The sequence below is a fragment of the Xiphophorus maculatus genome, chromosome 3 (assembly GCF_002775205.1).
Source record: "Xiphophorus maculatus strain JP 163 A chromosome 3, X_maculatus-5.0-male, whole genome shotgun sequence".
In the NCBI taxonomy this organism is placed as follows: Eukaryota; Metazoa; Chordata; class Actinopteri; order Cyprinodontiformes; family Poeciliidae; genus Xiphophorus; species Xiphophorus maculatus.
Window position 1 is genome coordinate 19,960,161 of NC_036445.1, and position 118,272 is coordinate 20,078,432.

General features: G+C 40.4%; 12 protein-coding genes across 20 annotated transcripts in view; 2 read left to right on the forward strand and 10 right to left on the reverse strand.

Annotated features, from left to right (window-relative positions):
- Nucleotides 1–5,275, reverse strand: part of fam46b (family with sequence similarity 46 member B) — a 6,498-nt gene extending 1,223 nt beyond the window's left edge. Inside the window, exons 1-2 of the mRNA XM_005798447.2 lie at nucleotides 4,827–5,275; nucleotides 1–355 (exon numbers count right to left, since the gene is read on the reverse strand). The exon at nucleotides 1–355 is cut by the window's left edge and continues 1,223 nt beyond it. Of these exons, the coding sequence (XP_005798504.1) occupies nucleotides 1–355; nucleotides 4,827–4,976 (505 nt within the window). The 5' untranslated portion in view covers nucleotides 4,977–5,275. The remainder of the gene's footprint in view (nucleotides 356–4,826) is intronic.
- Nucleotides 5,276–18,953: 13,678 nt separating this feature from the next.
- LOC102237251 (palmitoyltransferase ZDHHC18) lies at nucleotides 18,954–30,601 on the reverse strand. The gene is made up of 9 exons (XM_005798508.2): nucleotides 29,995–30,601; nucleotides 29,737–29,897; nucleotides 29,383–29,532; nucleotides 27,837–27,974; nucleotides 27,692–27,743; nucleotides 27,027–27,129; nucleotides 26,818–26,930; nucleotides 26,638–26,743; nucleotides 18,954–22,265 (listed from the first exon to the last, which is right to left on the reverse strand). The coding sequence occupies exons 1-9, from the start codon at nucleotides 30,225–30,227 to the stop codon at nucleotides 21,915–21,917; spliced, it is 1,407 nt and encodes a 468-aa protein (XP_005798565.1). The 5' UTR covers nucleotides 30,228–30,601; the 3' UTR covers nucleotides 18,954–21,914.
- Nucleotides 30,602–32,099: 1,498 nt separating this feature from the next.
- On the forward strand, nucleotides 32,100–35,669 carry LOC111608024. Its single transcript, XM_023330200.1, has 8 exons — nucleotides 32,100–32,504; nucleotides 32,583–32,650; nucleotides 33,835–33,996; nucleotides 34,078–34,139; nucleotides 34,213–34,266; nucleotides 34,343–34,402; nucleotides 34,480–34,610; nucleotides 34,693–35,669. The coding sequence occupies exons 1-8, from the start codon at nucleotides 32,254–32,256 to the stop codon at nucleotides 34,697–34,699; spliced, it is 795 nt and encodes a 264-aa protein (XP_023185968.1). The 5' UTR covers nucleotides 32,100–32,253; the 3' UTR covers nucleotides 34,700–35,669.
- Nucleotides 35,670–35,899: 230 nt separating this feature from the next.
- On the reverse strand, nucleotides 35,900–39,263 carry pigv (phosphatidylinositol glycan anchor biosynthesis class V). Its single transcript, XM_005798448.3, has 3 exons — nucleotides 38,759–39,263; nucleotides 37,066–38,220; nucleotides 35,900–36,983 (listed from the first exon to the last, which is right to left on the reverse strand). Exons 1-3 carry the CDS (start codon nucleotides 38,825–38,827, stop codon nucleotides 36,696–36,698), a joined length of 1,512 nt encoding a protein of 503 aa, XP_005798505.1. The 5' UTR covers nucleotides 38,828–39,263; the 3' UTR covers nucleotides 35,900–36,695.
- A 930-nt stretch (nucleotides 39,264–40,193) lies between these two features.
- Nucleotides 40,194–61,659, reverse strand: LOC102219805 (AT-rich interactive domain-containing protein 1A-like). 3 transcript variants are annotated; one of them, XM_023330605.1, is made up of 20 exons: nucleotides 60,435–61,659; nucleotides 57,123–57,341; nucleotides 55,375–55,956; nucleotides 55,191–55,286; nucleotides 53,259–53,499; nucleotides 51,178–51,267; nucleotides 50,898–51,068; nucleotides 50,009–50,330; nucleotides 49,459–49,604; nucleotides 49,282–49,367; nucleotides 48,966–49,175; nucleotides 48,657–48,861; nucleotides 48,374–48,527; nucleotides 48,125–48,294; nucleotides 47,869–48,037; nucleotides 45,913–46,038; nucleotides 45,292–45,382; nucleotides 44,333–45,170; nucleotides 44,118–44,248; nucleotides 40,194–43,385 (listed from the first exon to the last, which is right to left on the reverse strand). In XM_023330605.1, the coding sequence occupies exons 1-20, from the start codon at nucleotides 61,341–61,343 to the stop codon at nucleotides 41,511–41,513; spliced, it is 6,831 nt and encodes a 2,276-aa protein (XP_023186373.1). In that variant the 5' UTR covers nucleotides 61,344–61,659; the 3' UTR covers nucleotides 40,194–41,510. The 3 variants fall into 3 exon arrangements, with proteins under 3 accessions (XP_023186373.1, XP_023186372.1, XP_023186371.1); XM_023330604.1 differs by having other exon boundaries at nucleotides 48,374–48,509; nucleotides 55,375–55,977; XM_023330603.1 differs by having other exon boundaries at nucleotides 55,375–55,977.
- Nucleotides 61,660–67,789: 6,130 nt separating this feature from the next.
- On the reverse strand, nucleotides 67,790–71,532 carry gpn2 (GPN-loop GTPase 2). The gene is made up of 5 exons (XM_005798449.3): nucleotides 70,693–71,532; nucleotides 69,781–69,937; nucleotides 69,534–69,694; nucleotides 68,193–68,323; nucleotides 67,790–67,997 (listed from the first exon to the last, which is right to left on the reverse strand). Exons 1-5 carry the CDS (start codon nucleotides 71,110–71,112, stop codon nucleotides 67,925–67,927), a joined length of 942 nt encoding a protein of 313 aa, XP_005798506.1. The 5' UTR covers nucleotides 71,113–71,532; the 3' UTR covers nucleotides 67,790–67,924.
- Nucleotides 71,533–72,441: 909 nt separating this feature from the next.
- Nucleotides 72,442–75,963, reverse strand: gpatch3 (G-patch domain containing 3). The gene is made up of 7 exons (XM_014468564.2): nucleotides 75,405–75,963; nucleotides 73,944–74,401; nucleotides 73,668–73,842; nucleotides 73,210–73,269; nucleotides 72,994–73,115; nucleotides 72,789–72,916; nucleotides 72,442–72,686 (listed from the first exon to the last, which is right to left on the reverse strand). The coding sequence occupies exons 1-7, from the start codon at nucleotides 75,820–75,822 to the stop codon at nucleotides 72,503–72,505; spliced, it is 1,545 nt and encodes a 514-aa protein (XP_014324050.1). The 5' UTR covers nucleotides 75,823–75,963; the 3' UTR covers nucleotides 72,442–72,502.
- An 8,995-nt stretch (nucleotides 75,964–84,958) lies between these two features.
- On the forward strand, nucleotides 84,959–86,243 carry nr0b2 (nuclear receptor subfamily 0 group B member 2). The gene is made up of 2 exons (XM_005816437.2): nucleotides 84,959–85,587; nucleotides 85,685–86,243. The coding sequence occupies exons 1-2, from the start codon at nucleotides 85,053–85,055 to the stop codon at nucleotides 85,930–85,932; spliced, it is 783 nt and encodes a 260-aa protein (XP_005816494.1). The 5' UTR covers nucleotides 84,959–85,052; the 3' UTR covers nucleotides 85,933–86,243.
- Nucleotides 86,244–88,387: 2,144 nt separating this feature from the next.
- kdf1 (keratinocyte differentiation factor 1) lies at nucleotides 88,388–95,257 on the reverse strand. Its single transcript, XM_023330275.1, has 4 exons — nucleotides 94,947–95,257; nucleotides 92,343–93,391; nucleotides 91,873–91,947; nucleotides 88,388–89,025 (listed from the first exon to the last, which is right to left on the reverse strand). Exons 2-4 carry the CDS (start codon nucleotides 93,370–93,372, stop codon nucleotides 88,940–88,942), a joined length of 1,191 nt encoding a protein of 396 aa, XP_023186043.1. The 5' UTR covers nucleotides 93,373–93,391; nucleotides 94,947–95,257; the 3' UTR covers nucleotides 88,388–88,939.
- Nucleotides 95,258–96,760: 1,503 nt separating this feature from the next.
- Nucleotides 96,761–100,509, reverse strand: LOC102219027 (trophoblast glycoprotein-like). Its single transcript, XM_005817182.3, has 2 exons — nucleotides 98,971–100,509; nucleotides 96,761–98,755 (listed from the first exon to the last, which is right to left on the reverse strand). The coding sequence occupies exons 1-2, from the start codon at nucleotides 99,231–99,233 to the stop codon at nucleotides 97,786–97,788; spliced, it is 1,233 nt and encodes a 410-aa protein (XP_005817239.2). The 5' UTR covers nucleotides 99,234–100,509; the 3' UTR covers nucleotides 96,761–97,785.
- Nucleotides 100,510–100,776: 267 nt separating this feature from the next.
- LOC102220318 (transmembrane protein 222-like) lies at nucleotides 100,777–106,077 on the reverse strand. Its single transcript, XM_005798450.3, has 6 exons — nucleotides 105,905–106,077; nucleotides 105,602–105,686; nucleotides 105,415–105,446; nucleotides 105,235–105,331; nucleotides 104,999–105,129; nucleotides 100,777–102,332 (listed from the first exon to the last, which is right to left on the reverse strand). The coding sequence occupies exons 1-6, from the start codon at nucleotides 106,021–106,023 to the stop codon at nucleotides 102,245–102,247; spliced, it is 552 nt and encodes a 183-aa protein (XP_005798507.2). The 5' UTR covers nucleotides 106,024–106,077; the 3' UTR covers nucleotides 100,777–102,244.
- A 650-nt stretch (nucleotides 106,078–106,727) lies between these two features.
- On the reverse strand, nucleotides 106,728–116,362 carry wdtc1 (WD and tetratricopeptide repeats 1). 7 transcript variants are annotated; one of them, XM_023331373.1, is made up of 16 exons: nucleotides 116,215–116,362; nucleotides 115,636–115,686; nucleotides 115,443–115,526; nucleotides 114,599–114,645; nucleotides 114,097–114,208; nucleotides 113,762–113,949; nucleotides 113,130–113,312; nucleotides 112,957–113,051; nucleotides 112,535–112,650; nucleotides 112,358–112,433; nucleotides 112,160–112,253; nucleotides 111,908–112,078; nucleotides 111,566–111,801; nucleotides 111,155–111,320; nucleotides 109,018–109,210; nucleotides 106,728–108,753 (listed from the first exon to the last, which is right to left on the reverse strand). In XM_023331373.1, the coding sequence occupies exons 2-16, from the start codon at nucleotides 115,681–115,683 to the stop codon at nucleotides 108,556–108,558; spliced, it is 2,007 nt and encodes a 668-aa protein (XP_023187141.1). In that variant the 5' UTR covers nucleotides 115,684–115,686; nucleotides 116,215–116,362; the 3' UTR covers nucleotides 106,728–108,555. The 7 variants fall into 7 exon arrangements, with proteins under 7 accessions (XP_023187141.1, XP_023187138.1, XP_005798508.1 ...); XM_023331370.1 differs by having other exon boundaries at nucleotides 115,636–115,831; XM_005798451.2 differs by having other exon boundaries at nucleotides 115,884–116,362.
- Nucleotides 116,363–118,272: the final 1,910 nt, after the last annotated feature.

Sequence of the window (118,272 nt, forward strand, 5' to 3'; positions counted from 1 at the left end):
AGTCCACAAACTTAAGCTCCACGTTCTTGCCCGTGTTGTTGGACAGCGAGATAAGGCTCCAGCGGTCCGTGTCGTTGCAGACTTTTACCAGTTTTTGCACATAAACCTCCTTGAGGGTCAACGCCGTGATGCGCTCTTTAGAGACCCCGACCGGTAAGAAGTCCAACAGGCAGTCCAGGACGACGTCTTTCACCAGCCGGAAGGCCTGGTCATCCTTTAGCGACACCCCGAAGATCAGGTCGAGGTCCTTGTAGCCAAGGCCGTTTTCCTGATGGAGCACGTGGCTGGCCGCTGAGCCGTTCAACCTCACGTCCTTCACACACACTCCTCTCTCCTCAAGCCTCGCTCGCACCACCTGGACAAAAACAACACACGATCAGTGACCTTTACCAAATATATCATTCATTTAAAAAAAAAACATTACTTAAAGAAAACAAAGCATTTAGGCCATGTGAGATGTGCTTTGTTTAAGCTGCAGGACAGTGAGAGAGAGCAAGACTTTCATCAGATAACAGGAAGGCTAAACGGAGTACAGTAAAGTTGCGCTGTTTCATTCTGTTTCACCTTTAACCTCTGACTTATGGAAGATGGTGAAAATGTTGGCAGCTTTTTTGAAAATCTCAGAGTTAAAGGAAGAAGCTGAATTCTCTATAAATACACCCGAAGACGTCTGTTTTTGTAGTGGTTGATACACTAATCCTTAATATAATGCTGAGTTCTGTAACTGTTCTTTGGTCTTTTTATTAAGAGGAAAACCATCTCACAGATGTATTTGACCTAATATCAAGAATTAATGACTGCTCAAAAAGAGCTAAAAAAAAAACAATGTTCTTATCTTCTTTTTGAAGAGAAACTAGAATCAGATAAAATTGTTTTTGGCTGGCTGAAGATTCAGAAGAATCGATAATCTGAAATTGTCCACAAAATTCTGATTAGTGCATCTCTGGAGGAACATAAATTAAACTAGGACTGCGCAGTTAACATAATAATTGTATTCAGTCACATTTAGAAACATAAATGAGGCATTTATTAATTTCTTCAGGAAACACTAATCATTTCAGTTTTTTTAGTTTAGAATCATTAGATCAACATTATCTTTATTATCAGAGGAGAACTAATTACTAACATAAAACTGTCATGCCAACCTCAAAACAGTTTTTCAGTTTATTGAAATGTAAACCACAACTCTACCGAGATAAAGTGCATTCTTGCAGCTGCCTTATGATGTAAAAGATAGAAAGGGCAATAAAGTCAATACATCTTATCAAAATTATATAACGGCATAATACAGAAAGCTCTCTCCAGATGACATCACGATCCCTCTGCTCTGGAAGATGGTCAACAATTTATGAGACTTCAGTATCAAATACGGTCATATTTCTGGAGAATCATCAATCAATTGGCCACAGATATTAACCAGAAAACTATATCTTGACTGGCTTAGTTTGGCAGGCCTAATGCTGAAAAAGCAGATTTTTACCCTCTCGTGTTAATTAAATCTATCAAAACTAGCAACTTACACTATTTTTGGTCTATGGATTCATCACAGGTTTTGCTTTAAAATTTATTTAAAAAAATGTATTAAACTCAAAGTGAATTAGAGATGGATTCATAACTACAAATTATCTCCAGAATCCGTTCTCTGTTGCATTAAAAACAAAAACAAAAAAAAAACTTTTTGGAATCGGCAGGTCCAAAGAAAACCAGAAATCGTCATCAGCCAGCCAGGAGCAGCTTGATCGGTGAATCTCTATCGGCCAAAACCTGAAGGAATATCAAGTGAAACTCCACTACAGTTGTTTAGCAAGCATCTCATAAGACTTGTTTAAGTAACCTCTCAGCAACCTAGAGGAAATCAATAGATTGGGAAGGCAAGATCAATACCCCTGCTCACAAAAGTCCACCTCATTACCCTCAACCTCAGTCTGAATCAAACTGAAGTGCTGCAAAAAAAAAAAACAACGTAGGGATGGAAAGTCTCCAGGGCTACGTCCACCCGGGTCAAACTGCCTTATCAAAGTCACACAGATAAGATTTATAATCCTAACCTGCCACCAAAAGGGAGCATCGGGACACGCTCTGGTCATCCTGCAGTTTGTTCTGAGCAGAAGCAACTGAGAGTCAACCAACATCGCTGCTTTTAAAACAGCAATAAGGATGCATTCAGATTATGGGCTTAAACTGCAATAATCTAGTTTAGGTTTCAAATTAAAAGGCATCAGCTTCCGTTCTGCATCGGTAGGAGGGATCAGAGGTTTATCTTGTTGCTTGTACTAACACCCCATGCATCACTGACTGGACATGTCGGACTGCGGTTCTGCTGGGCAAACAACTGCTGCAAAACCATGAAGAAATAAACACCTGCAACACAAATTAGCTACTGCACGCTCACACGCAATCCTCAATCCCCCACTGCACTGGCCTGTCAGATTAGCGTGTGTTAACGCTCTCTCCCATGGTGATCAGATGACATGATGGCTCTATTTTTACATACTGGGTCAGCCTAGAGACAAACACTTTTTAAAGAAGGGGCAACCCCACTGGTGGTATAAGGAGTAAGACAAACATTGCAATTGCCAGTGAGATGCTTACAGTCTTTCAGCCATAAAGCAGAAGGAACTGGGTCCAAACTCCAGTCAGAGGCAATGAAAAAGTGTTTTCTTTTTCTCTTTTTCAGCGCTTCAAGCTCTAATCGCGTCCAAGAGATCCTGCAGTTAGCAACTCACCTCTCAGAGATGCTTGGATGCAGATATGTGATTAACCCCCCAAAGAAGTTCAAGTAGAGGTATTAACCTCGTGGCTAAAATTTAGAAAACTCCAGGGCTCAAGCTCTCTAGTTCAAAAACAAAAAAACATGTGAAAGTGAAGTGGATTTGTGTTGCAAAACCTGAGACGTCCAGTGAATGGAATCGGTCAGTCTATTCTTTGGTCGATTCTAACAAGCGGGAGCCAAGTCATATAATTGGAAAAAAATTCTATATTTTTTTCTTACTTATCAAGTGTTCAAAAAGTAAGAAATTCTATATTTTTGTCATTAAACATATTGATCAATTGTTTGTGAGCGTAGTAAAAAATCAGATCGAGATGAAGAGCTTTTGTTTTGATAGATGGGAACACAATTTTCTGTTGGATTCAATTACAAATTAAGTATTTTGTTATGATATTTAGTTCTCATAGGATAAAAAAAATGAACACTACTAATAATAATATAATAATAATAATAATATTTAATCCCCAACCTAATATGATATGGATCAAATCATATTAGGTTGATATACTGTTTGAACTCATTTTCCACTCTTTTGTTCAATCGGGTGACGCCATGAGTGCAGAATTTATGGATGCTCTCATTATACCAATTTTTATATAAGAATGCAGAAATATACATGTATTTTTGTGAGGCTCTAGGCCTGAGGCATCTTGAGTGTATTGGTTTTCGACCCCAGGATAATGAACAACTTAATGACATGTTGCAGAGATAATTCAGCCATTTCAGATATGTTGGAAAAGGGACACATCTAAAATGTGGAAGACAAGGGCTCTTGTTTTACAAGTCAGAGATAAACTTCTGAGTTTAGCAGGGATTGGAATGGGTCAATTCTGCCTTTGAACAATAATCAACAGGTGAAATACTGAAAAACAAAACTTGTCTCGACTTGAATATATGCCCGCTAATGATCAGAAACACGTGCTGTGAAGCATGAATGACTGAAAATTTACCAGACAAAATAAACTTGGAAAAAGAAAACAAAAGGTCAGAAACTGTATTTAGAAAAAAAAGTCTAAAATAGGGAGAAAATGCAGATTTATGATGGTGAAGTTGATATTATAGCAGTGCCACTGCAGTGGGACAAAGGTCCATGCATCCATTCATGTCGTTCCCTGTTATGTCAGAGGAACTGGAGCAGCACATCATCATGACTGATAAAACACACACCGAAACCAGTCATCAGCGTTCAGTCTCCGTTTAAATTAATCTATGCAGCAGACGGTAGATTCGAGAAAGAAAGAAGAAAAAAAAAAACTAAATTATACAGGGATTTCACAAATCCAGAGCAAACACAGGAGTCCCCACACTTGGAAATCAAACCCCCCATTTAAGCCTCCCCGCGTTCTTCAATGGACCATTCATCTTTCCACAACCACAGGCACGGACCTCTGGGCTTCACAAAGTTCTTGGGCTCATCTTGAATATATCAGAGTCCAAAATGAGATGGAAAAATGAAGGGGGGGGGCGGTATCCTGTAACAACCACCCGTTCATTTTGAAATTCTAGCTCTGCAGTTTCTTTTCCAGCTAAACGCAAACCTAAGTATCAGGGGAGGCGAAACAGGATCTGACCACACTGTTCTAAATCATATAGGCCAAACAAATGACACTTACAGAGAGAATATGTAAATACTGGCTCCATCAATTTAATACATTTATTGAGGATTTTACTCATTCTCATGGAATAAAGTTAATTAATTTCTATTAAATTAAATTAACTTAAATTGAGAATGATCTTGAGATGAAAAAGAGTAAAAGAGAGAAAGAGAAAATTAAGTTCTGGGTGTGTCTAAGAGTGATAAAAGACCACCAGGGGTCGTTGAGGACTTTCAAAGGGAATAACTAAGTTACAATGAATTATTCATTTACATTTGAAGCTCCATCCAAATACATTGAGTTTGCAGGCTTAATAATAGATTATATGTTGGGTTTTTTTTAGTGGGCTAAATTAGTTGTTTGTAAACTTAACTAAACACATCTTCACATTGCCTGTGTAAGAAATTAAAAAAAAAAAAAAAAAAAGTAAAAAGAGAGTTGGGAGTGTCGGATTACCATACCTGGACGATCTGACGGGGTTGCACGGACAGAGTGGGGAAGTTTCCTCGGCCGTGGATGGGGACAGCCTCCCCAAGGATCGAGTCCAAACGCTGCACCTGATCCCACGACAACACGCAGAACCTCCGAGTCTGATCCAAAGCTCCAGACATTTCAGTCCCAATTTTTTCCCCCCCGACTTAAATGAAAAACAAACAAAAACAAAAAATGGGTGGAAAATAAAAATAAAAAATAAAAATAAACAATTAACAACCAGAGAATCTTCTTCCAAAATCACCGAGATCACCGCGTATTCCTCTCGGGGTCAGCGGCTGGAACAGGTCTGGCTCAAAACTGGAGGCGGTGGGGAGAAAGAAAGTTTTAGGGTTGACAGAGATCAGCAGCTTCCTTCTGCCCTGTGTGCCGCTGAAATCCGGTCAGTGTGCAAAGCGCCGATTCATAAGGAAGGTCCTGGAGGCTTAGAGAGCCTCCTTTATTAGCATGGGCCGCAGTGATTGGCTGCTGCGTTTGGTCATTGATTATGGACGTCCTGCATGCAGGGAACACCCTCCATCTGACGCTCGGTGGCAGCTTTCTGCTCCTCCTCCTCTGCTATGCAGCAGTTGCATCCTGGCACAGTTTTCCCCTGCGATCATCAGGAATCCCGAGGAACATTACCTCGGGCTCAGACTACAGCTGAGCCCGAGTCTGACTGAGTCTGTTAAAAAAAAAAAGTAAGAACTGGGAAAAGACTGCAGCTGCTCGGAGCAGAGGCAGTCCAAAGTTATTTGAGACCCTGAGCAAGTTCTAAGAGGGACTGGGGGGCTTTCACGCACTCCATGATGAAACATTTGAAAAGAACTTGCTTTACGGCTAATTAGTGACTCAAATTCATTATTTAATTTGTATACCGAGTGAAGCGTGAACGGTTAATAATTTACTTGCTGTAGACAGGTTTGTGTTGTTTCTCCTTCTTTCTGCATCTCAAGTACAATGAAAGAAAATAACATTTTAAAGTTTGTTTAAATTATTGCCAGAATGTGAAGCCTAATGAGCAACAGCTTACAAAACCCTGGAGAAAAAAAAACAAAAACAATGTCGCTTAGTAAAAAATGTATAAAAAAAATAAAGATGGATTTTATTTTAAGATTAATTCAGATGTGTTAACCCCAGATGTTTGGGCTGTCAAGCAATAGGACTTTTTATGTTGAATGATATGGAAATCCAACAGAATCAGAATCACAATAAAATCTGTGATTATATATATATTTTTACTTCTCTACTCATGAACAGTTACAGTATGCATGAAATGCTCTTAAAACTCAAACACAAGCAGCTGACATTGTTATTTTGGCCTTAAGCTGTGCCTCTGTTAACAGAACATTCAACTTTGAAGTCATTTGCGAGTATGATGTACGACCGCTGCTGTCGTGGGAGAATTGACGTCAGGATGGGACCTTCTGCAGCCACAAATCTAATGATGTCTCATGCCGACCCTGCGGCAAATACAAACTCTACTTCTGCTTATGATAAGGGCTGGCCAGAAGCCACGTTAAAGAGATCATTTGGGATTTTTGGAAATGGGGTTTATATATACAAAACTTAGAAGCAGTTTGTATATTTTTAAATCCAGATCAAGTTGGTCGAAGATGCTGAAGAAAACAGTGAATAAGAGAAGGTCCAAAGCAAACATCTACTGTCTTGAAAGTGCTTGAAAAGTCGAGTCGTTTATAGAGATGCTGTTATATTTTGTATAGGACGGTCATTTACGGAGAAGCCAAAAATGATTAACAAAAGAACTGGAGGATTTGAGTTTCCCACGCAAATAATTATCAGCTTTTGTTTGAATAACTGCTTAATGAATGGTTCAAGGTTTAATAAAACACTGTTAAGTTTTTGAGATTGGTCTTACCTAACTTTGGTACAGTTGCTTTTAGCTTCACCTTTTCATGCCAAATGGTCTGAATGGATCTGGATTTTACTCCACACTGAAAGGATCCGGCAGTTTTTACATTAAGATATGTCCTAAACTCAGATTTGTGTCCAACTAAAAACCACAGAATGAGCCGAAGAGCGCTGCTGGCGAGAGGCTTGTTTGCGTTTCCCTCCTTCACCCATTTATTAAAAGAGAAAAGTAATGGATGAATGAATACGTTCTTACTGTCTTTTTTGTTTCAATGTTCTTTCTTATCTGTCATGAGGCTCAGCGTACATCTCATTTGGGGAGATTTGCATGTCTTTATTGTCATTTGAGTATTTTAGTTCATTAATATTTTTCATATTTTATCCTTTTCATGACTTTTTCTTGTGACATTAGAGCGATGGTAGATGGAAAAGAGGGCAGAGAAAATCAGCACACGAAGAGTTAATGGACCAGGCCCGAAATTGAAGCTGTGGTGAGAGCTGACAGACTCAGAACATGATGCGTCCTTGATTAAGCTCACTTTAAACCTTCTTGTAGCCAGTTTATCTCATTGGCTGTATGGCACATAGCAGATGAAAAACATCTTCAGATGTTCTGTTTATAGCATGTTGGTTAAAATCCACCTGAAGCCTAAAACTGACTCCACCAAACACGTGGAAATCAGTCGTCGCAATTTTTTTTTAAGTCGATAACCCGCGGGGGAGTATTTGTCCTGTAAAAATGTGCTGTTAGCTTAACAGGTACAGTAGAAACCTGTGACCTTTTAGACTTTGCTGTGTCCATTCATCAAACCAAACTTCAGCACAAACGCTTGCTAATTTTATTTGCTCGGTGTTGCTTGCAATCAGATAACCTCTCGTTGCCCTCTCGGTTTTCTCCTCTCTGCTCCTTATCTGTGCGGCAGGTTGCATTTTATTTGTTTTGGTGCCCTTACGAAGACACTCCTGGAGTGAAAACAGACCATTTGTGAGCTTTCCTCCCAGGAACTGTAAGTGCGGCACCGGTTTGAGGCGGACTGTCTGCACGTTTCTTGAGTGTCCAGAGTCTCTGGTCTTCTATGACTGGACTGCGGTCGGACCTGCCTTTGTCTTTACACCTCATCTCATCTTAAACGGAGCCTATTATGGGCTTTAATACTCTAAATGTCTCATAATGATGGACCTGACTCAATCATAGACATTACTCACAATAGCAGACATTACTCCCTCAGTGATGAGATGAGCCTTTGGATTGTTTCTGTTTATTCCAGCAAACAGCAGAGGCGGGGAATTTCCCCTTTTTAAGGTAATAATTAAAAATGCCCCCCCCCCCCCCCATCAGCTCATCATACATTTCCACACTGCATGTTTACACACCCGTAAAATGTTTACAACAGACCAAAGTTCATCCCATGTTGTTTCAGCAATGCAGCCATTAAGCAGACACAAGCACATGCGCCAGTTCACGTCATTATCTTCTCTCCAAAACACAAGGCTATAAGCATATGTGTGTGTGCGTGTGTGTGCTTTTTTTCTTCTGTGTTTCATACATGTTTCAGCTTGTGTCCAGAGCTGGAGGCTAACAGCTTCTCGCAAACCTCCGAGGAGTCAGGTGGTGATCAGGCTTTGGCTTTTTGGTCTCCACAGCAGACCACTTGAAGCACTGTGATGTCAACACTGTGCTGTTTCTGTGGCAACAACATCCACGTCTGTTGAAGAGCCAGAAAGCGGCGTCTCCAGCCGAAGGTCCTGCCGTGTACACATGGGATACATCATGCGTCATGCGACTATAAATAACCACCCTTGCGGTACTGGTGCATTCTGGGAGAAGAGCCGTCTCTTACCTGAACAGGGATGAGAAAAGTTTTTTAAAAGCGTTGGTGGTGGGGGTGGTGCCGATAAATGTCAGCCCCTTTGACATTCTCACGTTCCCTCACAGCTTCATGTAAGATGGAGCGCTGCTGATGTAGAGGCAAGATGTTTATTCAATTGGCAAAAACCAAAAGAACAATGGTTCATGTTCATATTTTAGAGTTTAAAGTGATGTACTGTTGAAACACTATGAGCATTTCGTCTATAACTCTCTTGGCACGTTCATTTAATGTAAATCCAGATTAAAAGCTGAAGCTGACAGCTAGTCTCCAATTGGCCACGACCAAAGTGGATTTCTATTATTGTGAAACAGCTCCAGTGTCAAATACATCACAACTCTGTTTTACAAAACTTTTCATTCATAATCACAATTTCACTGGATGGTTATTTACACAGGAAAGGGAGGTGAGGAGCCAGTGTTCCCCCTGGGATCTTCCCAAACTGAGAAAGGAACATGCATAACATTTCTGATCAGACTAAGTGTCAAATAGGAAAATAAGGCAGCATAGAAAATTAGACACGTTGGTCTAAATAAAAACTTGTTGATTTTTACACAACATTGCATTTATTTTGCTCATTTATCTTCTGTGTTTGCAGTCATAAAACTTTCTCAGAAAAAGATTATTGGTGGAGCGCCGACTTCTGCTTCGATTTCCTGTATAAATAGTTATTGACCTCTGAGGCAAAAACTACCACATGACGATGGTTTAAAGGTTAAGAAAACAGTCATTCATTACCTGCTGGGATGTTTTTGAGTTGTTTAAAGAAGGTTTGGATTAGCTGCTAGCTTTAGTGCCCAGAAAGGCCAAATCTAGATTTTTGCTAAATGAAAACCCCACGGCAGTAATCTGCTTGTTGTTTTAATCTGATTGCTTTTTAAAAATCCTAATCTTCAAAAAACTATATTATCATAAAGAAATACTCAATTTTGTGAGTTTTCTTTATTTTTGACTAAGGTTTTGTCACAAAATGTAACCTTATTTTGGTATTGTAAAAGCCTGTTTGGGCGCTCAGGAGGCAGGAGTTTGTCCCGTAATCAGTGGGCTGCCGGCTCAAAGCCTTATTCAGCTCATCTCAGTTTCTGTGTCCTTGAGCAAGGCACTTCACTCACCTTGCCTGCTCTGGCTGCAGTGTAGCATACCACCATCAGCGCGTGAATGTGCGCATGAATGGGTGAATGACTCCCCCCTTCGAAGTCCTCTAGATAAAACACTAGTACAGGTCATTTACCATTTGGATCTGGGGGCCTTTTTGTCCTCAGTCTCTGTGACCAATTAATCTCAGAAATGGACGACTTGAAACCTTGGAACAAAATCTCATCTTTGAAATCCTGAACTATCCTTTATCGCCCCCATGTTCCTCCATTTCAGCAGGTACTGCAATCTGCTGGATGCTCTGTTTATCCCTCAGGTTGACATCCTGGCGGAACTAGAATAACTAAGACTGTGAGCCTTGTAGGTGCGGTGAGGAAGCCCGTATTTAAACACACCTTCAATAAACTGTACATTAGACCAACTTTCTTACCGGAGATGCCCGTGAGCAAACAAATTGAAGACGTCAGTCTCTGGTAAATAGTATTAAATTACCTTAGTAAACCGGTGTTGTTCCTCCTAGTTAGTTAAAAAGTAAAACAGCAGACATTAGTGTTGCATTTTCCTGCTCTTGAGCAGCGAGAGGAAGTGCAGCAGTGCAGCAGAGCAGTCTTCTGTCAGCCGCACAGACACGAGCAGACGTCACAGCAGGTTGTAAAAGCGTGGCTGGAAACTGACACTGACAAACAATGAGCGCTTAGGTGTCACCATGATGAATTGTGATACCACTCCGTTTGTCACACTGGATGAGTTGTGGAGGTAATTTTCTTACCCGTCTGTCAACTTTCCTGCAATTTCGGTGAATTATTCCCCCAAGAAGACTTCTTTTTTTCCCCCTCCCTCGTATTTTGGCACCAACGGACGTGTTACTGAAGGCAACTGAGTGTTTGCTTTAGATATAGTGCATCATGTGAAGCTTTTGAACAGCTGAAATACAAATGTAGCAGCTGGCATTTACTGATTCGAGTTGATCCGAATCTCTATTGTTTTCAACTCTGACTGCCCAACATGGCAGATGCAGGCCGAGGGGAGCCTTCAGGCTGGACATCATGGATCCTACCAGAGAATAAGAGTGCGATAAGAGTCCGTTTACTTTGCCAGATTGCTCCATATGACAAATCTACGGGACTTGAGGGCCAAGATTACGCAAGCAGTCGTGCTGCTGACGTCAGACTCCAGTCTCTTCCTGCTTGATTTATTACAGGAGTGCTTTGGAGCACAGATAAGGAGGATGCTGAAAAACAGAAAAACACCAAAATATGGCACAGACTCCAGTGGTATCATTGCGTAGAAGCACCGCAACCTGTGTGAACGCCTGCAATGGCACCATCAAATAAGATTTACGTAATGAATTGAGCTAAAAGCTGGCAAATTTGGTGGTTGGCAATTGCTGAAGTAGATTAAAGAAAACAACTGCTGTTGCCTGGTTATTGAGATAATAACCCTGATGCCAGTATCTTAACTGATAAAACCTGGAGTTATAAATACAGTGGCTTGCAAAAGTACACTTTATCACATTACAACCACAAACTGCCTCTTATTTTAATGGGATCTTATGTAATATATCAACCAGCAGTAACCAGTTAAATGCAAAGTGGAAGTGAAGGGATGCAAGGTTCGCAAAAAATAAAATAAATAAATAAATAAAATTGGACTGTAACTTTTTATCAGCGTCATCTATTTTACTGCTACTAAATAAAATCCTATTCAAGCAGCTGCCTTCAGAAGTAAATCACCCAGCTAAACTCCAGCTGTCCTGTACGAGCCAGGGCCACATTTGACAACATTAGTAAACAAACAGCAGCATAAAAACCAAAGAAGAGACAATACAGGTGAAAAAAAACAAAAAACTAAAAAGGTTGTCAACCAAAGCTGACAGTCTGGAGGAGACGAAAGAATTTCTAGCTCAGATGGGACAAATATTTTTGATTCGTTCCATAAATCCTGCCTTTATGGATGACTGGCAAAACGAAAGCCATAGGAGGAAGAAAATTACAAGAAGTCCAGTTACCCTAAAAACACCATCCCCACCGCCATCATGATGCGGTGAGGCTTTAATTCACCATGTGTTGGGAACCTTTTCTGACATGTCAGGAAGGTGGATGTGGCGAAGACAGGTCAAACCTGAAGCAAAGGATATTCATGTGTTTGAACGGCCCAGTCAAAGTCCAGCTCTGACTGAACTGGAGCTATCCTACAAAGGAGAACGTCCAAAATATAACTCTCTATGCATAAATAAGCTAAAAGACCTGCAGTTGTTATTGCACTGAGTGGTTTCGAGAAGTGTTGATTCGAGGGAGCGGGTACACAGGCATTACACACTCTTACCAAATATATTTTTAAAATATGTTGAAACCCAGGCATTCCTTTCATTCCACTTCACAGTCATACACCACTTTGTATTAGTCTATCACATGAAATCCAAGTCAAAGGGATATGAATAATTTTGCTAGGGGCTGTATGGTCAACTGCCCCCATTTGGATTTGAGAGTATTTTTAGTAATGGACCTCAGTTCCTTCTTGCATGTATCCATGTGAGCTCTACTGGTCTCCAACCCCCCCAGTAACCTAGAAGAGGGGCGGTTGTTGCATAGCTGGAGTTCTCTGGAGCTCAGTGGTCAAATATAGACTATGTATTATGTAAGGCTTGTCTCACTTTACAACCTGAATGGGCGTAGCTACAAAAACTTGTTCATCTGGAATGTTTAGATAGACTACAAAAACCTTACAGAAATGCCTTTACGGCTTGTTTGTTGCATAATCTGATGGCTTTAAATGGAGAATTGTTTCCGTCACAAATCCCATCAGTCACGTGAATGGAATATCCCCATACATGTGACTTGCTCCCTACCTAGAGGAGCGTGTATGTAAGGAGGCGTTTGTTTAGGCCTGGTAATAAAATACCCAGGCCTTCTTCTGTATGTCTGGGGCTTAAATCATGTTGGCTCTCAATCCACACCAGCAGATGTGTAACACTCTCTCCTCAACACATTTACACAAAAAATAAATACTTTGAAACACAATTTACCGAGAAACAGAAAAAGAAACCTCACGGTGGCGTGTCTTGCGAAAGGATTCGTGTTGCTTCGACTCTTTTCACGTTTCGCTGTTACTTAATTGGGATTTCATGTGACAAGCCAACATCAGAACTGTAGAGTTAAAGGAAAACATGATTTTCAAGTTGTTGTTTTTTTTTTTATCAATAAAAATCTGAAAAGATTGTGCCACATACCTTACCTTGATACCCCTAAATGAAGTACATTTAGGGGGGTAGTTAACCATAACCCCTAAGTACAGATTTGGAAAGTGCAGGATGTTTTTGTTTTTTTTGTTTTGTTTTTTTTTAAATCAACATTTTGCAACCATCTTTTGTCCCATCTGGAGCTGCGAGCATGAGCCACTATTTATGCTGCAACCCAGTCAAACTCAGATGTTAAACAGTTCTCTCTGCAGCCGCTTAAGTGGAGATAATGATAGCAATGCAGTCTCTGTAATGTGACACAGAGGAGAAGAACAAAAGAACTGAAAAGGAAGGATACGATGATTTGTCACCTAGTGTCGTTGCAGTTTTTGCAACCTCGTACTTGAGAGGTAAATAATCCACACTGTGAAAACAGCACATCTCTCCTTTCAGTGTTACTTAAACCAAGTTTTCTTCTTGTTTTTTCTTCTGCTTGTAATCTGACCTGCCGTTTTCTTTGTCTTCTGTCTTTAGTGCCACACTCTGACCGGAAGTATTTAGCATCTAGAAATGTAATGTCTGCCTGGACGTCTCAGCAGTTTCCAGTGGGTGGGTACAGGTGAGGAAATTTACACCACACAGCCTTTACAGTCAAGTACACAGCGGATCGCACCGAGGTATGACTTCTGCCCTTAGGGCCATTGTAATGCTGAAAGGTGAACCTCCACCGCTCTCAAATCTGATTTAGCCACTAAAAGATTTTCTTCCAGCGTCACTGCAAACACTTATAAGTTTTTTGGCCAGAACACAATAAAGTTTGCATGAATACTTTGGCGAGACACGATAAAACGATGCAATTGTGCTGCGAACCAAAACGTAAGTGTAAAGATGTGAGCTGAGTTGCTTGCAATGTGCAGATGTCGCTGAAATAACAAATCCAACCAGACAAGCACAAATAAAATTTTCATGTTCTCCATTTTCTCCTGCTGAGGACATTTTATTTTAGATGAGATTTGCCTTTGTTCACTTCCTGGAGCATTTACCAGAATTGAAGAGGCAGGCCTACTTAGTAGCAAGACCTCATTTTTATTCCCAGAAACCCCTATTGCCGTCTCTTTCCAGTAGCTGAACGTTTTCCTCAACTTTAGATGGTGTGAGAAAAGGACGTCACCTGCCATATAGCAATTGTGTCAGCTATTTGGACACTTATGGAATGCAACATAACTGGTCTACGCGAAAGCGCCTGACATCTGAAACAGCGGCATTATATAACACATCTGCAGGGTCAAACTCTGTTCATAAAAATCCCGCCGACAGCACCCTCTTTGGATCGCCTTCCAGACCTCACCTGGAAGGAATCCTCGCCATGCTTCAGGTCACAAAGTCCCGGCTGCGAATTTCAAAAGAAACCGGATTTTCTTTTTCTTTTTTTAATATCTGAGGAAGAACAAATGTACCAGACTAATAAATGTTTATGGATATTGATAAAATAGGTGTCTAAATGAAAACAAACCAGGATCGCTTGCCCTGATTTTGAAAGGCCTGCGGGGCTTTTGGGATGAAAGGGGAAGATTTATGTGCGCTGTAACTGAAAGCAGACAGGAGTAAATGCTGCACATGTGGCCAAAAGTCTTTCTGAGTTACAGTGGAGAAACGTGCTTCATATTTGAGACAAACGAAATATTTCATCTAACTGCTGCCCAATTTACTACCTGTCTTCACGAGTCAGACTCCCTTTGTTGTGCGAATAACAGAACGTCAATTGTAATAAGCATTACGGCTTCATTCCTTAAAGCCAGACTGGCCTGCAGGTTTCTCAGGCATGTCAGAAATATGTTTATGGTTATGCCTTTTCAGTGACTCAGCATCCGCTATCTATGTGCCTGACCTTTTCATCCCTCTGACTTTATTGTCATTACAAAACTGGGCCATGACCACGTACATCAGGTTCAGTGATCCCCCTGGTTTATTGCGCAATCATCTGTTTGAGCTTAAGAGACTCAGAAGGCAGTAAGGCAGCGATGCCATTCTCTGAGTGAGAGGTTTAAGTCACAAGAAAGTAAATCAGGAGCAGTGTCTCGGCATAAAAGTGTCACTTTAATAGGGGAAATTCCATCTTTTTACTGCAATAAATAAAGTTGCATCATACTACAGGTATATTTAAAAGTTTGCTTTAGGTAAGTATTTTACTGTGAAATAAAATTATTTAGATTTTTTAACAACTAATTTTTTTTGTTGGAGAAAGCAGCACAATCAAAAACCAAAAATAAATAAATAAAAACAAAATTCTAAATAATTTAATCTCACTATAACAGAATGATGAGGACCAGCAGACAGATTAGTGAAATACTACAGAGTCTGTGAAAGGGTGAGCTTAAAAAACTAGATCACAGTGTTTAATCCATCTTCTTAAAATGGGAGTATGGCAAAACTGCAAACAGTCCACAGGTCCGATAGAGAATCTGTGGCAAGACATTAAAATTGATGTTCACAGATGTTTTCCATCCATTCTGACTGAACTTGAGCAATTTCAGACAGAAGAGTCTCTCTAGTCTCTCGAAAAGAGGATCTCCCCCCAAAAACTGACAACTATAATTGCAGCCAAAGGTGGATCTTCAAAACACCGACTTTGTGGGCGAAAATACAAAAGCATGCTGAGCTTCTCAGATGTTATTTGTCAGAAGAAGGTGGAAAATATTCACCTTCCCAATTGGATATTCATTTGTTGGAATGTTGTCTAAAATCATCCAACAAAACACTGAGGTTTGTGTTTGCAACATGACCAAATTTGCACTTTAGCAGCTTGCAGTAAGGTGTCTATATTAAGGCGGAGGCAAGTAAAAGGAAAACATGTTTCAGTTGATAAGAGAGTGTTACTATCACAGGGGGAAATTATGTCATGAGCAACCAAAGCATTTCCCTCTGATTAATTGAGCCATATCATGCAACCTCTGCTGATAATGGCTGCTGCGATAAAGTCTGCTCCGTTGGTACCCTGGTACTCTAATCCAATGCCCTGGCACATATTCACGTTTCCATGGCAAGCTTTTTTTCCACTTCGCCACACAGAACCAACATCTTTTCGTTGCAAGAGCTTCGAAATCCCACATCCTCTCATTTATCTCTGGTCCATGGGATTGATATGATATAAAGTAACGTCTTTTCACACATCAGGGTGGAAAAGTTCAGAGTATTCTTCATCTTTGTCTGCTTTAATTATGAGCAGGGGGTCTCAAAGAATCAAAACCACAGCTTTCTGCATTGCAAATGGTAAATTGGTCTTTATTTGAAATAAAAAGCCAGAAAAGTCATGATGAAACGGGTTGGATTAATGATCACCGCTCACAGATTACTTTGTAGCTGCATTGTTTGAGCGGTGACGGTGGAGCGACCTGACCCCGCTCCTGTCTCCAAACAGCTCCCAGGTGAAGCTGACACAAGCCACCGTGCCCAAACACAGATAATCAGATCCACCCGGGTCACACCCAAAACCAAATTCCACGAAAGGCATTGTACAAATATGCGGATCAGTACCGAGCAAACTCGTCACACGCGTGAACATGCACACTCTGCAGCCGTTTTGGATCGAGAAGACATTTTTCCATCAGCTTCGAGAGGTGAGAGCTGCAGAACTTTGGCGTGTTCTAAAGGCTTTGGTGGGTTTTGTTAGGCAAAATAAAATGCAGCATAAATCAAATGTTTCAAAGCAAGCATATCTAAGCATAGCAGGGCTTGTTTCATCAAAGTCAGTTCTGGAACGCCGAACATTTCCAAACCTTTTTGATTTTGTCATGTTACACACTTCAATGGGAATGTTATGTAATGAATCTACAACATGTATAGTGCATAATTGCAAAGTGCAGAAATGATGTTTTATGGTCTCATAAGTATTTTATATATGAACATTTTAAAACAGGGAACAGTTTAAGAGGGACTGGAGTGAAAACAAAAATACCTGCCACACTTTTCAGATTTATTGTGTTTAAAAATATATGTTTTAAAAGTAGTACATATGTTTCTAATGTACATTTATGTACTACTTTGTGTTGGTCTGTCACAGACAATACAGATAAAATACACCATACATGTGTTGCTGACTAAATACAACAAAGTTGAAGAACTGTGAAATCTTCCACTAGGCACTAGGTTGACATTTCACTATTTGGTTTCAGTGGTGACCCTCAGCATGCCAGTTTGTTCAGCTCAGCACAGGGTTAATTATATCCAGCCCCGCTGCCTAGCAGGGAGACACACTTTTAGCACAGCAGTGATGCTGACAGCGAGCTCTGACTCTGAGTCACCTGTTTGGTTCAGTGAAGAGCTTCACTTCACTTCTGCTTGCCTCGGCTCGGCTCAGACCAGAGAGCCATGAGAAAAAGACTTGTGAGGTTGTGACACACGGCTGCACACATGACAGCAGAGCCCAACAGGTCTGGGGTAAGAGGAAAGAGGTGCAATGAGTCATGCATGTAGTGGACGGCGGCCAGTGGCGAAGGGATGGTGTGTTGCTTCTCTGAGGAGCTGTAAGGTGTTAGCATTCAGTCAAAGAGGTGGCTTTCCGCTGCTGCACAGATGCAGAAGTCCTGATCTTTTACTGCGACTGCAAGATCTCACAATAAAATATCAGAAAAAATCCAGCCTATGATTTGAATACATTTTACAAAAAGCATATCACTTTTCCAGAAATATATTTCACCATGAAATCTTAATATTTCCAATACTTGGAACAAACATCTTTTGCCAGCAGAACATCCATCTGGGACATGCAGAGATAATGGTCTTTAATCATTCTTTATATAACGCGGTCCAGAGTCCTGGTTCATGTCACATGGTCTCTTCAGGTTCTCCACAGGACAGATATTATCGTGAAGACAGTGTGAGCTTCTGTCTGATCGTCCGTTTCTGAGTTAATTTGCTTTACATCACTAATCTGCTGAAATACACAATGATGACCCATTTTTAGTTTATTGCTAGAGTCCTTAGGATCTGTCTTTAAAATCTCCACACAAAGCTTTTTGGGCCTTTGGAGGAGAACAAGCCCACAGCACCACAGATCTCCCACCATGTTTAACAGCTTTTCTACAAATTTCCACTTTTATTGTTTTTACAGCAAAAAAAATTGTTTTACAGCAACCACCTGAAGGGGTTAATTTTAGGGTAATTAGCTGCAGGCAACATTACAATATTTTTCTATGAATTTCACAATTACTCAGATTTTTACAATAGATTTCTGTGTTTTCTACATTTCATGACTGTCAAAATCACTTAAAATATATGTTTATTGAGTTATTGTAATTCCATGTATTTTTTATGGTAATACAATGTTTTGGATATTACGGTCCATTTTACCATTTTTTTAATGTGAAATTTATGGACTTTTTTTTACAGGTCAGTCTTAACCTCATGTAGCGTAAGCGCAGGGCTTTCCAGTAGTAACCACCCAACTATTTACATTTGATGAAAAGACAGAAAACTATTTTTGTTTGGGTTTTTTTTTTTTGCATGCCTTCAAACATTATCATGTAGCCAGCATCTAACTCTCACTATGGAGACCTGATAACCACTAAAAGCCTCAGTTCTTTAACAGCTTTGAAGATTTTGCTACCTTCTGTGGCAGTAAGACAAACTCAAGTGTGCATTCAGAAATGTTGCTAAAAGCTGCAGTTGCTTTAAACATTTTTATCTAATGCTCTCGCTGTAGTTATGTAGTCATGTTTACATGTTGAAAATTGGCTTAGAAAGATAGATTTTTGTCTTACATCATGTTCACACCCCAATGTCATTTTTCCTCTTTTTCTGGAACAGATGGTGTGGCATCAGGGATTCTGCATACAACAATGTTTTCATTCAATAAATGTGCTCAAATAGGCTTATTCATATTTTTTTTTCTTTCTTTCTTAAAAAATAATCTGCAGCAGCCAATAAGAACTGGCCATCTTTGAGTCAAGACTGCTTTCAGATCAACCTGCTTCAAAAGCCCTTCTAACTGGTCTCTGTCCTTGTAAAACACAATCCTTACACTCATCTTTTTCTCATCCCCTTTAAAACCATAACTGAGGTCCCTTGTGCGACGACTGGTTCCGTTTAAGATCCGACACATCTGCTGAGGTTGCAACGCTTTTATTCTTTCGACAAGACATTGAGCCAAAGGTTTGACCATCTGTGTTTTGTTTGCTTGAAATACACAGGTTGTCATGCTGAAATGCTTGAGACCTTTGAAGTTAAATGATTTAATGTGTTCAGAGAAATAGAAGAAAAAAAATCCATTATTCTTATCATGTTTCAGAGCAGACTGAAATATGTTGAGAGTACCTTGAGAGGTGAGTATCTTTTATCTCAATCCAAATGTGAGATGTCATTTAGAGCGAAACACATCTGCTTCTTTCTGTTCTTCCTGCATCTCCGCTCCATAAGCCCTATGAGTGCAAATAGGTTTTATTAAAATGCCTGCAGGTAAACAGCAGCTTTACATATACAACTGGCTCGGCAAGGAAGAAAATGCGAAAAGAAATAACTCATCCTGGCATCCTGCATTCCGGCATCCCTCCTTTGGGGCAGGTGGATGCATCTTTGTATTCCTGCACATCATGACTTCATCTTCTAGGACTTTCTAGGTCAAATGCATTGCTGGTCTTTGGATCTGTGTCAAGCATTTAGTGCTTCACACTGTCCACATCTGACAGAAACACTTGAACTTCTTCTAGCTGGCCCCTCTGAGCACATGTGGACAACATGCTCCTTCTCGTCATTTCCATGAGGCGTCTGTCATAAAAAAAATGAACTCTGCATGATACCTGCTTTCCTCCTGCGTGAGTTTTGTCCATTTGTTTTGATCACTGTTTGTAACTGGGAACTTTTTTTTTTTTTAGAAACGAATAAACCTTCAACAAACATGGATGTTTATTGGTCATATGATACAGTTGTACTGCTACACTGCAAAATACAAACAAGTTTGTTCGTACGAGCACTGCTTGTAACCTACAGACTGATTCATGAGCTACGCCAAAGTGAATCCTCACAAACTCACAACATATGAACACGTTGAAAGCTCAAATACAAAAAGAATACATAAATAAACGAGCCGCATTAACGGTAACGGAAGGATAATAAATAATAATAAAGTGAAAAGGGCATTTGCCCTATTGATGTCCACATTACTACATAAAGACTGAGCTGAATTTGCAGTCCACAGCCTGCCCCCTAGTGGTGCATTCCGCCTCATGCCGTTTGCTGTCTAATAAGATGATAATTTCAGGTTTTGTGTTGAAAACATTGGATATGTGCTGCAGGCAAAGCGATAAAAACGGGTGAACACAGAAAACACTAAACATCATGTCAGCAACAAATACTTCCGAAATAGTTCCAAGAAAAAAGTTGCAAACATGACTCAAGTAATTTGTTTTCACGTCCAATTTTTAGACACAAAGAATTACTAAAACATTTCACCCTGTTCCATATGGGACATCTGAACAAACTATGTCATTTTAACATAATTTTCCAGCTTTAGCTTCTTTATGTACTGAGCCCAAGGACACCGGAGAAAGAAAGAAAAAAAAGATAAAACGTAGCTTTTAAAGGAAACTTTAGCGACAACCTGAGTTACATTTAATGAGATCCTACAAATGTTTTACGATGCAATAGCAAAAGAAAAGTTTAAAAGAAAGAAATTGTATGGGTGCCCCAAAAAATTTTATGTACTGTCTTTGTTTTTTATAACAGTAACAGTAAAGGTTTATAATTATTGCACAAGTGATGTTAAAGTTGTATTTTAAGTAATAAGTAATATTTAGTAATATTAAGTTTAGTTTAAGTAATATTTTGTCCACATCACAGTGGATGATTCACAATTAAACATATTTTCTCAAGCGCTTGATATTTCTAAGACTCTTGTTTTGAAAACCTCATGTTAAACAGATTACATTAAATTAAATTACATGAGTTATAAACAATTAAAATCATAATTGTTATAATTATAATTGTCATCATAATTGTTGATGCAGTTTGTTCACGTTTTCTAAAAGTAATTCACAATCTAGCAAAGCTTTACCAGCCATTTGTAGAATTTCCCAAAATGACTGTGGGATCTTGCGAAAAGTTTTACAAGGTGTCATGAGAGTAACTTGGGGTCTCATGAAAGTTTTGCATGATCTTTCAAATGTAACTCAGGGTCTGACAAAAGCAACTCATGATCACGCATTTTTAGAAAAATCTTGCAAAGTAACTTAGGATCCCACAGAACGTTGATGGAGATTTGCATAAATGAAACAGGATCTCAAAAATCTCTTCCAGGAACTCGCAAAACATTTGCAGAAGCTTGAGAAAGTAACTCAGGATCTTGCCAATCTTCAACACGATCTCGCCAAAGTAACTTGGGATCTCAAAAGAGCAGGCGGAGATGTTCCAAAACCGTGGCAGTACATAGCCAAAGCAACCAGGATCTCACAAAACATATGCGTGATCTCACAGAAGTAACTTGGAGTCTCCCAAAACCTTTTGTTTTTTTCAAAAGGATTTGCAAAATTCCAACAAGTATGAGATCCTTGTCCATCTATAACCAATCCTTCAAACGTAGACGGGACAATGTAGATGACGATGCGTGAGGCTTTTTGTTGTTAAAATGGTGCACTCTCTGGAAAACTGAGCAAAGTCCAACATTTGTTTCTGGCTTCTTATACACAAAAAATCCAAACTCAAAAGCCTGCCCATGTTTGCATATCATATTAGAACTCAAACACTGAGGTTCAGCAGAAGGAGTGCTGGGACATTTCGAGCGTACCTAAAAAAGATGTGAAAAAATATCTCTATATTGTGCTCTCAAGTGTTACTAAGATTCCCCTCCATTTTGAAGGATGTGTACAACTGGACACTAGTGACTTAAATTAACCGTAACCCCTCACAAGGACATTTTTGCGACAACAAATTCCAACATGCACCAAGTCTCTGACTAAGTGTCTTTGTGTCCAAAACCACTGCCTGACGATAAACAGCAGCAATGTGTGCAGCCTGAGGAGCGTATAGTCCCCGCCATGACTCCAATGTCTGCTCTGATGGTGACCAAAGCGCCCTTAGTGTTGCGGGATGAAACCAATGTCAGGCCCGTCGCCCAGAACCAGCGCGCTCCGGCTTAGCGTGGGCGAGGGAGAAGCCAGGCGGAAGGCTGGGTTGATCGAGTGCAGCGAGTCTCTCCTGTTGCTTTTGCTGAAAGCGACAGGGGACAACAGGGGGCAGGGGTCAACCACAGCCTGGCGGGCGAGCTGCCGTGAGCAGCCGGAGGAGAGGTAGGGCTCTGCGGTTGCTGGGGCGCTGGAAACCTCCTGGACCAGAGGCGAGGTCTTGGGGTTCCCTGAAGGGCACAGGCCATGGAAGTCGGAGGAGTGGAGCATCCTCTCCAGCACGTCCTTCGTGCTCTGAGTGCACTGCGTGGAGAAAAATAAAGAGGCAAATCAAGAACACAGGCAGACTTTGAACAGCAAAGTTGTGATGTCGAGAGTTTGAATCAAGCAGGATTAATTTGGAAATCGTTTTCACAGTGAGAGCAATGAGACAAAGCCTCGCGGCAAGACTGCAAAAGGACGCACATGAAGAAGCAATGGAGGAAGTGAATTGAAAGTATGGAGTGACATTAGAGGGCAACCATGCACAAACCACGATCCCAGAGAATTGGAAAGTTATCTAAACTGCAGAAATCTTAATCTTAAATCAGCGTCAATGTAACTAACAGTTACAAAGAAACTGTTTTTGTTTCAGTTTCTTCTGACCAACGTCTTAAAGAGGCTTTAGGCAAATTTAATGTTAGGCTTCCAAAATATCTCTGGAAAAGAAGAACAGAACATACTGTATAACAAGAAACACTGTTTCTGAAACATTTGAATAAGATCTGAAACATCTCACATCTCATTCAATGTCATTGAAACTCTTTTGAGCTTGTAGTGAATAGTGTAACAAAAACACACAATAAATTAATTTAATGGGTAGATGCCTCTCAGTAAATTAAACCAAACTTAATTTATTTCAGTAACTAAATTCAAAGAGTGAAACTAAGTTATATATAAATATACATTTATTGTACAGTTATATTTTTAAAGGCTTTTTTTTCTGTAAGTGTAGATGATTGTGGCTTATAGCTGATGAAAACCCACGTTTAAAATTTTCCATAAAAACCCTACAGATCATCAGTGTTTCCCTGAACTACATCAAACTGTTTTGTGAGATTTGCTTGTGCAGATGTGTCTACCAAACTTTTTTCTTCCACTCAACTTCCCATTACTATGCTTTGATGCAGAGCTCTGTGAACAACCGACTTCTTCCTGAATGACATTTTGCCGCTTACACTCCTAGTGGAGGGTGTCAACGTGTGCTGGACGACTATCAAAACAGCAGCCTTCAATGGGATTGCGAACATAACATTTCTATATCAAAAATTGATTAGTCTTTTTATTTCTCCTATGTGATACAATGTTTTGATGACTAATATTTAGGGTTTCCGTTGGCTGTAAGCAACAATCATTATTAGTAATAAATCCACATGTGAAGTCGATGTTTTAAAGTTTAATTACCAAAGTAAATAAACTGTTCTATGATTTCTAATTTATTGCGATGGACCAGTAATTTTAAGAATCCACATTCAAAAGTTTGAGATACTTAAAGTTAAGATTACCAAAATTAAGAGTTTTTTTAGATCTTACAGAAATCTTGTGAATAAAGTGAGAATATCCACTGGACTACAGAGAAATTTTGTTTGAAAAATTACAAAGCTCTAAACCTAAACAGTACTGGAAGCTGAAACCTTCAACTCGAGAGTGCAAAACTCAACAGGATCCATGAAAAGGATTCAAACTACATGTACATAAGGCTTTAAGTTTTGTTGCCTTTTAGAAAACTTTGCCTGAGACGTGGTTGGTGCTGATAAGCCGATTGAGCCGGTGATTCCGGTTTGAAGAGTAGACGTGGTCGTACATGCACAGGGGAGAGTTTCATTCGACTAGATCATCAGCCGTAAGAGCAAGGTTGATCCTGCAGCGAGCGAGCGAGTGAGCAAACGTTAATGACGGCAAACATGATTGGCTGTGATGAAGCATGCAAACCCACATTTAGACAACCATGAGTGATCCACACCATCATAAAATCTGCACAGGCTGCATCTGGCACAGTTAGTAGTGCAGAAGGTAAGCGGTACAGAGGAGCTGACGCAGTAAATGGAAAGTGATGAGATGTTGGGGGTTGGCTTGACATTGACGCCCTACTCTTACCATCAACTGTCTACCTGCAGCACTGTCTACCTTCAGGCTGTGCAGGACAAAGAAAATTCCTGACAGTTCTCCTCCTGGCAGGGTGGAACGGATACAGTACACAACACAGAGGGTGAGACTTGTCATGTGTTACACAGTTACAGCCATGGTAAAAAAGAAAAAAAAAAAAAAGACAGAAAGTACACCCTCTGTCAGTTCAAGTGTTCACCAGCTCCGAAAATATATTTTGTGTAAATTTTGTGTACAAAACTACTGAATTACAGAATGCACTGTCATTATTAACCATAAGATGAAGGAAGGCACAATGGAAAAGTTTATGAAAAATACGTACGCACAAATAAAACCTAAAAGTCAGAAGTTTACATGCACTCGTTCGAATGAAATTCACATTGATATGGGTTTTTTTTAATGTTCTTTTTCTAGAGGAACGATGCAGCTTTCAAAACACAAATCTTAAATTAAGTTTAAATTTAATGCTAATTTGTTTTTCTATGCCACACGCATGCAAATTTATACACGTAACTACATTGCACTTAAATAGACTTTAGAGTTGGACAGTCTTATTAAAAGGTTTTCTGCCACAGATCCAGCCTTAAGGGGCTGTTAATACATTTTCTAAGTTTTATGTTGCCATGCTTTATAAATTGCTAAAATAGTTTTGGTGTGTTTAGGATCACTGTGTCCAGAGTTCAACCATGTGGCCCAAACTCTCACCCACAGAATAACATCAATCTTGTTTGGTCAAGACTGACATGTTGACCAAACAAGGAGACTCTGCTCCAAAACTGACACCTTCTAATATTCAGCAGCTGCCCACATGGAGGATCTGAAAAGTCTTCAGGAGAATTTTCAAAGTTTACACAAGAGAAAAACGATGAGTTGAGATGACACTTTCAACCTAATGAGTTGAGTAATCGGGTGGATTAACATAATGACACAAACGCAAATTAAAATTGGTTTTAGAGTAAATAAGACAGGCTAACATCAAGATTAAAATGGCTCCATTTTGAGCCATACTGAAAAAAACTGTGCCAGGAAAACAATTTATATGAACTTTGCCCTTTCTGATAACTGGCCCGGTCAAAAAGTTTGTTCTTACACTGGTGTCTGCAAACTGACATTTATCTACAAATCAGTGGAGTGTAAGTACATATCTGAGTCTGTGTGTGTAGTTTTAATCGTCTTTGGAATAACACATTATTCCCCTCTGGGGAAAATAAGGGCCTAATTAGAAGTAGGGGTAAAAAAAGAAAGAGAAAAGCTGATATTGTAAATATTTTTTTCTCAATCATCTGTCATTCCGAGTGTTGAAATAAGATCTAGATCAGGCAAGAACAGAAAGGGCATCTAAAGACCCTCTAAATTGTAATAAATGCAAGCAGAGCCTGAGATATAATATTCAACCAAATATTACATCTAAGCAGTTCATTGCAATTTAAATTTTGGACAACATTACATTGCATGACGTGATGATTCAACATATTGACACTTATTAGAAATCGTACAAACAATAAAAAATGTAAGCTAATAATGAGTGTATGCAAACTTCTGATTCAAACTGTACAACATACAGAAAAACACAGCAATTTCAAAGGGGTGTACTTTCTTTTTTACCATAACTCTAAGTAAAAGGCATACAAATGTGTATCTGAATCGGCTTTGGAGAGCAGACTCCTGATGAAAGGTTAAAAACAGCTTCAAGTGTAAGATGTTCAAAAACAAGACTAAACTCAAAGCAGACCAAAACTCAAAATACAAAAATAACATTTATTTAACAAATCAAAGAACTCATTTTTATGAACATGGCGATAAAATAAAGCAATGGACAAAGCAAATAATAAAACATTTGTTATGCTGAAAATACTCAGAGAGAAATATACTTCAGGCATACGAGTAATGATTCCTAATAAAGTGCTGATAACCCAACAGATGTCCACTTAAAGGCCCTGATAATAAAAACCGGTAGAATATTCCTATCAAAACATGCAAAAATAAAGTCAGTAGTTTAATAACATGGAGCATGGCAGAGAAACATGCTCATTAAGGCAAATAAATAAAAAAAACTTAAAGAGAAATAAGGCGTTTACTGTCCAGTTAACATAGTTGCTGCAGTCTGACAATCGGCCAGCTCAACTTTAATATTAAATGATTTCAGTCTCAGTTGTAAAAAGTCAAACTAAAAGGTTCTCTGCTCACGTCCAGCTGCACGAATCCGATCACCTCTACTTTGAAAACTTGAACCTGATGCGACGCGAGTTATTTCAACCGAACTCTGGTGAGGTTTTGTTGAGACGCTCATTTTTTCAATAACAGAAAGAAAAAAAAAACACATCTCTTACACATAAACACAATCATGGTGCAAAGTTCTTAACAACGGTAGCAGAAATGTAACTGCTGGTGGTTGACGCTAATCGAAGGACTGAAGCTGGAGGTCTGGAGGCTGACGGAGGGGGACACACAGGGTGGGAGGGGCTAACAACCACACAGCAACATGGGGGCATTCAGGACCGGGGAGGGACCGCAAGCGCTTTCATCATACCATGTTCGCATCGCTCTTGGGCGTAAAGGGAGGCAGCTCCATCTCTGAGGCCGCAGCGGCGGGGATCGCCTCATCGGGAGGGAGGAACCCTCTTCGATCAATCAGGCTAGAAACAAAGCAGACCGTGATGCGAGGTTCGAACAATAAGAGGGATTGAAAATGTAATAAATAATTACGCACCTGGGAGGCATCGGGCCGCATAATGTAACACAGCAGTTGGTTATGATGTTGCTGTAAGTGTAGGGGTTTCCAGACTCCTCTGCTCCCCGTTTACCCGACCACGACCCCTTGATCTGTTGATCAGCACACAGATCAGCAGGCAGCTCGTGACAGAAGTAATAAACACTAACCCCAGCCCAGCTCCGTCATTTTAGACACTAAATACTCACGTCTTCATTCGTGGTGAGATTGGAGGCTACTAAGTAGGTGTGGAAGCCTGAGAGGCCCAAAATAGACCAGATGGAGAAAAAGCAAATCACCAATTCCACCACAGTGCACAGGGAAGAGTCAAGGCAAAATATTAACAAACATGGCACCAGTCACAAAGAGTGAGTACTAGATCTCACACTTATCACTACACAAGGCAGCTCATCAGCTTTTACATAGATTAATGTTAATAAATAAAAATGTCATTAAAAAAAGTTCATTTCAGGAACATAGATTAGGATGATATATGGGATTCACTTTTTGAATTTAATTACTGGAATAAAGAAGTTAAATAATATTCTAATGTACTACCCTTTAATTAGATAAATACTCAAATTGAAAAGGCAAGCAGACCAACACAAACTCACTCCTACTTGCAGTAAGTAAAATAATCACAACTGAATCTTAATTATCTGAAAATATATATTCTTTTCCACTAAAATCATCTCAAACAGCCATAAAACAGCAAATCTTCTGTTTAAAAGCACTTATGCTTGGCAGACTGCTTCGAAAATGTGAGTGCAGCATAAAGTGCTGTAGTAAATGCCAGATTGGCACCAGATTTAGTCAGATCTGACTCTGCCCAGTAACATTTTAAAATAAAAAACAAAGACTACACAAAGGATATCTTGCAGGACTCTCCTGAATGGCTTGAACGATGCCTTTCCCTGCCTGAGAACCTGTAAAGAAAAGAAAAATAAAATATCTGAAAACTTATCTTGGCTCATGACAAATGATCCATCTCCTTCCTTTTAAGTGACGCAGCCACTTACGGAGGGTGATATGTGTGATGACACAGCCAAATATAAAAGATGTCAGAAAAGACAGAGAGATGATGAAGCTGTAGAAATAGCGGTAGTTGCGTTTCCCGACACAGTTCCCCACCCATGGGCAGTGGTGATCAAATCGCTCTGAAGGAAGAGGAAAATGGAAAATATGTCAAATATCGGCAGCATGACAGTAGCTTGTCAAGAGATCAACAAAAAAAACGGAAAATGCTGGGAATTAAAACTCTTAAATGAACCATCATCTGGAAAACATGCTAATTCTGACTATTTTTTAGTGTGGAAGCTGTTACTGAGGAAAGAAGACTCATATTTTCAGTATCAGTAAGGTATCAAAGAAATCACAAAAAACACAAAATGCGGAACAAACACCTAAAAGGAAACTATTTTCCACAGAAGCATTCCAACTGATCATTTATGCTGCCAATGCATTGCAGTGAAGATGAATATATTACAGGAAAGTTGCTCTATTTTATCCTGGTAAGAACCATCATATCTTCATAAGAAGAAACAATGGTTTTGGGGAAGTTGGCTATTTTGGAAATCTCACAGTGAATGTAAGGGTCCATATTAATTAGAGTTTGGTCTGCCTGTGCCCAATAGAGAATGCTGTTTACCATTATCGTTGCTCATACAAATCTAAGATTTTATAAGTTTGTTTTCTTTGCTTTAAATGGTAAAATCTTATCTGACTGTGGAGCTGTGTAACGGACTCGTCTCTCTCACATATGCAGTGCCGTGTAACCAAAGAATCATTGATCAAAGAACAGTTGTTCTGTATAGATGAGTGATTTAACAACGCACACAAAACAGTAAATCTGAGCTTTTTCCTCATAAATCTTAAAGAAAAACTGATCTTCTGGAAAAATTTGGACTAGCTCCTGATTTATAACACTAATACAAAGAGAGCTCTATAATACGCTCCTGTTTTTGAGGAAAATCTTTTTTTATTTTACAAAGAAGTTATTGTGAACACGCTTATATTTTCAATTCATCCAGACAGAAAAATAAATGTTGCTTTTTGTTACTTACAGTTTACAAGAAAAATCAAGAGCTTGGAAGCCACAACTTTGCAAATCAGAAAACTGAAATTAAGCAACAAAAAAAATCCATAAGTGAATCATTAATCACTAGACGGTCACTACAGTAGGATGGAAAGTGACGGCAGTTAAGAGTCGAGTCTTGTGATGAGCAGGGGCGCCGGGGTTTTGCTGTACACAACATAGGACACAGTCACTTCCTGTTACTTGGTCATATTAAAAAAAAAAAATCAGTTTGCGAAATACACAGCTAAAATTTCCCTACACTGTTAGGGAAGTGACCTCAACACCAGTTCTCTTCAAAGCAAATAATTAACAGCAACAGGGATGAGTTGGATTTAATGAGTGTGATAAAACTGAATTCATTCTGATACAAACATATAGGCAGTCCCAAACTTTCCAACAATGGCCTCAGACTTTAGGCAACAAGTGAGTTAGTTTAGTTTTAAGAAGAAGCAAAAGAGTAAGTGGAGATCCTCCAGAACTATTCTTACCAACACAGTTGTCACACAGACTGCAGTGGGAGGTCCGTGGAGGCCGGAACATCTTGCAAGTGAAGCAGTACTTGAGTTTTACCACCTGCTGGTTGATGAGGATCTCCTTGGTTCGAGGAGGCGGGCGATATGTTGAGGATCCTGAGGTATCTGTGAATAAAAGATGTGACATTTTAACAACAGGTGTCCTACACACGATCAGATCAAAGTGTGTGTAGCTATGAGCTCCTCCTGCCATGACAGGGCGCAGTAAGCTGCTTAGGTCTTGGTCTGTGTTTTCACAATAAACGTGTACTCCATATGCCAAAGCTCTTTTGCTCCATCTGCTCCACTGTGTTCAAGCGGGGGTCTCACCTATCTGCCTCTCTATGTCTGCAGCTTCGTCTGCCGTGGCTCTGGGTAAAATGCCTGGATCTGTAAAGCTGGTTCTTAGCAGGGAGGCGACCACAAACAAGAAGAGCACCCCTCCTATCATAGGTATACACACGGTCAGATGCTGCACCAGGAAGGGGCAACTGTTGGAAATAAAACAAGTTTCATTACAATAAGACTTAAAAAAAACAACTTCTTGTGTTTTAATTATAGTCGCAGAGCAGTCTGCAAGTTACTCACTCGAAAGCAAAAAAAAGGCCACTAGTGACAACAATAAGGCCTAATGTTAGAGGAAGGACGCCGTTCTGTCTGGCCAGGATGAGCCGTCCGTCGCAGAAAAATCTGTTTTTTCCCGGGAAAGCTTCCCATTTTCTCCGCGGGCGCTGCACCTTCTTCTCGGCGGGGTTTTGAGCCGACAGCGGCGAAGCGGAGAGCGCCCGTGGGTCGATCTGCTGGTACTCGCAGTTCTTCATCGTCTACGCGGTTCGGAGGTAGCAAAAAGGCGTCCAAACCCCTCCGTTACTCTCAGGAGACGGTGCTCTCAAGATTCATTTACCGGACATTTATCTGTTACTCACTCAGCTGTCCATCCTGAAGCTAAGTCCAGCTAGCTAGCTAGCGTAGCAACAAAGGCATTCTTCTTCGTAGGTCAATTTTACCAGCTGAATATATTCACGGGCTGACGACGAACAAACCGACATGTTTGGTTGTTAAATTAAATCCGTGTATAAATGTCGGCGAAACATTTTGTGAAGCAAACGCAATTTTTTTTGTAGACAGAGACGGTAGGTCAGGTTAACTGGACTGGTTCTCCTTTTTCCTTTACTACCAGCCGACGTGCGTCATAGTGAGCATAGACACTAGGAAGTAGACGCAGCATGAGCGTCAGGTTTGTACGATAACGTTGCCGCCATATTTTGAGTGGCATATATATATATATATATATATATATATATATATATATATATATATATATATATATATATATATATATATATATATATATATATATATATACTAAATATATATATATATATATACTAAATATATATATATATACAGTATACTGTATATACAGTACAGACCAAAAGTTTGGACACACCTTTTAATTCAATGAGTTTCCTTTATTTTCATGACTTTTGACATTGTAGATTCACACTGAAGGCATCAAAACTATGAATAACACATGTGGAAATATGCACTAAACAAAAAAGTGTAAAACAACTGAAAATACCCCTTATATTCTAGTTTCTTCAAAGTAGCAACCTTTTGCTGTGATTACTGCTTTGCACACTCTCTGCATTTTCTTGATGAGCTTCAAGAGGTAGTCACCTGAAATGGTTTTCACTTCATAGGTGCCCTGTCAGGTTAATAAGTGGGATTTATTGCCTTATAAATAGTCATGAAAATAAAGAAAACCCATTGAATTAGAAGGTGTGTCCAAACTTTTGGTCTGTACTGTATATATATAATTTATTTATTTATTTTTGTTGGAAAGGGCTACATTGTTAAAGCTGGGTGACTGTTCAAGACTCTTTTTTTCTAATGGACCAATAGAAGGTAGCGCATATTTGTAAAGTGGAAGGAAACAATCATTTTTTATGTTTTGTCTTTACAAGTAAAAACCAAAAACAAGCATTCCATTGTAGCTCTGCCTGTACAGGTAGGGTTATCCTGCTGTAAGATGGCCCATCTGGCCCAGTTTATTTTTTGCAGCCTGTAAAAGTCTTTCTTGCAGAACTTGCATGTATACAACTCCACCTATCCCTAGTCCCTGCAGGTGAAGAGTATTACTACAGCATGATGCTGCCACCACCACTACTATGTTTCGGTATGAGGGTGATGTTTTTTTTATTTGACGAAGGTTTGATTTTGCTTGCATTTCACTGATGCACTTTTTCCACAAGTTTGCCATGTCCCCATAGCTTACGGTAAACTGTAAACAGGACTTCTCAACAATGGCTGGACTAAACAATTGTATTTAATCAGGTTTAAATGTATCCAGGTGGAATGTTTACTTATTAAGTGACTGACATTGATGTAGGAATATGCACGTAAACATAAATCCACTACACTCTGTTTGTAAGTAGGAAAAACTAATTCTTTCTCCTCCTCCCCATCTTCTTTACCAGCTACTTAGGTCTACATTTCACATATTATCCCAATAAAACTCATGTAAGTTATGGAAGATATTTTTCCCATCATATTTACATTTCCAGACTGTTCATTTCGGCTCGATTATTCCCTCCATGTTCTTTCAAAAACGAAAACGTGCATTTTCCTGCCTGTCTAGAACCTTCCGCTCGCGACACAAGGCGAGCGTCTACTCTTTTATATCTATGGTGGCGAGAACGTGAAAATGACGCAACTACGTTGAATTTTAAGGACAAAAGGAGTATGGAAAAACTCAACGAACTCTGGGTCAGCCTGTGAATTTTGAGTTAACTTACTCCGAGTGGAGAAACCCGGAGCTCTTCGGTATCAGAACCGCTGATTTCCATGAGTTCAGTGGACTCGGAGTTGGCTCACCTAGAAGCAAGCGCATGCGCCAGCGCCATTCAAAGCCTTCATGCGGATGCTTTCAGTGAACACACCAACAGCTCCAAAAAAAAGAGGTCGCCGCTAGAGCAGAGGGTCCTCCTTCAGGCTTATGAAGAGCAGGCTCACATATTTGGTAAAAAGAGCAACAAGGCGGCCGCAGCTAAAGCGAGACAGGCTGCATGGAAGAGCATTGCTGCCCGAGTCAATGCGTGAGTTTGAATGCACCACGTCATTTATCTGTGTTTTTAAAAAAGTGGTGTGTTGGATCAAATTTGGTTTTCATTTAGGTGTAACTCAGGGGAAAGGCGGACTTGGATGCAACTGAAAATGAAATATAAAAATATTATTCAGAAAGGTAAGACATGAATATCTGTGGCAATAATTCAGTAGTTAATTCAACATATAAAATAAACTATTTTTTCTCTTATTATATTACTTAATATACAGTGACTTGCAGAAGTAGCATTTTCTCAATGTATTTTATTGGGATTGTGAAATGAAAGAAAAAATGATTCTGTGACTATAATAATAATAATAATAATGGAGGATGTGGGTTGCGATCTAAGAGAGAAATTCAAATGATTGACTTTTCAGGGTTTTCAAAAATGTTTTATAAATAAAAATCTCAAAAGTGCTGTGTGAATATCTATTCTCAATTTCCTTTACACCGTTAAATAAAGTCCAGTGCAACAAATGACCCTCAGAGGTCTGCTACTTGTCAGAGTCCATCTGTGTGTTGTTTGATCTCAGAATGAAACAAGACTTTAAAAAAATTGTTAGTTTGCAAAGAAGTATGAAACAATTAATTGAATTAATCATTTACTGAAATAATTGTCAGCTATAATAATCGATTAATTGCTAACTGGAGCACACGAACTTAAAAAAGGTAATTTGCTGAAAGAACAACATATTCAGTGAAGTAATTCAGCCCGTACCTTGTGCTGTCCAATTATCAGAAAATAATCAATAGATTATCAAAAAATAATCAAGAGATTATTAATTTTTAGCTTCAGATGCATCTTTTCCTACAAATGATAAAGTGTATACTAAAGGAATGCTGTTATTGCATTTTAGGCTATAAAATTATTTTCTTTTCCTAAAAAGTAATTTAATTATTTGCTTATTAGCATTGTTTAATGTATTTCTAATACATCATAATAAATGATAGAATAATTGATTAATAAAATAATCGTTATTTGCAGCCCTTCAAAGAAGAATTGGGGAAAAAAATTCAATGTCTGAATTCAAGCCATGTTTTAATTTGTAAAAAAAACTTAACTGCGTATAATTTTCTTTCCATTTCACAATTATGCACTACTTAGTCTGTTATTTAAAAGGCTGATTAAATCCCCAAAATGTTGTGGTTATGTGGCAGAACGTGAAAAGATGCATGAATACTTTTGTAACGCACTTTAACATCCAGTATATTACCTGTTATAATTTGACACAATTTTAAAACAGTACATATTAATGTTGGAGCCATTAATTTGCAGATACCCGTACAATGTTTTAAAACGATTCACTCTGAGCTGCATTCAGCTAACAGAAAACGGGCTGCGGCCCGAAAAATCGACAGTGAGCTACTAATCCCGCCCCTGACGGAGGTGGAGGGGCTGGCCACCACCCAAAGCTCCCCCAGACCTGTTTCCGAAGGCATCTCTGCAGACAGCTCACCTGAACCGGGGGCCAACCAAGACACAGGTACCTATGTCAGATTAAGACTACACAACCACATACATGCAGCTAAATGTGGTTATTCATCCACCTTTCTCTTCCCAATAGTTACAGATGGTGTTTACGTTGCTGAGCCTTCATCCACTGCAACAGGGGAAGAGCCTGCAGTCGTAAGTACACCAACCTCTGCTTTTGCTTCATGAGGTTAAAGGTTATTGAAACATGATTTCTTCCTCACAACAGGAGGATGGTGTTCTGTCTGCTGCCACCAAGAAGGAAGCTGAGATTCATACTGAAGTAGATACTAGTATTCTTTCTAGTCACTACCATCGGTAGATTCTTTTACAACTCGTACATTGTTGTCCTTTGACAGAGAAAAGCTGGCCACTACCAGGACGGGGTTCCTCCAACCTCCACAGCACGGCTCGACTCAGTGGGTTTTTAACAGTAAAGACTTATGTTCTGCATTTAAAGCTGTTAAAAATTAATATTCATCAATTTATTTCCTAGTTACCAGTAGCAGAGTTATACAGGCATCATCTCCTTAAGACTATTGAGAAAACGGATAAAGAAATCACGTATTTGGACCGCCAAATCAAGAAAGCGGACCTAGAAATTCTTATACTGGAGCGCCAGTTGAGGTGGGTGCATTTCCTTCACAGGTCAAACATATTAATTGTTGGAACACCATTAAAAATCCTAATATTAGTATTTTTCTTCTAGGGAATAAAGAAGACTGAATGACTGAATTATTTATTTTTTGGTGGAGAGACTTGTTGGGAGACTATCCTTACATCTGGGATGTCTGCAAGGAGTTGCAGAGAACTCTTGCTTCAGTAGTGTCACATGATATATTGGTGGCTAGATTGACCTTATAGTGGAACTGGAACAAGAATCTATGAGCTGGTCATCTGAACCTCAAGTCCCAGCTCATGGCTGGGGGTAGTGGACCGCCCTCTGCGCTGCCCTTAGCTGGTATTTATGCAATCATCTTATGACTCCTGTGAATACATTTGAGCACAGAGTGGTAGGAATAACATGCAGAGCTTTAGGTTTAATAGTACATCCAAATATGGAGCTCACACTATCCATGCGAGTTGTTTAGTGTGATTTGTACTATTAGTTAAAACCTTATTACATACTCAACAGTGGCATTATTAGGCACTATAATGCCTAAGAGTTGTTCTGGTGCCTTAGAACAACTCTGTTGTTCTAAGAGTTTTTTAACGCAAGTCATAGCAGCAAAATAACGCACTTAAGTCATCTGGACATGGTGAAGACGACTTGCTGAAGTTAAAACCAACCATCAAAATGGAGACTTTGAACGTGTTGTGTTATGGTATTTCAGAAACTTTTGCTGCTCCATCGGGCCTTTGTTCTCTAAGGTTTACAGAGAACAGCACAAAACAGAGGAAACATCAAGTGAGCAACAGTCGTGTGGATAAAAATGCCTTTTTGAGTTTAGCGGTTAAAGGCGAATGGGCAAACTACTTAGAGGTGATAGAAAGGCAACAGAAGCTCAAATAAAACTTTGTCACTACCAAGCGGACAGAGCTTTTCTTTTCTGTTTTCTCTAAAAGTCTGGAGCTCCCTTCCTCTGACTCACATCAGTTCTCTGTGACTTCCTTTGAAGGCCAGCTAAACACATTTTTTTAAATCCGATTTTGTTTCGCTTTGTGTATTTTTTTTTTTTTTGTTATTCTGTGTTTGTTGAAGCACTTTGTGATTTTCATCTTGAAAGGTACTGTACAAATAAAATTTTACTTACAAAGATATGCAGAATACCATCTGTAATCCCTAAAGCAGATGGGCTGCAGCAACAGACGATGGCACCGGGGCGGCTGCTCTTGTGAGCTGAGAACAGGAAACTGAGGCAATACAATATCACTGTTTGGACAATTTATCTAGAGCAAAGCAGAAAACAAGAGGGCTTTTTATACAAGGGCTTTTATTGGTCAATTTAGCCAAGTTGTTGAGGTGAAATTTGCAAAAAAAAAAAAAAGAGCTTAATCACAGGAGAAATGCCTCCAAATGTCACTTTATCATGCATCTTAAAGGTTAAACTCTTAAAGGATGACCAAATATTAAGCTCATTTGTAACGAATGTTTTAATAACCTCGAAGCCAACTTGCCAGTGCCACCTTTGGTAAATATTATTTTGTGACAAACACATTTCAAAGATTTTCATCAGTGCCTCGAAAAGTTAAAATTCAAAGAAAAATAAATATAAGCTGAGAAAAATGAACCTAGCTTTTATTTTTGACATCAGTTTTTAAAAAAGCCGTTGAGGTTGAGTATTTGCTTTAAACGTGCAGTACCTGTGAGGGAAGATGAACTTATTTGGATTCTGATGCAAGTTTCAGTAATAATGTTCTCAAGTAGAACCATGCAACCACTCTATATTACAATGTGCAATAGTGCGAATCAAGCACAAAATATATGGATATTTTTTGTAATCTCGGAGCATCTCAAACTGGGTGACAACGTAAATATGAGAAAACATTTCAACTTTGTCCTACAGAGATTTTGTTTTTTTAATCAGATGTTCATAAAAATATTTATTTTATGTGTCCATTTTTTCCCAAGGCAGACTACCATTATCATTTTATATTAAAAAGTTAAAAAGATTTCTATTGATATGCCCCAGCAACCCTCATAAATAAGTGTATTTACATGAAATATCTACACAGAAATTTCCCATTTTGTCTTCACACTACTGTATTAAATCAAGTCCAAGGCAAGAAATTGCAATGCAAAGCAAGGCCCAGTATCCAGTATGAGAGGAAATAACCCAGGATGCTCTGAGTGGTGGGAGAACAGGATTTAAAATGTGGCAGCAGTGCAAGGATGGGGTTCTGAGGTGTGTGCATGAAGCTGTTTTTGGGATCAGTCTGCAGCTGCACATTGGGGTTGGAGGTCTTCCTTCGGTGAAGAAGAGGCTCGTTGAGGAGGAGGAGGTGAGCGCTTATCCAGAAGGGCACCGGAGATGAGGAGGCCATGAATCTGGTGAGAACCTGAAAAAGCCCAATAAAAAGAATTGGCGTTACAAAAATCCATCAGATTCCAAAAAGTAACAAGAAGTTATGATTTTCTCACCTGCACATGCATGCACAGGGTTCCAAATACGAGGAGCACAGTTGAGTGAACGACATACACAAAGGCTTTGGGGTTAAAGAAGCCCGGTGTTGGTTTCTCCAGTCCCGTCCCCCAAAGTCCGAGCCTCAAACACAGCTCTGGGTTAGCCTGAAAATATGCATAGGCGGCCATAATGGCGAGCGTAGCCATGGGCATAGCCAGAATAAAATTTGGTATCTGCTTCAGCTCAAAGTAACGGAGGAAGCCCACGTCCCAGTACACATCCTGAATGTGCGAATAAAGCAAAGGGAGGGGTCTCATGCACCAGAGTGGCGGCGGACCGTTTTCGTCTGGCACCCGGTAGCCCCTCCGCTCCCCCAGGGACAAAAGAGCCGGATGGATCTGCTCCAGGGAGGTGGACGGCGTACAAAACGTCCTGTAGCCGTAGTACTGGAAAGCACAGAAGGGGAGCGCGATGACTGCAGTTCCAAAGAGGGATGTGAGCAGGAGACGGAGGATGACCCAGATATAGTGCAGGACTTTACTGCGCCCTTCAGTTGTTGCCCGATACACACGAATCTGTGAAATGGCATTCAGTGACGGAAGATACAGAAGAAAGCCTATATTAACCAGTCCGTTGGACCGCGCTGCCGTGGCGATGCTGAGGGCCAGGCAGGCTCTGAGGGTGAAGCCTTTCTCCAGGAGGAACAGACCACCGAACGTGAGAGCAGCAAACAGGCTCTCCGAGTATCCAGCAGTCATGAACACATTGGCAGGTGTAAAGCAGTACAGCAGGCTGGAGAGCAGAGCGAGGCGTCTGTCCTGAAGAACCGCTCTGCTCAGGGCATACAGGGCAACCACACTCAACAGGAAGAGGGCGCTGTTCCCCAGAGCAACAGCCAGAAGCAACCGGCCCCTCACACTGAGCCAACTGCTGAGGGGCCACAGCAGAGTCTCAGCGAGGCCTCGCAAAACGATGGGGAAAAGTGGGAAAAAGGCAAAGTTGTGCTCATAAAGGTATCCTCTCTCTGCAATGAAGAGAAAATGCTCAGCATCCCAGTGAGCGAGGCCACCAAACAACCAGTCCACCACAGAGTCCAGGTACAGGGGCTCTTCTGTCCGAGGGGGCCTGAAGGCATCGGCTTCATGGTCAGGGATGGCAGCATTCAGGACAGCCTGAAGAGCAATAGATCCACTTTGTTACTATATGTACAGTCAAACACTAATCACATGTAGACCGTGAGAGTTTTTGATTGAGAAGCATGGTTCACCACCCAGGGAGCTATTACATCAGGGGATGGCATGTTTAAATGTCAGTTGTGTATCACATTTTTGGGGGGTTGTAGCCCATTCAAAACGGGATAGATGCCTTAACCATGCGCCCCCACCTTTTTTAATTTTTAAATCCTCTAAGCTCGATAAAAAAATTATACATAGTTTAAGTTGCTGATGTGGTATTTACTCAATTGGCTCCTTCCCAGATTTTGTTGAATTTGAACTAGATTAGAGCTAGTTCAAGCTGAAAACCTGTGTGAGGTGATTGAGAACTCAAAAGGGATTCCAGCTCTACCCTTCTGGGTCTTCCTCACCCGAGGTGCACTTTAAGGAAACTCCGCCACTGCGTGTTGACCTGTACCCCGAATTAGTTCATACAATTAAGGCTAAACGTGACAGATACCTAACTACATTTAACTGTAAATTACTTCAACCTTACCTGCAGAACCAGAGAGAGACCTCTGGTAACTGTGGCGAACTCTACAACTGCTTTGACATCCATAGTCATTCATGAAACGGACAAACTGTGGACAAACCGGTTCCGACAGCCATCCGCACTGCTACAAACCATTCACCGTTCCCATGTTTACTATGAGACATCACGGAGGACTGGACAGTGTCCGCCAAATAAGCTAGTTATAGGTTTTCATTATTTATCCCAACAAAACATATGGTCGGAACAAATGCAACCATTTCGACATTCATGTAGGACCTCTAATTGTTTGTCGCTTAGCTATAAATCTTTGTCCTCATACTGCAGCAGGATGCCTCTTTTCCAGAGGCACTCTAACTTCCGGCACGCAATAGACCTTCAAAATAAAAGATTAAGAGCTGTGTCACAAGTATCCGCTCGACAGAGTCGTTCTCAGTATCCATCACTCAGTCATTCTTCTAATGTATTACCTTCAAATGCTATACTTAAAAGCAAATGATATAAATAATCTGGCTAACTGTGATCGAAAGAGGAACCAGAAGAAAAAAACCCGCGGTTTTTGTCCCTTTTTGTGTTTGCGTCACCTGAACGCGCTGTGCGTGAACCGGAAGAGGATCACGCTGTGGGTCACACGAAGGGATTTCTGAAAGCGCTAGTTTCACCCAGGGCGAAACTAGCGCCCTGGGTGCTAGTTTCGCAGCTAAATATATATATATATATATATATATATATATATATATATATATATATATATATATATATATATATATATATATATATATATATATATATATATAATCAAAATGAGTCTCGCCTGAACAACTACACATTTGGGATTTTATTTTGGTTGTTGTGAAACCCAAAATAGCTCGGAAATTTGCTAACGTGCAGTTCAGTATTATCTCCAGCAAGAGGCGCCAAAGAGTCACAGTGACTTCCTAATTGCTGCATTGTCAATAATTTGTTACTGCTAACACAAACATTGTATTTCTGCTTTGTTTTTCGAATGGCAAGAAACTTCTTTTCTAGAAAAATATTTCTTTTTTAAAAACACTATTTTAAATGTATGCTAGTTGTGCGAACATAAACCAGACCTTTGTTTAACGAATCTACATTTTAAAACACTGGAGTGTGACGACAAACAGCTTGAGCTACAAAGAAAAATCTTCTCTCATATTTCACTTTTATATTATTGCAATTATTTGAAAAACCTTAATCCTATGACTGGCTAGAAGCTGTACATAAAAATTACCTAAATTAATAAACTCATCCAATTTGAAGCTTTTACGTGCTCTTCTTCTAAAGTCAGGTGCTTTCATTTTAGCAGGTTTCGCATGCCATAAAAATTTGTCCAAACCATGACAGCATCGGACTAGAAAATCAAACAGATTTTGTGCAAAACTCAGAAATTTCAGTTGAATAAAACAATGAAACAGCTTAGGAAGATTTGATGTACATTTATTCTTACCACGTGGAACATATAGTATAAAGATTTCATACTGAATAAATGATATTCCTTGAGCCAAAAAAGGGGAAAGGGAGGAATTTACATGTTTGTCTTAGCTACATAGTCTGAAATACAAATATGCAGAATTCATGACTGGAGAAAATTTGTCAAATGTGTACTTCATCTAGTTTATTCTTGTTTGTACCAGGATATAACAAGTTTGAGCCGTGTCTGCCATACTACGGAGCTGTGGAGGAGACCAGAGGAGTGGGTCTAATCAGTGGGGGCCGGAGGTCGCTGGCAAACCGAAGAGTCTGCCTCCGTCTCTCACCAATAGCAAGTGTGAGAATAGTGACACAGACAGAGACAGACAGAGAGGAAGGAAGTATAATGTACAACATTATATATACACCACAGCAAAGCTGTATCTGAAGTTGAAAACCAGTCCTAAGAGGTGATTTCTTTTCATAAGGGTATTCATACAATCAAGGGATAAGAGGAGGTAAGGGTGTTGTAGGTTCTTGATACTTTGGGGAAGAAAGCCATTTTCTGTTCAACACCAAACTAAAATGACCTCAGAACTCTAGCTCATCAGCTTCTGTGTGAAACATAGTTTACAGAATGCTTACACTCAAAGAGCAGTACGGCACAGAAAATGTCCTACAATCTACTGCACACTGCACAGGCCTCCCCGGTGAAGGTGTTTATTGACAGCACGGTCTACTGTCGGGCTGACTGGTGAGGATCCAACTACAGCATCTACAACCAGTAGGTCACTTGTCAGTCTGTTTCACCTCAGTTACAGACTCACTGTGCCCCTCAAGGGGAGAGCTAGGGCACACTGCGTCTCCCAAACTCACTGTAAACGAGACAGCAACTTTGGTTACAGTTTTTGTTTTTCAGCTATTTATTTATTTAATCATTTATTTATCTTTATTAAAAAGAACTCTCACCCCCACACCCCCTCCCCAAGTGCAGAACAGTCTCCCAACAATGGCGCTCTCGGCTCTGTATCATCCGGTTGGCGTTCAGGCTTGCGAGCAGTGTCCCTTTGTCGGCATCTCTCTGGTTCGCAGTCCGCAGCAGCTCCGTGATCGCCCTCTCTTAAGTAGGGTTGGCCTGTGAAGGGCACGCTGAATGTAATCTGAAGGATTTTTTAAACATTTTTTATAAATTAAAGCCAGTCACATGAACTGTCCTTGCCCAGTTTTACACGCACAAGCCAGATTTTTTTTCTTTTTTATTCCCAGGGAGGAGGGGGACTGGAGAACAAACCCCTCAAACAAGTGGAGCCACAGCTCCCTACAGCTGTCATGACTGGCCGATCAAAAAGAGTACATCACAGATAACGTGAGAAACCAGCGAGTTCATTAGGGGAGACACAGAAAGGTCGAGAAGTCGCGACTCGTGTAGTGTAAACTCCGAGTGGTTCTCCTCCACCTTGGCTAAGGCGTGCAGAGCCCGGGCAGCTCGTCGCATCATGTCCGGGCTGGTGGGCTCGAAGGGCATCCCTTGTAGGTGCAGCAGAGAGCTCTGGCTTTGTTGTAGCTGGGTGGCAGCGAGAGAGTCCTCCAGGAAGCCGAGCAAGTTGCCCACACTGCCCTTCTGGACAGCAATTGCTCGGGCTGCAGTAGTGTCACCCTGGGCCAGGTTGGCCAGTAAGACGACAGCCATCTCCCTGCAAACTGCAACCTTCCTGTCTCCAATTAACCGCACCAAGTTCCCATACAGCTTCTCCAACCGACTGAAAGGGGGAGTGGCCAGGATGAGGTCCACATTGTTATCTTGAATGCTCAGTTTGCTAAGAGTCTCCAGGACCAGTCTCTGAGGTGACAAAGCACTATGGGGGCCCAGGGTTGGGAAGGGGTCCTGGGCCTCTGCCGAGGGGCACACCGCCCAGTGGAGAAGACCATCCAGCAGGGGTAGGCAAATGCTCTCAGGGTAGGTGGAAAGGTCTAGTTGACCTGAAATGTTTGCCATAGTGACCAGCGTGTTCTCTCTCAAGATCTCCAAGCAGTCCCACCACCACTCATCCTTCTGGCCTACTCCCTCATCTGAATCCTCGTCCTTCTCGTAGGTGAGAGGGGCCTGCTTGCGCTCAGGGTGCCAGTGGTGGAGCAGTATCAGGTGTCCGAGTATGAGCAGCAGTCCGGGATGTTTGGACATCTCGTGGTCATTTCCTGGCACAAAGGAGAGGCTGCGGACAATATTCGAGACACAAATACAGCGACGTGCCAGCGAGTCCTGCCAGTCGGACAGTGTGACGAGCGGCCCTTCGTCTTTACTGTGAGGCTCATCTTCTAGGATGGTGCCAGTCTGCTGTGCCTGTTGGTTGAAAATGCTTCCAGAAGCCAGAATGGGTCTATTATTCTCTTGGTGACTTTTAGGCCCTTTCTCAGCCAGCTTCGTCTCTGAATCAGACGGTTGCTCCTCGTCATTGCCAACTGTTAAGCCAGCTTTCTCAGAGTCTGTTGATTTTTCTGACAAACTGCTCTGTTTTGGCCTTTCTTCTTCATCGTGATGCTTCATTCTGTCTTCCTCAGTTGGCAAACAACTTCCCCGTATGTCTTCATCCAGCGGCCGACGCTTCAGTAGAGCTGAAGGCACGGGTATCCGTTGTCGTGGCTCTAAGAAGTTCTTGCGAGGCTCAAAGAGGGTCTGGATGTGTTCTGTTGAGTCGCCCCCTCCCGCGCTCCAGTGAATTAGCCCGCTGTCAAACTCTTGAACTTTACCATGATTATTTAACTGGGCAGCCACAAACGGGTCTCTTTTTCGTACCACCTTAACTGGAAATTTGTCAAACTTGCTGGCCTGTTTGGGTTTCTCATGGGCAGGCAGAGATTGCACAGAGCCCGTCTGTTCAGATGACGAACCCTTGCTCCTCCTCTCTTCTTGTGTCTTCTCATTTCGACTTTGCGAGCATGGCTCTTGGTCTTCCTCCTCCTTCACGGGAACAGACCGCTCCATTTCGTGTTCCTCCTTCTCTTCGTCGTCTGTCTCCTCTTGTTCCATGTCCTCAAACCGTGGTTGCTCTTCTTCCAGGTTGTCCAGGTCCCGTTTCAAGGCATCAGGATCGAGCAGAGTCCTCTGACCAGGGTCCCCAACTTCATACTCCCGCAGAATACCGAAGATTTCTATCAGGCAGCGCCTGAAATACTCCACGACCAACTCCAGCAGCCCAGGTAACTGCATTTAAAACAAGGACCAGAAAAATTAGCGTAGATAGCCACATGCTCAACAAAACAATCCTTAAGTAGACCTTAGCCAATTAGCTTATGAAGGTTTCAAAAGATGAGTCTCAAAACCTCAGCAGTCTTCCCTTTATTAAGATTTTAAGTCTTTTCAATGAGAAGTCAGAGTAAGTGGTGGTGTGACCAGAGTCACTACAGGAAAATTTTTACAAGAATTTTTGCTCACCCATTGAAATCAAAACAACACTAAGTGCTAAAAAGCCAAAACTGCCATAATTTAAACACTATTTTAATAGTTAAACCAAAGTATTGCATTTTTGCAATTAAGTAACTACACAAATGCTATATTTGAACAAAAAAATATAAATATTGTGTAACCGTGGTAATTTCACTCAAGGTATATGTTCTGAATTTCCAGACTTTCTTTCAAGTAAAATTCAGTTATTTTTTTATTTTAAATAGTCTTTAAATATGTGCAAAAAACAAAGATATGGCTAAAAGGGAGAATGTCAGAGTGAAAAAAAAAACAAACAAAGAAAGAGATAGGAGCAAACAAATGGTAGAGGGCAACATTTAGATAATAGTGATAAAATTATGGAAACAATTTCTTTATGCTCTTAATTTCTTTTATCAGTTACTGAGACCTGGAATAAAATTTTCTGATTGCACAAGAGTCATGCATTTCACACCAAGCCGTGCTTATTATAAAGGGAATGATAAGTCTTACCGTGTTGAGATCGAAGGTTGATATACTGTTGTCATCATACAGCAGAATATTGATGGTATCTAAGGCCCATGTACTTTCAGCCAATAAACCAGACTTTAAGGACATCATGACTCTCCAGGCTTCCGGGGTTCCTACAACATTTGGAGAAAGTATTATATTTAATAAAATTATTCTTTAAAAATACTTTAAAGCAAAGTGTTTGAACATCGTCATACCAATATCTTTCATGGTGAGTCTCCGTCGTGGTTTAAGGACAGGAAGTGTTCCTTCGACAGAACCCTGGGGGAAAGGCATGTCTCGCCTTATTAGAGGTGACTGCACTGGAGGGGGCACAATGTGGGATGCAGGTACCGGGGGGCCAGCCTTTTGCATCTTCATCAATCCGTGCGTGTAAGGAGATTTGCTCGGTGATGTCCGAGCCTCCATGGGGCGGGGTATGGAGGCGGGGCTCGACACCTGTGGAATGTGGTTCTGCACACCCTGAGGGGGCTGGTAGTTGGTCTGGACTGAACGAGGCATGGGCTGTCCAGGCCCGGCTGGACCGTAGGGAGGCTGCCGAGGGCCCATCTGGGCCCCCCACTGGCCATCGTGATTCATCCGCTGGTCTGATTGCATAATTTCGTCAGGGCGGTTCATGCCATGGTAGCCGGGTCCCTGAGTTGGCCCCCCAGGTCCACCTTGTCTAGGGTAATTCTGATAGTTAATGTCTCGAGGTCCCTGCCACATGCCCCCTTGAGGACCCTCGGGCCCCGACTGCATCATCTGAGGAGGCATGTTAGGCTGAGCATTGGGCCCAGTTGCTCCCTGCATCCGTTCTCGACCAAAAGGAAATGGGAACTGATTGCTGGGGCCAGGTGGACGGCGGTCAGGGCCAGGGTAGGGCCCGCTGCTGCTGTACTGATTGTACGGCTCCTGCTGTCCTGATGATGGAGCAGCGGTGCCACCCTGTTGCTGCTGCTGCGGTCCTTGCTGTCCACCAGGGAAAGAACTGCTGTACTCTGCCTCATGGCGTTTTGATGGGGGGTACCCTCCCTCCACAGGACGCTTATAACCCTAAAAATAATGACATTTTTTAAATAATAAGCTTTGCTACTGTACTTTTAATTTATTTAATTACATCACATGGACAATAGACAGAGATTGTGCATTGCAGTATTGCAGATGGACATTATACCTGTTGTGGGTACATTCCAGGCTGCTGATTTGGGTAGGAACCAGTAGGGGGCGTTCCTTGTCCAGGATACTGATTTCCATAGGAATCATGTCTGTAAACATCAGGCCTTGTCAGTTTGATAAGTGAGGATATTGGTCATATACTTGCACACTGGATTTCAACACAAAATACACCCACATAGTTTTATTTTGTTAACTATTTAGATTTCAGTATAATTTTAGTTAAATTTGGGACACTCCTTTAAACAGTGTGCAACATTTCTCTTCAACACATTCAAATACAAAAAGATAAGAGCTTTCTGCATTATCTAGAATATTGATTGTACTATTGGAAATTTATTGTTAAGGTACCTACATTATAACAATATTTGATTTCTTTTTGAGATTAATAAAGTATATTTTGGTTGCGTCATGTGACTATCTGGGGAAGATTTTAGGATCAAACAATGATGTATTTGTGTAATGTTTCTTTCACATATAGATTTGTCATCTACAACTTTGAAGTTAATGCATCAAGTTTCAAAAGTTTTCTTTTACATGAAAAAGATCAGTTTTTAATAATAGCTAGTTCGAGGCCAGAAAGTCTGCAAAGTGTCTCGCCTCAAGTGTTCTTTAAATTTACCGTGGCTGTTGTGGTGGGAAGCGATTTGGAGAATACATCCCCGTGTCGGTGTTGGCAGGCATCATCGGGTTTGGCTGAGGAGGTCCAGATCCCATGTTGCCCTCTGGGCACATTCCTTGCTCTGGTCTAGAAAAAGCAGGACAACAGAGATGGAAGATTTATAGTTTACCTAAATATTTGTTTGTGCAGATATTAAATGATGAGAAGTAGAAAAACTAAATATTAGCCTGGACACTAATCCTAGAACAAACACCAGTCTAACATTTTATGGTTCTTCTCTAAAGCGTTTCAGGTTGTTGTCAACATGCAGGAGTAGACTACAACTACTATATGTTTAGAGATGCTTTAAGGTCTGTCCATCCATTCAGTAAATGTGCAAAACTGGACTACAGTAACAAAGTAATGACTCAATAAAGAATGCATACGTTATTAGAGTTCTTTATTTTAAATTGTAAGTACAGCTGCTAAACATTACAACACTTAAAACTTGCCTTTGCAGGTCAGGGAGGCCCCTTCACTGTCCACTTTTAAAGCTCGTCTTAAAACCCATCTATTTTATTTGGCTTTTAACTCTAGCGGGATCTAGTTTTAAATTGTATGTTTTTTGTTTTTAAACTGTAAGTTTTTATTTTATGTTTTTTTTTTTATTGTTATGTTGTGTTTTAATGTACAGCACTTTGTATCAGCTGTGGTTGTTTTAAAGTGCTTTATAAATAAAGTTGGTATGGTATGGTAAAAAAGCAATATTTCTGTTAAATATTGCAATAAAAAAAGTATTTTGATCATCTCTGGGACACACAATCCATCTCTTTTCTAAAAGGTTCAATGTCTGGATTTTCCCATGCTAGTTATACTTTGATGAAATTTTAATAATCTCAACAGATAAATGTGGTACTGCAAGACATCTGGAAATTGTACCCAAAGATGAAGCAGACTTGTGGAGGTTCTCAGTTCTTTCAAATGATGTCACACTAGGAAACAATTTGTTGGAGGAGTTTCCTTGAAAGGAGGTGTGAATATATTTCTCCAATCAAAACCTTGCCATCATCGGGCTTTCTGATATTGTGTAATAGCATAGTGATCTTAGTGTACAAAAGCTATTTATTCTGACATTTAGCAAATAAAAATAATTTTGGCAATCAGATCTGTCCTAAAACAAAACTGTTGAATTATTGTCAGTTTGTGGGAAAAAGGTTGTGTCCATTGTGCATAAACATCTGATTTCAACTGCAAGTGTTTCCAGGTCTCATAAACACCTTTTGGTGTGGACACCTGTGCTGAAGGAAAATACTCAGTTTACCATTTTCAGTACCAAATGAGAAGATCACTTGGTACTAGGTGTAAGAAGCTATTTCAGAAGTAAATTATTTTCTAGATAGGCATATTTAAGATATGTTTTGCAGTTTATTCAGGCTGTGAAAGAGCAACATCTTTAGCAGATGGCAGAAATGCTAAACAAGTATATCAGAGTTTCTGTTTTTATTTTTATTTTATAACTCATCAGTCTGCAAATTATCCTAGATTTGGAAATACTGGCAGCCTTTTTGAAGATTTCATAATTAAAGAAAGTTTTAAGGCATTCAAACTAAGACTTGGCTAGCTGGGCAAATCGCTACTAAGGGATGTTAATGTCTGTGTAAAACGTCAAATCAGTCACTCTGTCTCTGTATTAAAACTATTAAATTGTGTTTTATAGCTACTGCTTTCACATCATTTGTGACACAATCTCTGCCAAATTAGACCATCATCTCCAATAGCAGGAGGGCTATTTGTTTATAAAGAGGAATCAGCTAAAATTGGTATCTGCAATTGTCATCTGTGCATCTCTAAAATAAAAAAATACATATATCTAATGCATAATTCTGCACTAAATGGATAGGGTTATTTTTATTAAATCAGAAATAATAGTTTCCATTAATCAATAGTCCCCAAAATGCCATCTTTAATGGATCCTACCTCCTGTCATAGCCTGGTCCATAGGGATACTGTTGTCTGGGCCCCATTGGCATTGTGCCCATGGCCCCAGGCGGTCCTCTGTTGAATGGAGGCTGTTGTTGTGGCGGCTGCTGCTGGTCACCCACAACGTTGTTAGGGCCCTGGTTAGCAGGCAGAAACTGCTCCCCGACTAAAAATACAGTCACAATTACAGCAGATTAAAACCTGATGACTGGTAAATGGCCGTCATGCTTCAGATAAGTCTGAGGACTTCCACCTTTCCGCATGTTACTGAAGGGGTCCTTGTTGGGTTCGTAGGGGCCCATTCGGCCTGGCAAGTCTGCTGTGTTCATGCCGGGCTGATAGGTGGAGTTGGGAGTCATGTTCTTTCTGGGAAAAGCGGGGTCGCTTCCGTCCGAGAAGGGGTCTTGCAGATTTACACTGCTCCTAAGAAAGAAAACACCAACAGAAATTAGCCCAATTATCAGCCTATTGTGAGTTTGGATCTACTATTAAAGATACTGACCTAGGGCCAGGTGGCATGGGGGGCATTTGGGTATGGGGAGTGGATGCCGGCGTGGGGGGCTTAAGGTCGCCCCCCTCAGCCATTGAGCTGCTGGTGGACTGGGGCGTTTGTGGACCCTGAAGGGACCCTGACCCAGCTGTGGAGCAGAGGGATGCTTCAGTTTGAAAGAAGAGAGGGGCAGACAGATAAGGTACAAGGTTTTAATTAGGAAATCAAGTCTTTTTTTCTTTTTTTTTTAGGAGGTGAGTCATGTTTTATCTAAAAAGACGAGGGGAGTTCTAACCTGGAGAGGGGGGCTGGACTTTAGCAGCCTGGTTCTTTTTGTTGTCTGTGAAGATCTCAGGAGGAGGATCTTCACCACGTTCTATTTTACACTCGAAGGCATACAGACACTGGATGTACTGTTTCTTCAAAGAACTGGCAGCACTGCTGGATGTACCCACATTCAGAGTGGTGGCTAGATCACGCCACTTCTTATTTTTATTCACCTATCACAAAGAAAAGGCACACAATAATTAGAGAAAAGAAGACTATAAAGACAAAAGCAAAGTGGGATTTTTAGCTTATTGTGGTTTCTGGGCGCCATGTTCACCTGCATCATTCCTCCGATTTCTTTAACGGAGACGTAGAGCCGGAAGAGGTCGAGAGGCTTGCGCCCCACAGCGGGCAGGTTGGTCATGCCCATGGCTTTCTCATCCACAAAGGCCAAGTAACGGTCCACCCAAAGCTTCCTGTCTGGTTCTGGTCCCAGCTCATAGAGGCGTGTTATCTTTTCACACGTTGTAGTGGATGAGTTGGACTTCTGTTTGATGTCCCCGGAAAGAAGTTCAAAACAATTTTAAAAATTCTGTAAAGGTCCTGCAGCTACCAATAAACATGGAGACCAACAACAGTTGCAAAAGTAGTACCTTTGATTTTGATTCTGGCTTTGGTGTTGCACCGCCATCTACTTTGTTATTCATCTTATTGTTAATTTCTGGGCTAGGAGCCATACCTGCAGGTAAGGAAAGGGTTCCAGTTATCTAAAAAGTTCCCATGTTACTGACTAAATGAATCAACAGTCATCTCTGTATGTATTATATTACCACTTGTGTTGTTGGCCATGTTTGGCCCCATGGGATAAGGCGATCCACCTGGAGTGTTCATCATTCCAGGCATGCTGTTCATCGGTGGGCCATACGGTGGACCGGACCCCATCATGCCTTGCGACATGTTGGGGTACCCGGGCATTCTGCAAATCGAAAACCAAGGAGAATACAGTGTTAACAGTTCAAGTGTGAGCACAGTCCCCGTTTCTGAAAGGGGCAATATGGTTTACCATCCAGGGGAAGACAGTGTTGTGCATTAGTAAAGTAGAAAACGATTATGTCGGTCGCATTTAGAAATGACAAGAATTTTCATTAGAAAATTTCCAATTTCAAATTTCCACACTTTTACAATTATTTTAGGCAATCTACAGGAAATGAGAAGAGTAAATTCTGGATCTCATTTGCAGCTTTAATTTTGATGTTAAATTCAAGGGCTAAGTCTGTGTTTTGTAAGAAGGCAACATCATCTGTAGTCTATGGAAAATGCCCCGGATGTTTAACCCTGGACTGTGCTCAGTGTCCAGATGAACACCAACTGTAAACCAACCTGTTGAGCATGGAGTTGCTGGAGGGGTGCTGCATGGCTGCAGGATCCTGGGGCTTTCTGTTCATTCCTGGAGGTGGGCACATTCCTGAACTGACCTGGGGTGGCATGTTGCCCATGTTCGGAGGCATGTTTGGACCCATGCTAGGGCCCATATTGGGGCCGTAGGGACGAGCCCCCATTTGATTCGGAGGCATTCTCCCTGGAGGGATGCCAGCATACGGCGGGCCTCCCCCCTGGCCCGCCATGGGGTTCATGGAGCCCATGCCTGGGCCAGGGTAGTTGGCATTGGGCATGTTCCCATAGGCTGGTTGGCGGGGATAACCTACAGTAAAGAGTAAGCAAAGAAAAGTTAAAGTAGATTATTAGCCTGCATTCTACAGTTGCTACAAAAAAATGCACCTCATTTTTGGCAAAGAAGTGAAAATATGTTCACCAATATTCTGTAACAAACTACAGAAGCTTTATCAGAAGAGCTGGGGTTATACGTTCTAATGGTGTGAATGCATTTGCATATTCAATGCAACACATGGATGTTTAAATTATAATTAGAAGCTTTTTGTTATAGGAAAAAAAAGAGTTTATTTAACAATTTGCTAGCAGAGCAACAAGCCTTCGTCACAGTTTGAGCTCCACTGACAGGAGGCTGTGCAACATCAGCTGACTCTCTGACTCCATGGCGGCTATTTATAGCTGTGAAAGCAGAGCGAAGGACCACCAATAGCATGGTTTTAGACATGGAGACAAGAAAATCGTTTCTGTAGGTTGGTCTGACGCGATGTCTAGCTAGTTTCACCAGCAATATTTAAAATAAGAAGACATTTATACTTTATAAATATCAGCCCTATGCAGGCAGTCTCCAAGGGCTGTTGCACAATTTTAAAGTACCAACCTTGGGGACCGTACTGTCCTCCCTGCTGCCCATAGCCACCCATGGAGTTGTTCTGCTGATAAGGCGCCATCCCAGGATGCATCTGTCCTCCAGAGGACTGGCGAGGTGACAGTGCAGAGGCCGACTGGGGGGATACGTAGGGAGGCATCTGAGGGTTTCGCTGCATGAATCCTGAAACAAAAAAGGAAGAGGAAAATATGTTGGTGAAAATGAGAAGCAACAGAAACTATTTTTGACGCGTTAATTTTAGTGCACACATTCAATTAAGACAGCAACAAACCTCTGTCCTGCGCCATTGGAGACTGGCTCATTGCAGGGTGCAGCGTCCCATCCGAGTGAACGCTGGATGGCCTCGGAGGCATCTGGGTCCCTGAGGAAAAACCAGAAGATTGAGTCAACTTAAGTTTAATCGGGGAGCAAAAGGTTGATTCACACAGTCAGACCCGTATTCTCCGAAAACCAGATTCCAGTTTATGACATTAACAATGTAAATCTTGATTGATGGAGCATTTGTGTTTGTCGTCAATCTTTTTCTGATCAATAAATACATTAACAAGTGCTATAAGATTGGGATAAGAGCAACACTCTTCTGTGTGAAAGTTGCTGCTGAGTGAAGAAGGCCCAAAGTTCACCAGTTCCAGCATCAGTGAGCTGCTTAGAAAATCAGAGTATGCACTGAAATGTACGTGCATGTTGGGACAGGCTGAGTTTATTACTATTCGTTTTTAACTTTAGTCACAGAACAAGCTGGAGTTGGAAATGTTGGCAGCCGTTTGGAAATTTCAGAGTCAAGATAAGAATCGACACTCTCTAGTAATGCACCGTCACAAAACATTCCCATCATAAACCTGCAGAGACGAACGGCCTCCGATCTGCCTCTTTCCTATCTGAAATTACAAGGTGAGACCACAGTCTGCAGCGCGGCTTTCAGAAATGACTTTCAGAAACGTCATACACAGTTAAGTATGACGTCAGCGGCACTCAGAAAATCTGCACCACACTAGTCGGTTTTATAACAATAATGGCGGACGAACACAGTGTATGCACCCTGTTGTTTACCAAAACAATGCTTTCAAATTAAACATAAATCTCTCCTTACGCTTCTCTCTGCAAATTATTTCTGGATGTTCCTCCTGTTAATCCTTGAAGTTTATTGTGAAGGGTGAAACTTTACAAAAAAATCAGATAGGAAACCTGCTACAGACATCTGATCAGTGCCTCCCTCTGTGAATTTTATACAAATGGTTATAAGATGTGACAAAAGTCTATCAAAATTTCCAGCCTCACATAAATCAGGCTACATCTGCAAGACACTGAACTTGCATCATTGTTCAGAAAGGGATGAATGCTACATTCCTAGATAGATAGCCAAAAAGTACACCTTGGATGACGCATCTGAACAGCTGCAAAAATAATGTCACTAACTGTTTTTACGTCAGAGACTTACTAGTTGTGCTAATTCACTTGTTTTTCCACATGCTTTTAGTTTAATGTGAGGGCATTGTGTTTATAAAGTAGTAAAAATTGCAATCGCTCCTTTTAAAAGAGATGGGAAAATTAAATGAAGAGCTATATAAACAATTTAAACTCGCATGTCTTGTTCTTATTTTCCAAGGAGCCAGACTGCTTTGAGAATCTTTTTAATTTGTCTTAACTCTCCAGATACTGTCTTCCAGCAGTTTTCTTTCCAATCTCTTTCTGTCCGGTCCTTGTATCACACTGGCAGAACAGCGACCTTGAGCAAAGTGAAAACAAGTGTATCTATCTACGGCAGATGAAGAGTATCTGAAAATGTATTTAGGAAAAATAGAACCCGACAGAGAGCTGAGGCCTGGACACTTTCTCAAGGCTTCAGCTAAAGTTATGAAATCAAACTTTTTATTTGTCTCCAAAGCTGGAAAACTTTTGTATCAACAAATCAGATAGGAGCAAATAATAGTTTAACATTTAACTTATGCTCTGTAATGAATTCCCAGTAAAGGGATAAAATATCCCATTTAAAATTGGATATCTATAAAGGCATACACTGAAGTTCAACTGATTGATCAGTTGAGTTGTGAAGATTTTCTTTACGTCTAAAGGACTCTCAGGTTAGAATCAAGTGGCTAAAAAAAGTTCCTTGAAAAAAACTTTCTTGTTCGCAGTCGATTTAGAAAATTACACAAACGTCTGGCAGCTTGGAAGTGCATAAAAAAAAAAATCACTTTAAAAAGCAAGTTGTCTTGAAACTCAGATTTACATCTAAACAACAAACGAAAAGGTTGAAACACCACTCCCCTCAGACTGCAATTCAAACATGTAATCAGAGTAAGACATCAGGAATCTATTAAGTATCCTCCTCAGCACAAGCGATCAGCTCACCTGGCAAGTTGGCGGGTGACAGCGGGCCTGTGCGGGGAGTGCTGGCGCTGGCGGGGGAGCCAGCTGGAGAAGGCGAGGGGCCTCGGATGCCTGGCAGGTGGGGAGACGTGTGCGGAGAGAAGGGCGACTGGGCTGGGTTACTTTGCTCTCCCTGGCTGCTCGACACGCCAGACGTGCTAACGCCAGGACTCAGGGCGCCCTCCGTGCCCGTCGGCAGGTCGTCGATCGACCCGGACAGGTCCTGGAAACAACAAGACGGCCGGTTAAAGAGAGACAGAGACGGGAACAAAACCAAAAGTGTCAGAGCCGTTCTGATTTACAGTCAGCACTGAACTGGCTTCTTTTTGCATCAGCTGAGATAACGTGATGCAACAACTCCTCCGTGTTAACACGTGAGTGGCATAGATTCAAATACTACACATGCTCACACAAACATCCCTGGAGGCCTTTGTCCTTATTTATCTTTTTCAGAGAGAAAGTGAGTGTGCATTATTGCCAGGGGTTGTCATGGTTACTAAGGTTTGCAGGATGTGAGCAAGCAGAGTCAGCATGTAGAGGCAGCCTCTTCACCACGTGACTTCAATAAACAAAAGACTCCTTAAAATACCTATGTGATATATGGCTTCTATAAATGCAAATAAATACACACGGGAGTGAGACTTGAGATCCGAACGAGCAGAAGCTTAAGCGTTAAAGTCAGATAACTTAGTGATTAGTTACTGATGTGATTTTACTTCATCTAGCCTCCAGGTCAAAGATTACTGACTGACACCAGGTCAGCCTGTTCTCTGATACTATGTGTATATTTATACTTTCTAGAAGCACAAAGAGCTCAAAGAAAATAAACAGGAATATCAAAATAAATTGGTTCCCAAAGCATATTGATAGTGATGCTGAGAATGCTTGGAAAAACGAACAGATACAACCAAAGACTGGTCAATTAGTCAAAATATTAAGAAATCGTGCTTGCAGGGTCACAGTGTCTTTTTACTGCCTTTTATAAGTGCACAGAGGATACAAGCAATAAACTGCAGCTTTGACCGTCTGGTCGATGTAAAATTCATGCAGTCGAATACAAACACTCAGTTAAATGTTCAATAATAACTTATGTGAACTGCATAATACAAAAACCTCAAACTGTAAATTTTTGATTTTTATAAAATATAATTGATTTCTGAATGCACAATCACCATCAGGATGCAAGACAGCGAGAGAGAGCAATACTTTATCAACCCCCATGTGGTTCTGATTCATCTTTACACGCTTTCAATTTATGCTGCACTTGGAAATGTTGGCAGATTTTCAGTTTAAACACTCAGGCTAAATGATGTAGTAAGGAGAGAGTAAAACTCTGTTTTACGCATTCAGGATCTTATTCACACACATGGTGATGACGCTTCATCTATAATAAATAACTACTCACGGCACCAATAGGAAAACAAATGCATTATTAATTTTCAAATCAGAATCCAATAAAATCAGTTCTATTCACAAAATCCAGAAATCAGCCATGAAGTTTGAATCAGGCACGTCTTCCTTTGTGACACATACATAAAATGTTTGGTTTCTATGCTCAGGGGAACAAAAATGCTTTGAACATAAAAAACATCAAACTGCCAAATAATAAATACAGATTACAGCGAAAAAAGAAAAAAATTCATCCCAGTCCTGCAGCATTCAAACAGAACTTCTAATTTCACAAAAACATTTTCCACCAGCATCATCCAGAAGCAAAACAAACACAGAAACTGTTATTTTATAGCAATAAACAAAGGAATCTATAAAAAAGAGCTTTTAAAACTAATCGCGCCCGTATTGAGATGCAATTCTAGATTGGTGCTGAAACGTAACTGTGTAATAAAGCTGCATTTACACAGCTACAAACTGTCTTAGTGAAAGAAAAAAAAAAGTGATTTAACAAGCATTACTGACCGGAAGGCTGGATGGACGGCCTTGACCGTCCTCTGGACCAGATTTGGGCTGAGAGGATGCAGGGGCATTGGACTGAAACGAGTCCTGGGATATCTCCTAAACACACACACACACACACCCACAGGCTTAATAGAAGCACATATACAGAGAAGGATGTGCACAATCCAAGGCAGAGGGCATGTACCTGTTGTTGTGGAGGAGGAAAGCGCTGATAAGGTGACTGCTGTGCTTGCTGCTGCTGCTGAGTGTTTGGCGGGTAGGCTGCAGGCGGCCCCTGTGGATGCTGGCCGTGTCCCGGTGGCTGCTGCGGGTGGGACTGCGCCTGCTGTTGCTGCTGCGGAGGGGCCTGCTGGGGGCCTTGTGAAGACCCTGGGTAGCTGGATTGGCCTTGGGATCCGGGGGGAGCCTGGGAACTTGGCTGCTGTGCAGTCTGAGTGGGAGGCCCCTGCTGCTGGCCGTACGGAGACTGGCTGGGCTGCGTGGCAGGCGCCTGAGAGTAAGGCGGCTGAGACTGGGGGGCGCCTTGGGACGGGCCAGGCAGGGGACCCTGGGACTGTGGGGGCATGTGGGGCTGTTGATAGGGTGGTCCCCCCTGGTTGTGTGGAGCTGAAGACGGAGGGTGGGGCTGCCCAGGGTAAGGCGACTGCCGCCCAGGCTGACCGGGTTGTTGCTGGGAGTAAAGGGATTGCTGCTGGCTCTGATGCGGAGCCTGACCTGGCTGGTTGTAATACGGCGCCTGGCCCTGAGAGCCGTAGGCTCCTGGTCCCTGTTGGCCATAAGATCCCATCTAAAATTAAAATATATGCACATCTCAATTTTAGACAACGCAGAACTCCACTGGAAACAATTTTAGGTCACATCTACTTTTGGTTATGTATTCACAATCCTGATGTTAGCCTTCAGATGCCCAGTGATATGACAACTCTGTGTCGCTGTTAAACACTGAAGCTGTTGCAAAAAAGCTTAAAATTTTATTAGAAACGTTCAGTGTGGCTGGACATCCCATGTTGACAGTCAAATACATGGCAAACAATTTTTCTTTAAAGAAAAAACAAACTACACAAAAAAAACTGTAGAATCAGCTGGTGCCAATATTTGATAACTTCTGATGTTCTCAAAATAAATTATTTTAATATAGTAAAACCTTATTCTTTAAATTTGTTGCATCTTTATAAAAAAATATAATTCCATTCTGTGTTTCTGTCAAATGCTCTGCCTGATCTCAAGCTATCAACTCTACAATCAAATCTATGGAGTCCCTTTCTAATTGAGCATTAGAAACTCTTGCTTACAAAACAAATAAGACAGTTACGTGCATCAGTGTACAAATCAATTCAAATATATTTTGGATTTTTGCTCAGCTTATTGTTTTTTCATATTTAAAATTTTTATTTAAGTGTTTAACTAAGCATGCACTTTGACCTGTCTGCGATTATCTTTACAAAATTACAGCAGATCTGTGAGAGATGCTTCACATGGTGATGTTTTACCCACAAAGCTCAGGGTCATTTGAAATCTGTCGGATCTATTTTGATGGATTGAATTTAACATTGACTGGTTCAGAAACAAATGGGGATTCATATCTGGGTTTAATCTTTCTTTTGTATGCACTTTTTTTTTTTGGTCTCAGTTGATTTAGTTGACTTTGTTTTAAGTACGGTAGTTTTGATTTTGCCTCCTAAGGCCATGATCAAATAATCTTCTTTGTTTAAAAGCATACTAGTTTTTTTTTGTCTTACATTTATTTGATTTTCCTTATTTTAACGGAAAAACACAGTCAGGGACTACGTCTGAGAATTGGACATTGACTGGAAGGCCAAAGCCACAGTTACTTTATAACATTGTCTATATGCTGCCCATTACCAAAATAAACATGAAAGAACACAAATAAGTAATAATAAAAATATAAACTTCTGAATAAGATGCGATTACCTGTGGACCGTAGGGCATGGCACTCATGCTTCCTGGTGTACGACCTGGCATGCCTACTGGGTATCGCTGTGGCCCTGGTGTGCCGTAACCCTGGCCAGGATACCCAGGCCCAGACTGAGGACCTGTAGGAGGCACCTGTTGAGACTGCTGGATGTACGGACTGCCTGCTCCATATGGCTGACCTCTAATTTTCCCCATTGGATCCATAGGACCAGGAGGCTGAGAATGTCAAAAAAACAAACTTATTTAATGAGACAAAAACAGGAAATAAACACCAGAACCTACAAGCAATTTCTCTTAAATTGGTGTAATTAGAGCATTGCTTCATTTCAAAGGCTCAAAAAAAATGCATGACTGCAGTGCTGAGGTAATAAAGCAGTTTCAGTGAATGGGCAAACTGTGCTTTTTTTCACCTTATTTCCCACGGTCATTACCCTGATTTTTTTTTTCACTTCACTCTGCCATAGTTTCGGAAGTCAACAGAGCTATATATATCTGCTTTCGAATGGAGGGCAGTCTGCCCAATACTAAACATATCCCAGCTGTGCTCCTGTTTTGAGCCTGGTCCAAGAAGGGTTCTCTTTCCCCCCCCCCCTAAGAGAAGGCGGTTTGGCTTTGGATGAATGACACCAGAAATGAGGGAAGTGCCTTAACAACAGTGAAAGCAAAGTGAAAACGGCGCAAGAGCTCACACACCACTATAACCTCTCCATCCAAAAGATTTCCCCAATAACTAAAAAGCAACCCTTAATGCCATTTCGATTTGTGCCAAAACGAATGTGCTCACCCTACAACGCTCTCTTTTGCAAAAAGAATACAAAGTGCCCTGTGTGACAAACTGTAAATCCACATTAATGAGGTGAAATAAATAGGCATAGCACATGGCTAATCTGCATAAAGCAGACAGGAAACTCCCTTGGTGGGTGAGAGATGGCGAACGGCTTTCTGATTGGCTTGGGGTGGGGAGGTCGGGGGGGATTCTGCAGACACACAAAGTCAAACTTGTGCAGCATGCCAGACACAGCAGTCACATAGCTGCCAAAACAAGGTTCAGGACTGGACTTGTGGAGAGATACATCACTCTTTAAAAGGTCAAAAACGATTTAAGGTTTGCTTTTGAGGTCCCAACCGGCCAATTCCAACTTTAACAGGGTTAAACAACTTTAACAAGATTTTTTTTTCCCTTGTAAGGACTGTAAAGTGAAAGAGAGGGAAAAAAAGGCTGGAAGTTCCTTTGACTGAAGTAGGAGTTTTGGATGCAGCAGAAAGTAAAGGAGTAACAAGATCATTCCCATTTATATATCACAGCATATTCCCAAAAAAAGACATTGTCCAGCTACTGACATCAAAAGACGCACAGATTTAAAAGGTTACCGTTTAAAATTTGCTAATACAACCCATCATATTGAAGCTTTTACACTATTGTGTAAAAGATTTTGAAAAAGGTGCAAGAAAAAGTTCCAGAATAAATGGGACTTTTTTTAAAGACCACACAGCAATGTAGAACTGCCCCTTCCCCTCCTGTTGCTGCAAAATGCAGCCGGCTGAAAAAAAAAAAGACTACTTTACAAAATAGCTGGATGTTTCTGAATATTTGGGTCACCAAAAGAAAACAATAAAGTGCAAACAAAGGGAACAGTATGAATCAACTACAGTCAGCAAGTTACAAGTTTGGCCTAAAACAATCATGTCATGCTGCTTAATTTATGAATACACAATATAGTAGAATTACATCGCGTCGGTTAATGTTAGTAATTTAACATATTGGCATCAGTCCCATCAGCGCAATTAATCAGACATTCAAGTAGTCTGTAATTTAAACACCTCCATTAGAAAGACTGATTTACTACACAAACACTTGAATAAGATTCTGTCTCAACTCGGAAATGTATTTTACTACTTGAAGGCGAACAGAAACAAATGCCATTTTGTTTTAACAAATTATAATCTCTGCTATCTTTAACTGTAAAAAGAAAAATCCCAATTATATGGTAATACAAGTCAATTAACTTGTGTTTATTTCGACCGCCAGAAAGACAGGGTGTTCATTTGGTATTTTACATTCCAATGAGATGAGACAGACAGAAATTATCATTTTTTTTTTAATCATTGTCCTAATACTTAACCTACACACGTGATCATTAGGAGTTTTTCCTATTACATTGTCAGATGAAATTGTGTTCACACACACAACTCTTAAATTAAAAACTGCCTCACATTCTTTATTATATGCACCATTATGTGGACTGGAGCCTCCATTGACGCATTTGAATTCTGGTAACAAACAACTATGAGATATTGAACAGCTTTGAATATAACATTTTCTCTGTCCCCCGCCGCTTTAGCATTGGCCAATGTCTATTGAAAGTAAAAAAGTGGAACTGAGAGAGGGAGTGAAGCAGAAATACCTCCGATGACCCTGTGATGAGCTAACGCTGTGTGTTCTTATCAGCAACTGTTGCCTTGCATCACATGTAATTATAAATGGCCATGAGCAGCGGATGAGGAGCCAATCAGATTTCACCTCGCATGTCAACCCAAGACCAACTATCTCCTGGCTTTGACAGTCGGATTTTACCTCCACAATTCAAATCCCACTGCAAACTGCAATCTGGAAAAGGCTGCTCACAGTCACTCACAAGGCAAGAACAGCAGCTCCACGGAACAAGGAAGCGCATCTAATCGATATATGATTAAAACAATTTAAGAATTTACAGCCTTTTGTGATATCCCCGGGGACAAATAAGCATTTTAAACAGGACCTACACAGGCCATTTAACTGACCGTGAAAGCCCCCATTCGGCACGCAACACATTCCTTCCGTCATGGCCACAAAATTACAGCTCGACGGGCAAGAAAGCAGCACAAACATCAGATTGTGAACAACTAAATCACACTAATGTGCGAGTGTTTGTTATATAGTCGTGCAGGATAACTACACTAATAGCAAATGTGTTGTAAATCTGACGTATAAAGGGAGAAAAATGTCCGGGAAGGAAAAACGAGCCGTTGCTCCTATTTTCGCCCTCTTTTCAAAGTCGGGCCTTCTTGGCTCCCTTAACATAATTTCCTCAACTTATGCCCAAACCAAGCACCACTCTACTCTTAAAACGTGCATTTAGAAATATAATCAAAGCTAAATTTATTAAGTGGTGTGTTGTAAAGAGTGAAAAAATACACACGAGAGGCAGCCATTTTAGAGTCTTTGCGAACTACTATCAGACAATGGCTGGCCTGCTACGTTGTGAACTAGCTCAGAGGAGGGAAGCAGGCATGCTAAAGCTCTTGTAGCGGTTAGACGGTCGGGTTTACCTGGTTTCTGGCTAGAGGCTGCCCAGCACTCCCCGGACTCATGGGCGACGGGTGATGGGTTCTTTGTTGCCAGCCTGGGTTGCTCCCTGCGTACTGACCGCTGCTGCCCATATCTGCTGGTCCCTTACTAGCTCCTTCCTGGCTGCTGTAGTCGCCACCAGACGGATAGTTTGGATACCCCCGTGTTGAGCTGGGAGAGGTCAGGAGCTTGTTGAGCGTCGGTGTGGATGTTGGTTGGGGATTTCCGATGTTATATCTCTGGTTACTGTAAGATCCAGCCATCGCCGTGGGTCCTCCCGGCGGTGGCTGCTGCTTAGCTGGCTGGCCCCCAGCTGTCGGCGCCTGAGCGCTGCGAGGGGAGTTCATGCCGAACGCCTGGCCCGGGTGTGGAGTCCTGTTCGGGAATGGGTTGTAGTTGTTAAACTGGTGATTCGAGAAGCCATGCTCGTGTGAATTGGGTTGATACGGGTCCATCATGTTGCTCGACTGCACACCCGGACCCGCAGCAGCTGCCATGCCAGGGCTTTGTTGTCCGCCATATTGATGAAAAGCGGGCCGACCGTAGTGCTGACTGTATCCGTACGAAGGCGGAGAGAAAGTGGGACCGTGGTGATGCACGAACCCGGGGTGGTTGTTTCCCTCCGGTCCCACAGAGTCATTCGGGGTATTATTATTAACCCTGGGCGGGTTCCCATTCCCGTTCTTCATCTCTGGTTCCCCTCCTCCCCCTGCATTTCCACCGTCGGCCCCGTCCTGCAGATCTCCCCGGCCCGGCGATTCGCTGTCCAAACACGGCTGCTTTTTGTCGGACTGCTTGTCCCCTGGAACCGTATCTTCCTTCGGGTCCCGATCCGGCTTTTTAAGTTCAGAAGGCGGACTAGTGTTAAGAGTGGCGACCTGAGCGGCCATGATATACCCCCCCCCAACTCTCTCCCTCTCTCTCGCCGAGTCAGTCACAATCAAAAGCTAGCATTGAATATAAATAATTGTTTAAAACCATCAATCCTTGAATCGAATCATTCCTATCCCTTCATTCCGGACCGAATCCGGCTGCCATCTCCCCCGGCTTCAGCTCCAAAAGTAGAGTTAGAGAGGTGATGGAGGCTCCATACAATGCGTAGAGAAGCGACAGAAATTGTTGTGGGAGTTGTGTTACCGAGCCCGGGTAGAGGCAGGGAGCTAACCCAACCAACACGAGGCTCAGCTACATACAGCCATTTTACCCAGCCGCACGAGTGGCTGCAAAACACGGAGCGGATCCCCTCAAGGCCGGACAGGAATTTTTTTTCTTCTAAAAACGTCACGTAAACTATAGGTGGAATATTTTCTTCTCAAGACGAGCTTCGTGTTTGAGCAAATGAAACACAAATTTCACTCAGTAAAAAAAAAAAAAGGCATTCTGCAACAAAAGTAAGGCTCATTTATTAGAGAAATGAAAGTGTCGCTCATTCATGAGATAAAGGAAAATAATTATTCTTTAACATCCAACTGTTTTCTATCCGTATAAGTGTAGATATCAAGAGAACACATTATATAGACTTGTAGCAATAATTTAAAGGCCCCAAACAGTCAAAGGAATGCAGATTCAGAGTATGTCAGAGTGTTAGGAAAGCATGGCTTACATGTTGTCATAATTTTACTTTTTTATATATTTACATCCTTTTATATTTATTTCTGCACTGTCTGGTTGCGGTAGTTCCAAATGACACTAGGAAAATACACATTTGAATCATCATAGTAGAATACTGACTAAATTCATTGTGGTTACACTTTTCTCTTTCTTTTTCATCATCAAAATGTTCCCCACCACTATCCTTGAGCTCTATCATCTTGTATGACGCAAAAGCTATATAACATGCAAGTGTCAAGGGCAATGAAATTCCATTCATATGGACAAATATATTATTAGGATGGAGACCATAAATAGAGATACATTGACTTTGTATTGATACAAAATTTAGGAAGATTTGGGCCCAACTCATGAGTTTCTTTTTCATATTCCAAATGCAATAGTTTACAAGTTAGATACACATAAACTTGTCCACGTGGAAATAGGTTTTTTTTAAAAAAAAAAACAACCTTTGTGTTTGCCCTATAGCGTTCCAAGAAATGTTTTCATCCATATAAAAAATATTCAGTGTTATAACTATGCCAGACCTGAGTGAGACAGAGTGACTGAAATATGCCAAAAACAAAGAAGGCAGCTTGGACCATGCTTAGAGGGATTCTTCAGTCTGACATATTTGGGCTGGATTTGAGATGGGGCGATGACATCACCATACTGATTTGAGATGGGGCGATGACATCACCATACTGATTTGAGATGGGGCCATGACATCACCATACTGATTTGAGATGGGGCCATGACATCACCATACTGATTTGAGATGGGGCCATGACATCACCATACTGATTTGAGATGGGGCCATGACATCGCCATACTGATTTCTTGCATGAAAATAAAACAAATGAAACCTCTTCACAGTCATATGGATTTCTGAAGCTTTAAAAAAATACAACTTGTAAAACACAAACATGAAATACTCTGGGCCCCCTGAAATTAACTTCCTGGGTAAGCCCTTGCTAAAGCCAGGATGATTATTGTGATTCAACATATTGTGCTTCTTCAGATTTTGACATCTAAACCTGTTCATTTAGGATCTCCCTGTAAGAATCTACGCTGAAAGTGAAGTAATTTTGTATCGTGTTCAGGGTTTATTTTTAGGTTGCAACATTGGGTGGGCTAATCACCTTTAATAAAAGCTACTGGACTCACACTATTTTTTGGAGACAGTCAAAAGACATTTACGGTATTTTGGCAACCTGGAGGAGAGATTACAGTTCTGGTCTCATTTTCAATGATTTCAGCGACAATGAGTAACTCTGTCTCAGACTAGGTGATTTTTTTTATATGTTTCACATTATATTTTTAGTAATTTTTCATGTTTTTATCTTGGCTGTCGTGCTTCACTTTTAAAATTATAACTTTTCCCTAAATGCAGATGATCAATTCTAATAATCTGAAATCAAAATTCAAACAATTGTTAAGGAATCATCTGTCATGAGGGGGAAACTAATTCATGTCTTAAATATAACCTTTCAGTGATGCAACTGTTGAAGCTCACTATTAAATGTACGTGCGTGATGTGTAAAAGCCCAAAACGCTTAAAATTCACACAGATCCAGTGTGAGTGCCAGTCTGTCTTACACATGTTTTCATCATTTCACATCTGTTGCATCTGTTCACTTTGCATGTCTCTCCACTGGCTTCTTCACGCAGTGCACTCATTTCGCATCGTATTATTTCTATCAAGTGGGAAATACAGTTCTCCAGAGTGTTCAGATAAAACCAACTGGGCTTGTGTTGGTTGTTGGAGAAATCGGGAAGGCAGTTATCATTGTATCACGAGACAGTAAAGTTGCTCATTTTTTTGAATGTCATATTAGGTCATGTGCAACATTTTGTCACGTTTCTGCCTCATGTTGAATCTTTTTTGTAGCCATTTTGGATGTCTTGAGGTCTTTTTGTGTCGCATTATAGTGTAGATGTTTAAGTTAGGAATGGATTGGGATGAGAATCCCAAGGTATTAGTATGAGCTTAAATATAATACACAAAGTTTTGCTGTATCATAATATAAACAAAGCATATTTTCTAGCTACATTTATTTCCAGCAGAAAAGCAAAAGTTTCCAGACTGCTGCTTAAATAATACAATATATAGATTATTACAATGTTAACTTTGAAAGCTAATGAATGCCAATGCTTTCTGAATTTAAATGACTAGCGGTGAGGCTTTATGTGGCAGTATGGCTTTCTGCCCAGGGCGGCTCAGCTTAGGGAGAATCATGAGTCAGAAATATAGTCTTGGTTTAACAAGCAGACGTCATTCTCAAATATAGACCCTGAGAGAAACTGAAGATATTGTTTTTTCACCGCATATGACTGACGATCATGAAGGTAATATTTGATTTCCAACAAATTATTCAGCCTAAAATCAAAAAGCAGTTGTTAAAAAGCAAATGTTGGTCGTTTTTGCAGAAGTCTGAACTGCATTTGCCAGTTTCTAATGGAAAATTACACATATTAAGACTGGTCAGTGCTCAGTTGAGTTTGTTTTCAGTGGACAGAGATTTTGTACAAAATGACTCGAGACGTACAAAAGTTGTTCACCGAAAATACAAAGCTAACATTTCCAGTTCATTGCACCAATTTAGATTTAGACAAGCGTGAAAACAATATATTTGTCCCAATTTAATAACACGAGTTCAGCGATTTTAGTTCCTTATGTTATCTACAGGTTACATGCTGACATAATGTTTAGCAGAACAGGGCTTCCAGTCGAGTGTGTTTGGTTGTGTGTGTGCGGATGGAAGGTCTAAGTGTGTGCAGCCAAATTGGTCTTATTGAAGTGAGGAGAAAGTGCATTAGTTATCTTTCAGCCAGCTGACCGACTGTACACAACAACAGCCTGGGGAGGAGCAGCCTTCTTCCTTAATGCTCTGTACAGCATGATAAAACTTCCTCTTTGTCCTTTTCTCTGATGTCTCATTTTAAGGATATTCAACTTTAGAAACATTATGACTAAAACATTTTAGCAGTTATGAAACCATGATGTTTTTAAACCGTTGGTGTACACTGATGGTAAGATTAGTCCCTTTGTGATTATGTTAAACATTTGAGTAATGTTCATGATAAAGCGGTTAATGTAAGAGATTTACTCCACAATCTGTAGTCCTGCATCAAAATGCTAAAAACAATTTGAAATCAGCCAGTTTGTTTGTCATTAACAGTGCTAATTTTTCATGCAGATAAAAAAAAAAAGAAGAACCAAATCAGTTCATCTGTGTTTTTTTTTCCTGTTGCTCTTTATCAGCACTGTTTTCAAGAGTATTTCGTAAAGAGAGGCAACACGCACAGGTTTTTCCACAGCAGAAGGAGGAAGCCTTGCAGCAAGTGAGACTACCAATGCACATTCCCTCCTGTTCCCTCCCCTGCCTGCCTGCCTGTCTGCCTGCTCTGCTCTCCTCTACCACCCCCTCTCCTCTTCTCTCTCGGTCTGTATCTCACTCCAGCAGAAACACACTCTCTGCTGAGCGTGGGGGGATGGGCGCACAGGCTCCTGCTCTCTTTCTCAGCCTGCTGCCATTGAACTGAACCAAACAGAAAATTAAAACAGACTTTATCTAGCCGAAATAAGACACGTAGGCAGCTTCAAAGTCCCACAACGACTAGGAAGAATTAACCATCAGAGCTCTCTGAGCTCTACAGGCAAATGAAGCAAACATGTTTTGTGTTTTTTTTTTCTCTTTCCTCTGGCAGCACAGGGTGTGTGCTCTGCATTGAGCAGGGGTGGAATGGAAATGAAAAGTGTGGAAGATAAGGAAATCAAAAGGTGTTTTTTGAAGGAATAATTAAAAAATAAAAGTCATGAGACGCTCAGTTGTTCGATTCTGTATTGATATAAATTCTGATTTGGCATGTAAGTGGGACAAGAGTGGCTTTCGGTTTCTTTTCTCACTCTAGACACACACGCCAACACACACACACACAAAACTGTCTCTCTTGCTCTCTCTTTTCATACACAAACACACCACACATCTACCTCTAGGGGGCTTATAGAGGGAAAAAAAGGCAGGAAGTACCAATGAGGAGGCATACTTGATCACATGTACAAACACTGAAACACAATTTAACATTCTGCCTGACACACCCCCCTAATGCACACAGAGCTTTACAGGCAGGAAGCTGTCCAGAGATAATTTGCAGCCACATCACACCACAGAGGGTTAATGTGATTTCCCACATTTGTGCGAGGCTCGTGAAGTGGCTCACGCTTTATTTTAGTCTGACTGCAGCAGAGCGGGAAGACACACACAAAAAACACACACACACACCAAGTATACCCAGTGATTAATGTGCGGCTTGGATTGTCTGTTTAATGGTGGTGCAAAATTCATACATATGTAATTTTTAAAAACATATGTCGTATGGAAAAGGACACAATTGAAACTTGTGCTAATAGAAAACAGTTTAAGCCAGATTTAGAAAAAGGGAATATCTTCCATCCCAAAGACCAGACACAGGGCCAGTTGTGCAGAAACACAGATTTAATGTGGCTTCCTCTCCCCGCCTGACTTAATTTTTCTGCTTTGGCAAAAAGAAAGAATTGGAGCAGACTTTTGGGGATCTGGGAGCAGGTTTTTGCAAGCACATGTGCCATCTGCCGGCCAGAACCGAGCCAACACACAGCAGAAACGTTCAGCTATTGCTGCCTGTCTGATGCGGTGCTGACGGCTTTGATTGGCGCTGGTCTATGTTAACTAGTACTGTTCACTCCGTTCCTGCTTAGCTGTAAGGAATTACTTCAAAGAATTGCATTTGTAGCTGTTGCACTATGCATGTTGAAGACACCACCGCTTAATGTCGCATTTATTACATTTTATTTGGGTGAAAAGCAAAATGTAGGTCTGCAGATGTATTGTGAAATAAACTCCACACTTATTTCAAGGCACAATATTGTACAAAATCAAAATTTTTGAGTTTTATAATATGCTATAATATTATCCACCACTCATCAAAAACACACATGCAGTGTTGAGTGCTTTGATTCTGTCATGCATGTTTGAGAAATCCTTGAATCTCCGGTGGCAACCATTCATGGTGCCTAAACGCTTGCTCTCATGCTGCCTTCTCCACAAAGCTCCTTCAGACTAGCACCAGCAGCAATTAGCAAACACCAGATGCGCTGTTAAGCTCAGCGCATCTGCTGAGCTTAACATACAAGCTACTTCTCATTGAAGGTAAAAAGGCTGTTAAAGCTTTAGTTGTGATGATGTATTGAAGGTGGAGAGTCAGAAAGATCGGGCGCTTCTTAAAGAGACAGGGGCCTAAATTCAAGCCTCTGTCTCTTCAATTTTAAGTTAGCATAACTTACAATTTATTTTAAGTTACATTTGCATTTTTATAACAACTGAAGTTAACGTAGTTATTCTATTGCACTATAAAATGGCACTATGTGCCTAGAAAATACATCACATTGCCCATTTAAACCAATTTGATCTATAACAAAATCAGAGGAATGTTTTAGTGATCATAGAACTGAACATCTTAGCTTCCCTGTTCCCACTGAAGAAAGGAATCCCCTCAAGATGATACCACCACCACCATGTTTCATATAAGAAGGAGGTGATCCTGGTGATTTGCAATGTTAGTTTTCAATTACATACAAAAAGTTCTGTCTTGCTCTTATTAGACCATAAATTTTAAATTGTGCTCTAGTTTGTGAGTGTTATGCGGTGCTATAGAACACATGGCCACAAAAAGCAAAAAAAATCAAAACAAAGCTCTTTACAAGTTTCAAAATTGTACATGATTTATTTTTTATTATAATAAACTTTACATTACAAAAACTAACACAAATGCTGCCAAAACTGGTTCGGTGGTGCTAAAAATGCCTCCGGGTTTGTCCACTTCATTTGAGCTTTTCGTGTTACAGTTCCATCACTTCCTCCTCCACGGTCTTCTCACCGGTTTCAACATACCGCTCTTGCACTGCAAGAGTTCTAGTGGGTCAGACATTAAGGGAAAGCACATCAAAGTCCCACAAATGTTCAGTGCATATAATTATTACATAATTTTTTTGACATAACTGATACTTCTGGTGAGGTATGACCTAACGGCCAAAGAATGTTAAACTTTAATGTGTTTAGTTTGACTCTGAACCCAGATGAGTCACCGCAGTGGCTGAGAAAGGATACGAGCTGAACTGGAAGTCTGCCCCCACAGCCGCTGACATCATCGCCTGCAGATTCCTCTCCTCCAGGTCTCCGAAGCAGTACCCGTTGGCCTTGTCCACCGCCCGTAAGACCTGAATCATGCTGTCCTTGTCCTGGGGAGAGGAAAAGCAGTAGCATGTGATCTGGGGACTTCCCCGAACGAAATTCAGAGAAACTATCCCCTGACAAAACATGTGCCTAAAAATACTCTCACTGAAACCCTTGTCATACATTGTATGAGGACATTTCTATTTGCTGTTTCAGCATCTGCAATTTTTAATTTTTTTTTTTTTTTAAAGAGAGATTTTGATGTCTTTTAGAGAACACAGTGATCAGGCTTTCTCAGTCTCAGTCTCGGCTTTGTGAGACAAATTAAGATGCATAGGAAGCGACAAAAAGTTGGACTTCTGATAAAAAGCCAAGTTTCGCTCCTCTCTCACCTATTGTCAAAGATTAGACTTGCTTTAAACTCGCAACATGAGGAGTAAAAGTGAAAAAAAAAATCACTTGTAGTAATAATAGGTCAAATGAACGTTTACAGTCATGGAACAAATGTTAAGAGTCTGTATCAGAAGAAAACAACCAGATGATTCTTTGTTTATACATCCTGTCAGGGAAAAAAGCAGCAGAAAGCCTAATGAATTTCTAATACTCCCGTCTCCTTACACATGACTGCTCCAATCTTCAGTTTCAAAGGCTACAGGTTTATTACTGACCTGTCTGAACATGTAAAATGAGTGAGTTTGAATTTGAAGGAGCTCATTAATATTAAGTTAGTACAAAGCTAATACAATAAAGCAAAACTGAAGACTTTAAACTGCTGGCAAAAGTTGCTTGGTAAGACATTCTTAAAATTTACTCAGGATTCTTACTGAAGCAAAACACTTTAAAGCTGATGGGAGCCACAAATGAAAGTAAAAAAAAATAAAGTAAAAATGTAAATTTTAGTATATAACAATTAGAGCACTTTAACTGCTATGAAATACAAAAGGCAAAACGTTTTATTCTTTTTAAAAGTATTTTTAACGATTATATTATAGACAGCGTTAAGTTTTAAATTATTCCTTATTTTAATCTTTTTGCAATAAAATCTTTTAGAACTGTGCGATATATCTAATAACAATGCCAGTGTGTGCAATATCACAATTGCGAAAGACGGCTTGGATGCAATATTGAGTAGGATGTTATCAACTGAAGGGTCATCCCTTCATGCTCCAGTTAGATGGCGGCTAATTCCTTTTATTGTATGTTCGCAGCACCTGAGACATTAAAGCTCGCAGAGTTTTGCTACATTTGTGAAACGACTGAAAGCCGCAGCGGTACCTGCACATTGAGAGGCACGAAGGACACGAGGCCGTAGTCTTGGATAACTTCCGCTAACTTTTCGTTAAGATGGCGAAACTTTTTAAAGAAGGGGTCTGCAGCCAAGTGATCGAGAAGATAGGTCAGGTCCATAACCTCCGTGTAGAAGTCAAGGTTGAATGCTGTAAAACAAAAAGTGGAGTGTAAAGCCATTTGACAGAAATTCTCCTTGCTTCTCGAGTTATAATGCGAGTAACTCTTTGCATACCCAGTTTTCCATATTGTTCAATCAAGTCCATCTTGGAGAGGATGTTGACGTGAGGAAGCTCCACGTGCAGCATGGTGGAGAGAGACGTGCACAGCACCGAGATGAACTTGGCCGGGTCGGCGCAGTAATGAGAGTCGACAAGGTGCACTGCTGTGAGCTGAACATTAAAAAAAAACAACACACAAACAGTGTGACAAAATGAGAATCAGTTCATCTCGTTTTTAGTGTGTTTTAAATTAGTATGTTGTATACAGTGCCTTGTAAAAGTATTTATATTTATAGTTTTTTTTATCATCTGAACTTCTTCACATTTGGGCTAACACACTGGAAAACCATATTTCTCTGTGATTATATTTACAGTTGCTTTGGATTATGATTCTACAAGCTTCCAAATCATAGAAACTGATTTTTTTTGCCCATTCTTTTTAAAGTAACTACACCACCACCAGTCTTTTGCAACTTGTAGCATATATATATATATATATATATATATATATATATATATATATATATATATATATATATATATATATATATATATATATATATATATTTTGGCAAGGATTGAGCTGTAGTAAACTCCATCAGCTTTGACCAGCTTCCAAGTCCCTACCAAAACAAAAGCATCATGCACCACGTCTTACCATGGGGTGTTTTTTATCCCATGATGTGTAATGTTAGAGTTCCTGCACACACATTATTTTGAATGAAGTTCTTTACTTATGTTTTATGGCCTTTACAGAACAGCTGGACTTAAATATTGATATTAAAGTATGCAGATGTAGACCCTGTTTACTAATGGAGCTGACTACACTGGAGTAAAATGGGGATAGGTCTGTGGCAAGACACCCTATTTATGAAAGTATTGCATAAAGAATGGGATCATTATTTATTATTGGTAAATAATCTTACTCTGAAATTCCACTTGGCCAGCTGTGAGAAAATATTCTTCACTGAACTCTGGTGGGTGTAAAGCTCCACCTGTCCAGGACAGTCAAACAAGAAGTAGCAGTCACTGTATTGTGTCAGCTTGCTCTCCAGCCAGTCCAGGTTGGCCTCCACGTACTCCATGCAGTAAAGAAGTCCACCATTAGGCCCGAGTTTCAGGTTCTCCATAACATCATCCAGAGTGACCAGCTCCGCGACGTCCACTGCACAGGAATAAGGAATCCCTTCGTTGGCTGGGTCCATGTTCACCACCACCACCTTGCGTCCCAGGCTGGTCAGGAACTCCTGCATCCCCTGGCAGTAAGTGGTTTTACCTGAACCTGGTGGGCCGATGACCACCTGACCGAAGCGCAGGGAGGGTTTGAGACCAGGCTGAGCGGACATGGTGTCGAGGTGTTGCGAACTGGGTGCAGAAGCTCACGGTAACTGGGACCAGTCAGTCAGAGGGAGCAGGTGTGGCAGCATCAGGCTGTGTTGCTACCGAGCAGCTACTGTTGCTTCTGGTAACAACAACAAAAAAAGGCACAAAAAAATCCGCTTCCTCGCACTAATAATTAAACTAAAAATAATAACAATAATAAAAAGTCCTGGACCTTCCTTCGATAAATAAGTTGAGTAAATAGCCTAACCGTGGAAGGTTTACAAAAAACCTCAAATTAAACGATACTTAAATAACTTATTGAGATTTAAGACGACCTTAAAATCTACACCTAAACATCAATAAATATATACCACTAAACGTCACGCAAGTATTAAGCATGCAAGCTTCAGTTGCTAGCTGTCAGGCTAAAGCTACGAATGACATCCGGGTTATTTGGGTTGTATTTCAAAATAAAGGCAGCGATTTCTTAATTCACACAATTCCTACGCACATTTCATTTTAAAATGTAACACTTTATACTATTTTTTTAAAACATCTGTATTTCAAATTCCATCCTTGTTTTAATTAGATAAACAAAGAAAGTTAATTAAGAACTCACAGCAGGCATTTCAAAAGTGCCCTATATTTAGTCAATTGAGAAATAATAAAAAAAAAACCACGCATCCAAATTATGTTTATGGTGAAGAATTGGAGGGATAAAACGTTATAAGGAGAAGAGGAATGTAATCTTTAAAGTTAAGGTACTCTGTTGATTAGTAAACTTTATGCATTTCTCTCTATGCCTGGACTCTATCCAGGGAGGGAGAGCCTAGATGGATATAATTTTTAAGTCTCAGTCAGACTTCTATCAGCTCCATCTCTATGCAGTGATTTTTTTCCCTGGGAAATTAAACTGTACCCCAGGTCCTATTTTTTTTTTCTCTGTTTCGTTGGCCACTAGCAAGTTTTCTCAAATTACTGCCCTTTATTAGCTCTGACCAGGTTGTTTTTTATACCCACTTACAAAAAAAAAACATTCCCACATCATAATGCTGCCACTATCATATTTATAAGCGGGCCTAGTGAGTTCTGGGGGTTTGTTTTCCTCCACACAGTTGTTAGGATGTCGACCACAATGTAAAATATTTGTGTCAGCTGAGCAAAGGGCCCTCTGGGATATGTTTACTTTGGATTATGACAAGCTGCAGATGATGGCTGCCTTCTTGTTATTCTTTAGTAAATGGCAGTTTCATAGTTTTAGTGCTGCAATTTAATATACTAAATAATTTTTACTTTGTGGAGTAACAGAATCATTGTGAGGCACATGGGGAAATATGGACACAAAATAAAAACATTTTTTAAATTTTTTTATTATAAAAATCTAATAAATAAAACGGAGCTATACATTTGATGTCATCTTTTTGATCCAATGCTGCCACCTGGCTGCCAGCCTCTGTACTTCATGCTGGTGTTGGGTTGTCGCCTCCATAAGGTGTCGCCTTCATCTATGTCTTTGGGTTTGTCGTACACTGTACCGATGAGATAATCTGTTCTGGCCTTCTTCACAGGGTGCAGCACCAACTTTTCTCCATGATATCTGCAGCAAAAGAAATCCAGAATTCAGTTTCTTCCACTGTTAGATGGTCCTTGAATTATATCCTGTCCGTTTATTGATTCTCTTTCAACTATTCACACTCACCCAAAGCCTCTTTTGCAGTGTGGATGTTGGCCCTCATTCTCCAGGGCTTCAGGAATCCCAACCTGGCTGCTTCCCAGCCCTTCACCGTCCCTCCAGCCCTGCTGCTCCATCACTCGTCGCCCAAAGCCCTAATCACATAAAAGAAATGTGAGCAATATTCACACACAAGAGTACAGGAACATATGATCTAAATAAGCCTGCTTACTTTAGTAAACCTCTCAAAACTGCCAATCGACTGATTGTGCCCTGATCCGTCTTCCACACCGTCCCTCAGCCTGTTCTCATAGCGCATTTTTATGTAGTCGCGAGCGTCCATGTCACCTCCATCTATGAGAGGAACGGTTAGCATTATTCTGACTATCAGGTTAAAAGGTTATTTCGTCAAGATGACGATTATAGGTGATAGAAACGGCTCAGATACCTTTGTCATAGTAAACGCTCATGTCGACATCCCAGTCGTCTGCCGTTTGCTCGTCAAAATCTACAAAAAGAACAGATTCACATTATTTTACAGAGAAGGTAGAGATTAAATGCATCATTTTTTTCTCAGCCATTTTTGTGTGAGCAAAATGTGTTCATGTGCATCTCATAAAAGTAAACATTTTCCACAGCAAAAAAATTAAATAGCATAAAATATACATTTAACTATTTTTTGCTATATAATTACAGTAAAAAGTACTAGATCCGCTGGAAGACTTTTTTCACTCAAGACATTTTCTTGCAAAAAAAATCTGCAAAAAATGTGTAACTGCAAAAAATCTGCCATGGAACAGAATGTGGAGAAATTCAAGAATTAAAACTTTTACAAGGCTCTGTATATTTCCAACTTTGAAAATCCTCTGGAAAAATAGAATTATATTTGCTGTTTTCATGTCTTACCTCCCTCTTCCTCCTGCCAGTACTGAGCGTCAGTGTAGAAAACCAGACCAGAACCTCCTTTTTCCCACTTTAGCTCAATCTCTTCCTCATAAAGTCTCTCCTTGCTTCGCTCCTGGCTGGTCACGTCGTCATGCAGGGCCTCGTGGCGTTCCCACTCTTCACAGCGGTCGTCATCCTGCAACCAGGCATTATTTTATAAACCCAAATGAAAAGATGATGGTTAGTTATGTACCTTAACAAAAAGATTGGCTTTTAAATACTCATAATAAAACGTACATCATCTGCATTTGACTGCGTGTCCTCCCCTTCTTCTTCATTCTGCGTGTCGTCAGCCTCCGTTGTGTGTACATCGTCAGCCAGGTGTCTCGATTTTGAAGACGGAGCCTTCAGCGAGCCTGGCCCTGATACCTCGTGTCCGGCAGCTGTTAACACCGTCTCCTCTGTGGCAGGAAGGATGCACGTGTTGTGGTAGTGGAAGGGCACGTTTCCGTAGCGACGGCTGGAGCTGGTCTTTGGGAAAGTGAGACCCAGCTTTCGGATGAGGCGTGGAGGGAGGCGACAGGACTGGATGAGTTGGAGGAAGACTTTGATGGGCGTGCCCACGTTCCCGTTCTGCATCAGAGCAGGTGGGTTCAGCTCAGGCAGCCTGCTGAGGTCAGCTTCAGAGAAGAGCTCAGTGAAGGAGACATGGTGGCGCTGCTCATACTTGGTTTTATAAGGGAAGGAACCTTCACCTGAAATGACAACGACAATGTTGGGCGCACTTTATCTACATATCTTTTATCTTTTTTCAACATCCGAGGCTCCATTTAAAAAAAAGAAGAAGATTTTTTTCAGCCTTAAACTTTTGGTTTGTTTTGAAGATTTTGTTACCATTATTCTGTAATGTTGGGAACTTGAGTACAAACCTTTAACAAAGACGAGATTGATCATCTGCATGGGTTCCAAAAAGCTTCATTTGAGTAAAAAAGGGCAATTTCATTGTTGCTGTTTTTTGTTTAGTATCAGGGCAGACTTAGATCAGGCATTATTTTAAACCCTTAAGATTTGTGTAAACATATTCACCTAATAAAGACTATTTACATCCCAGTTTGTGATCTGTAATTGTTTTATATTGTTTGTAAAAAAAAAAAGAAAAGAAAAAAACCTTATTAAAAAAATTTATTCCATAAAACTGCAATGCAGTGCCATAAAGAACCACAGATTCAGTTAAAAAAATCCTGGTCCAAGAAGGTTAGGACAAGGAGAAAAAGCAGTGAAATGATCACCCTTTAAAAATTTTTTTAAAAAACATCTAGTGCATTTATCTATGGAATATATCAGCAAATGAAATCCCAAATCGCCAAGTACAACAAACAAAAAGTACTATTTTGATGTCTAAATTAAACATATCATCTAGATGAGATCTCACCAACTAGAAAGCCCTTCACAAATTCTAACATTTTATTATTGTTATTAATGTTTTCTTTTAGATGTAGAAAAAAATGGGCATTTTCTTTCTCCCAAAGATCCAGCTTTGGGGAGTGGGATGATAACTTTCATGGATTTGAAGAGAGCGTGCATAAGAGCCCTGAGTCACGTACTAAGAGGTGAGATCATCGAGTAATTAAATTACTGCTTTATGAATTTAATGCCTATTTCCTGTCATAAGAAAATGAGTAATACCCCACTTCAACAATGCAATCAAATGACTGGCTCCTTTATGTATATATCTATTAAATTGCATCACTCCCTAACCTTTGTCATGCGAGGCTCTTATTCTCCTGATAACACAGCGTCTGGCCAGCCAGTTTCCCTTCGAGTTGATCCAGTGGTTCCCCGCATACATCCTGATGAGCCTCTCAGCGTGTTCATCATGGACTGAAACGATACAACAGCACGACCTCGCCGCCACCGTCTTCGACTCGCAGCTGCTCTGAGTTGATTCGTGGGGTTGTGGGGACACGGAGCTAGCTTTCTCTGCGTCTTGGTCCACCGCAGGCTCGGACCCTTCGGGCTCTCTTAGAACTTCCGGTCGATGTCGGTAGTGAAAACAGTGAAAGCCGCCGCTCTCTATAAACTGGCTGAAATAATTTCTCAGGTCCGCCGAGTGGAAGGCTACGGGAATGTTGCTGATAGCTAGATACACAAGCGGTGCCGCTTCGCAGTCCGCCATGACTGTTTACGTTCTCGAACAAATTAGGAAACGTCACTTCCGTTACTGTGGCGGCTCTGCCACTGCCTACGCCACCTACTGAGACAATTCTGCTACTGCAAGAAACAAACCAAGGTTTATGGCAAGCCATTGTGACATATAGTGAAACCGAAAATGACGCATGTTTTTCAAAAAATGTTCTCCAGTGAAAAGAAAAAAAAAAAATCTGAAGCGTGTCAGCAGTTTGTAAAACCACATATCGCTGCGGTTATGGTTGCAAGTTAGTGGAGTATGTTTCTGCCAGCTTTGGATATCAGAGTTGAACTTGAGCTGTTGAAGTTCAGTCAACTTGGATCAAAACTATCTGGGAAAAACAAGTTTTATGTCTTGTCAAGTCTTAAGAGTTGGACTTTGACTGGACAGCTCTAACGCATGAAATGTTTTGATCTTAACCACTAGCTTTATGTTTCATGTTTCACTGGTCTGCAGAAAGGCTCAACTCCTTTCATGTATTGTTCAAGCGCTAACAGATTGGGAAAAACCTGAATTTCCCACTGAGAGACAATAAAGATTATTTCTATTCTACTCTATTCTATTTAGCTCTACCCATCTTCCCATCGATTCTCAACTCTGACTGGCTTTTCTGTATGTACCCCTACAAATTGATGCTACTATCACTGCATGTCTTTAATGGGATGGTGCCTTCACAGTGATATGCAGTGTTAGTTTTCTGCCATATATAGAGCCTTTTGAATATACACCAGAAATTTCAGATTTGTTCTACTTTTATCAGAGGTTTCTAACACATGTTTTCAATGTTTCCTACATGGCCTGTGGCTATTTTAAGATGGGCTTCCTATGGTTTGCTTTCAACAAAGACTTTCTTCTCGCTGCTCTTTCATAAAGGCCAGGTTTGCAGAAAGAAAAACGAATATTTGTCCTGTCAACACATTCCCTCACCTGTGCTGTAGATCTCTGCTGCTTCTCCACATTTACAATAGACCTCTTGGCTACTTGTGAAGTTGACTGGTTGTACTGGATTTCATTTAGAAATACTAGATTAAAGGTGTGTTTGATACAAATGAGCAACCCCTTTTTTAAATTTTTATTTATATATATATATATAAAAAAAAAAAAAATTAAAGCCATATATATGTTTTCTTCCACTTGTCATAGGTATAATTTTGTGTTGGTATAAAATCCCAAGTAAAATATATAGAAGTTTGTGGTTGTAATGTGACAAAGCACAGGATCTCTTATTCTACTTTTTGGGATATCAATGGCTGAATAGCTGGTATAAGTGGAAATACTGTACTGAAATATTAAAATATGTTTAAAGTGAAATTGACAAATCTCTAAAAGCAAACTTTTTCTTCTTCTTTAGAAACATCTATAAAAGCTGAAATCTCTATTTAAACTAGGCCTTTAGACTCCTTGCTTTTTTTAACCATCTTGTTGTAGAGGTTTTGCAGATCTGCTCGGGGTTGTTGTCCTGCTATCTGACCCATTTTTAGTCGAGATTCAGCTGGTGGACATCATGTAACATGACCGATTCAGAAGTACCTCAGTACAGACGAGTTCACGGTCAGCATGATGACTGTGAGGTGCCCAGATCACCTGAAACAAGTACATTCATTCCCCACCTGCTCGACAGGCTGCAGGAGGTTTTCATGCTGAACTGATGAACCGAGTTCGATTCCCTCTGAATGTGTTTCTGTGCACTTTAGTCTCACCTGCACAGATTCTTCAGAAGCAGCTTTAAAATGTGAATCGTGCTGGATGGTCGTTTTTTTGTTTTAGAGCAAAGAGACTTTCTCCTGGAGACGCATCCAAACTAAGCTAAGTTTAATCAGCCTGTATTGTAATGAACTTTTCTGATTTGGTTTCATCTGGAGTAAAAAACTTGGCTCTCAATATTTAATTCTATATTTGGTTCTATTCCATGTATCGTTTAGTTGTGCACATCATGATCTGATCTTGGGTTGAACTTCCATTTCTGTGAAGACTGGTTTTAAGATGTCTTCCTTTTCTATAAAGTCTGCCGAAATAAAAAAACAAAGGTCCAGTTTAAGCATTTTAACCTATTTGGAAAATATCCAATTGAAACAAACTTATATGGGAAATTATGACGTCTTTTCTTCTTGTATAAACTTCTACCTTTCTAATTCAAAGAGGTCTTCACGCTCACTAATGATCGCTTATTGAGTGCCAAGAACTGCCAGCGTGTGGAAACTACCTACGCAGACTGAACTTTGTTTTTTACACAAGGTTAATATTAAGATAAGTTTCAAGCTAAAGATCGGACACTAAGCTCCGCTTACTGCAAAAGTCAAATATTTCAAATTTAGTTTTGGAAAGGCTTATAAAATTATCTGCTTAATAACGATGTTTTCAATCTTTCACACAACCGAGTGTTTTTCCCTACTGTTTCACATTAAAGAAATGTGGTCAGTCAAAGTTCACTAACCCAGAGGCTAACTCCAGCTGTGGCCTTCAACTCAGACTTTATCATTATATTTTGTTAGTAATGGGCAGTAAAACTAAACTCAGTAGTCTGAACTCTGACATCATTTTTACACATCATTTGCCCCAGATTATTCAGCCGAAGTCATGGTCACTCTGGTTATGAGAGGATCCTACTAATGATAAGAAATATGTTTTGTTATTCGTGTTTCTATACTTTTACCTAAACGACCAGTAAAAAAGTTAACACTCCTCCTGATATTCTTCTTCTAAATGAAAAGTAAATTTTTTTCTAACTAAAGTGGTCTTGTAAACTAATGTTTAATTTACATCTAGATAAAAAAATAACCTTGACATTGAAATATTATTGCTTGATGTTTAAGTTTTTTGTAGACCACATTGAAAATTTCTAGCATGCACTGATTAGTAGAGTAGAATAGTATAATAAATGTGACACATAAGGTTTCCAGAGACAAAAATTTTTTGGCGAAAAAAAAAAAATATTAATCTGATGTTATAAAAGCTTTATCATCTTAATAACTTCTGTACTTCTTAAAACCATGTTATTGCTTTTGTCAATGAAGGTATCTAAGCTCAATAAGTTTAAGTGTAAACTTATTTCATTGAGGCCTATATAGTTATTGCATTTGCTATATTATATATCAAATTATAAATCATTATATGAAATTATAAATCAAATCATAAATAAATCAAATTATAAATCAAATTATAAATTACATTTTGTCTTATTTTTGGTTGCATGCTAAACAATCTTTTCTTCTGACAAGGGTTTTTTTTTAAGAACAGAAACAACATGACAAAGCCAAACATCGGCCACAGCGTTCCCGTTTTCCTAAAGTTATTTAGAATTCATATCTGTCCATTTTAAACATGAAGCCTGCTGTAAAAGTCCTCATAACTAAGTATCTTGACAGGGTCTCTTTCAGAAGAGGAGCTTTCAAAAGCTCGAATTGCGTCAGATTTTTAAGTAATTCCAAATTGCTTAGCTTTCTAACTTTTTTCTTCATTTCTATGAATATTTAGCAATCAAATGTTTCATGTATTTAATCATAAATTCCAAGCTTTCTTTTACAACACTGGTGTTTACAAACTTAGAAACTGATTCCAGCCTGTCTACTTCTCTTCGTCTGCTTGCTGTCTAATCTACTCCTCATGGCTCGTTATTCCTTCTGGTGTTCAGTAAACACTGTAGTTTTATCGGTAGTACACTTTGTCTCAGATTAGGTCTACTGTACATTCTCAGTTGTTATCTCACTTTACCAGGATATAGGACAGCCTTCTGAGTTTTGGACTTACTAATATTTTGTACTCGTGCAAATATGTATTTAGTGCCTTGTAAAACTGTTGAGACCACTTGAACGAGTTATTGTTCTGTCATCTGTGGGCATTCATTTTCAGGTGGACTTTGACTGGGCCACTCCAAAATATGAATTTATTGCAATATGTTCTAAAATAATCTATACAACTCCAGCGGTGTGTTTTAGATTGCTTTCCTGCTGGAAGGCGGATATTTGGTTTCCATGGAAATGGCTGTGTAAAACTTCCCAGACTGATAGATGGTAATGGATTCTTTATATGGACATAATATGTTGCTTTTTGATGCTTTTAGCCTAATTCGTGCTGTTGTAAAGATTATATTTATGCGATTTCTTAATTCTGACAGTCTGTTTGAGATTTCCAAGTTTACGCACATAGTACAGGTTGCTAAATAAAACCTCCTTCAAATGCTGAGTAACGAAGTTCTCATCATATGGTCTTGACATGATCCACCTGTGTGACATTTAAGTGAGAATAAATGTGAGGTTATCCGAGCTTATTACTCACTAGAAGGTCATTTTTTTATTACATTTTGCAAAAAATTCTAAAAGGTATTTTCTTTAGTTCCTTTTAGTATTTATATTATTTAGACTTCTGAGTATGGTTTACATATCCGTATGTCCTAGCATGTAAAAAAAACACACTGTTGTATTGTTTTAACTATAGTTATATAGCATATAGTAACTATAATGCTATAGTGATAAAACGGTGGATAAAACTCACTTGGTTGTTTTTTTTGTCAAGTCACCACCGATGATCTCATCGCTCGCCCACATCAGGTTATTGAAAGTTCAAAGCAATGTGACACAACCTTGCTTAGAAGTGGATCATAAACCTGACAGAGCAATACGAGTATAAATGCGGCTTTAATTTCTGAGTAACATTTGTTCAACAATCACAACCTGATCTTGGTGCTGATGACCCTGTCCGAACAGAGCCAGGAATCGGCTGTATTTGCTGTGAAGTAAAGCGTGGAGTCATGCTCCTCTTCATCGTGCACACAGAGAGCCGGGAGTTCACTGACCCAGTGGGAAAAATAACGAGAGGAAGTAAAGTTAACACAAGTCAGGTCTCAGGGGAAAGCTTTAGAAGAAGAGCAAGCTGAGGTACATACAGTTTATATGTGTAATATATCACAAGCACGTTTACATATTTAAAATATAACTTATATTTTAAACATGTAAATTAAAGAGTCCTTGAATGTGGAATTATGCTGCAACAGTTCCAATTGTTGACCTATTTAAGTTTGTTTTGATTTTAGATGACTACAGATGTGAAGATTTGGATCATCTTTATAAGACAGGCATTACATCACATCCAACCTGAGGCGGTACTTCCTCCCTCTCAGAACATTCCACTTATAGACTGAAGGACATTTTATTTTTACTGTCCAGGCGGAGATAAGTGTCTGTCCTCCGTGCCCGTCTCTGCCTGCTCCTAACCTCTATAAACACAGGCCTTATCACAGCCATTTACAACTGTCATCATGCTTCATGAAGCCTAAGAGCAGCCGGGGTGCATTACAGGTCACCCTGTAAAAAAAAAAAAAAAAAAAAAAAAGAGCTCACATTCCTCCTAATTGTGATGTGTTTTCTTGTTTTCAAGTCGCACTCCTTCACACACGGGTGATTATTTCTGGTATAGATTGTTAGTGTATTAAAATGAAATTACATCTGGGGAAAACAAATGGGGCTGTGAAATATTTTTTAGAGGAATCCTTCAAGAAATGAGCAGGGGCGCTGCCAGGAATCTTGGGGCCCATGACAAAAAAAAAAAATCCCCCCCCCGGACCCCCCACACGCAGCTGCTGTTACAATTTTTTGAATCTATCTGACCCATCAAAAGCGTCACAATTTTAAAGGCTTGCAACTGCCTTGCTTTCTTTGGTCCTATACTGATAACTAGCACAATATTTACTGCTCGTGAATTTTACATGAAGCAGTCTGCATACAGTATGCAAGTAAATTTTTTCTATTAGTTTTAGATTACTGAAATGTCTCTCCCCACGAGCAACAGCCATAGGCAACATGCAAAATATACATGAAGCCATCCAGACTTCTCAAAAAATGCTATGTAGTTGCATTTGCATTTTATTCAAGCTGCAGTATATAACTTTAATAAAAAATATGTTTTCTCCATTTTTGTTAAAGCTGTCACCATGTCGTGACAGTTTGTTACGAGACCGATAATCTGTGAAAACAATCAATCTCCTCCCTGAACTACGAATACTGGCTAAAGTAATGCAACGTTCCGACCAAAACAACCAATCAGAACCAAGAGGAGGGTCTTAGTGCTGTCAATCAACCAATTCATTCAGGGCAAATGTGAGCTGTTTGGTCTGGGACTGAGAGCGGTAACCTTTCATTTTTACTGCTAGAAACAAGTTTAGAAAACACAATATAATTAATTTTGTATTTGACAGGGCCCCATTTTTTTTAAATTTCTACAAACAAACAAAAAAAATGTGAAGGGCCCCCTGTTGGTCAGGGGCCCTTGGAATTGTCATAACTTTTCCCCCCTTTATGGCGCCCCTGGGAATGAGTAGAGAGAGTAATGAAGTAAGGCAAACACTCGGTGACTGGTGCTGCCAGTTGTGTCTGGCGTCTAATCTCTTTATTGCAGTTTTACACTACATGACTGACCTTGACTTCACTGCTCCACAGTTTAGCTCTTCTCCTGGAACTTCCCCTCTGCAACACTTTAAAGCTTCTGGGCAACACTCTGAGCAAATATTTAAAAAAATAAAAACAACAAAAAAACCCTTTTTTGTGTCATTTAACCAAGTCATAAACATTTATCATGTGTATCGACCGAGGAGCTAAATGTCCGAACCGAGAAAAAAAAAAGAAGAAGCATCTTTTACCGTTTTGTTTATGTGAGATCATAATAAAGTAATTTGCTTATCGTATTCCCCCCTCGGTGCCAGGCACAGGCAGGATAATAAATTAGGATTGTGGAACATTGTGTTACCTGTCACACAAACCATAAATTGAAATTCCATGATCTAATTTTTTTTTTTTATCTGTTTTGATTATTTTAGAATGACAACATCCACGTTACGTACAACCAACACCCTTCTTTTAAATCAGAACGTTGCTGAAAAGTTTATTTATTTACTTTATTCACACATGTACAACGACAATGATAACCCCCATGATGTTTGTGAAAATTAGATATTTACATAAGACCAACTACACACATTCTCACACAAAATTTCTGTTAAGGTTATATTAAGGCCTAAATCACGAGGAAAATTGACGACTTCTCAGCCAAAAGAAGGTTTGATGAAGTAATTGGATGTTTGCAGAGAGCTGTATGCAAGCACGTAAATGCAAAGTGGAAAGAAATAGTGTGACAGAATAAGATCCACTTTGTTTCATTAAGTTCAAGGTCAGGAAAGCCGTCCGCCTGCCATGTTTGAGGCATTAAAAATAACCAAATGTAAAATAAAAATTAAAATCAGCTAAACGATGTCTAATTACAAAGTTGTCATTGGTCGAAGTGTAAATGTGAACATAGCCTAACACCAGCTCACCACTTAGCAGGTAAAAGACGAACATTATCTAAAGTCAACAAACCTATTCGCCCAGTGGGAGCCAACATCATTGACACAACCCACTGACATTATTACATAGCAATACCAAGGGTCAGTGATGTTTGATCAGGTTGTGGAAAACTTAAAAAAAAAATTATTACAGTCTTCAAATTTACAAATTTACATTTACCAGGATTACTAAGCCTTACATGGGAACGCTCTGATGACGTCACCGCTTTAAAGTTTCTGGTAGGTTAACTCACAGCACAGTTAGACCAAGGCACACCTGTTTTTGTTATTTAAGGCAACACTTGAAATTCACTGTTTCTTTTGAGAAATCGATGAATAATCAAAAAGCAAAGATTTTAGGAAAGAAAACTGTGGACCTCCAGAAATCCGGTTCGTTATGGGTGAAATTTACAGAAGAATGAAGGCTTCATCTGTTCAGCGGTTCATCTTCATGCTGTTCAGGAAAGAGTATGAAGGCGGGACCTTTGAAATTCAGAAATATGCCTTTTTTTGTGTGTGAAAAAAATACAAGCAAAATATCTTGTGAAGCTGATGAGAGAATGAGCCTATCTACCTGTACCAGCATGGGCTGAAATGCCGCTCAGAGAGGAAGAGGTTAGTAGGGTACTCTAGTCTAAAAGCAACATGAAAAGCCATGGATTTTACAAAATCACTCAAGAACATGCCCTGTGGTGGAGGGGAGCATAATTCCAGCATAATTCCAGGGAAACATAAAGTGTTTGACCCATAAATCAGGCTTTTGGGAAAGAGAATAATTTGAGGAATTGTGACTGATCTGAAACAGTCAAAGTTTTGTCTGATGTCATTTTTTTAATACAGTATCATCTGGGCTGTCTAGCATTATATTCTGAATTTCTGCCACCATTGGACTCTTCCTTCACTTTATAATAATGCCAACTACAGTATTAGTCAGTTGTATTTGCCTTTGGCTCTATGTATCACTGTTGCACTGTGCAGTATCTAGAAAGAGAAGAGAGATAAAAGAAAAGAAAATGGACCAAGACCAGGGCCAAGAGTCAAACCCACAGCTGACAAACAGATGGGGTGCATGGTGAGCATCTCTTCATTTTACATTTAAATACCTCAAAAACTACTGGACAATTTTATCTCATTTGCCATGCCAACAAGCTCTCTCTTATTATTTGAAGTGGAAGTTACGTCCTTAAGAGGGAAAGGAAATCAGCTAAAAGTGTTTTTTTTCTCCCCCTTTTCGACCTATTTCTGCTGCTCTAGCAGTGTTTTTTAATAGCCATTTTCATGTCTTTTGCAGGTGTGTAAACGTTCGATTTAACGCCTGCTCAGATTTGACTTGACTTGATGGTGTTTCCGCTGGAAGCTGCAGCAACTCCTCATTTCCACCTTTCTCAAAACAAGTCTAAAAAATTCCCTGGTTGCTTCCAGATTAAATGTTTATTTAGATAAAAGGGCACTTAATGAGGACATAATGTGAAGGCCACTGGCCCCTTTTTTTGTGCTCTGGCCTCCTTCCAGCCCCACAGGTGTGAGGTGGGTGCAGTGACACAGTGAGAGGCTGATTACCTCTGCAGTCCTTGGTAGCTTGGTACTGCCTGGGTTAACGACACCGGCTTTCAGATAAAGCCAATCCCTCATGATGTCCATGTGTTACTCCAGCAGCTACTTTTCATTGAGAAAAGCGTTATCTGTTTCCCAGGGCTGTTCTAGCAGTCACCTGGCAGAGCACATGGTTGTTTTTCACATAGAGTGTATTGACATTTCAAGGTCCAACAAGGAGGCGGGAGGCGGCGGGGTGGCTTTATAAGCAAAGGCAGACAGGAGGAAGCAGTAACACCCAGCAGCTCAGGCAGAGAGAGAGAGAGAGCGCGGACTGTTCACCCGAAGAGACCGAACATCCTGGTCAGAAAAGATGGACAGCAGGTGTGACTGCTCGAACAGCGGCGACAGGCTTTTGAATCCTATCCTCTACAACATCTTGAGCCAAATGGATAAAGGCGGCCCGAGCCAAGACACCTTCCACCACAGCTCGGCTCCTCACAGGTGCAACTGCGAGGTGCGAAGGACAGTGTGCTTGGTCAGACCCTCGGAGGTTTGCAAGGAGGCCTCCGCGGTCCTGGTCAAAACTGTGCACTTCATGAGAAACTTACCGGCCTTCAAGCAGCTGCCGCCGGGTGACCAGTACGCCCTTCTCAAAAGCTCCTGGGCACCGCTCTTCATTCTGGGTCTGGCCCAGGAGCATGTGGACTTCGACGTGACGGACGTGCCGGCCGACAGCATGCTGAAAAAGATCCTCCTGAACCGCCAGGAGAGCCCGGAGACGGAGAGGGAGCAGCCCACCATGGCGGGCGTCAGCAAGCTGCGGTGTTGTCTGAAAAAGTTTTGGACCTTGGATTTGAGCCCGAAGGAGTACGCATATCTGAAAGGGACCACGATATTTAATCCAGGTAGGCAGTCACTGAAGTTAGTCACTTCCAAAATTGCAAAAAAAAAAAAGAAAAGTACATTATTCCTAAAAAATATTCCCTTTTATTTTAACAACAGATGTGCCAGAGTTACAGGCAGGCCTGTTTGTGGAGGGGCTGCAGCAGGAAGCTCAGCACGCCCTGAGCGAGGTGGTCCAGCTCCTACATCCGGGCCAGCAGGAGCGCTTCGCTCGGATCCTCCTCACAGCCTCCATGCTGCAGGGCATCACACCCAGCCTCATCACCGAGCTCTTCTTCCGGCCTGTGATTGGCCAGGCCAACCTGCTGGAGCTGCTGGCCGACATGCTCTTCTGCAGAAATCCGTAGCGGTCCTTCAATCTTCAAAGTTTTCATCTGTTTGTTTTTTTTTTTATTATTACAGCCCTTCAATGCTGCAACCCCAAACCCCCCAAAAAAATCGGCAAGAGAAACTGTTATTTTTCTACACAGGATTAGGATTTGCTTCCATTTTTCAAGAAGCTGAGGTCACTTTAGTCCAGACTAAGCAGAAATCCTCCACTAAAAAGAAAGCGTTGTCTTTCCACAGTATACTTGACCTTTTCTGTTGCCTCGTTGTTGTATATAAATGTTGTTTGCTTCAAATGAAGACTTGAAATAAATATATTTTTTTACATGAATTCACTAGTGCTCATTGGTTGCCATGACACCCTCGCCCCTTCACTCTCAGATCCATCATTTCTGACATGTTGAGCTCAACTATTGCACAACAAAAACGTTTTAAAATTCTTCCAAGTGTGTCCAAAAGCACAAATCTGAACGTTTTGACGCCACTTCTTTAGACCATCTGGAAAAATTGTAACAAGTTAAAACTGTAAGATTCAGGGTAAATATCGCGTGCACATCACCCTGCAAAATTAATCATCCCACTTGAAACCACATGCTATAACCATAAATGTCAGTGTGACAAAACAACACAAAGTAGTGCATAATTATGAAGAGGAAGGAAAAATGTCTTTTACGTTAGTTGCTAAAAAAAAAAGAAAAAACACAAAAAGCGTGACATGAATTTGTACATCCTTTCAAAACATCTGGAAATCCATTTGAGGCGACAAGACTCCAAGACTGAAGGTTTCCTGCACTCTTCTCTGCAGAACAGCTCAAAAGTTTTAAAAAAGTTCAAATCTGTGAACATCACATCACCTTTTTAAAGTCTTGCAACATATTCTTAACTGGACTTAGGTCTAGACTTTGACAGCACCAGTCTAACACATGAATATAAACCATTCTATCACAGCTGAGTGTTTAGGATCATCGTCCGACTGGAGGGTGAACCTCTGCCCCAGTTGCGAGTCTTTTGCAGCCTCAGTAACATGTTCTCTGTGGATGGGTGTGTTCAGGTTGGCATGTTGCGTCAGTTTACCACAAATATTTTGGCCTCTGCTGACCAAAGCTGCTTCTTCTGTGTCTGCTCTGTCTCCTGCATGGTTTGTGACAAAAAAAACCCCAAATGGAGCTAGTTATGGTTTTCTTCTTGCCAAATTTGTATATTTAAGGGTATCATATGAAAGGGGGACTGAATGCAAAGTGAACTTTTCAGATTTTATTTGCTAAATAACAATGAAAACCTCCTACTATTTTCCTTCCACTTCACAATGCATGTGGTTATTGCAGCAACTTTAACAATGGTCCTGTGTCTCCCTCTCATGGAAAATGATGGAATCTTTTTTTTTTTTTTTTGTCCCAGCAAGTAGTTTCCTGAAGATCGCTTTTTAATTTACTCTCCTTCTGAACAATGTCAACTTTTTCCCCCTTCCTCAATTTAATTCGCGAAAGGAACGATACGCAACAGTCGACAGGAAAACACAGTCGTAAAAAAATCCCAACAGTGTGAATGCTGTGATTTACAAGGAACAGGCCTACTTAGTCCTTACTCATCTCACTGTTTGGTATGCAGGTTGTGAAACTGTGTGTCTTTACATGACAACCTGTGCAGGTAAAACAGGAATGTGCCGGCGGGGGCAGTGAGCCAGAGGAAACGGGGTTATGCAGGAAAACTGCAACACCAACAGAAGGGGAAAAAAGAAAAAAAAAAGCCTGAAAAGCTTGAATTCAGACACAGAAAACAGAGATAATTGCATGTTGTGTTTAAGCTTTGTGGAGCAAGAATTGCTTCTACATGACAACCAAAAACTCTTCTCATCTGCTTCCAAAGGAAGTCAAAAGTATGTTCAGGAGCAGTTTTATTATGCAGTCTGACAGATGTCCCGTTTTACAACACAAGACACAAAATGGTCCTAAATACCAGCAGCTAACAGATTTAGCCTTCGATCAATTTTTTTTTGTTTTGCTTTGGCCTCCGTCATAAAAGAACACCAGAATCTAAAATTTCCAGAGTGAATAAAGTATTTGTTCGACACCAAACATAATCGGGACGGATTCTTGAAATCGGGTTGGTTTTCCGTGCTCCGTCTTCATTTTGCAATAAATGACAAAGACAAACCCCTGGATTTTATTTCCCTCGAGTCAGAACCAGCCAAACGAGTTCCGTCTTTCGCTGAGGGCGGAAAAACCCTGCCTGCTGCAACACTGACCTCGGGGAGGTGAGCCTGACAACAATCACAGAGATGAAGAAAAAGTGGGCCAGGGAGAAAACTTTGCCGAAACATTTGTTGACGTAGGGAAAGAAACGTTGAAACCGAGGAAGTTGTTGCGAGCAGATTTCGGTTTGATCTTCATTTTATGATGCGTTGCCGATATTAGAGAGGCGGTATGTATTGCATATCAGCAACACGTTTAGTAAAACAAAAGGCTTAAAAACAATGACTAAAACTTTTATTTTGTTCAAAACATGAATTGTTGGATCACATATATATATAAAAAAAACAAATCCAAAAGGTTACAGAGTAACATTGACATGATATGTACATCAAAATATGGCTTTTCACAATACAGTCTGCGGGTGAAACAAACCAAAGTGTCCCTCAGCAGTCGAGCGAAATGGTAGGAGACATTAAGCTGTACATGCAGAATAAGACAACTTGTATAAACAAAAACAAAGACAAGAATGAGGACGGTTCTCTCCTGCCTCGATGCTCTGGCCTCCTGGATGCTGAGCCTTTACGGTCTAAACCTCAAACACTGCGCTGATAAAAAACAAAAAACTTACATCCCTCTGCCATGAGAAAATGACAAAAATAACAAAATAAAAGCTCCTCTGTTGGTCGTTTTTAAAGGAAAGATAAAAAAATATTTTGACCAATGTAAGGAGAACTATACCCATGTAGGATATAGGTGCTCTGCTCAGTAACAGTTTAAATGAAAGGAGGCTACATGATTTGTCAGCATATAGACATTTGATTCTCTGCGTAGCGTTTCAAATCAGCAGAGGAGCTCCTGAAGAGTTTGTCCCGGTGTCGTGCTGGTAGGGAGAGTAGGCTGTGGAAGTGCTGGAGGAATATGCTAGAAGAGAAAGTAGGAGAGGGGGGAAGAAATTAATAGAGTGGATTTCATGAACTTTTCCACTTATTTTCAAAGCACAAATTTCAACTTATTGTATTTTGATTTTATGTGATAGACTAACGGAGTAGAGCAAAGCTGTGAAGCAGAGGGGAATTGACACTTTGTTCAAAAACAATTCCACATATAAAAACTAATAGTATTCCACTCCACAAAGTTGTACAACCACAGACACCATTATTCTGTGATTTTTGGTCGTCTTTGTAAAACAGTCCAAGCTCCATCAGACTGGATGAAGAGCAAGTTAAGTTTTGCCATAAATTCACACGTCGATTTAAGTTTGGACTTTGGCTAGGCCAACAACTGTGCTTTGATTTAAACTATTGCCGAGACTTTAACCTGTTCATTTTGATTGATTAACGACAGTTTTTAAACGTGCTAAATTTTTTTACGTGATTAATGGAGTTTTTCTTTTTTTTTATTGCAAAAGTGGCATAGGTTCAAGCGGAGCCTATGCATTGGCGTGTTTCTTGTACCCCCATTAATCTGACGCCCAAGTGACATCAGCAAACAACAGCGGTGGGCAACAAAGTTGCTTCTCTTGGCCCACTGTAGATTACATTTTGCTTTTTAAAAAACTGTCAGATGGGATGCTGGAAAAGATTATCGCTGTACGGACGCTGTACGACAAAAAAAGTTTGCCCCTCATTAAAGTGTCATCATCTTAATGCAAAACATCAGCAAAAACCCCCCAAAAGAAACAGCAGCACTCAGACAACCAATGATAACGTTAGCATCCGCGCTCCACATTTCAGAGGAATTTTTTTCCCCCAAGGAGTAATATGAATGATCCGAGCTTTCTGAAACACTTGAAAACTGAGTAGCTATAATAACACTTTGCCCCAATCTGACAGCTGAATAAACTAAATAAAGATTAAAAACAATATCTTTGTTGAGAAGCTCATTCAAAAATTTTGCAGCAAAATTGGGTTTCGAACAGAGAATGTTGCTTCGTTTGTCCATATGTGCTTGTCAAGTAAATTTTGATTAATTACTTACAGACCCTACAATTAACTTATTTAACATTTTTAATGAAGTTACTTTTAATCTTATCCAAACTATTCCACTGTAGCTCTGACTGCACTGACCCAGCCATTATTTACTATTGTTGACAGGCTCACTAATGTGTCACAACCTTTCCCTAATAAACCTTTAATCTGATTCTGCAAAGACTTTGTATATTATTTGAGTGCCAAATTTAATATTCCCCACAAGTTAAAAAAGGGACAGTTGTCCTTAAGCTGTGAAGAACCTCAAATGTTGCAAATATTAAATACTCGCCTTTAGATGGAGAATTATAAACAGAGGCTGCAAATGTCAGTGATCAAACATCTTTAAAAAAAAGCTTCATCTGGATCACCACAGCACTGACATCACACTGATAAAAGTTTTTGAATGATAAACCTCTTAAATGCAATGCATGCAAAACGTCTGATTATAGAAGTTGACACATCTGACCATAGGAAACAGACTGATCAATTGGACAGTCAGAGGGATTGTCCTAAACTGGCTCAGGTCTTTTTTTACCTAATGACTTTGTATTATTAGATAATCAAAAATAAATAACAAATCTGGGGATCCTCAAGGCTCCATTCTTAGGCCACCATTCCTCAACATCTACATAAGCCTCTGAACTCAGGGGGTGGGCTTCTATAACATCTATATTTTCTGTGCTAATCACACATAACTTTATATTTGTATGCCCCCACTTTGTCATCATTTAATCAGTACACAATTGAGCATACGGCAGATTGTGTACTGAATCAGTACACAACCAAACTCCACTGATCTAATGACCACAGAACAGGCAAAAAACCCCACGTCTCATAACTGAAATCTGAATCCACTTACAATTTATTACTAAATCAGCTAAACCCGTCCAGCTCCCCCAGACCTACTTCTCTTCTTAATGCTATTCTTGACCAGATTATAAATTTAGAACATTGAATTTACATTTAGCTGCATCCACTTAGCTTCCCTGCATCCCAACAGCATGATGTTTCCATGGACCGCTTTATCACATATAACCCACAGAGTTTTTTGACGAAACGAATGTTCAAAAGGTATGAATAATTCAGCAGCCGCTGTATATTAGCATCAAAGGGTTAAGGGGCACTGAGTTTAACCCAAGCCGCTGATCCATTCCCAGGCCTCACTGTGAAAGTTATGGAAACACAATGTGCTGTACCCTCATTCAAAGACATGAAACAGGACACTCAGTCCCTGTAGCAACCTCTTCACATAAGAGCGAGGAGGGAGGGGGAAAAAAAGTGCCTGTTGCACTGTAATCCATTTGTAACCTGAGTTGTTTGCTAAAATGACATAATAAATCAGGGGACATGTATTTAATGTGGCTTAATCTGCTGCTTAAGCAGATTGTGTAGCATGACTGCAGAGCTGGAGGGGGGAAAAAAAGAATGAGGCAGATGAGGTAGGCGTTCAATAGCGGGGGGAGGGGGGAGCTTTTCACCAGCTGAGAATTGTAATATGTGAAGAAAAGGGCAGGAATGCAGCACTTTGCTATGTAAGGTGAGGTGTGTTACTGGGAAAAAAAAAGAGGGAGAAGTTGAGAAGATGCCTACAGCTGCAGTGGCCACAATGGGTCCCACAGACCAGGGGAAATGATCCCTCTAAGATCAGAACAGTTGGAAACTAAAATTGAATTACTTTAGATCCTGATAGCTTTAATTCCTTCGGTGTTTTTATCACCCCCTCCAAAAAACCAACAACAACAACAAAAAGTCACACAAGTGTCTATGCGCCGGTGGAAAATTCCCCAAATGTACTCACTTCTTGAGCCGTATTGTCTCATTTTCCTCGCCAGCTCGTCTGACGGCGTTTGCTCAGACACTTTCACCTCTGGAACTGCGAAGGGAAACCAGATGGACACAATGAAGACAAGCGGACAGGGTGCAACCACCAGTGTTGCTATGAGTTTAAGAGGTAGAAATAATCTGGTCATCTGCTACTTCAGTGTTTTGGCAAAACATGCGTACATGTTTCAACTTGCCCCAGATTAACTGATTGTTAATAGGCCATTGCCTGCAAAATGTCTAGTGTGTTGAGGCTTACAACTCTGAGCTAAACAAAGACTGCAAGGTTCCAACAGACTATGAGTCACTGGGAGACGACAGGTCAGATGTTTCCAATATTTGGTATTCTGCAACCTCCAGGCTGCAAAATACCTAAATGAATCATAAATCTTGCAGCAATTTTTTTTTACACAACTACAACAAAAACATGTGTTGCCATTTCCTTACAATCACTGCTCATGAAGGTTTGGGTCATGGTCTCGTTGCCGCTATCGGGCAGAGTCCCGTCGTTCCTGCCGTTAGGACGCTGCCCGGTCAACTGGTGGCTGGTCTTCTTCTTGGCCTTCCTCGTGCTGATGCGGATGACCCCGTGCACCAGCTTGCACTCAGCCTCCTGTTCCTCCAGGTTGTAGTTCTGGGCAATGTTGTAGATAAGGTCGCTTATCTCGTTCGTCTTGCGGAAGAAAGAGGAATCGGACGTACACTTGGCGAGCTCTTCGATCTGATGGAAGGCGTACAGCTCCAAGAGCTTCTTGGTGATAAGAGAGTCAACATCTGTGCTGTCGCACGGGTCGTCCAAGTCGTAGCAGTCGTTGGACAAGAGGCTGGTGTTGCTGATCGGTCTATGGCTTTCCCCTTTTGCGGGAGGACGGGTCCGTTTGGAAGGATTCACTGGATAATTTACAATCTCGCCCCTAAAACGAACGTCTTGGTAGCGAAAACTTTCGCTGGTGGGTAACCTGGCAGATTTGGTGGGCTTGCCGGGCTCCATGGAGACACCACAGGTTGGGTTGGTCAGAGCCATGCCGTTAGAAGGCTCACCGCCTAATTTGGGTGGGTGGTCTGTTGAGCTCTCGTTAACGGGCAGAGAGGTCTCTCGGCTGCCACAACAGCCACAATTGAGCATACGGCAGAGCAAGGCTTTGCAGCCACTCCAGCCCATAGAGGGGCAGGAGCCGCATGAGGGCCTGCTGGCCGGCGCGCTGTCAGCCGACCCTGGAATAAATCCTATAGTCTCTGAGCCCCGGGCCGTGCCGTTTCGCGGGTATCTTCTACTGGGGCCATTCTTGCTCTCCGAATGCCGAGGGTGGTCGTTGTGGTGCTCGCGGAAATGTTCCCCATGAAGATCCCTGAGGTCAGGTAAGCCCGTGCTCTCCCTGTATATAGTTCGACTTGGTTTGTGGTTGCCCTGAGAGGTGGAGGTGTGATGCTTTGAGTGGCGGGACGTCTGGGGAGCCCCTGAGCTGTGGCCAGGCATGGCTCAAAACGCCCGGGGCCTGCAGAGGGAAAAGAAGCCAGGCAAGTTAGTGGACGTCACTCCTTTATATAACTGAAACAGGCTTGCAGAGAAGGACACTTTAGAGCAGAACTTCAATCTCATTATATATTTGTGCTATGATCAAATAGAAATACTAAATGTGTTGATAGTCTAGGTCAGTGGTTCTCAAATGGGGGTACGCGTACCCCTGGGGGTACGTGGAGGTACTGCAGGGGGTACGTGAAGCTTTTCAAAATATCTTTAAAAAAATCAGTAGGCTCCTCATAATAAGTCTTGGGAAAAATTATTTTGTAAAAAGTTCGATAAAATATAAATGTGTGTTCATGCACTGAATTTTATATTCAGTATTTACAGGGTATTTACAGCACTGTACCTCTTTTTTATTCCAAAAATGTTTTGCCCGTGTCAGGGGGTACTTGACTAAAATTATATTTTTAAGGGGGTACATCACTGAAAAAAGTTTGAGAACCACTGGTCTACGTAACCAAAGTAGTTTGTTTATTTAAACACTGCATTTTGATTTGAATACAACCAACGTTGATTTCATCATGAATAAACAATGAATTGTTTTATTCATGTTTGATGGTTAATGTTATTGGGTTTTAACATTTTTATGTTTTTGCTTGTTTGGTTTTACTTTGTTCATACCGGTCTTTGGTGAAGCCATTATGTTTTCTTAATTATGCATTTTGTACAATATTTAGTCTTTTATATTCTATATTTTTCGATTGCAGTTTTAATGTACTATGAATGTGACTGACTTCATGTAATATATTTGATGTTGTGATTTCATTATATGCAAAATGTCATTTTATTTCATCTTTATTGGTCATATGAGTTGTAGTACATTATTCAGCCTGTTAGATTTTCATTCTGTCAATTTTAATGTTTTACCTTTTTGATCGTATTGCATTTCAGTTCTTTTGTTGTTGTTGTTGTAACTCTTTAGATTTATTCAAAATTGAGTAAATTTTGTGTTTTATATATTTATTGCAATGTGGTCAAAGGGCATTACTTTGCATATTAGATTTTTGTTTTTAACTGATTAAAAAAAATCATGTTTTCATTTGATTACACTGTACTTTCAAATTAATATTAATAGCTAAAGTCTCCTTCTACTTTTATACTTGTTTATATTGTATTGCATATTATATAACTACTTTTCATTACAAATGAAACGAATGCTTTATTTACTGTTATGTTTAAGTACACTGTCGTGTCTATGCGTGTATTTCACATTATTTATTTATATATGAGAGATGCTTCTAGTTAGTTCCCCTAGGTCTACATTTCATTCTGGTTCTCTAATAAACATTATCTATTTTTATTAGTTTAGCACTTTCTGGTTGTTTGCATGCTTCTTCCACTGTTTTGCACTTTTATGTATGCAATAATTCTTTCATTTGAAGAATAAAACTCCAGAGTTTAAAAGCACTAAGCTCTCAGAGATCTGATCAATTATTCCCTTTAGGTCCAAACTACCTGTGCAATCAGTGCCAAACCCCGTTTAAAACCTAACTGCTCCTCATTTCACTTGCAAAGCTTCCACTTACCGCATAAGCAGAAACTGTTGTGGTTGTGCTCGCTGGTGAGCGAACCGCGGAAGTCTCACGCCGACGCAGCTCCTGCTGCTAGCGCCTCAAACTGGGAAGGAGCGTCGACGGGACCGGGGACTTCCAGGTGAGTTACTGTTTCATCCAACAAGCGAGGACGAAGCAGTCGAAGCCCGGAGTCCGGCGCCGCCACCGAACGAGATCAGCCAGCACATCCAAACAGTCCCTTCTGGTCAAAAAGAGAAAAAGCGAGTTCCCCGCAGCTGCCGAGCGTTTCCCAGTACTTGGCTATCACCTGCGGCTACAGCTAATACCGCAGCAGGGGACCCACCCACAGGTGCGTGCTGACGTCACCTGAGGCGGATGTTTAAGTGCAGAGCAAGAAAAACAAAAAAGGGGTTAAATGACAAAAAAAAAGGAAGTTAACGCAACAATAAATTTCACAAAAAAAAAATTAAATTAAAACAAAGAAACGAAAGAAAAAAAAGTTTGACCTCTACTTACACTATATAAATGGCTCTCATGAATATTTATTATAAAAAGCAAAAAGATCCAAGATGACTATTGTGACCAATGTTGTGGTTGCAAACGATGTAGTACATAACCACCACTGTCTGATCCGAAATTATAATGGCTTACGGTCAACACATATTTGCAAAATAGCCAAAAAAAAATCCAAATTTTTCTTTGTTATCTCCTTTTCTGGAAAAAAAAAAATTTCTATTAATATAACTTCAAAACCAAATTAATATAATTTTGGTCATTGCAGTGAAATCTTTGTGTAATCCTTTAGTTTAGAGGGTTAAAGGCGACATAGTCAAGTTTATAGCGAATGGAAATGGACAGGCCTACCTTAATGTCATCTCCACACGACCACACTCAGCAGTCACTCAGTGTGTGCTTTGAAGGAAAACGCTGCGTCACTTCCTGTATAAAATATCCAGAGTTTCTACCTGGAAACTATGCGTAAATCATTTGTTCAACCCTGATCAGAGTATCTTTAAAAGACGTCAGTGTGAGCTGCATCTCCTTCAAGTTCATCTCGGAAAAGCCCCAGCATTGGTAAGTGAAAAAGAAAAAAAGAAACAACAGAAATGTATTCCACCTTCATGAGAGAAGGGTTTATCTAAATGCACAACACTAGCTTTGAGTGTGTTTTTCTTTATCCAGGACGAAGATTGTTCACCTACTTGAGCCACAGAACAATTGCTTAAACTTGCTTGCAAAGAGGAAAAATCAAAACTTTAAACACACTAAAAATGATGGTTTTAAAGTGAAAAATGTGAGGAAATAAAGTTGTATGAAAACTTTTGTGAGGGTGGGGGCCATATAAAAGTGATAGAAACACCATTTCCAGATATGATGGAAGCTTTGTAGAGGCCATTAGTGTTGCAATTATCCATCCTACTGGTTATTATCAATATTTGTATTCTTCAGTCGTCTGGGTCACAAGCCTTGGCAACTACTATTTTGTAGGTCAGGAGCGGAGGAACTTTGGAAACCACCGTTGTAATTAATGCGCACACATACAAGGCAGGCCTGGCTTGCTCACAGGGGTGCACAGCTGCAGAGCCAGCAGGTGTGTTTCTAAACAACATCTTTCATTTTGTCCTATTTCCACTGAACGCAGACACTTAATCACACACTCTTTGAGCAGAAACAGTGGGAACACGCCGCATGGAGGAAAACAAATGATTTTCCGTAGATCTCCATTCTGGACTCCGGTCACAGTAAGGGAGCGTAGGAATTAAACATAAATAAACAAATGTTTTATTTGGAACAGAAATATGTATTTCAAATAACATGTTGTGCTACGTGTGAAGCAACAAAGACAAATGCAACAAAATATGTCATCCGAGAACTTTTTGCTTCACAACTTTACAACAGTATTAATAATACAAGACATATTTTAATACTTTATGCTTTTTCATGCATTTTCCATGCTTCTGGGCTCCCATCAATGCTATCTGTAGTGAAGTTTCCAAATGTGTGTAGTTGTGACTCTAAGACCATCTAATAATGATTAAAACCAAGAGTGTTTATCTAAAAAGCAGAAACTATCTACAGATTATTTCCATGTGCCTAAGAAAACACAAAGGCACTTTTTATGGTGAAGTTTAAAGGATACACAGCAAGTATAAATATTTTTGAAATTCTAAAAGTACGCCTCTCTATATATTTTCCATGTTATTTAAATAATTTAACTTAAAGAGTGCAACTCTACAGGTACTGTACACACCAAGTGGTAGATTTTAACCACCTATTTCTTTTAATTTTGATGATTACGATTTATGACCAGTTAAAATCCAAAAGTCAATTTCTCAGAAAATTGGAAAATTACATAACATAAACAAACAAAAAAAATAATTATACAGAAATCTTGGCTTCATAAAGATTCTTTGTGTACTGTGCAGTATACCCACTCAAGGCTATGTTGGGGCTCCATTTGCATGAATTATTGCAACAATGCAGCAATCCTCTCCTCTCCTTCCTTCTGGAACCTTGATTTTCAAATGAAATATAAAATGTACTTTCTTTTTTTGCGAAAAAGAGTGCTGCTGTTCCTGTTGTTTCTCCACATTTTGACATGCTAGGACAAAGCAGCCAGCTTCTCTTGCAGTGACCTTTCTGTAGTTTACGCTGATTGTGGAAACCTGTCAACATTTTTCATAATTATAAAAAAATTAAACAAATAACCCTTTGACACATTTCACTCTTGGCAATGAATGTGACTTTTACTTTTTGAACTGAATTTGCAAACTAACTAAATCATTGGATGGGATCCTAATTAATTAAAAAATGCACTTGTATCTTTTATTCCTTCAATGAAACTCCAAGATCATGAGTTTACAGCAGGAGAGGTTGCCACTGGTTTGACTTGTGTTTCTGTCGGGGTTTGGACTATACACGTGTCATTTGGCAGCTGTTGGGACAGCGCTTGTCCCAAATGCCTTTGTGACCTGCTACCGCCGGCCGTGATGTGACCCAACCGAGGGTCAGAGTCTATCTCGTACCGGTAGTGATAGCCCTCCAGAACGTCCCGGCACGCATCCCTCGTTTCTATGATCCACTTCTTCATGCCGTTTCGATTCAGGTACAGCACAAAGAGAAAAACCATGCCGACAAAGCCCAGCACCAGCCCCAGGAAAACGTATGACGTCTGCAAGGTGAGGTCAGCCACCTCAGCCAGGACTGGAACTACACAACCAATGGCCTGGACGGTGAGCCCTTGCAGCCGGGTGTCGGCCAACTCCTCTGGTGATGCACATCTGACCGCGTCAGCATCCACCCGGGCTCTGGTTTTATTCAGCCAGGTCACAAAGTCTCGGCTCTCGCAGGAGCAGGTGAATGGGTTATTACCGAGAAAGATCTGAGCGTTGCCAAGTCTCTCTAGTTCTTGAAGTGCGTCGACCCTGAACGCCTCGAAGTCGTTGTGCGTCAGGTCCAGGGTCTCCAGATGGTCCATGCCGGAAAAGGTGCCCGCATAGACAGCCACCAAGGAGTTGTTCCTGAGCAAGAGCTGCTGCAAACTGGGAACGTGGGAGAACATGCCAGGCGGGAGAAGGGCCAGGAGGTTTCCAGAAAGGTCCAGGCGGCGGAGCCCCCAGAGTCCGCCCCAGCGGAGAGCCGTGGCTAGGTCGGTCAGGGCGGTGAAGTTGTGCAGCGAGCAGCTCAGGTTGAGCTCCTGAAGGGGGCTTCCAGGTATGCTGAGCGCCTCTGGGTGGATTAGTGCCAGCTGGTTACCACTGAGGTCCAAGGAGCGCAGGCTGGTGAGGCTGGCAAAGGTGTGGGAGGCCAACTCTGTGATCCTGAGAAGACGACTAACACTGTGACAACCGCTCTTAGACATTTTGATGTCATTCTAATGCTGAATAACACATATAGCATTTTTAAAGGAACAAACACGGCCACAGATAAAGCCATTATTTCTTTATTATATACACACACACCAACAAAGTTAGTTACATTAACCAAATATGGCTTTAAATTACACAACTGAAAAACATGACACTGACATTCTCACCTGTTATTGCTTAAAATGACGTTAGTGACATTCTGCAGTTCTGTAAACGAATCTGGTCCGACTTGATGCATATTATTCCCTGTGATGACGACATTCCGGGTATATCCTGGAATGTCTTGTGGCACTACGAGCAGATCCTTAGAGACACACTTCACTGTGTGGGTGACCACAAAACATTCACAGCCAAAAGGACACGCCAAGCACTGCGAGGGTGCAAGTAAGAGGAGAACTCCTAGAAAAACACAAGCTGCCAAAATGCACATGTCTGCAGAGTTGGAAACAAAGAAGCTGCAGATGAAAATGACAGCAGAGAAAAATGTGACCTGTCCCTTCAGACGCTAAATTGACGCTGCATTAGTGGCAAGGGCTGCTTGTTCCAGCAGTAGTGCCTTCTCATCTGCTCCACTGTGGGAATAAGGGTTCCCACAAATTGATGGTTGCTCCTATCGAACTGAATCTGCTTGCTAAAAAAAGGTATGTGGTTCCCTTAAAGGTACAGAGGACGATTAGATTAGAGCGCCCACAGCCACTGACCTACACCACCATCTGACAGAGGACACAGTGGGAGAATATCAACAATTACTTGAAAAACATACAAAAGATATATACACAACAATTCTTAAACAGTAGCTATGTAGGTAGACAGCTTTCAAAACAGATCTGTTCATAGTCCTGAGTCTTGCTCCAGTGACATTCCAGGTTGCAAAGTTAAGCGAGCATTCAGCATTTGCTTGCAAATAAATGAATAAATAATTTAGACAAACTCAAACAAGGACACTCCCAAGGTTTTTTTTCCACATCATTCTATCTTTGGTTGCGACTCACATCTCATTCACAAAAAAACTGATGAGAACTTTCAGCATTAAGATGATGATCCATCACTGGAGTCAACATTAGGCGCCGCAGAAACGGATTCATCACCGTCGCTCATGAAAAATGCATCTCCCCACTCCCCAGTGGCATATTACGGAGAAAATGAACCTCCTTAATGTGACTATTTTTCCCAAGAAAAAGCATACAGCGTATTATTTACGAGCGTGAGAAAAGATTAGCAGACCCTGTATTGTACCGTACTAAAACAAACCAAAACTTTGTTACGTAAAGGGCAAATGTCACATTTTAGAGCTATAAGATCAATAAATATTGAAAATATGAAACTTGAATAAATAATAACCAGCTTTTCATAGCAGATAAATGATTTTAAAAGAACTTTTTGAGAACACAAAAGCATTTAAAGCCACTCCCCTCCTAAAAATAGGAGGCGAATATTTATGAATGACATTGTATTTTCTGAAGCCAGCCTGTTGGACTACTACTATACTAAGGACAAGGACTGATTTCTTCTTAAGAAATGAACAGAAATATATTGAATGAATATGTAGATTCTTATTGGCAACACACAAAAACGGACAGAGTGAGCACATCTGCTATAGAGATGACCTCTGCAGGAAAGAGGGTTGGAAGTAAACAAGTAAAAAAGATACAGTACAGACCAAAAGTTTGGACACACCTTTTAATTCAATGAGTTTCCTTTATTTTCATGACTATTGACATTGTAGATTCACACTGAAAGCATCAAAACTATGAATAACACATGTGGAAATATGCACTAAACAAAAAAGTGTAAAACAACTGAAAATACCCCTTATATTCTAGTTTCTTCAAAGTAGCAACCTTTTGCTGTGATTACTGCTTTGCACACACTCTGCATTTTCTTGATGAGCTTCAAGAGGTCGTCACCTGAAATGGTTTTCACTTCATAGGTCAACCTGCCCTGTCAGGTTAATAAATGGGATTTCTTGCCTTATAAATAGTCATGAAAATAAAGAAAACCCATTGAATTAGAAAGGTGTGTCCAAACTTTTGGTCTGTACTGTACATTTCAACCAAAAACAGTCTCTCCACTGAAAGCACTGTTTGGCCCAGGATTATGAAATATTCGGGATCTGATTTCAACCCAGAGATGAGGGATGGGCACACAGCACAGTTCATGCCAAGGCTCAGACAGATGTCTTGAGTAGGGGTAAAAAGCCTGACGACTCTGGGTGCTGTATAAAGTTTATCAGGTTAAATTGGCCATTGCTTGTTTTATTAATAATAATTGATTTTAGTTATAATGCCCTCTCCTGAGAATATAATATCTTTATATATCTTTAGATCTTAGTCATTGTTTTTTATGTATCTGTAGTCAAAACTTGTGCTAAAGTCCACAGACTAACCAATCTGTGACCAATCTCTCCAAACGTTTTCCGTGTATTTTACTCGTGATATTTACTTCACTTGTGTCTTTACACAAGAGTGCTTGACTGCAGCTGTAGTCTTTGTTATAGATCAGCATTTTCACCTCCATCCACTAGTAATAATTCAAAGTGACTTTTAGGGATAAACATTTTGTTGGGTGCTAAATAACTGCAAACAGAGTTAGATGCTGTCCTCAGAGTAATGTTTCCTCAACTATATTAAAGTATTGTAGTAAACACAAGCTGACTATATGGATAAAGGCGAGGCTTGCACAATCACCGCATGGGTTGATAAGATAAAGCAGACTATTCTGATGAGTTGTTTGGAGGATCATGAGGATGGATGCCTGTGCACATCCAAGAAACAATGTTGGCCAGAACCGAAGTAGAAATTACATTTGTCTGAATGCTGCCAGAATGTGTTTCAAATTACAGTTCCTACCACCAGAATTCATTCACTACTGTAGAGAAAATGCACTCTCAGAAAGCTTTTAAATCCCTGGGTAGAATGCCTGTTTGGTAGGTCTCCAAGCTACTGCTCACAGGTAAGATTTCACCTGACTTCCCACAGCTCAACGGATAAATCATTGGATAAATTCCTATGTACTTCCTCACTTTATGATCTCAAATTTTTGCTGTTAATTTTGCTATTGCTGCTTTTGCACTAGGTGAACATTGCGCTATGCGCTGATGTCAAGGTTTGGGGATTCCAGGTTTAAATGATCACTCCTTTGGCTGCATTCTGAGCAGAACTGTGCCTTTACCCCCCTTTATGTTGTTTTATATATTTTTTGATATTGAACATGTGATTTAATAAAACTATCGGGAACTGCAACACTGGATACAAATGATAAGGTAAAGCTCCAAAAATAATGATACAAATCCTTTGAAAACAACAAGTAAGCTTGTTAAATTAAACATAACGAGTCGTTCCATTTGATATTTTGCAAACGTCCCATCAAAACACACGCCATTCATGTCAGTGACAGTGTATACAGCATCAACAAAGCCCCCTCCTGGTGCCGCTCGCTGTATTACTGTAGGTTCAGAGTCAGGATGAACGTGGCGAGGACCCCACAGAGCATGACGAAGGGGAGCCAGGTCTTCAGGACCGCTGCCCAGCTGAGGGAAAAGAGAGACTGTGTATTAAAGACAACACCTGCAAACATCTCGTATGACAGATGCCCTACTAGTAGAATCTAAAGGACGCAACAATTTTAATCCCCAGAGGCTCCATGACCTGCGTCCTACCAAACCATCCAGCTGAGAGGTGACCTCCAGCGGTGGCGCGGAGGGGAGCGCCACCGTCAGTGATGAATTGCCCAAGACTCCTTTGCTGTGGGAGTGTGTAGGAAGCGGCAGCACAAACTGTGGCTGTATTGTTCCCTATGTGGGTCAGCGGAGAATAATGAGGGGGGGTGGTTCTCTGTGCCATATGTCTCTTAATGGAGCCGGACTCCGGCAGCGGGGCATTTTTCCAGACGGTGTATACGCGTCTAAAAACAAGACGCCTTATGTTTGATGCTTAAGTTTAGGCTCCTGCTAAAACACATATTCACACACATCTTATTAATCCTTCTGTGCCACTTTTTATTTCTAATCTCTCAGCTTTCTCAACATAGAAGGTGTTAGGATTTTATCTACAAGAAATAAAAAGGAAAGTGATTTTGAGTCAATAAAGAAAATTAATTCAACCTGTTTATTTTGAACTAATACGATCAGGCAAAATAACATTGCCATAACTGGCATACTTTAGTTATAGTCATCAAGGGAGTGATCATAAAATTTCTAAAAGTTGTCTAATCACCCCACACCCCTTCCACTCAATCATTAAAAAGTAAAAAGGAGGTGAAGTTCTTACTTGTAGGTACGAAGGCAAAAAACTATAATTACAAGTGAACTTTGATCTTAAATTAAAGTTTACTTGTAATTTAAGGAATAAATGCAGAATGTTGGTAAAAAGGAGGGTTAAAGGGTTAACGGGCCGGAAGGCAAAAAGGGGCAACTGAATAAATATGAGTCTTTTATTTCCATCAAACAATATATAAAAAAGCCCATCAAATAAAGTCCCTCTATGATGGTGGAGCAACAGCTGTGACTGCTGCCGCCTTTTATATCGTTAGACAGGAGAACAAACAAGCGGCGTCTCTCATCGGATCTAAAGGATGTGAAACGGTTCCTTTAAAAGAATGTGTTCAATTAAAGTAAGAACTTAAGAAGAAACAAATTGGACATTTCAGTGTCTAAATGCAGTAAGCATGTACAGACAAACCCTTCAAAACATACAGCTATAATTGCAGAGAAAGTTTGTTCAGCAATGTACGAGCTCAAAGACAATGGACATAAAGCCTGATACGCTGTTCAGAATCTTATTTCTAAAAAGGTTTGAACTCTTTATCATTCCCCCTCGATTTTACCAGTAAGTCCAACTTTGTTGGTTGTTTTCTGATGTGTCACACTGAGTCCAAGTCAAATAAGTTGAAGCTTGTGCTGCAACATGAGAAACAAGGAAAAACATTAGCAGCTATGCTTTTGGAAGACAGTAATTTACAATCCAACATGTCCTGGAGACACTGGAGAAAATAAGTTGAATTTTATGAAAACTTGCTGAGCAATCTGTGCTGAAAGTTTGCAAACACGGAGACATTCGGCTCTAACGTACATCATCATAAAAGATTTTGAAAAGCTTTTCAAATGTCTAATTTATGGAGAAATTAGACATTTTACAATTTCCTACAGGTGGTATAGAAGGGTTTAAAGTAAAACCTTAATGCTTCTTAAGTTAATTTTTAAACACACTTGATTTTCATGAACAGTTGCTGTTTTTACATTTTTCTTCTGCTTTTAATTTAATCCAGTCTCACAGTTTGCCTCCTAAATTATTGACAAATTTTAACCTGTGCCCAACTGTTGTTGGCAGGGCTTTAAATGTTCTTGGTGACAGATCCAAGAATGTCTGGGTGAATGATTCTAAGCCAGACGAGGGTTTTTCCTCCGCTGTCTCTCCTCTGGGCTGTGTTCTCTGTCCCATATTGTATATCCTGTTCCAACGACTGTCATTGTACAGGACAACACATTTTGAAGTTTGTGGACGACACAGTTATTGTCAGTCAGCTACAGGGAGAAGATCACTCACCTGGTCAGGTGTTGGAGGATTTTATTATGTAATGTGACAACTTGAAAAACCTATCTACATGAGACAAATTTTTACAGGGCCACTAAGAACATCAGAATAACCACTCTTAACCAAACTAAATGATAACATCTGCCTATGGTATGCAAAGTGTTTCATTTTATGCACAAATTGTTGATACTGTGACTGTATGAATGTGTTTTACTTTACGGTTGAAGAGAGAAAGAAAACTTTCCACCTTAGTGGACAATAAAGTTTTATTTTATCTGATCTTATTATCTGAGCTAACAGAAACATTTTCGAAAACAGTCACACAAAAGGCATTCTTCCCTCTGCTTGTCAATCACGTCATGTTGAATTTGAGCTGCTGCCATCTGGACAGCGATTCAGACCGCCCGGATCAAGAACCAAAAGTTTGCTTTTTCATTTGAATGGGATTGTTTATAATATATATTTTTTAATTTATTAATAATTTGAATAGTTTTCTTTAGTGTTTTTGCCAATGTTGTAGCATGATTGTGTCTGTGTGTATTTTTTTTTTTAATGCTTTCCACCTGGTTGCGAGGGAAAAGTTCCCCACAGGAACAAAAACAAAGTGATACTGATACATGTTTACAAATAGGACCAGAAGCTGAAGTGGGTGTGAACAGTTTACCTCACATGCTTCCCATGAATGAAGGACAGCACACAGAGGTTCACCATGTTCCAGGATGAGCTGTTGTCATACCGCATCAGGTTTAAAGCCATCGCAACGTGGGAATGACAGTTGTCCATGCACAGGTTGTGCTTCAATGCGAAAAAAAGGGGGGAGTGGGGGGGAACAAAAGACATGTGAATAATTCTGTAGCAGCATAAATTATGATTAATAAAATATATTGTATGCAGTCATACCGGCCTGCATTTGTATTCCTCAGATGCATCGTGAACTGCTTGGTCCCACGTTGCTGCACCATTACCACAGACTTTGTCCACATCGAGCCTCCAGTACCTACAACGTGAGTCATTGGTGTGTTGATCTGATTAACAGCCTTTTGAAACTATAAAATACCAGAATTTAGTCATCACACCTACTTTGTGGGTCGACCAAACCCCATGTTATCCTCCTGAAAGGGGAATTACATATTTTATATTAGCTAACAGCAACACTTTCAATGAAACTACAGAAAAACAAGAACATTTTACAGTCTGCACGCTAACTGTCATTACAGTTGATGTCTTGTCACATGATCCAAAGAATAAGAAGAGAAGAGCAACTGACCGAGACAAAGTAAGATCCCGCAAAGTCTCGTATGACCCCTGAAGAGGTGCAGATGCCCATGTGACCAATGAAGGGGAGCACCCACCTGCAGGATGATTGAACGAATGAGTCAGTTCAGGTTCAACAGAACACGATCTGTGCTGCGCATCTAATGCATCTGCGCAAATGAACGCAAAAGCACACGGCGAGAACTGATCTGCTCTGACCGGATGTTTGCGGGGGAAAATAGCAGTCAGCTGACAGAGTTGTCAGCTGCAGCGTCCGCCGCTAGAAAAGCAGGATGGGGAAATATTAGCTTCTTACGATAAAATAGGAATAGGCGTCCAGACAATGCAGTACGGGTAGCGGCAGCTTTTCCTGCCGCTTTTTGGGAAATCACCCTGGAAGTTCATCATGATGTCCGTGTCGTCCACCTCCGCCATCACAGCCTGAGATCCCGGAGGGAGACCCAGACGACGCTGACGCAAATGCAGCGTGGAAACGGAAGGGTATGGCAGGCTGTTGTGGCATATAATCTGACAGGACGCGTGTGTCACGTTTGAACTTCATTTAAAATCGTGTAAAAATTCATAAGAACTTCCGATTGACCGTCTCAGCACTCAGTGACCGCCCCATATGCGGTGCCATGTAAAAGTGTTCACACCTCTTCAACTTGTCTACATTTATGTTACAAACTCAGACCTCAATGTGTTTTCTTACGAAATGAAATTTGTGCTCATTTGTGAAAAGGGAGGAAAATAAGATTTTATCGCCCCGTGCAAATAGAAATCTGAAAAGTGGGCCCTGTTCAATTTGATACCCATAAATTGGTAGATTCATGGGCGTCCAGCTTCATTAATCCTCACGTTCATTAGTGCTTTATAGTTAATATCAAAATCAAGTGTAGTCATCAATTGTGTTAATGTCCAAAATATACTTTTAAATATGAGTTCCCATTATTATTTTTTTAAATAACATTGTCTAAAATGTCTAAATTCCTACCCCTGGCCTGTCTATGGAGTTCCATCATGATGCCGTTTACTATTATTCTCTAACAAACCTTTAAATGTTTAACAAGTTTGTTTTATTTGTGGGCAATCAGAGTACAGAGTCTTATATACTTTGTGTTAGTCTGTCACAGAACATCTCAGTAAAATCCCATCAGTTTGATGGTGGCATTATGATGAGTTCAAAAAGTATTACTTTTGGAAACCATTTTGTAGGTGTACAGTTTTCTGTAATTGCTTTAATCTGGGCGAATAATAGGAATAGTGAGAGAACAATATCAGTCAGTGAGTGTTAGAGCAATGCAAATAAGGTTAGTTGAGCATACACATTGAAAGCTAAATCAATTGTACTTTACTAGACATACCACCACTGTCAGAAGACTGCAGGCTCATGAAGCATTCTTTATTTTAACATAGAATATAGCATCACAAAATAACTCAAATTAGCAACTAAAGAAGTTTTTCCAACTTAAATAATTTTATCCAAATGTTCCTTTTAGAGGCACTATTCCTTGGAGCTGGCTACTCTCATTTCTACTGTTTTTAGGACATTTTGTTCTGCGATAGTCAGCAGAAACACAGAGAAAAGTTCATGGTGATGAATGAGCATACAGCAGCTTGAGACAGTGAGCTACATCTTCCTAACCTAGATAGTATTCTGTCTGCACTGATGTTTCACTTGTGCAAATGTTAAATGCTTGTGGGAATACTAGAAAAAAAAGGTGAAAGACAAATAAGTTAATAATCTTATTTTAATTTAATTTCATCAAAGCTCATTACAGGGCCCATGGAAGAAAGGAAAAAACAACAACAACTGAGAAGCGTAAATGAAAGTAAAACACATGGAAGCCATGTTATTCACCGAGGACCCATTCATTAATATCGTTTTAATTGGGGTCAAAGGAAATTCAGTGAGCTGCACTGCTGATGAGGTGCAGGTGTGCATTTTGTTTCTTTTTTTAATAACGTCACTGCTTTATCGTGAGAAGCCTCATGCAAGCTGAAAACCTGAAGGCAGCAGTGGACTAATGGGGAAGCCATGCAGCCAGGAAATCCATGGTAACGACTATTTGAGCCAAGTTAAAACACAAATCTCCCACTTGTTCCTAAAAAAAAGTTTTAAATTTCATCTTATGTGCAAATAGAGTGAAATCAAAAAAATATTAGAAAGTTATTTGTGTTACAAATACTCCCTTGTCAATAATCAACTCATTTTATATGCATTTTTATAAGCTCTAAACTAAAATGAGCCAAATTAGGCCAGAATAAAACAGAGAGAACCTAAACATTAATCCTTGGCTGTTTAAAACACAGGTGGTAAACTTTGGCAGAAGAAAACTCTTGTTTTTCCTGACAGTTCAAACTATAAATACATTTTATCTTAGCAACAATCATCACAATGTGAGGAGCTACTCTTCGTTCCATGACTTCCTGTAACACAAACTCCATCCGAGTCTAACGTAGCATCAGCGACTGGTGTGTGTGCGGCTTTTCCATCTGGAGCAGGACGCCGGGATGCTTCGCTCCATCCGTGGAGAAGACAGTAGATCTGTTCTGTGACCTGAAAATAGGTCAATCGAACCCACGCCGCTTCTTCCTTGTGTTGCGAGACTCTCCAACAAAAACCTGAGAAGGTATAAGTGCTGCACACCTCCTTCCTTGTGAGAAACTGGGGAGTGACGTGGAAGGCGCTCTTCTCAAAAGCTCTGCTGTCTCCTCCGTCACAGCAGAGAGGGCGCTGTTGGTACTTAGAAAGCATGAGATCGTGTTGCTGCCTTCTGTCAATTCCACTCCCAAAAGTGCCACCGGTCCTTATGTGGGACAAAGGGAGGGCGGCGCATAGTGCAGATAGGTGACACGACAGCCGGCCGATGTTCTGTCAGCGGAAGCGGGGTACAGATGTTAAAACGGAATCTGGGAGAGTCCTTTGCTTCCTAAAGCCATTCTACAGAATGGATGGCGGTCTGTTTAGCTTGTCCTGCACTGTACCGGCCCCTCTGAGCTGTCTTCGTCGTCTGAACCGTCGGGTCCGACGCCACGCAGGCCTGTGATGCGATAACCCATGTTCAGAAGCATTACCTCTAATGGATCGGCATTCATTCGCCGCTGATTCGCCTGAGCAGCTCCCTCCATGTCCTCCACCACACGCCCGTTGTCACCGTCGGTCTGCCGGAAAAGAAAACAGGCCTGTCATGATAACACATAAGCTGGACGACAATATCGTTGCTTTGTGACCATTTTCAAGGGACATATTTACTATGGCATAATAATATAAGTTTGCCCTTTTAAAAACCAATAAACTTTGACTTTGTAAAGAACACGGCACCTGGAAGATAAATAAATCTCATTCTTAACCAAACCCATCCAATTCTACACATTTCCAGCTCACTTATCAACAGTGTACAAAAGATAAATAAATAGTTTGTTCACCTCTGGTCTGGGGTTCCATAATCGAACCACAGGGTCAATACCGCTAGTGGCCAGGAAGCAGTAGCTTGGGTGCGGCTGCAGGCAGTTGACTATTGACTCATCTCCCTGAAGGATCCTCACCAGGTTAGTCGTTTCCTTTTCCCAGATGAAAAAAGAGCCATCATCCGAGCCACTCACGATATACTGGCCCTTGCTGGAGAGGAAATAAAACCGCTTAGACTCGTCTGTTGAGCAGCATTCTTGGGAGGAGAAACATTAATCTTAAAATTTTCCTGGTAAAATTTTAAGATTTTACTTGGAAATCAGTGCAGTCCTTTTTCAATTGAACGTCTTTTGGCAGAATGCTAATTTTTCCAGTAATTTTATGAAAGGTGACAGAGCAGGATATTCTGGTATGTGAGGTTCAGAATGAAGTGACACAATCTGTTTGGTTACCCAGCTCAACAACAAAACGCAACGACAAACCGGATGAGGTTAATCAATGCTGAGTCATAATGTGCCATGACACAAGAGTACATTGGGACATGCAGCCTGTGGGTTCACCGACTAAACGTTTAAATGTCTGAAAGCTCAGGAGTAATTAACCAGCTTCTCTGGAGTCACAGTACATTTGAAATATTCAGTTAATTGTTATGGCACTAAGCCTGTTCACACCGTCTCTGTCTGCTGGCTGTGTTACAAATACACAACAATGACTCATTGTTGACAAGACATCTTGGAAAAGTTACCTAAAGGAGAACTTGACAGACATACAGTAACTTGCACAAGTATTCAAACTCTTTTAAACTTACAACCATGAACTGTCAAATATTTTATTGGTATTTAAGAGACTGGTCAACACAAAGTAAGAGAAATGTCAATTAGTGGTAAGCAATGCCTGATTTTTTACATTTTTTGTGCCAACAACAATCTGAAAAGCTCTATATACATTTATATGCTCTAAACCATGCAAACGTCTGCATTCAGAGGTCACACTCAGTTCACAGGTGTTATTTTATTAGTTTTTAAGCCTTTTCATAAATACTGCTGAGACAGGTCAGGGATAAACAAACTCTGAATATCTGACAAAGGACTGTTCAATCCATCAACAACATCTAATCAGGCAAAAGAGAGTATAGGACGAATGTAAACTAATCAAAACACAACCCTCCACGTAAACTGACAAACCATTTTCACTCTGGAGGAGCAATTATTATTCATGTACTCCACAATTCTGGCTATTGCATGGGAGCAGGAAGAAGGGAAAAAAAGAAGCAGTAGTCCTGTTTGTAGTTTGCACAAGCCGAGGGTACACAGCAAACGTATCTGACCAGACCACCATCTTCCATAAAAGGACCGTTCAGTATCTGTTCAGATGTATTTCTTCTGCAGCAACAGAAATGGGAAGATGGACAGAGCTAAAATAGAGCAACCATGGAAGAAAATGTCTCAAGCACGCCACTTGAGACTGAGATTCACCTTCCAGTAAAGCAATGACCCTAAACACAAAGAACAGAGCCTGAAACACAGCCAGAACCCCAATCAATCAGCCGCTGATCTGAAACATTTCACATCAGAGGTCTCCAACATTTCCTGTCATCCAGCGAACCGGCTACTTGTTCCAAAATCTCTGGGAGTGGTTACAGAAATGCACTAGCTTTGTGCGACCAACACGGTGGTGGCAGTAACAACCATTATAGCAAAGTTTGTGCAGCAACCCCTGCTCTTCTGCATTGTCCAACTGCACAAACAGATGAATGGATCCAGGTTTTTCAAAAATAACGCATGTTTCATGGTGTGACCATCATCAATAATAAATTCAAAAACATTTTGAAACTAATTACTGACTCATTCTGTGCAGTACCAGATGAGACGCAGACCGGCACCGCATCAAACTGTTTTAGGAGACAAAATGAAAATGACCTAGACCGAATCAAAACTTAAATCAAAGTGAATCCCTGATCAAAGCTTCACTCCTGTTAGTTTAGCTGGACAGACATTTGACAAATATTTTATATTTTGTTGCATTAGTGACACTTATTCTGTTATATGATTAAAAAACAAGAAACAAACCGGGAGACCAGACTTGATAGTAAACACACAGCTCTAGACTGCCCCCTAGTGAGACAACAGTAGAATGACAGTGTAGTGTACCGACCTCCCGAAGAAGTTGGCCTCTTTGATGTCAGTGGTGGTGTTGCAGTGACCACAGTATCTGTGCTTGTAGTCAAAACTGCGCTCCCTCAACACCACCTCATCTTCAGGGATGGACTCTTTCCGACTGAACGACTGGAAACGAATGGAGCTGTTGCCCTTTTTATCTTCTGCAGGTGAAGACAAAAACATTTAAAATATATTTGATCTACTTTGCGGTATTTCCTAATAAATAATTAGAATGCTAAAGCTATATATATATACCACTGCCAGTTTCACTATTTTTCTCCTTTTTTTTAGATTAGTGTAAATGTAAAGCTGTAGATTAATGCTATAGTAGCTTAAATGTCAGAAACAAAAAAGGAACATATCTACAGGTTACAAATCAGACAACCAGAGGTGTCCATCTTCTCACCTGAATCCGACTTCGAGTAAAGAGCAGCCTTGATGTCTTTATCCAAGGCATCACAGGCACTGCTGTGTGCTTGCTCAGGAAACTTTCCTTTGAAATCGTCCAAACACTCCAGAGCCTCTGCCACATACTTCAGCTCAAACAGACACCGTGCCAGCCTGAAATGTGCTTTCAGATGTCCCGGGTTCAGAGCAAGAGCCTTCACGCAATCCCTGAGGGCGTCATAATGGTCTCCATCCCTGTAAGTCACATACACAAATATAAATGTTAGATTGCTGCTTTAAAATAAAATTTAAAAAATCACACAGACGATAGTATATTTTGTAATAATGACGTAACACAAACCATTTGCGTTTCATATAGGCTGCAGCCCGGTTCCCATACAGCATGGCGTTGCCCCTGGCTTCGTGAATGCCTAAGCTGTACAGCTGGATGGCCTGTGTCCATTGCTGGCGGGCGAATGCGTTGTTGGCCTGTTGCTTTATTTTCTCCAAGTGAGGAGGAAGCTCCGTAAAACTAGAAGAATGAAGCAAAAAGCAAGAGGTAAAGCTTCTGTAAAGCTAACCATGTATTAAAGGAGATAGAGCTGAATCCTACCTGGACTGTGTTTTGCTTTCTGTAAAGCCAATGTGGCCGGGAGGTAAATGGATGCCATTAGAGACGCCGTTTGTCGTCTTTCCATTCTGGACATCTAATTGAAGGCGACAGCAGCAGAAATTACAAAGACTCGTTCTATATAGATTAACTCCTTTTTACACAACAAACTGAGGCATTACTCTGCATGCAAAGCGTTACCTGTTGTTGACTGGCACATTTTTGGAAGCACAAAGGTATACGGCCTCTGCTTAAATGTCAAGTCAAAAAGATAGACCTGTATGAAGGGCACAAATTAATTAGACATTTCATCACTACACCAGTGAGGAAATAACAGAAAACAGGATGCGATTGTGTGTTTGTTGTGAGAAACGTCACCTGTTCCCCACCCATGTTAACGAGCAGCTCTGTGCCGTCGGGGCTGAAGGTAACATAGGTGGCCACCAGGACTCTCAGGCGGTTGTTGTAATCTCGGAGTTTCACTGGCAGGTGGCCTGGAGCACAGAGGAGAATGTCGTCGTTCCAACAATGCTTCTCGGTAACTTAAAATATCTTCGAAAAGTTCGCTTAGTTCAACTCAAAAAGAGAAACTTCCATAAGTTATGTAGATCCACTACAGGCAGCGTGTTCAACTCAAAATAAATGTTTAAAATATTTCACTCTACATGTAGTGAATACACATGCTTTGGTTTTTGAATTTAATTATTTATATTAAATATCTTTTAAATGATTTTCTAATTTATTGAGATGCATCTACAAATCAAATATTTTGATACGAGACAATTTGGCCCTATATTCACCTGCTACATAGTACTGCCCGGCTCCATCAGGGATAGGCTTCTGCCTGTCACAGAAAGTGTGAACAGCCGCTGATGTGTTCTGGCTCAAAGATTTCCTGAGTAAGGAGCAAAATTTACTTTTATTACAGTTCTGCACATGTCTCAAATCTGGGAGAACATCAGTAGCAACTCACCTGTAGTTGTGAATCATCCTTATGTCGTAGAGACGAACAAAAGGCCCGTTGGCTCCCACCGCCAGGTAGTTATTGTCCCGTGGATTGACTGCGAGACACTTGGCTTCAGCCAGCTGACCGCAGAACTCTGTCAGGTCGATCAGAACCTCAGAGTGTTTACTGTTCTCCCGCAGATCATACTGCCTGGAGGGTAAAAGAAAAACAAATCTTTTTCAAACACCATCAACTCTGACTTTGGACCGGATGTGTTTATATCACACAGGCATCGTGAGGGAAATGATCGACACCTAGAAAACTTGTCTCTGAGCACACTGAAACAGATTTGAGGATCCACTTCTGTTTCACATGTGTTGATTACTAAAAAACAAAAACGTTTTTTGAACACAAATTCAAATGTGTTCAAAATTCCTGCACATATATTTAACAATTTAAGATTTTAGAAAGAAAAACTGTAAAAATGATAGACGGACAGATGAAGAAACTGGTAAATAGGTAAACTGAGAAAAATGTATGAAACAACACATGCATGCATGGACTAACGGCCAAATGGATGGATGATTAACTACAACCTAAATTCAAATTTCTGACTAAAAAGAACAAAAACCAGTAACTGTCCGGCGTAGGGCTCTCACCTGATGATGCCGTCCTCTGCAGCACTCCAGAAGGTGTTGGGCCACATTGGTGCTGTGGCAATGCGCTTCACTCTGTTGGTGTGATCAGAGAACATGTGGATGGTTTCCTTCACGCTCAGGTCATGGACATGGACCTTTGTGTCAGCTGCGCCTGTTACCAAGATCCTGTCCCCAGTGTGAGGCAGGAACTGTAAACAGAAAGACACACAGACTAAAGGTTAGGACATGATGAAGTATTTTATAAAGACAACAATCCAAATCTAAGTTTAGATCTGCGACCCCATTGTCTCAATAGTTTAAACTAAAACTTTCCTGTTATTCCAATGTAGCACTACCTTGACAGAAAATATATTTGCAGCGTGGCCCGTGTGCATAGTTGTAAGCTTCTTGTGTCTGAATGGATCCCAGATGATGGCATGTTGATCGTCTGAGCCTGAAGCCAGCAGGCTGAGTATAAAAGAATAACAAAGACAAGTTAAGCTGCATTCATTGAAAAATTAATGACTGAAAAAATCCAAACAAAAAGAAATTGCATAAATACTGTTGTCTTTCTGCCTTGGCTGCCTGAAGTTGTTTGACTGATACAACAGTTTAGTCTTATTTGCTTCACAGTTTTAGCGCTGTACAAGAATCACAGCGCTGCCTCACACGGGCTTCGTACAGAGATGAATTTTAAAAACAGGCAAACATAGGCCTAATACACCAGTCAGTGGACAAAGTAGAATCTCTCCAAATGTAAATTAGAGACTAAAATGGTCACCTACATGCAGGCAGGGGACAGTGAGAAATAGAAAAAACACCAAGATGCTGATGCATTTTCAAGCCTTGAAGACTTACTCTCCTTGTTCGTTCCATTCCAAGCAGTTCACACAGCCAGTATGGCCCTGTAGAGGAAGGTGATATTGATTGTGAAAAGATACAATAACATATGTTACGTTGTGAACAATATACTGTAAATATAACATCATCAGTGCGTCATATCAAAGACTGTTGAGAATGGAGTATTTCCTGACAGTTATTTTCTCCATAGACTGCACAACATCAGAAAATAAATGAAGTGGTGATGAATCCATGTTTCCACGCTCGTCTCTCGGAATATGAAAACTCAGGATGTGGGAGGCGCCAACACACAGCCGACGTAGTACTTTCAATATGCAAGTCTGAAAACCGGCGTGATCTAAAATTTGTTTGTATGCCTTTCAACACTAAAAGAACATTTTCACAAACAGAAGTTGCACAGTACAATGTTTGTCACTTGTTGAATAAGAAACTAACTGAGTAAATAAACTGTATGTAGCTGTAAATTTCATGGCTTTCTTTTATACATAGCATATTGGATATTTCCTAGTAGCAATGCTGACTTCAAATAACTCAGTCAAACAAATCGCAATCAGTGTTAATACTGATTGCGAATGGTACGCATTATTAGATATTGCCATAGATGTTAAGACGCTAAGACGCAAAAGGTAAACTGGATGTACTGTAATTACAATTGAAAGAGACAAAAGTAGATTTATTACAATCAATATCATCACTGAAATGTTTAACAATAATACTACCAACTTATGATTTTTTACAACTTTATGCAGCTGTAAGTTTCAACCATGACTCCCTTCTCGTATTCAGCTATATGGATCCATAGTGAGAAAAAAAATTATAAAAAGTGTTTGATGTTAAAGACCTGGAGCTCAGTTTCCAGTCCAAGTCTCTTAATGAAGGGGTCAGTCACATGAAAAGACCTTTGGAAGCCCGGCGCTCTCCTGTCCTAGAGACATAAATCAACATCTCATTAATATACCAGAAACAACAATAAGGTTTATTTCACATGATTTATATAATGAAAACCTTAAGAGTTTCGGGTTTGGTGTGCTTACCCTGATCTGCCTGTGCAGGATCTCCCTGGTGATGTTGACAGCAGCCATGACCTCATGTAGCAGAAATAAAGTTTCTGGGGTCAGAGCTCAGACGGCATCTACGTCTGTTCGTTGTGATCAAACTGTTAATTCACATTTGTAGCATAGCGACGGAATAAGTTGTCCACGATAAACATCAAGAATACGAAATGCGTCTCTAGATAAATACACAGACATATCAGATAAGGATAAGGTTAGACTTTGCTCACCACAGTGTTGAAGAGGAGCGTTTAGCTCCTATCACGAACTCCAGAAAGCCGAAGACACTAGCTGAGCAGCTATTGTTAGCACTGCATTAACGACAACCCTCTGTCTGCCACAACAAAAGCACTCATCTAAAGGTTATAGCACTGTTAGCTTCACAGACTCATTTTGAGTCCCGTTTAAACCGGGCCTCTAAGAGCCATGTCGTTAATATATCAGTTGGTGTTAGCGCATTGCCGCTACCTTGCTAGCTAAACCAAACGTCTACTTCATGAAGACCTTCGTAAATATCCGCGAAGACTTCATGACTACATACAAGAACCCAATAAATCTCACCGGTTTGCTTGTCGTAAAAAGACTTCTGTCAAAAACTGTCCATTTAACAAACACCACTAACAGACATTGCGAGTTTGTTGACAGGATTCAGGCAAATACCTTCTGTAAGATGAACACAAACCTCCTCCCACTGGACAAAATCAGCCTAGTTCCGCCGGACCAAACACATCCGGGCCGAGAGATTTTCAGAATAAAAGCATCACACAGGCGCGTGAGCCATAAATTCAAAACGAATATAAATATATATATTTTTCAGCGGGAAAATTCGTACAATTTCAGCAGAAAACTGATACACCAGTAGGACCCTCCAAAATACACACAACAGAAACAAAAAGAAAAAAGAAACATAAGATAATAAAAATTAAACGAACATTCCTATGTGTTAAATTATTATTATTATTATTATTATTATTATTATTATTATTATTATTATTATTATTATTTATTATTTTATTTTTTTAATTATTATTATTTCTGCCTCTCTTTTTATTTAAACATGGGTGGATACATCAAAATCAAAGATTCACCTCTATGGTCCAGCAGCACATAAACTGACAGATTCCAGAATTGCTAGAGAGCAAAAAAATATGGTATTCATTTTTATAAAGATAAAGATAAAGGAAAAACTACAATCAAATATTTATTTTCCCTTTAATGTTTTCTATGTGGAAGTAAACTAATAACAATCTTCACTTAAAATCTATTCTAAATACAAACTGTGTATTTATATTGCCATAATTAAATTTTGACTACGTGTCCTTTTCTAATGTCCCCTTGCTGAACTGTTGTATGAATACCTTATTTTTAGCTTAATGTTAGGCTCCTTCAATCATATTCCAACACTAAACATTACAAACTTGCATTACAAATACATTAATGTTAGTCTACGTTCCCCACAGCCCCTGAAAAACACATAAAATGATCAATACATAGCTGGGCTGACTATTTATTTTGTTTATTGATCTTTTTTCAGATTATCGCTAATTATTAGCTGCTTAAGACATTTATCAAAATGTCTTAAGATATTCATCAAAATGTCTTAATCAGCTAATATTGTGTGAAAGTGATTGGGTATCACAGATGTGCTGTCAGTGTCATAATCTCCAACAAGGCAGCGTCAGCATTTGTTATAGCATCACTTCTCTTTTTTTTTTTTTTGCAATACCAAACTGTTACGCCATACGCTCCTAATTTTCAGGTTATATCAATTTATAGTCTTTTGGTAAACTTTAAGCAGAAATAGATGATTACATTAAATCGTCTATTGTCAAAATGAGTACATTGCATTGTTCATTTCCTTGAACAATGCAAATCAACACAGTTGGTATGGAATGCCCTGCAGTAGATAGCAACATTTCTTACTTAAACAGGTATAAAGTGGTCACTACTTCTTAAGTCCAACAAGGCAATTTGGTATATAGTGACATAAAAAGACTGAATGACTATTATGCTGTTTATAAAATTGAATTAATATTTTATTCTTTTTAGTCCCTTGGTTTTTGTGCGCCTTCTCTCAAGAATATTACACCCTACACCACTTACAAAACCTTTTTGTTGCTAATATTGTATTGCTGCTTACATTTTAAGAATCTGATGTGGACAGTGTAATCCTCTTTTGCCATCAACTATTGGAAGAGCAGCATCAGATCTGGTGACTTGAAAAGGTTAAACAAGCTAATGAAGAAGGGCGTTTCTGTTTTAGGGACTGCTGTACCACCTCCAGAGATTATTGTGCAAAGACGGATTCTTCTCAAAATCTTCAGCACCCTCTTCTTGAAGAAGCTTCACTTTAACACCGATCCTTCCCTCCCACAACCATAATCACCGCAAGTCTTCAAAGAAATTTTTATTCTATGAGTTACAATACCAGTTATTTCCCTTTTTGATAAGTAAATCTTTTTTTATTGTTTATTTATTTTTTATATATATGTTAATTTTCATTAACATTCTATTTAACATAAAAACAGAAAACTATTTTTAGCTTTCTCAGTTTTGTAATTTTGCTTTTAGAAATCATCACAATAGGTATTGAAACCTTTGCATAGCTAATTTGCATGT

What these genes read in the sequence shown, in the direction of transcription:
- LOC102237251 (XM_005798508.2), bottom strand. Translation starts at nt 30,227, where the DNA reads ATGAAGAACTGCGAGTACCAGCAGATCGACCCACGGGCGCTCTCCGCT. An exon ending in ATTCAGGAGAGTCCTGCAAG is followed by an intron (nt 27,130 to 27,691) that starts ATATCCTTTGTG and finishes TTCCCTGTGCAC; the next exon opens with TGTGGTGGAATTGGTGATTT. An exon ending in ATCTCACCACGAATGAAGAC is followed by an intron (nt 26,931 to 27,026) that starts GTGAGTATTTAG and finishes GCTGATCAACAG; the next exon opens with ATCAAGGGGTCGTGGTCGGG.
- LOC111608024 (XM_023330200.1), top strand. Translation starts at nt 32,254, where the DNA reads ATGAGTTCAGTGGACTCGGAGTTGGCTCACCTAGAAGCAAGCGCATGC. An exon ending in AAGCTGAGATTCATACTGAA is followed by an intron (nt 34,267 to 34,342) that starts GTAGATACTAGT and finishes GTCCTTTGACAG; the next exon opens with AGAAAAGCTGGCCACTACCA. An exon ending in CCACAGCACGGCTCGACTCA is followed by an intron (nt 34,403 to 34,479) that starts GTGGGTTTTTAA and finishes TTTATTTCCTAG; the next exon opens with TTACCAGTAGCAGAGTTATA.
- pigv (XM_005798448.3), bottom strand. Translation starts at nt 38,827, where the DNA reads ATGACTATGGATGTCAAAGCAGTTGTAGAGTTCGCCACAGTTACCAGA. An exon ending in GTCTCTCTCTGGTTCTGCAG is followed by an intron (nt 38,221 to 38,758) that starts GTAAGGTTGAAG and finishes ATTGCTCTTCAG; the next exon opens with GCTGTCCTGAATGCTGCCAT. An exon ending in CCCTGTGCATGCATGTGCAG is followed by an intron (nt 36,984 to 37,065) that starts GTGAGAAAATCA and finishes GGGCTTTTTCAG; the next exon opens with GTTCTCACCAGATTCATGGC.
- LOC102219805 (XM_023330603.1), bottom strand. Translation starts at nt 61,343, where the DNA reads ATGGCCGCTCAGGTCGCCACTCTTAACACTAGTCCGCCTTCTGAACTT. An exon ending in CATGGCCAACAACACAAGTG is followed by an intron (nt 49,368 to 49,458) that starts GTAATATAATAC and finishes CCTTACCTGCAG; the next exon opens with GTATGGCTCCTAGCCCAGAA. An exon ending in AAATCGGAGGAATGATGCAG is followed by an intron (nt 48,862 to 48,965) that starts GTGAACATGGCG and finishes TCTTTGTGATAG; the next exon opens with GTGAATAAAAATAAGAAGTG.
- gpn2 (XM_005798449.3), bottom strand. Translation starts at nt 71,112, where the DNA reads ATGTCCGCTCAGCCTGGTCTCAAACCCTCCCTGCGCTTCGGTCAGGTG. An exon ending in TGGCCAAGTGGAATTTCAGA is followed by an intron (nt 69,938 to 70,692) that starts GTAAGATTATTT and finishes TTTAATGTTCAG; the next exon opens with CTCACAGCAGTGCACCTTGT. An exon ending in TGAACAATATGGAAAACTGG is followed by an intron (nt 69,695 to 69,780) that starts GTATGCAAAGAG and finishes TTTGTTTTACAG; the next exon opens with CATTCAACCTTGACTTCTAC.
- gpatch3 (XM_014468564.2), bottom strand. Translation starts at nt 75,822, where the DNA reads ATGGCGGACTGCGAAGCGGCACCGCTTGTGTATCTAGCTATCAGCAAC. An exon ending in AAGAGCCTCGCATGACAAAG is followed by an intron (nt 74,402 to 75,404) that starts GTTAGGGAGTGA and finishes TTGTCATTTCAG; the next exon opens with GTGAAGGTTCCTTCCCTTAT. An exon ending in CGCAGTCAAATGCAGATGAT is followed by an intron (nt 73,843 to 73,943) that starts GTACGTTTTATT and finishes GCCTGGTTGCAG; the next exon opens with GATGACGACCGCTGTGAAGA.
- nr0b2 (XM_005816437.2), top strand. Translation starts at nt 85,053, where the DNA reads ATGGACAGCAGGTGTGACTGCTCGAACAGCGGCGACAGGCTTTTGAAT. An exon ending in GACCACGATATTTAATCCAG is followed by an intron (nt 85,588 to 85,684) that starts GTAGGCAGTCAC and finishes TTTTAACAACAG; the next exon opens with ATGTGCCAGAGTTACAGGCA.
- kdf1 (XM_023330275.1), bottom strand. Translation starts at nt 93,372, where the DNA reads ATGCCTGGCCACAGCTCAGGGGCTCCCCAGACGTCCCGCCACTCAAAG. An exon ending in AACCTTCATGAGCAGTGATT is followed by an intron (nt 91,948 to 92,342) that starts GTAAGGAAATGG and finishes TTCCCTTCGCAG; the next exon opens with TTCCAGAGGTGAAAGTGTCT. An exon ending in GAGACAATACGGCTCAAGAA is followed by an intron (nt 89,026 to 91,872) that starts GTGAGTACATTT and finishes TTTCTCTTCTAG; the next exon opens with CATATTCCTCCAGCACTTCC.
- LOC102219027 (XM_005817182.3), bottom strand. Translation starts at nt 99,233, where the DNA reads ATGTGCATTTTGGCAGCTTGTGTTTTTCTAGGAGTTCTCCTCTTACTT. An exon ending in GTCATTTTAAGCAATAACAG is followed by an intron (nt 98,756 to 98,970) that starts GTGAGAATGTCA and finishes TCGTCTTCTCAG; the next exon opens with GATCACAGAGTTGGCCTCCC.
- LOC102220318 (XM_005798450.3), bottom strand. Translation starts at nt 106,023, where the DNA reads ATGGCGGAGGTGGACGACACGGACATCATGATGAACTTCCAGGGTGAT. An exon ending in ACGCCTATTCCTATTTTATC is followed by an intron (nt 105,687 to 105,904) that starts GTAAGAAGCTAA and finishes ATCATCCTGCAG; the next exon opens with GTGGGTGCTCCCCTTCATTG. An exon ending in ATTCATGGGAAGCATGTGAG is followed by an intron (nt 102,333 to 104,998) that starts GTAAACTGTTCA and finishes CTTTTCCCTCAG; the next exon opens with CTGGGCAGCGGTCCTGAAGA.
- wdtc1 (XM_023331373.1), bottom strand. Translation starts at nt 115,683, where the DNA reads ATGGCTGCTGTCAACATCACCAGGGAGATCCTGCACAGGCAGATCAGG. An exon ending in TCCTGCACAGGCAGATCAGG is followed by an intron (nt 115,527 to 115,635) that starts GTAAGCACACCA and finishes TTATGTCTCTAG; the next exon opens with GACAGGAGAGCGCCGGGCTT. An exon ending in AGGATGATTCACAACTACAG is followed by an intron (nt 113,052 to 113,129) that starts GTGAGTTGCTAC and finishes CTCCTTACTCAG; the next exon opens with GAAATCTTTGAGCCAGAACA.